We start from the raw sequence: 140,285 nt of genomic DNA on the forward strand, positions 1-140,285 counted from the left end.
GACTAAAGCTACTCTACCTAACCCAAGGGGGAAGAACTTGGGAGACTGTAAGGCGGGGCTATCCTGAACCTCTTCATTTCCCAACCATTGCCTCCTGGACTGTGCCTCTGCTTATCTCCTCCACCTCCTTGGAACGTGCTCCCTCCTTCCTGAGAACCAGCAGCACCGCCAAAATCCACCACAGTTAAGTGGTTGAACGTTCTCAAATCTCTAATCCAGCCCATCTGCTTCTAAAGAATATATGCTGCTCATTCTGAAACAATGTTCTAGATTTCTTGTGCTCCTCTGTTGTTGTTTATTCGTTTAGTCGCTTCCGACTCTTCGTGACTTCATGGACCAGCCCACGCCAGAGCTTCCTGTCGGTCGTCAACACCCCCAGCTCCCCCAGGGACGAGTCCGTCACCTCTAGAATATCATCCATCCACCTTGCCCTTGGTCGGCCCCTCTTCCTTTTGCCTTCCACTCTCCCTAGCATCAACATCTTCTCCAGGGTGTCCTGTCTTCTCATGATGTGGCCAAAGTACTTCAGTTTGGCCTTTAATATCATTCCCTCAAGTGAGCAGTCTGGCTTTATTTCCTGGAGGATGGACTGGTTTGATCTTCTGGCAGTCCAAGGCGCTCTCAGGATTTTCCTCCAGCACCACAGTTCCAAAGCATCGATCTTCCTTCGCTCAGCCTTCCTTACGGTCCAGCTCCCGCAGCCATATGTTATTACGGGGAACACCATTGCTTTAACTATGCGGGCCTTTGTTGTCAGTGTGATGTCTCTGCTCTTGACTATTTTATCGAGATTGGTCATTGCTCTTCTCCCAAGGATTAAGCGTCTTCTGATTTCCTGACTGCAGTCAGCACCTGCAGTAATCTTCGCACCTAGAAATACAAAGTCTTTCACTGCTTCTACGTTTTCTCTCTCTATTTGCCAGTTATCAATCAAGCTGGTTGCCATAATCTTGGTTTTTTTGAGGTTTAGCTGCAAGCCAGCTTTCGCACTTTCTTCTTTCACCTTCAAACCCAAGTGGACTACCATCTGATAGAGATCTACAGAATTTCCCTTCACAATTTGAAGATTCTAATCTCAATCTTATTTCACACTTCAGTTAATTGCTGTACTGTTTTAATTGCACGAAGCTGTGCGTTTATTTTTATACTGTTGTTCAGGCTTTCTGAAACTACGTTTTCTCAGGGGGTGCATTTCAGAAATATATTCCCTACTAGTTTTTGGAATGCTGTAACAGCCATTCTGTGGAGAAGGCTCGAATGCTGGGAAAGGTGGAAGGAAAGAGAACAGAACAGGAGGACAACCAGCAGCAAGGTGGACGGACTCAATTACAGTGGCGATGGGGGCACCACTGGAAGACCTGAAGGAGCAGGTTAGGGACAGATTATCATGGAGAATATCTAACTATATGGTCACTAAGAGTTGACAACAGCTTGATGGCACACGATCAACAGCCTTTGGCCAAATGCAATTAAAACGTACCATGCCACTAAATCCATTGTATTCACAAAAATATATAGAAAAATAAGTTTCCCATGTGAGTTTTCCATACAGTTTCTGAGCCAACCACCGATCTATTGACTTGAGGCCTACTTCAATAAACATTCTCAAGTTCCATGACCATGGACCACATTCAGAGTTCACGTATCAGTTCAAAACCCCAAAGATGAGAATTTAGTGTTTTATTAAGTTTAAATCCAGGAAAACATCACAAGCTCACTCAACATCTTGATTTTTGTTTTAAAAAAAGGAAAAACTCCAGAAACACAATTTACCCACCATTCATTCAAAGCAGCTGAAACATTAGGGTGTTTTTTTTTATTATTTCCCCCTCCTGAGTTCTTATACCTGGATCTTCCTTTATCCGAAGTATACAATTCACTGCCGTGTTTCCACACGCTTGTAACCATTTATTAAGGGGAGAAAAAAATTTTAGAAACCAAGAAAGCCATAAGGCACCCCAACCACATTTTAGTTCTTTTATGCCCTAAAAAAAACATTAAAAATAATAATAAAATAGGAATTACAAGTTATACATATTAGACAGAAGCCCCAGACCACATGGGGCTTCCTATCCGATTCAGATACGACAGATCCAACTTCACAGCATTCTCCCTCCACCCAATTGTTCCTTTCTGCTGTTTACACCCACATTTAAGCAAAGGGCTTGCACATTTCCTTTCTCACACTCGGGCGAGAAAGGATAGGCTACCCCCATCCAGGAGCTGCTGGACTCCAACTCCTATCAGCCGGGTGATGGGTTCTGCAATCTAACTGCACCTGAAACATCCTAAGTGTCTTTCTTTACCCCCAATCTAAAAGGGCAAAAATTCTGCTGAGATTCTCTCAGGCATTTGCATGCAAATGGTTGCATGGGTGTATGGGACGTGGCAAGCACGCAATGTCTTGCGTTCTCCATGCCCTTGGTACTCCTGGCAACATGGAGCAAATTGTTTAAAGAATCCTTGGCTGTTTAAGTGCCCTCCAATTAGAATCAAAGGTGCTGGGCTCGAAGTTCCTACCCAGTGAAAAGTATGACTCCAAAAACGAGGTGCTGATCACAGCCGTAGAAGACTCAGTTGCACTGAGAACGTCCAAGCCCTGCTTGGCGGGGAGGAACACGCACCTCAAGCTGGAACGGGCTTGCTCAAGCTTTAAAAACGCTAGAGCAGTGTTTCCCAACCTCGGCAACTTGAAGATGGGTGGACTTCAACTCCCAGAATTCTCCAGCCAGCATGCTGGCTGGGGAATTCTGGGAGTTGAAGTCCACCCATCTTAAGGCATGCTGGCTGGAGAATTCTGGGGGTTGAAGTCCACACACCTTAAAACTGCCAAGGTTGAGAAACACTGCTCTAGGTATTTTTGCTTTTAATTTCACCCTTGGGGGGGGGGGAAAAACAGACTGGGCTTTTTCTCTTTCCCCCACCAGCAAAACCAAGCTGCATACATGGCACCGCTGGATGATCGGATTAAAAAAAAAATTCCACGCGCCAGTCCCACGGAATTGGTAGGACCATCAACTAGATGGTCCCGTGAAGGGGACGCCAGCCCAGCATCACCCCGCAACAACCAAACATCTTTGCATCTCGCTGCAAAACTCAAGTACTATTTAGAACAGCGACCTGAAAATGCTGCTGGTTCGAAAAAGGGAAGATTTCTCTCTCTCTCTCTCTTTTTTTTTTAAAGTTAAATAAACTTAAAAGTGCATCTCTCTCTCTCTCTCCCCCTTTTGAAAGAAAAAAAGAAAACAAAGCATCCTGGGAAATATTCCCTTGCGCTAGCAAACTTTTCTCGAGGGGAACAGCTGGCCATGTCGTGCTAAGGGTTCAGATGCCTCGTTTTCCGAGATGACAGCTAAATCCGTTGCTTCCTGCCAACACTCGGCACCGACCGAGCAGTTGCTCTTAATGCTTTCTGCAACAATCCACTGGCTCTTCCAGAGGTGGCAGAAAAACATCTGCCAAGGTTGCCCAGAATCTTCAGCACAACCGTTTCAAACCCACAATCTCATCCGGGCAAGGTACCACCAGGCATCGCGGGGCCCTGAGCCTCCTCCCTTGTTTTGAAACGGTAACGTTTAAACCAGGAACCAGTTCTTTACCACCTGAATTATGAAAGTTTCTGCCCAGAGGAAGGGTGCAGGTTCACACTTTTCCGGGCGGGAAGAAAAGAAAGATCAATATTCCAAAATCCCTATGGCTGGCTTAGCCCTTCTTTTTCACAAAGTGCTCAGGAGACACAGGATGTCTTCTTTCCCCATCTGGACAGAGGGTCACTCTGGTAAATTTCTTTTACATGTAGCATCCATATACGTATTATGTACACCAGATATAAACTGACACACACACACACACTCACACCAAGGGACGGGGAAAGGCAAGTTCCTTCAAAAATTCTGGAGCTCCGGAATATTACGGTAGAGATCCAGTGTCTCTGGGTTAGAAAAGATGCCCCGTTGTGCCACTTCTTTTCCAGCTATGATCTGTTTGACGGCTACTTCAACCTTCTTTCCATTTATGGTGTACTGCGAAACACAGGAGAAGTTGGAGAAAGCAAAACAAAGGAAAGAAGATAATTAAGATTGTACTATTGGCGTTCACGTTTACCTCAAATGCAAGCTGACGTTAGTGCAAAACTGCCCTGTGGCTTGAGCAAGTTAATGATCTAAGCCAGTGTTTCTCAACTTTGGCGACTTGAGGGTGTGTGGACTTCAACTCCATGGCTGGCTGGGGAATTCTCGGAGTTGAAGTCCACACACCTTCAAGTCGCCAAAGTTGAGAAACACTGATTTAAACTAAGTCACCAGCCATCCGGTAAGCAGCACAATGCCTTGAGTCTTGGAGCTGGCTTAGCTGAGCTTCTGGAGATGATCTTGGGAATGAAGACTGGGTCTAAGCACCCGCTTCCCCAACACTTTTCCAGCTGTGGAGGGAGGTCACCACACAACACTTGGAACTGTGCGGGGAAATTGTACGATTAAAAGTCAGATGCCTTTGTTACAGGAAGGAGCACTTCAAATTGAGGCCAGATGCCCTTTGGGACTTCTCCATCCAGGACCATTTCAGCAGCCATTTCACCTGGCCCCCACCAACCGTCCTTTCTCTCTCCTTCCTTTCCCTCCCTCCCTTCCAAAACACATTTTCTCCTGCAGCTTATGATGGCCTTCAATGAGTAAGCCATTTAAGCTTGAAGAAAAAAATCATGAATATCCTTTCAGTCTCACTTACAAGACTTGGTTTTTGATGATCGTGTTCAAGGACGTTTTAGACGGTCTTCCTCTTTAGATTCTGCAAACAGAACCCACTTGACAAGAGGCTGCGTTCGGGTCCATCCAAGGGCCAAAACTGATCACCCCCATGCTCTTTCATCTGGCACAGCTAAGAACTATTGCAGAGCCTCACTGATGGAGATTTACAAAATCAGTACCGTTGTTTTTATTAGGGATTTGCTATTCTTTTCTTACCGGAAGAAAAGGCGAGGCTTTATTGAACAAGGAAGGCAGGCATGCATGTTGCTAAGCAACGCGGATAAACTATTTATAGATCTCCAATCCAAATTTGCAAAAAAAAATGTGGCTTGTCATATGTGGGCACTGGAGAGATAACTGCTACTTAATTATTATTCCAAGGTGGGTGGCTTTTTGGGGGATGGGGGGAGGATAGAAGAAAAAAGTAAGAAATTAAGAACATACCGGGATGCCTTCTGTTTCCAGAATAAGACTGGGCACGTGTCGAGCTGAAAGGGCCACCCGAATTGCTTCCCTGATTCGCTTCACCAAATCTGGACTGAATTTGTGGTTGGTGGTCATCTTCAAGAAAAGGACCACCCTCTCCTCACCGTGTTTGTTGTACTGTGGAACGCAGAGGCTGTCTGAAACCTCCTCGAAGGCTTCCACTGAAGGAGAAACAAGGTGGTGGGTGAAGCATCTTGGCAGATAGATCATTCTAAAATCTTTTGACCCAAAGAACAGACAGTCTAGACGAGCCTTCCCCAACCTGGTGTCCTGAAGAAGCAGGAGCTGAGCCCATTCGTTGCCCACTGAAGTTGAGGAAGCCCATCTCGTAGCGCCTAATGAATGGTCTTCTCCAATCTGCTGTTCTCCAAAATTCTAAGAATTGCACACACCCCGCACCCCAACACTGGGCCATACTGGGTAAGAATCTTGGAACACCGGTTTGGAAAGCTGGTTTGATGCCAAACCAAATCCTCTCTCAGCCACAAAGCTAACTAAGGTACCTGACAGGGTCCTTAAGAGGATTTTTTAAAAATAAGAATGGGTAGGAAAAAAGAAACATGGTTTTCCTTGGAGGACGATGAGATATTTGGAAAAGGCCCACAGGGCTGAGCAAAAAAAACAAACCAATAAATATCAGAACTCTTGTGATCCAAATGAAGCCCTTCGCGGAAGGTTGCTTCTGAAGGAAATCAAAACCAATGTGGGGTGTCTCAACCTCCTTCTCTCTCCCAGCCCTCCTGAAGGGGGGCAGGGAGGGGGGAAAGAGAAGACAAGAGGCTGCTTCAGGAAAATAAAAAGGGGAGGGGAAAAAAATCCGGAAGAATGAAAAAGAAGGCCTTTAAAGATGCTCCCCCAGAGGAAAGGATTAGAGCAAAACAGTGCTCCGATTCACTGGGCCACAACCCATCCTAGCCTTCTGCAGAGCATGCTGACAACCTCTTTGTGCACACCCAAGAGTTATGGCTGCACGGCGCAGCAAAAGGATGATGCGCACAAGACGGTGGTGCTGTGTGGTTGGCTCTTCCCTGGGGCAGCTCAGCCCCGCTTAGGGGACGCTCATGCCAGATGCTCAGAGCACCTCGGGGAAATGCAAGAGGGACCAGTGCAGAGGCTCCGTTCAGAGAAGGAGAGCTGGAGATAGTAAGGGCGGCTACGTTCATGCCCCCAGCACCATCAGGGAGAGGCCTGGCCAAAAGGTTCATTTCCGCCCAAAATCTCAAATACAAGCCTTTGGAACAGGGTGCCATTCCCACAGCCTCATTCCCTGCTCCTAAATCTCCCATCTGCACACAGGCCCATGTTTTATTTGACCATTTATTAAGATTTGCATCCCGCCTTGACTCACCCCGGGGCAAATAACTGGAGAGAACCTTGATGAACGGATGAACGAACTGTTTAGAGAGGGAAAAGGACAATTCAGACCCAGGAAAGTTGAAAAGGTGAGAAAGATACTCAAAATAAACCCTATCTTGATTCTGGGCGACCTAACTGGGGGGCAGACAGAAACAAGGACCAGCTTCCGAGATTCGGTCCTTACCTCCTACTGCAATAAATAAAGTAACATTCCTGCAAGCCTGTTTTGTGACCTCGAAGGGCTGACAGGTGCAGATATCAAATGTCATTCACTTACCAATGTTATAGATCTCTGAACTGCCAAACCTCACTCCGCTTGGATTCAGCGTGCCGTCACTGGGAAAGGGATGAGCGGAAAAGAACCGTTAAGGGGTCAGCAACATTTTGGGAAGTGGCAACGCGGATGCAATTCATCTTGCTTTGCAAGAGGCTCACTGCATTAAATATGCCCCAACAAAAGCCCCCAGTCCTTAGGCAAGAATTTGATCACCTTACAAGACGTGGTTACAGGTAGTCCGCGACTTACGACCGTTTGTTTAGTGGCTGTTCGAAGTTAACAAAGTGACTTATGACTGGTCCTCGCATTTACGACTGTCACAGCGTCCCTGCAGTCACGTGATCAGGCGTTTGGCAACCGGCATGTATTTATGACAGTTGCAGCACCCCAGGGTCATATAATCACCATTTGTGATCTTCCCAGCTGGCTTCCGACAAGCAGAATCAATGGAGGAAGCTGGATTCATTTAACGACCACATGATCCACTTAATGACCATGGCAAAAAGGTCGTAAAAGCAGGCAGCGTGACATGATGCCTCACTTAACAACTGCATTGCTTAGCAACTGAAGTTCTGGTCCCAATTGTGGTCGTAAGTCGAGGACTACCCGTATTTTATTAAAATTCGCCACCATTAGACCCAAGGTTTATACAGCTTTCCATAAGGAGCAAGCTCCTAGTTTGGCAGAGGGCACTAGCAAGCGGGATATTACAGGCTGCTGAACTGGAAAAGATGGGAATAAGAATCCTATCAAAGTTTCATCAGGAAAATGGAAAGCGAATCAAAGAAATAGAAGGAGCTGCCTTTGACTGGGCCCTTCCAGCCACAGCATCCTGGGTTGCAAATTAGGTTCCCCCCACCCCTCCAAGCCCTACCCAAAGTTGCCAGGAATTGAACTTGGAATCTTCTGCAGGCAAAGAAGGAATCCTGTCCCTGCTCTGCCACTGATCCCTGGTGCTCCATCCTTCTTCCCTCAACCCATCCTCAGCCAATTGGGACCCACGACGTTTTCCAAGCGGGCTTCCTCTGGCGAAGAACTCACCTGCGGCCCAGCATGACGATGCCTCCCGTCTGGGGATTGATTTTGCAGTAGTCTCCGTGGGCCCAAACACCTGTCCAGGAGAACCCACAAGGAGGTCAACCGAAACTCCAGACAGACCCCCCCCCAGATCCGAGATCAGCCCACCGCCTCTTTTCGGACAGCGAGGCGTCTCAGGAAACCCATCGACAAGCTGGGCCCCAAGAGGCGGCAACGAAGGTGCAGTAAAGCGCAACGAGTTGGCAAGGGACTAAACCAGGTTTTCCATCATCTGCCTCGCTAATCCTCCACCACTGCAGTTCAACATCATGGAGGAGAAAATCCCCCAAAGGTTGGGGGAAATAAGGGAAGCCAGTGGCTAGAAGGCTCCTAGCTTAGAAGCTTGAATGGCAGGTCTCTTAATACTTGATAAACACGCTCCAACTTATTGGGGGGGGGAGGCAAGAGAGTTTGGTCCCTTGACCCCAGCCCTGTAGGTGACATTACACGTAGTCCTCGCTTAACGGCCATCCATTTAGTGACAGTTCAGACTTACAACGGTGCTGAAAAACCCATTTACGACCGGTCCTCAAACTTACAACTGTTGCAGCATTCCCCATGGTCATGTGATCACAGTTTGGACACATGGCAACTGGTTCACGTTTACGACGGTTGCTGTCCTACCTATCACACCGAGACGAGGAGTAGTTCTCTAGTGTTTATTACTGCTACATAAACAGAATCCTAACAAACTGAAGAAGCGTGGGAAAACCCAGACAGATAAACCCCAAAGGTTAAGGCGGGTCTGATCTGTGTCTCTTTGAATGGCTGCTTAATTCCTCAGTACTACGCATGCGTTTTCCCCCCTGGATAGGGGCCCCCTCCTGCTCACCATCAGTGCTCATGACAGTTGCAGTGTCCCACGGTCACCATTTGCGACCTTCCCAGCCAGCTTCCGGCAAGCAAAATCCATGGGGACCTGTGTGATTTGCTTAATGACCACATGGTTCGCTTAACGCCTGCAGTGATTCGCTTAAGAGCTGCCACAAAAAACGTCGTAAAACCAGGTTGGGTTTGCTTAATGACCGCTTCACTTAGCAACCAAAATTCTGGTCCCAATTGTGGTTGTTAAGCGAGGACTACCTGTACACATCTACTTAGCTGGTCTTTGGGCAGGAGTTTGTCACTTCCTCCTAGCAAGAGCATGTACAGTCTTGACAACGTTGCAAGAGAGTTGTTAAAAATATATTTAACAACCGCCAGCCTCAGGATCTTAAAGCCTTTTGAAGAATTATACACTGTGGTTTTGTGTGTTGGAACAGACTCAAAGGGACAGCCGTGCTGACGAGATGGCCAGAAAAAGTAGGGTCCCCTTGATGACAATTCCCCAGCCTTTCCCCCCAGATGTTTGCAAACTGGAGCACAATTACAGCCCGGGGGGGTGCCCCCTTCCACTCTTTTCTGCTTCGAAAAATAAAACCGGTGGGGAGGCCAACTTGCTTCAGAGGCCAGTGAGGTGTAACAGAGGAAGGAAAGCCAAACGCTCTCCTCTTTTGCTGGCAGAGTGACACAAAATCAGAAAGTCAAACAGAGGCAAGGATCCGGATGCCGGCCCTATCAGATTGGCATTTCCCTTGGTAAATATTGATCCTCACGGCAATTCTCCGCGGGTGTGTCCAAATATTAGTTTATCCAGTAAGGCCAGAAAGCAAGCAAACACACACACACACACACACACCCCTCTCAGCCTGAAAGGTATGCATCTCTCTCTACATACCTGGAAATCTGGAAAAATACGCCTTCCGGTATTTATTTCCATTCTCGTCATTCCAAAAGTGTGTTGGCTGGCAGGGTATAGGCTTGGTGCAAACCAGCTCCCCGCTTTCTCCCCAAACTGGCTTGCCTGGTTGAAGAATCAAATAAAAGGTTATTTCCCCAGCTTAAGCACTGCATAACTGTTTGCGCTGCGCATAATGCAAGGCTTGCTGATGGATACGTCCGTTTCTCCCAAAACAATAGCAGAGGTTCACAGAATTAAAGCTGGAGAGCAACTTTCTTGCCATGGATCCCAGCTCCTCCACAAGCACATTTACTTATGTAGGTGATTTACGGGTCGCTCTTCGAGAGGCACCCAATTTTTTTTAAAAAGCAATGCAAAGAAAGACAATGCAAGATTTTTTCCCCCCGTCCTAAGGGGGAATCTCCCAAGAATCAAGGAAGTGAATCAAGGAAATTTTGCAGCCGAAATATGGCCCTGCTGGACTCCAATTCCCATCAGCCACTAGTCAGGGACAATGGGTGGCATGGTGCAACATCTCAGGCAGCAGGGCAGTGGGGTTTGCTGTGAGTTCTGAGAAAATTTAACCCCCTAAAGGGAATTGTGTGGGAACTGCAGAGGGTGTAGCTGGAATTTGGGAGATGAAGGAGCATGATGGCCGTCAAACCAGTTCAGCTCCTATGGAAAAATCTTCTCTATCTTGACAGGAGAGGACAGAGCCATTCCCACTTTGAGTCATGACCCCCAGAAGTTCCTAACAATTTGTTCTACTTTCACTGCTCTAATTTGGAACAGACCATCACAGAGAAGCCCAGGAGGGTGAGGTGGATCTAACACACCTACCTTGCTCACTCCACGCTTCCACGGCCATTCCAAGATTCCGCGCCTGTATCTCGCCTTTGTAAACTGGAATGGTCACATTATGACCCATAAAACAGGAAACTATATCGGTGCCTCCTATGACAAGAGAGAGAGAGAGAAAGAGAATTTCATCAGGACAGCTCACCAAAGGGTCAAGATTCCTAAGCTCAACAAGCAAACCACGGAGGTAACATCTAGAACAGTCTGTGTAGATGATCCTGGGCTGCCCATAAGTCATAGCTAGCTCTCACACCTTGCCTGTAGTGGCATGTCCAGTACCCAGGTCGAGAACATCTCTTGGGGAGCTAGTGCTGATTAGAAAGCTCAATACTTAATTAGGCCTTAATTAAAAAAGTGCTCACCAAGAGCCTGGTAACGGCCAGCGTGACACAGGAGCAAAGGTGTTAGACATCCAGATTCTAGTTTATCTTCAATCATGGAAGTTCTCTTGATGACGTTGGGCCACCTCCTCTCTCAGCCAAACAACCAATGCTCAGTGACCTTGGGCCAGTCACAATCACTGAGCACTGGAAAGGAGCTGAATTTCAATAACATGCTGCCCATGAGTTGAACCATGGATTAATGAATTATCCTAGCCACCTAGGTTTGCACAAGGAGTGAAGCCTCAGCTAACCATCGCCAGACTTATGTTGCCTTGGCACTGGAGAGACCAAAGGGATCTTTGAGCCAGTCACTCACTCCCAGCCCGACCCACCTCACAAGTTCGTGGGGAAAAGTTAGAGGCAGGACATCAATCTAATCAACCAACCAATAAAGAAGATGTTGGAGCTAATTTCGGTAAACACAAAGCAGGCAAGATGGCGTGGGGATGAGCGGTGGGCCCTGTCCTTCTCCCTCGTACCTGCACAATCTAAGCCAAGTGTTATGAGCACTGATGGTGAGCAGGAGGGGGCCCCTATCCAGGGGGGGAAACGCATGCGTAGTAGTGAGGAGTTGAGCAGTCATTCAAAGAGACACAGAACAGACCCGCCTTGACTTTGGGGTTTATCTGTCTGGGTTTTCCCACGCTTCTTCAGTTTGTTAGGATTTTCTGTCTGACATAGCAGTAATAAAACACCAGAGACTTATTCCTCGTCTCAGCATGGTTCCTGACTGTTAGGACACCAAGTCTCAAATGCAGCTTTGGGGTACCTGAAATGGAGCCAAGGAGAACACTGCTCTTGATGTGCTTGTAGACGTACTCGTAACTTTGAGGCTTGAGGGGTGACCCCGTTGACAGGATGGTGTGGAGGGTCTGAAGGTTGTGGGTTTCACCTTGAGAAGAAAACATCGAAGACATTAACCCATTTCCACCCACCCTCCGTTTCAATAGTGTGGTGAGGCTTGAAGAGCAAGCACCTGCTCTCCCACATTTCCAGCTGTGGTGGGGCTGATCGGGCCTGATCAGAGCTGGGACTGCCAAGCGTTGAAGTCCAACACTTTTGATGGACTCCACACTTAGCAAGGAGGAGGAGAAGGAGAAGGAGAATCATCAGCTGTCAGGAAATTCTAAACTCAGGACAGTAGGCTAAGGGGGCGCAAAACGTTTCAGAAACAGCTCAGGTTGTCCCCACTTTACTCAAAATGCCCCACCACCTCTCCCAAGAATTCCACAAGGGTTTCAATCAACGGCTTTCAAGACGGTGGGAACAGCACTGCGACCTTCCCACCAAGGTCAAGAAAACCCACGTCAAGCTTCAAACAACCGTATCAGTGCCAGAGCTCACATTTAAGCATATTTCTGAGAATCCTGTGGCTCGCTGATTGGTTTTCCATTCATCTCAGATCTTGAGAGGCATCACTGCCTGGCTTGCGATAAGGTAGCAACTCTTTAGAAATATTATGGGATGGAATGAGAGACGGGCAGGAGGGGGCCAGGCTCCAAAATTAAAAGGAAACAAGGAAGGGTGGCTGGGTCTGGTCACCTAACTTTTGGCCATAACTTGGTTTCCTGTATGGTTTTGGGCAATGTGTGAACTAAGCCAAACCATGGTTTAGCAAACTACGGTATAGTGGGATGCAAAAACCCAGCTGGTGCCTTGATACTTACACGGGCTCAGTTTTTTCTCTTCCAGCACAGCCAACCACTTGGCACCTGTCCCAAGGATGGTAATTCTGTGGCCAGAGAAGAACAATCCTTGTTTATGCCATGAGCTTTTCAAATAATCTCAGGGAATTAATTTCTACTGAAAGTGAAGGATTTGCAGAGGGGAACTTTCTCACGGAATATTAAGAGGCTGGAAAAGCTCACACATACACACCCTGGTTTCCTCCCATCCAAGGTGCCCCACCACTTCAAATGGTCCTCCTAAGCTCCCTGTTAACTTTTTCCAAGCATCTCTACTCCAGATAAATAACTCTTCAGCAACTGATAGATTGGGGGGGCATAATAAAAGGAACCTTCCCTTGCTCAAGGAAGGAACACAGAAGTTATTTTTCAGTAACACCAAATATGGTGGGCTGAGCATCCAAAGAACTTGAAGGCCTGGGTTCCTCAACTTCACTTCAGCTTCCTCAAGCTGTGGCTTACTTTGTCGCCAAGTAACCAGGAGCAATCTTCATTCTCACACCCAGGAGAAATTCCTTTCAGAATATAAAAGCTGCTGCACTTGGGGGGGAAATGCCAATCCAGTCTCTTTTACAACTGAAGCTGGTGTGATGACTGCCTGCTCAGCTTACCATTAAATTCGATTCATAAGTAGAAATCTCTTTAATGGAACATAGTGTGCAGCACAGAGAAAAAACTGCAAATAGCAGTTCCCGAGCTTTCCCCAAGTTAAACAGCCCAATGAATTCAACGCCCCGCCTTCTTCGGTACGCAGCCCCACTTTTCGTGCCAGTCCGTTCAGTTCTGTGCAGATGTCTGCGACGGTTCTGCCGGTTGACCTTGGATGCCAGAGGCAGCCCAAACAAGATGCTTTCACGCTCCTGGCTTGTCCCCCTCCCACTTCTACTGACTCGCAAGTCTCAGCCCGTGTCGATTCCATTCATGCATGTGAGCCGGATCAGATGTCCTGGAAATGTCTAAGCCGGGAGCACAGCAGCTGGACCGAGACCCAGCAGAACTGGGGTCTGAAAAGATCAACCACCAATGTCAACCCCGGGCTGCCCCGCTGGATGTATCTCCTTCGCGTGGCAGCTGCTGGCACCCACCGTGGCCATAGGAATCAGAAACAGCTGATTGCCAGAGGCTGTAGCTGAGCACAGCACCACCTCCTCACATGCAGAAGGCCTTGGCATCTCCAGGAAGGGTCTTGTCCAAAATGTGGACAAACTGGCTTTGTTTTTCTTTTTCTTTTTTGCTTTCTTGCACACTTCACCCCCCCCCCTTTTTTTTTCAGTTTGTATTCTCTTTCGTCATTGCAATTAAAACTTTTTAATGAAATCGTTACCAAAAAAACGTTAAAGTGAGGTGAAGCGATTATGACATTTTTGCGATGCGGGTGGGAAGTTGCTTTCGGGGGAGGCGGGTGTCTCTTTTTATGCTTTTGCTTTCTTGCATTTTTTTTTCTTTTTCCTTTTTTAGTTCGCATGGTCTTTTACGGTTGCACTTAAAACTTTAAATAGAATTATTGCCAAAAAAAAAAAAAGTGCGAATAAACCGCTGCCCGTTATTAGGGTACACACGACCCTGAACTACAGGACCGATTCCAGTTTGCAAAATGTCGCTTCTCATGCTGGGGAAAATTTTGTCCTGGATCTAAAGCCAAGCGCTTGGCTTCCATGGAGAAAAACCTGAGGGCCCAATTTGCAGCAAATTAGGCTGTTTGCCCCACTCAACAAGCCATTCTACATCCACTTCTCTAAAACTGCAAAAGCAGCTGAGCAAAAGATTCCCCCCCCCCACTATTATCCAGGGGGTCTTCCTTTTCTTCCTCTGAAATCTCATCAACCTCGTTTGTCAATGCCGTGAGAGGCCAAAGCCTCTGAATCATACCGGGGTCCATGTGAAGATGCAACCGACGGTTTGGCAGCCGGGGCTGACGCTTTACGTACCCTAACCGATCCACCAAGTCCCACAAGACGCTGGGAGACGGGACGAGGGGCGAGCCGTCGTACAGGACCACCGATGCCCCCACCGCCAGAGCCGACACCAACCAGTTCCACATCATCCACCCAGTCTAGGGCAAAAAAGGCAGAAATTAACGTCCCCCACATTACGTTGATCTGTGGCTGCCGCTTTCATCGGTTCCTAGACCTGCAAGACGCATTTGCACTTCTCCGAGACGCCCCGAGCCAAGCGATGCGCCGCGAGCCAACAGCCGCCTACGGGTCACGTGCCAAGCGGGATGCAAATTCCCAACTCCCGTGCAAAGCAGTGCCCCTCCCAACCCCCCAGGCGAAAGAAGCAGCCGTCTGAGTTTTCCAGAAATGATACCATCTGGAAAAGGGAGGTGCAGCAGAGTTGAAACAGTGCCCTTCTGAAAACCCACAAACCAGCCTGATTCTGGGAAGAAACAGCATGTCCTTGAAGAGGAACACTCCCTTCTGCACCACTGCAAAGCGGCAGTTTAATTTATGATCAAAAGAACAGATTTCAATAAACCGACAGGCGTTCTAATTAGCTGAACACCGCACGCACCAAAATATGGGGGGAGAGAGTGCATAAGCAGGTAGTCCTCGCTTAACGACAATTGGGACTGGCATGTTGGTTGCTAAGCAAAATGGTCATTAAGTGAATCCGACCCATCTTACGACCTTTTTTGGCAGCAGTTGTTAAGCAAATCACCGCAGGTGCTAAGCGGACCACGTGGTTGTGAAGCGAAGCATGCAGTTTCCCATTGATTTTGCTTGCCAGAAGCCAGCCAAGGAGGTCGAAAACGGCAATCACATGACCATGGGACGCTGCAACGGTCATAAATGTGAACTGGTTGCCAAGCACCCAAATCATGGTCACATGATCGCAGGGATGCTATGATGGTTGTACGTGTGAGTACTGGTCGTAAGTCAGTTTTTTCAGCACCGTCGTAAGTCCAAACCATCACTAAATGAATGGTTGTTAAGTGAGGACTACCTGTAATTCACCTACTTATCAAAGCTACAAGTAGCATATTCTATTTTAAGAGGCGATTCTCTTAGAAGAAAAAATGCTTCTCCAATCGCTTGTTAAAATACGCCTTTTAAAACGAGCAAAGGAAGTTAATTTTTGCAATGGTTTACTCTCATGCAAATGTACTCATTGCTGTTATCAAGCAGGAAGCTAAACACTTTGGAGGGATTAACACACTAACGGTTCATTAAAACAGCAATAGCCATATTTCGTATACCCTTTTTGGGGTTGTTTTGTTTAGAGACAATCATTAGCACTTCTACTTCAGGGGGAGAATCAGTAAATCTAAGGCCACTCCATTATAAAGAAGCTTCCATCCTACCGTGTATATTTGTGGATAAGCTGAGAGTTTTAGGTGCCAAAATACACCCAAAAAACTGGGATCGGCTTCTCTGCCAGTATATACGGTAACACTTCTTTAATAGCCATTTATCTCATATACGCTCGCTTTTAAGCCCATCCACAGATAAGCAGATGCTCACATTTTTAACCAAAATATCATGAAAAACGTGCAGATAAGCCAACTGCAAAAAATTAAAACCTAGACAAAAATTTCAAGGGTTGGTTTATCTGCGGACGGGCTTATCCGCGAGTACATACAGTGATTGTTTTTAATCTGTGTTAATCTAGCGCTAATCTAACCTGGTCCCCTTGGAGAACAACACAGGCTTCTCTTTCAACCGGGAATGTGCACAGCCAGCGCATCTGGGCAACTCAAAAGGGCGCCCTGTTTGAAGTCTTTCGACAACCTAATATTTGTTTTCTGTAAGAAAAAAAAGTCACTTGCCGTGGTGTAGTATATGATGATGTCACTGCTGCTCATGTTCCCATGAAGGAGATGCTCCTTCAGGTGCTGAATCAAAGTGCCCTGGGGAGGCAAAAAGAAAAAAGAAAAAATTAAAAATTGGAGAGGATGTCGTCTGTCACAGGAAGCCTAAACTGTTAACTTCCCCACAGCCAATCCTGGGAGATGGTTTGTGTGCAAATGCGAGTCAATAAACAGACAAATCAAACGGATCTGTCCGAGTGTGCAATCCGGGGCAAGCCACTGATACGGTTCAGAGCACCCGTTCTGCAAACATTCGGCTCAACAAAAGCACAGACACCCATGCGCAAAAGCCCTGCGGATGCTTCGCGTCTATTCAAAGCCGCTTCTGTCGATTTGCCGAACAGCCCGGCCAGTTTAATTTGACTCCCTTTGAATGGAAAATTCTGCAGAGAGTTGTTCTTTCAACAAAACAGTGAGGGGAGGAGCTTCCTAGAGGCTGCAGGTAGAAAGCTAGCATGCCAAGCAGTCTCATTCTAGACCACCCTGTATCTCTTCTTGCAAGGAACCTTCAATGTCCAGCACATTGAGAGCTGCAATTCCACAGCTGCTAAATAACAGGATCTGTTCCCCCAGGCTGCTCCTGCCTTATTCCAGGGGGAAAAGGGGTTGGATGCATCGCAACAGCTTAACAAAATCCAAAAAGCAAATTTAGACTTAATTGGAAGCTGGATTAGCCACAGTTTTTCTTTCACACACACACACACACGCACACGCATTTCTTGGCTCTCAGGTGGTTTAAGCCTCAACTCCAGAAGAACAGCGACTCACCCCTGCGGAGTGGACCATACATTTTGGGGCTCCAGTTGTGCCTGAAGAATACATGATAAAAAGTGGGTGACTGAAGGGAAGTTGTTCGAACTCCAGCTGGGGGGCTTGCTCTCCCTTCCCCGCTGCAAGGAAATCTTCTAGAAAGACGCTGAGGGAAAAAGAAGAAAAAGGGTAAAATCAGAATTCCTGTAAGCGCCACATTGCTAACTTTTCTCTGTGCAACTGCCAACCCTCCAAGGGAGACCAAACTTGGAAACGAAAGACACACAAGTTAATACTGTTATTGTAAGATCACAGAAACAGAATCCTGCAAGTCGGAATGTGCCTCCCCCTCTGCCCTTTATCTTCATGAGGACTAGAGATGCTTTCTCAGATTACATTTCTGCACCAGACTCAGATTTCTTTTATCTGTTGTTTGCGGCTTTTTCTCCTGTTCCTCGGGGTTATTTATTCCTTCTTCCCCTTACAGGTAGTCCTCATTTAACCATCACAATTGTGACCAGAATTTTGATCGCTAAGTGATGCGGTCGTTAAGCAAACCACGTGGTCGTTACGCGAACCACACAGTTCCCCATTGATTTTGCTTGCCAGAAGCCAGCTGGAAAAGTCGCAAATGGCGATCATGTGATCGTGGGACGCTGCGACGGTCGTAAATGCAAACTGGCTGCCAAGTGCCTGAATCATGATTACGTGACTGCAGGGAAACTGTGACCATTGTTAAGTGTGAGGACCATTCGTTAGCACCATTGTAAGTCCAAACCATTGCTAACCGAATGGCCGTTAAGTGAGGGCTACCTGTTCATCAGCACAGACCACACCTTAGGGATGAATTCACTTCCTTTAAATCCCTCTTCCCTTTATTTTGGAACAAGACCTTTCATGGCATTTGGGAACCGAGTTGAAAATAGAGGAAAAGGTATCATCCCCACTCAAATTACCCTACTTCGGACACATGAGGTGAAGACCCAGCTCTTTGGAGAAGCCCACAAGGGTGGGAAAGGTGGAAGGAAAGAAAAGAAGATGATCGGCAGCAAGATGGATGGACTCAGTTACAGTGGTGATGGGGCACTGTTGGAAGATCTGAAAAACCAGGTTGGGGACAGATCCCACTGGGAAAAAATCCATCTATGTGGTCGCTAAGAGTCAACACCAATCTGATGGCACATAATCAATCATCTCCCTCAAATGAACAGTATGGTCTTGAAAGCAGTTCAAAAGAGCTTTGCTACTGCTTTGGGGAATTGAACGAATTTCCCAGTCCAGCCCACCACCCTGGGATTTCCTAGTGGTCTCCCATCCAAAGACCAAGCAGGCCCAAACCCACATAGCTTTTTGGAAACCAGCCAGGGGCGTCTAGATGCTGCCCACAGATCTAAAAATATTGGCAAGCACAACAAGCCGAGGCAATTGATCCTGAGGGGAAGAAGACAGCAGGTATACCTTGGAGACAGCAGGTATAACATAGGTACGATCGGGAGACACGTGCAGTAAAAGAGCCTACAGAGAAGCTCGCTTACTACAGAAAGTGTCTGGGCACGTTAAGTTGTAAAACAGGGGGCGGAGGGCGGAATGAACGTGACGGAAGATCCGGATTGTCACGAGGCAGCCAGGGGTGGAGGAAAAAATAAGCATCCGACGCAGGATCGAGATGAGTCACAAATCCAAGGCTGATTTGCAAACTAAACATCGCAGCTCCTTGCTCAAGGGAGCCATTAGAGGCACAACAGGCGCACTTGACCCATTAAAAGCGTTCGCCAAGAGCGCATGCTGGGGGACGAATCTGCATTAAGCTGGCAGAGTAAACACGCCAAAACAGCCTCCCCTTCACCTTAAATAGCGCATTTATGTGATTCATTGTTTGTTTCCCTCTGTTTACCCCCTCAAAAAAAAAAAATCTAAGCAAACAGCAACAGCAGGACCCTTTTGAAAACACCGCACCTAACATCTGTCTTTCAAATGCAGAGAAATCCACCAGCTGGATCCCCCCAAAGCAGCTGGGTGAAGAATTAAAAGGGTTAGAGCAGTGTTCCTCAACCTTGGGAACTTTAAGATGGGTGGACTTCAACTCCCATGCTGGCTGGGGAATGCTGGGAGTTGAAGTCCACCCATCTTAAAGTTCCCAAGGTTGAGGAACACTGGGTCAGAGGCTCCATTTAAAATAGGTTTGGGCTCCAGGGTGCTTCCAATGCCCCTCCAAAAGCTGCAAACACATGGCCCTTTTTAATCCCCCGGCAACGAGGAATTGCTCAATATGAACACCAAGTCACTATCAAATGGAGCTCGACTTTTGGTGGCCTTTAGAGACAAGGACCAAAGCTGCATTGCCTTTTGGTCAAAATTAAACACCAAACCAATCCCAGTCCCCCCAAATCAAATTTCAGGCATGTGGTTCCCGGAACACCCCTCCAAAGCTTTTTACCTGTTTGGAATTTTGGAAATATCTATGGATTCTCTTGAGGACACGTAGGGGATTACGACTACTTTCTTCAGATCCGGAAGTCCTAAAACGGGGGGAAATGCAAAGCGTGACACAAAGGAAGATACCGGATTTTGACGTTTCAAGTCACCCCTTCGTGTGGGGGGCCACGAGTGAGTTCAGTCTAAACAAGCTACAGCCCACTGGAAGATTAATTAACTCAAGTTCTACATCTCAATCAGCAAAATACGAGATTATCTGCCTCCATTCAGACCCACGCAGGTGCTGCACAGTTCCAACCTCTCCATTCACAGTAAATAAGGGTTAATGCCTTGCGCCTCTACATTACAAAGACTCTTTTGGATACAGGCAGTCCTCGACTTACAACAACAATTGGGACCAGAACTCCCATCACTAAGCGAGGCGGTTGTTTAGTGAGTCATGCCCGATTTTACAAACTTTTTTGCCACGATCATTAAGCAAATCATGTGGCTGTTAGGGGAATCCAGCTTCCCCCATCAACTTGCTTGTCGGAAGCAGGCTGGGAAGGTTGCAAATGGCGATCACATGACATCAAGACGCTGCAACTGTCGTAAGTATGTGCCAGTTGCCAAGCACCTGAATTTTGATCACGTGACCGCGGGAATGCTGCAGCAGTCATGTGAGGACCAGTAGCAAGTCACTTTTTTCAGCACCATCATAACCTTGAATGGTCACTAAACAAATGGTCATAAGTCAAGGACTACCTGTAATAAAATTTGCAACCGTGGGAATCTTGTTCCTCGGAAGCTTGCACGTGTTTGAAACGGTATCGCAAGCAGAGATAAGTAAATGGCATTACTCTCTGCGACACTTAGAAGAAAAAATCTAACACCAGGTATTGTCAAACTGGGTTGCCCAGTTGTGCATCCCCATCAGATTAAAACCATATGTTCAAATTATATATATTGCATTCAGACGTAAGGGAGGGAAATCACTGTCAACCACGCCAAGCAGCTGATTTACCCTTGACGACACTCTGCAGCTTCTCCAAGTGATTGTGCCTTTTCCCGTTGTAAACGACAGCTTCGACGGAGAAGATCAACTTGGGTTGAATTTGGGAAAATCTATCCAGCACGCCCTGCACGCAAACATTTAGAGGGAAGTAGACATTAGCAGAGAATTCAACAGGGGCGGACAAAAGCGTTTGCTGTTCTCCGGGCTGCCTAGCTCAGGCAGACCACAGTAGTTGTTACAGGTTCCTTCGATGCAAAAGGGACCTGGGACTTAGGTGTGCAAGAAAGCTTTTGCTCAGAAACAAATGCAATTCCTCCTTGCATCCAGATGTGGAGGAGTTTTAGTTTACTCAGACGAGCCAGGACCTGTAGTAGGGACCTCGGACCCACCGTGTCTTGGATAGTACTTCCCAGCAGGGCCATCAGAGGGCTCACAGGCAACGTGTCTCTCATTCAGCCGGTTTAATTGTTCAAGGAACTATAGGTAGTCTTCGACTTACGACCACAATAGGGATCGGTACTTCTGCCGCTGAGCAAGGTGGTGGTTAAGTAAGTCAAACCAATTTTACAACCTTTTGTGGTGGTCGTTAAGTGAATCACTGCGGCTGTTAAGTGAGGCATGTGGTCATTAAGCAAACCCAGCTTCCCCAATTGACTTTGCTTGTTGGAAGCGGGCTGGGAAGGTCACAAATGTTGATCACATGACCCCAGGATGCTAAAACCATCATAAATACATGCTGGTTGCTAAGCATCTGAATTTTGATCACATAACAGCAGGGATGCCACAACACTCATAAGTGCAAGGACCGGTCATCACTTTTTTCAGCGCTGTCATAACTTTGAACGGCCGCTAAACGAATGGTCATAAGTCAAGGACTACCTGTATGCATCCTCCCACCAAACATCTCCAGCTGAGCAGAAGGCAAGCCATGTTAAAGTGCAGCTATTTGCATGCTGCAAGTTTGCTGAATTACTTAAATTCAAACCATTCAGCTACGATCCCAGTTGCAGGTCCAATGCCCTAAATTAAAATCGGGGTAGGAAGAGAAACCCACCCCCCATATTTATATGAGCCATGGATACAAGAATCAGATCCCAATTTCTCCTACAAGCCCCGTCTCTTCCGCTGAAAACAGCGGAGCTTGGCCACCCTCTTCTGGCGACACCGTGAAAAGCACCCCTGAAGTCCATTGCTTGGCGCAAAGGTGTTCACCCTTCCCTAGAGAGTGCAAACGGGGAAGGTGGGCTGGGGCATGAGGGGCTGGACGGGGATCACTCACGTTGATGCCAAAATCCGGCGACGTTGCACTCCAAATGGCCCCAATGCTTGAGGCTGCAAGCATCGCTTCCACCGTGTGAATACCGTTGGGCAAGTAACCTAGAAGATTTGGGACAGATGGCAATAATGGAAGCAGGAGGGAGGGAGGGAGGGGGAAGGGAGGGAGGGAGGGACAGAGGGAGGGAGGGAGGGATAGAGGGAGGGAGGGAGGGGGAAGAAGAGAGAAGGGAGGGAGGGAGGATCTTAAGTTACTAAGTTATCAAGAAAGTAAAAGTTGCATCAGATCAGACCATCGAAAGGCACCAGAACCATCCGTGATGTTCTCCTTCCAACGAGGCCCAAATTACAGCGTTGCTGCTCCCACAACAGGCTGGAGGTGTGGCACAGCCAAGGTGGCTTGCGCAAAGCGCAGTGTTGCGCGACCAACTCCCCCAAACGGAGTCTGGAAAGAAGAAGGGAAAACACCGTTTCCCCTCCTTCTGGTTCAAGTACACCAACCCGTCCCGCCACAAGGAAAAAGACACGACCTCCGGCATTGCCCTCGAGACCCTGGGCGATGGCAGGTGTTTGCACGCTGGATCCCTCCAGGGACAGCCAGCGATGCTCGAAGGGCAGAAATGGCTGCAGACCCGGCCCCAAACAGGTCCTTCAGGCTCCGCTGCACGTTTAGAAACCTGATGGGAATCTGGAGAATGAACCTCCTCACCACGCCAAGAGATAGTCCTCAGATCAGGCCCATCTCGCTTTAGCAAGGAAGCCATGATCGGTTGCGTAAGCCGCAATGCCTGGCTTGGCAATCCTGCTCAACCAAGACCAGAGGCTCAAACCAAACCATGTTATGGCTTAACACACCGGGTCTGGTCACCGTGTCCTATCCTTGAGCTGCTTCAGTTAAACCTGTCAACATGCACACATACCCCAGCTGTGGAGTCTCTGGTGCTCTCTGGGCTTGGTTGCTGGCTTGAAGAGGTTTCATTATCTGACTACAGGGAGTCCTCGCTTAACGACCACAATTGGGACCAAAATTTCAGTTGCTAAGTGAAGCAGTCATTAAGCAAATCTGACACAATCTTACAATCCTTTTTGTGGCGGTCATTACGCAAATCACCCCAGGCATTAAGCGATCCACATGGTCATTAAGCAAATCACTTGGTTCCCCCTTGATTTTGCTTGCCAGGAACTGGCTGGGAAATTTGTAAATGGAGATCATGTGACCATGGGATGTTGCAGAGGTCATAACTGCGAATTGGTTGCCAAATGCCCAAATTGTGCTCATAAGTGTGAGGACCATTTTTTTCCAGCACTGTGGTAAGTCCAAACCATCACTAAATGAATGGTTGTTAAGCAAGACCACCCGTAGTAACATCATCAGTGCTAGAGGGTGTAGGGTTTGCTCCCTACATCCCACACTCACTAGCACTGATGACATTACCTAGCTGGGTCATGAAACGTCCACAAGCCACCCGCCAAGCTCAGAGAGCGCCAAGGGCTCCGGAATTCAGCCCTGAGCTACGGAGATTCTCTCCTACTGGGGCTATGGGGACATACCCCAATTGCTGAATGAGGAACAGGTGAAAATACGGATCAGGGTCAGACCCAAGTTGCAACAGCTTTTTGGTGCGCAGGCCGCTGGGGAGCTGAGCAACAGGTCGTACTCCTGTTGCTCAAGACCTCCTCCAGGGAGAAAATGCAAGACAACCCAGAGGTCAGTGATGCAAGAGGTGTCAATTGCCATATTGCTCCACAGGGAACGATGGAGCAAGGGACCAAATGGCGAGGTCTTCTGCTGGCAGGTCAACAGCGAGTTATGAGCTGCCAGTGTTGACTTTGGGTGCAGAAGCGGACAAGTGGAGGCACACGGTTTGAGCAAGAGACCGTGGTCCTCCTTGACTCAAGGCGTGCTGGGCAGCAGCATAGCAGCCAATCTCCTCCTGTTCTCCTCCTCCTCCTCCCATTCTGGACACCAGTAGCCTCCAGCCCAACGTGCATTCCTTTCAGAAGTTACAATTATAGGGCAACTCAGCTGTAGGCCCCCATCTCCACCCGGAAGATGCAGAAAGTCTAACTCCCAACTTCAAGGGTTTTTGGTAAATGGGACCCACTTTTAACCAGTTATTGATTGGAATGTGCCCTTTCCTAAAATTTCCAAATTTCACCCTCGCTGGATTCTCTGCTTCCACTTACATATCTACAGGAACCACCCTACAGGTAGTCCTCGCTTAGTGATCACAATTGGGACTGGAATTTTGGTTGCTAAGTGAAGCAGTTACTAAGTGAATCCAACCCAATTTTACAACCTTTTTTGCAGCAATCATTAAGGGAATCACCATGAGTGTTAAGCTAACTGCATGGTCGTTAAGCGAATCACACAGTTCCCCATTGATTCTGCTTGCCAGAAGCTGGCCAGGAAGGTCGAAATGACCACAGGGTGCTGCGACGGTCAGAAATGGAACCAGTTGCCAAGCACCCCAACTGTGATCATATGACTGCAGGGACACTGCAGTGGTTGTAAACGTGAGGAGCATTCGTAACTCAGGTTTTTCAACACTGTCATAAGTCTGAAGCATTACTAAACAAAGGGTTGTTAAGCAAGGACTACCTGTATTTTTCACAAGTTATTTTTTTTCTCCTTGCGCAGACTGTCCTCTTATGCTCAAATGACCAGCCTTCCCAGGACACACCACTGGTGTGAAAAAAAAAAGAAAGCTTAAGTTCTGCAACTTCTTTAAACACCTGCTAGGAAATTCTCAGACTCCGTAAAAGCTTTTGAAAGAGTCTCTGAACTGACAGACCTGAAGATCAGCTCCAGGTTGAGCAATATGCAACAGGAATTTTTGGTGCAAATTAGATTGGTCGAGTGAAACAAGTTAACACACTGCTCTTGCCTCAAATTTGGGAAACCTCCAAGCATCTATTTCACCCCAAGGTAAACACAACAGATAAAAACCTCCACCATCTAAATGTCCATGGTGAAATAAAGGGAGAACATGTGGGCCTGACTCACGGGCCTCCTTCTAGCACGATGTCGCTGGTTTAACGCAGTGTTTTTCAAACTTGGCAACTTGAAGATGGGGGGACTTCAACTCCCAGAATTCCCCTGCCAGCATGGAGTTCAAGCCCACCCATCTTAAAGTTGCCAAGTTTGAAAAACACTGGTTTAAGGCAAGGATGGATGGGAGGGAGGGAGGGAGGGATTCCTGGTAGATTTTAGACCAACCTGGAGATAGACTGATATTGATTTCATGCCCCCGTTATGTCCCAATCGCAGGAACAAAATGGTTTGTCTCCCTCCCTGAGTTACAAAAGGAAGCAGGGGAGAATATGAGTTATGTTTTGCTGGGGCAAAAAAAGGAAATGCTTAGACTCAGAACCTCTCCAGGGCCACGTCTGTTTACTTTCATGCGCAACAGCAAGCCAGAATTCTCCTGCTTGGAAGCTAAGCTGGCTAAACCAATCTAGACATCGCTTCTCCATCATTATCTGCCATTCAGGAACTCTGGCTTAAACAAGCGAATAAGCCACAATTTCCCTGGTGGAGAGGAACAAGACAGAGTTGTTGGTTCACACCCAGACTTGGCTAGGGACAATTTGCTTTTCCCACAGGAGGGAAGAATTCTAGCTTAGGGCTGCTGGCATTACAGTTCCCTTCGGGGCTCCCCGGTTCTGCTAAACAAAGGAGCAGATTCTGCCAATCTTAAATCCGCACATCCTGGTTTAAGGAAGCAAAAAGTCAACTCACCAACGACCCGGTCTCCTGTCTGCACCCCCATCTTCCTCATGGCTGCAGCGTAGAAAGCCACCTGGTGCCTCAGCTCTTCAAATGTCACTTTCTCAATCTCTTCCTTGCCTTCTCCTGTGAAAAAAATTATCAGGAGGCGACACATTCCAGTTGCAGGCTTGCAGCAAGAGACAAAAATAAATTAATTCACAGGCGCACAGAGAGCAGGAAGGTAGCACCGAAGAATCTCAGGGGTACAGGTAGTCCTTGCTTAACAACCCCATTGGGACCGGAATTTTGGTTGCTAAGCAAAGCGGTCACTAAGCAAATCTAACCAGATTTTACCATGGGCATTAAGCAAACCACGCAGTTCCCCATTGATTTTGCTTGCCAGAAGCCAGCCGAAAAGGTTGAAAATGGCAATCACGGGACTGCAGGACGCTGCGACGGTCATAAATGCGAACCGGTTGCCAAGCACCCGAATCGTGATCATGTGACCTCGGGGATGCTGCGACAGTTGTAAGTGTGAGGACTGGTCATAAGTTGGTTTTTCGAGCACCGACCCGTCACTAAATGAATGGCTGTTATGGGAGGACTACCTGTAGTTGCAACCATCAGGAGGCGTAAACCCATACTCTCATACCATGCATACAAAGGACATCATTTTTCTCCAGCGGCTCATTGTGAGAAATGTGTGTGAAGGCCCTTCTCGCCTTCAAATCGAATCCAGCATGTTTTTTTCCAGGCTGCAAAAATACTGTAATTGGCTGGGCAAGAGCAGGCAGTGCTCCCGATGGTTCTGGCACGGCGTGACTAGGTCAACCAATCCTGTGAAATCCATTCGCTGCAGGAGGAGGTGCAGAGCTGCAGGTCTCGCCACCGTTGCTGAAAAAGGGCCTTCAGGCGCCCGCAGGAAAGCCAGGCGGGCAAGGGAGCTGCCTGCAAGATGCATTAACAGCAGAGGGTGCCCGCAGCGGTGCTTGAAGGGGTGCCCCTTGAAAGTTTTGGGCGTGCCGAAAGAGCAGCCTGCTGGGGAGGAAGTAACGTTGCCTTCTGCAACTCCAGCTAGCGAAGCGGGGAGGGTAAGGGGGAAATCCATACACACCAACGGAAAAAGAGGCATGCAATCCCAGCACACACGCAATGGCAGGAAGTCTTTTGGAGGCAGAAAGCATTCCTGGGCCCCCGTTTGATTGGGTGAAGGAATGCTGGAGCAGGACAAAAGAGTAGGCATGGATGGGAGACCACAAGGAGATCCCACCCTATAGGCCAGAGTGGGGCTCCCCTAGAAGATAATGCTGGGAAACTATTTCCACACTACGGCTAAAATAATAATAATGAGGAGGAAGGTATCTGAATAGTTACGGATCCAGCGGTAACGAAGATTCACACAGGCTACTTACGGGCAGCATAGAGGGCAATTTTATCATTCTCCTCATGCTTCAGCAGGTTTTCAGCGTAGTTTAAGCGGCTGCCTTTAAACCACTCGGGAACCTCCGCGATGCCCTTGGAAGGATCAATCACCTGGTGGGAAAACACCAAACATCCTTAATGGGAACTTTGCACTCACGCACAACAGTCCCTAAGGCTCAATATCCTGAGGGTCTTCCTCTGCCCCACCTCACCATCTGGGGCACTCCATTAAGCCCAGCTAGATGGAGGGATATTTTTTTTTCTTGAAAAGCTAAGCAGGATCAGACGGGATGACTACTTGGATGGGGCACCACCAGGAAATCCAACTGGACAGGGACATTAAAAAAAACTTTGGAAGAAGGCAGTGGCCAGCCACTGCTGCCTGGCTGCTGAAAAAACCACAAAGAAGTTACCAGGCCTCACCCTCAACTCATGGGAGCCTTCCAGCTGGACAAAGCTGATTAAGGTCCAACGTGCTCGTATTTGGATGGGAGACTACTAGGACACGCCCAGGCTCGATTGGAAAGTCAAAACATTTCCCAGTGGAAGGCAGTGCCATACGAACACTCCCATCCGGTTGCCAAGAAAGCAACCTGCATCCGCCGGGTTCAGCAGAGCTTGACCCAACGCCAACTTTACGGAGTTTCCCCCTTTTCCCCTACCATGAGGCTGAAAAGGGGGCCAAGTGGAGATACTGACCTGCTCGTCAACAGTCAGAATAACCCCTTCAACCTTTGCTCACCGAGAGGGTAGGTAGTGTCATGAGTAAGGATGGCGAGCAGGGGGCTCCCACCCAGACTGTCAAGCGCATGCGTAGCACTGAGGAACTGTTCAGCCATTCAAAGAGACACAGATCGGGACCGCCTTAACCTTTGGGGTTTATATGGCTGGGTTTTTCCCACGCTTCCTCAGTTTGCTAGGATTCTTGTTAAGTACTAGTAATAAATATTAGAGACCAAGTCATTGTCTCAGTGTGTTTCCTGGTAGTCAGGACAGGTAGAGACGCTTAATGATGTGGACAGTCCCCTCCACCACCCTCTGGATAACTCAGTCCCGGCTCACCTGAGCGAAAGTGAAGGTTAGGTCTAAAACAGCTTACCTCATCATAAAACCGAGAAAAGACAATCCCGCTGAACTTCCAAAATTCGGCCCAGAAATCCGGATAATGTTGCACGGACCATTGGTACAACTCGCCGTAGTTTGCTGGAAGCAAAAGGTAACACCCCATTACACTGTCCATAATCCCTAGAAAAGAACGTTCGGTTTGTCCTTTTTCAGGTTGAGCTCTCTGCTGCTCTCCTAGTGGACTTTTTTTTTTTAATTTCATTTTGCCCTTCGAGGCTTTTTCACTCTGTTTTTTTATTTCTGACAACCCTCTAAGGCATCTCTCTCCTTTTATTTCCTTGGGGAAATAACAAGGAAGAGATGCATAACTGGGAAGAAAAAAGGGGGGAAAAAGGATTATTTACAAAAGTGACATTCCAAATGACTACCCCACAGTGCCAAGGCTGCCACAGGGCACCCCAATTCTACTACTCATCTCTCCCCTCCCCCCACCCACTTAAAGTTGGCCTTTTATTATCTCAGGACTTGGCGAACTCGTATTTACAGGTAGTCCTCACTTAACAACCACAATTGGGACCAGAAGTTTGGTTGCTAAGTGAAGTGGTCATTAAGCAAATCCAACCCAATTTTACCACCTTTTGTAGTGGTCATTAAGTGAATCACCACAGGCATTAAGCAAACCATGTGGTCATTAAACAAATCACATAGGTCCCCATTGATTTTGCTTGCCAGAAGCTGGCCTGAAAGGTCAAAAATGGTGGTCAGGTGACCACAGGATGCTGCAACAGTTATAAATGCAAACTGGTTGCCAAGTGCCCAAATCATGATCATGTAACCGGGGGGGGGGGGACATGCAACAGTCATAAGTGTGAGGACCAGTCGCAAGTCAGTTTTTTCAGCACCATCGTAAGTCCGAACCATCACTAAATGAATGGTTGTTAAGCAAAGACTACCTGTACTTTTCCAGGCCTCTGAACATCAGTTAGCCAGTAAGTTTGCACCAGCATCATTCTTTACCTGTCTGGGGAATGCAAGCCAGTGGAGAAGTTGCTTTTAAGCAGAACACAGGGATACTTCCTAATTAAACCAGATTTTATTTTCCAGCACCCCCTATCCCCACATGGGTGTGGATTTATTTCACAAACCCACACCCATGATCACACTTGTAAGCCCCCAGGCTCTTGACTGACCACCTTCAAACAGATGTTTTCACACATTTTTAAAGCTAACACAAGCTCTTCAAATTTCAAAAAGAAGCCGAGGGGCGCCACTTAATTCTCCTTCCACATCCCGATACATTTGTATTTATTTTTCACAGAAACAGGACCAAGTGGAAACAATTGCCCAAACATTCGTTCTTCTATAGATCAACAATGGGTTCAAACACATGCAGCACAGCAAGGTATTATTTCTAATTGATCGCATTTGTTGTTTATCACATCCACTGACACTTTAGGGTGCAAACAGGGGAATCACGTACTACGCACGTACTACAAGTCCTAGCATCTCTCCCCATGGGTGCTGTAGTTCAGCATCACCTGGAGGACATCACCAGGTGTCCTATTCTTGCTAGATGGAAAACCAGCTGCCTAAAATCCCCCCCCCCCCTTGCAAGAAAAGCAAAGCCTCTTTCTACAAAATGCTCATTTTACAGTGCAGTTGCTGGGTTTCTCATAAAAGGCACCAGGCCCTGGCACACGGAAACACACAACCTGCCCTGTTCGGGGAATCAACACGCGCAACAGCATTCCCACATCGCCTCCTTCTCCGCCTTTTCTATGGATTTCAACCTGCAGAGACAGGAAGGGCGAGGCAAAGGGAAGAGAATTGGGCAGCTGATCCAAGTGGAAGGGCCCTTCCAAGGGGATGGGGGCCAATTACTTGAAAAATCAGCTTTTCTCCGGAAGAGGAAATAAGCTCTGCACGGGTTAGGACCAAGACATGCATGATGGTTGCATTGCTACGTTCCAGGGTCCCATTGGTGCCAGGGCAAAAGAGGGCTTTTCAGCTGTGCCACCCCACTGTAGAGCCCAGGGCCTCAAGGTCTTCATGGTCCCTCTCTCGGGTCCCCACGCTGGCTCGCAAATCATTCCAGGATGGGTCCGAACGTCCTCTTGCAATTTCCCTGTTGCTGCAGCAAGGCTCTGTCCTTGCGTCAGCCGAGCTGCCTCACAAGAAGTCGTCGCGGGAAGGCGGGCAGGATAAATATGCGGATGGAATGCAGACCGGTCAGGTACATGCGACACGCTGAACCCGGTCCATTAAAAGCCTTCGTTCAACATGCTAACTAGGTGAGCTTAAATGGGGTGGTGGGGGGTGTTGGCTACTTACCGTGCAAGCTCAAACCTTTCTGAGTAGTTTGTGGGGTCCTGCCCGATGCCAACCTCCCCATGGGTCCATTCATTCATTCATTCAGAAACCAGGTGACACGCACCGCACCGTGCAAACCAGGCTGGTGTTTCACGACATAAAAGCCAAATTTGTAGAAGTGGCCCTTCCCCACCAGCATCTGCTGCTGAAAGGTAGACTACCCCCCAACCGAGACGCTCTACTATGCCCTTAAAAAAAAATAAAACCAGGCCCACCTCTTAGGGCAATCCGGCTCTCCCTTCCCCTCGACAGCAAGGGGGCCGAACCGACCTTCCCAGCGCAGACCCAAGGAACCCCCACCCCCATCAGCCCAGGGGGAAAGCAGGATGGGGACGGCAGCCCAAAGTCTGCGGAGGGCGCCGGGTTGCCAGCCCCGGCAGCGCGCCTTGAAAGCCTGCAATTCGGGGGCAACCCCTCGCGCCCTGCCCAGCCTACCTGGCAGGGCCGTTGTGGTGGGGATCCAAAGAGGGGAGGTCCTGGGGGGCAGAAATCGGGGTGCAGGGGAACCCTCCCATGGATGGAGCTTGGCTTCCTCCCCGCCTTCCCCGCAGGGACTCACCCAGGCGGATGCCGTAAGCCGCGGTGACCGCCGCCCTGAACCGGTCCATGCTGGTGTTGCGCTTGGAGTCCGGCTCCCACATCCGCTGCGATTCCATGATCTCCAGCTCCCCAGACATCGTCAAGCTTGGGCAGAACCCGGCTCCCGCAACCGCCGTCGCCTCCCTCTGCTTCTCAGCGCCACCACCTCGCCGGCCCGAAGAGGACTGCGGAGCTCCGCCTCCTGCCGCCGGCTTTTATAAGACGCCTCACCGCCCCGCGCCGCCGGTGGGCTTCCGCCAGAGGCGGAGCAAAAAAGAGTGCGCGGAGCCAAGGCAGCTATTACCGGCAAGGGTGAGGGTGCTGGGAGGCGTGCAAGCAAAAAAGGAAAAAGCTGGCAAACGGTCACGCAGGGATCCACGCACGTTTATTTAATTAATAGGTAGATTTCCTTCTAACTTTCCTTTAACTCGGGGCAATGTTTGCTCACAACAACCCTGCAAGGTAGGGTGGGTTGAGGAACGAGTCGCCCAGGATGCTTCTATGACACCCAATTACTTTGCCCAAGGACCTCCTTACTCGTGTGTTCACAGACACACTCATGCAATGTTCTCCAGAAGTGGAAAGAATTTGGCTGTGCCTCTTGCTGGGAGGGTGTCTTGCTTTGCAACCCAGCCTCCTGCCCTGGGGTTTCCGGGTGGTCTCCCATCCAAAGGCTGCCCATATCCCTGGTGTGTGTGGGTGTGGATGTGGTGCTTTAACAGAAAGATGCATGTTACAAGACCAAATGCTGCAATATAAGTTCCTCATCGGCTGGAGCCAGCCCAAGTATATGTTGTATATTAATTACAAAACACACCGATGGATATATTTTTTAGGTGAGCAGTTCTTTCACAGTGCAAGCAAATTATAAAAATCAGTTATGATTTGCGTTTCCTTTTATTTGTGCCTTTTACTCTGCCTTGTCACACATAGCCTTTCATTGCTTTGCATTTTATACTTTGTCTTCAGATATGGCCCTAATGGCAAATCAATAAAGTATTATTGCAAATTTGCACAGACTTATTCACGGGACGCCAACTGCAAATTAAGGCAGCAAACACAGCATACGTTATGAGCAAGGATTTAACGTTAAGAATGGGTACCCAAACTAAAAATCACAATTAAAAAGACACAAACTCAAAAATATAAAAGAATAAAAAGAAAAAATAGAAAGTGCAGGAAAAAAGTAGAAGTAGAAAAGAAAGGAAAAATAAGATTATTTTTCCTGCACTTTCTATTTTTTTTCTTTCCTTTTTTTAGTTGGTATGACTTTTTATCTTTTTAATTGTGATTTTTAATAAAATGACTATTAAAAAAAAACTGATACCCAAACTTGGTGATTTCCCCCCCTTTTCCCCATTAATTTAAAGCACAGGTTTGTTGGCCCAGACTATCCTTTTTCAGAATTTCCATCATCAGCTTTTTCCAGAAGGCTCATTAGCCGAAGACTCCATTCGAAGTAGTTTTGATCAAGTTCAAGCCACCGATTCTAAAGAGATATTTCTGCCTGGCCCAACAACCCTGGGGAAATCAGAGTTGAAAAACCTTGCCAATATATTTGCTCTGGAGAACAAAGAATCAGCATTTTTTTCTTTGCACAGCAAGAAAGGAGGGGTGGAACAAGAGCTTGAAAACTGGCTTGCTTGTCAAACATGGTTTTGAAGTGGTTTGTTCAAGCTCCAGTTCAAACAAAAAGCTGGCTCATTCGGAGGAAGGGCGGATGAATCTTATTGCTTCAGCGCGCCACGACGGGATGCAGCAACCATTGGCTGATGTGTGGCTGGCCCCACATCAGCCCAGCATCTCCAGCATGGGGCATCTAGCAAGCAATGGGAGTGCCAAGAGCAGGCTGTGGCCCACCCCAGCCAATGGGCATGAGAGGTTGCAGGCACTCACTCTGGGAAGGCCAATGGGTGCCCGGCTGCGGAGAGGAGTGCCCAATCAGCGGCGCAGCCTTGGTGGCACAGGGAAAGGAGTGAGCGCATTGATTTATTTTGACTTGCACACCGAGCCATTGTGATCAGCCTTTCTGAGTGCCAGGGAAGTGCTTGGCAGGTGCACAGCAGCTAAAAAGGACACCAGAGAAGCAAGTTGAGTTGAGTCTCTTTGGTCAACAGGCATTGCAATCCTTTGGCCAAAGTTCAAGGCTGCAAGGGAAGACGGTTGCAGCCAAAACAGAGGGGATAGGCCAGGGTCTCCCTTGACCCAAAGTAGCCTATATTTTGAAATCTGCTAAAAAAAGAGAGAAAGAGGGAAGAGTTGGAAGCGGGGAATTGGATGGGGGACAGCAGTGGGACAGAGCCAGTTTAATGTTGACTCAACTGAAGACTTGGCCACCCAATGTGCTGAGTGATCTTGGGTCCTCTCCTGGCTCAGCTTGCCCTTCAGCTCTACTGAATTTTTTTGCCTTGGGTTTAGGGTGATGGACAACCCCAGCCCTGGTGTGGGCGAACCCTGCCTGAGGGATCCATGGCATCTCTGTGCCAACGGTGGCACTTTCAGTGACATGTCTGGTGGACCTCCAGCAAGAACATTGCACCCTTCCTGATGGCGGTGATGAGCCCAGATTAAAATAAGACACTTAACCCGGTTGGTTTCCCTATGGGGGGGGGTTGAATAAATCCCAGCTAAAACCCCGCTCATATGTTCTAAATCATGGTTTAGAAACCACAAAGGCTACTTTCACATCACACGTTTCAATGGCTATTCCAAACAGCCATTTATGGCTTAGGGTTGCATAAAGCAGACCCCTGGATTTTTACATCCCCTCATTTTTCCTCCAAGTCATTCTCACACACACAGTGTAGCTGGGGAATTCTGGGAGTTGAAGTCCACCCATGTTAAAGTCACCAAGGTTGAGAAACACTGCTCTAAGCGTACATATTCTTTTTCTTTCTATAATCTATCCTGCCTAATCATCCAAGCCATAAAACGCAAGCCCATTTTTTTCATTTTTACTCCAAAAGCCCATAAAAGCTCCCCGTCACCAATAAATGTAGACAGTGTCTTTTCTCTAAGCCAGTGTTTCTCAAGCTGGGCCACTTGAGGATGGCTGGCTGGGGAATTCTGGGAGTTGAAATCCAGCCATCCTCAAGTGGCCCAGCTTGAGAAACACTACTGGAAACAGAAAGTCCGTTTATCCATTTTCTTCTGATCGGTCTTAGATGGTATGGAAAAACTCTCAATGAAGATAATTAAGAAGAAAAAGTAAAAAACAATAACTGAAAAAAGTAAAAAATGAAGATGCTAAAAATAATTTTAAAAGATAATTAAAGATGAAACATGAAGGTGACCTTTAAAAATATTTTTTAAAAAGAGAATAAATTAAAAAATGAAGATAATTAAAAATGTTTTGAAAAAGATAATTTCCAAAATTAAAAAATGAAGATAATTTAAAAAAAAAATCCGCCCCCCCCCCCGCAGCCCGGCTCAGGGCTTGGAAGGATGGGCTCGGGGGTCCCCGAGCGGCGTGCCAGCGCCGCCGCGGGGCCGGCGAGGGGCGCGCGGGGTCCGGGGCGCGGCGGGCGGCCCGGGCGCGGCTCTCCCCTCCGCCCGGAGCCTCCGCCGCCGCGAGAGAGCGCTGCCCGACCGGGCGAGAGCGGCTCGAGGCGAGGCGAGGCGAGGCGGGGCGGGGAAAGCGAGCGCCGCGCCAAGCGCGCCCCAGCAGCGCTGCCGGAGCGGGCGGGCGAGCGAGCGCCATGGCGAGCCGGAGCGGGGCGCCGGCGCGGCGGCGGCTGCTGCTGCTGGGGCTGCTGGGGCTGCTGCTGCTGGCCGGGCCGGGGGCGCGGGGGGCGCGGGGGGCGCGCGGCGCCGACAAGCAGAACAGCCTCCGGCGGGCGGCCAGCGGCGTCTACCAGGGCGCCAGCGGCCTCCTGGGCGAGGAGAACGTGCGCGCCCTGCAGAAGGTGAGCGGCGGCGGCGGCGGCCGGGCAGGAGCGCGCGGGCTGAGCGGACGGGACGGGCGTGGAGGAGGGGGACGGGGCGGGGGGCGCCCAGGAGCAAGATTGGCGATGTCCTGGTTGGCCCAGTTGGGGTGCCCACTGGAAAGGTAACCTGGTGATGATGGGGTGGTGGTGATTAGTGGCAATTAGTGGGAAGGAGTAAGGATTTAAGGCCCCTGTTAGGCAGGTATTTGGGATGGAAAGAGGAAGAACTGTAAACCATGGTAGCTGTTGGAGAAGAAGAACCAGTGGGAAAGGATAACAACAGGGGAAGCATCCTGTATTATCAGCAGGTCGACCTAGACTGATTGGTCGATTTATTAGGCAAAATTCTGGCAGGAGGAACGTGGTTGGGGTCTGGAAGAATAAAGCAAATGGGGTATGGCTGTAGCAAGGAATGGTGGCTTTCTTCCCTCCTGGATGTCCTTCTGTGCCTGTCCACGTTCTCTCTTGCACCCAAGGCTTTCCGTGCGTGAACTGGGGCACTTGCCTTTCCTTAGGAAGGAGAAGAGAATCCAGTTCTCTCAATCCTTGGGTGACAAGAGGGATCTCTTTCTGCTTAGCCTTCCTTGACCAAAAATTCCATCCCAGGTTATTCCTCCTCCCTGGCAGTTGGTTCTCTGCTGGTTTCTTCCCTTCACGGCTCCTCAACCATTGGGAGCACGTGGCTGGGGCATCTCCCCGGGCGCAAAATACGGGGACAAAGTACATGATAGCGTTCATAAAGGCGTTCGTGCCCAGGCCTTGTTTCCCCTTCTCGTTAAAATGTGGACAAGGAAGTCCAATCTACTGGTAGACTCCCGTCCAGCTTCTGTGCAATTAGAAGAATCGACTTCCTTCCTAAGAAACACTTAACATTTCAGTGGATGCAATGTTTCTACCCTGTTTCTGTGTTTTGCCCTTTTCCAGTTTTTCTCCAGACTGACAGAGCGATTCGTGTATGGAGTCGACGTTCTAGTAGATACCTTCTGGAGAATATGGACCGATCTTCTAGACGTCCTTGGAATCGATGGTAGGTGGGAAAAACAGCGACCTGTGGTTAAGTCGGTTCTCTTGATCCCCAAGTCTCAGCTTAGCTGAATAAGGGAAATAATCACTGATGAAGAGTCACTCGCTATGAAGGGGAGTCACATAAAATGGCTATTTTATGGTCAGTCAAGTGGGTTGGATGCTGAGTTCCTCAAAAAAGTCAAACTTACCAAGCCTGCTTGTTAGAACCATGGAATCAAGCCAGATGGTCTTCAACAGCTCTTTCCCCAGAGCTGTTGAAGACCATCATGCAGGGGGTGGTTCATAACGACCACCAACTCTTTCCTGAGCATTACACCCTTGTTCTGATGAAGGTGTTTTTTATTTGCTGATGCCTGTTCTCTTCCTACCTCTGCAGAGTGAGTGACATTTTCTGCTTGGATTTCCAGGTTCCAACTTGATCCATTATTTCAGCCACACCGCCCTCACCAATAATCCAGCCCGGGCCCTTTTGCTGATCGGTGCCATCTTGCTGGCTTACTGGTTCATGTCTCTTCTGCTTGGCTTTTTCTTTTATCTCTTGCACGTCCTGTGCGGGCGATTCTTCTGGATCATCCGTATTGTCCTTTTCGCTCTTTCCTGCGTGTACATCCTCCAGAAATATGAAAACGAGCCCGAACACGCGGTGCTTCCCCTCTGCTTTGTTGTGGCGGTCTACTTCATGACGGGGCCTGTCAGTTTCTACTGGAGGCGGAACAGTCCTAACACCCTGGAGGAGAAGATTGACCATCTCGAGAGCCAGATCAGACTGCTGAACATCCGTCTGTCTCGAGTGATCGAGAACCTGGACAGAGGGGGCGACTAACGGAAAGGTCACACTTCGGGACAGCGGCGCTCCGGGAGACCGCCGTGTCTTGTCCAACGAAGTCGACTCTGGGGTAAACGAGCTGCACCGTTAAGCCGTTCTGTGTTGCGAGTAGCTTCTCAGTCAACACACTGAAAGAAAAGCTGATTAACTTGTAAGATAGATTAGCTGTATATCTGCCCATGAGTAGAATTTTATCTGCTTTTTTTCCAAGCATTTGAAACATCTTTTATATAAAAAAGGGGGGGGAGAAGCTTTTATAAAGGCCAATTGAGTCGTTAATTTCAAATTAGATGGTTCGCTGCGAATGTGATGCAGATTTCACCTTTGAAAAGAAGGAAGGAAGCATCAAGACTTCCGTCAGATGCTTTGCTGAGACCCGGTTGCAAGGATCGGTTTTCCTGCCCTTTTTCCACCTTGCCTTCATTCTGTGCCTCGTGTCGTCTTTTGCGTATGACTGCAGAGGAAAACAATTCTTTGAGTGCGGTCGAAACATTGCTCACCCTGAGTTTTAAAAGGAAGAAGTCCCATCCTTTGGATACCGACCATCACTGAGCCTCAAAAGGGTTTCTGTGTTTTTTTCCTCCTATCAGTTTTATTCTAAATAGGCCCTTTCTTTAGTCTACACACACCCAACACACACACACACCCCTCCACAGAGAAGGCAACCCATCTTCCCATAAATGGATGCAGCCCATCTCTGAAATCTCATCTGCTAAAACCTTCTTGCAGTCCATGGTTGCTCACCCCATTTGGCACAACTCGAGCAAAAGTCCTTGAGAAAGAAAATTAGTATCGGTCAGATAAAAACGAAGAACAGCCTCCTGCATAACAGCGGAAGATAAGCCGTGCAGAGCTGGCTCTTGCTATCAAGCGTTTCCAGGGTGGAAGTAACATTTCCACCCAAATTACACGCTGCTTTAAAAGAGAGGAGGTGGGCAGAGACGCCCAGGGGCCTCAGCGCTGCTCATTTTTAAAGGCCGTAAGAACAATCAGAGACAGATTTTAAAAAGGGTTGCAAAAAAGGTCGGACGCTGAAATCTTTCTCAGGATCGGTGTGGCAATAAATTCCGTAAAACGAAAACTTCAGGCAGGTCTGGTGCTTCCTCCCGCCATTTTTTTCCCCCCTACCGTAGATGTACATTGTGTTTGGGCCTTAAAAAGTGGAGAAGCCAATTTGGTTTCCACGAAGAATTTGCCCAAGTGGCAGCCTGGGGTTTCTGGTGTAAATGGTGCCCATGAAGCAGTGTGTCTCAACCTTGGCATCTTTAAGATGTGTGGACTTCAACTCCCAGAATTCCCCAGCCAGCAAGGCTGGCTGGGGGATTCTGGGAGTTGAAGTCCACACATCTTAAAGATGCCAAGGTTGAGACACGCTGCCATAAAGTATTAAAGCATCAGGGCCAGTTGTAAGGATTAACTTTCTGCAAAGTCCTTACCTCACAAAGCACTCAACTATTTTGTTTTAGACATACTCCATAGCATGTAATTTCCTGGGAAAACTGGAAGCTGGTGGAATATTCAGTAATTCCTGCCCGCAATCCTTTCTGTGCCCGTGGAAGTGGGCAATACATTTGGCTGGATGACCCTAGTCCCGATCGTTCCAAAATGGAACGTCCTCTGGGGTGAGGAAATCCACCATTCTTTTTCTGCAATCAAATTCTTCAGCTGCTGTCGGTGCAGAACAAAGAAAAGGGTATTTGGAATTGAGAAAAGATAAGTAAAATGCACCCCTCATCAGCTTTCCATGGTGGCTGTGTGGGAACAGTGAATAGATATGTATATATAAATATATTTGATATACACAGCATTTTGTTTTGTATAAGGCTATTGTTGGAAAAGAATATAGATGTAAATATTTCACCCGCTGCACTTGTGCAGACCTGGCTAAAAAGGTGTGTGTTTCCTGGTCCTCCTCCCTTCCTCGTGTATAATTTTATTTGAATTAAACCAGAGCACAAACCATTGTACTTGAAATATGCTGTGGCCGTTCTCACCGTTCCCTTACAGGTTTTTGAAGGTGAAGGTGATGCTGGGGCATTTTTTCCCCTTGTTCTATAAAAATGCAAATGTTGATGGATTTTCCTACCCTTTTTCCAATGGTTAGCATCTCTGCTTCTTTTTTTCCCCCCCGCTCCTCTTGTGGATAGTAGATGTACTTTTCCAGCTTTGCCCATCAGCAGTTTTTAGAGACCTAGAGATACTTTGCAGACAACAGGCATTTTTATCCTATTTAGCCAACAAATAGGTTGAGGGGGAAGAATTGAGCGACGCTGCAGTTAGCCATTGATGGCTGTGCTGGCCGCTGGCAGTCATAAAGTTTTTGATTTGATTTGTCATTGATGGAAACGGGTAAAATGTTCCTACAGTCCTTCGCTAGGTTTTCAAATTGATACCAAGTTTCTCCAGAATGAATTAAGGTCGGATTGGCACTGTTATTAATTCCTCACCGTTTGGGTCAGATTTCCAACGCGTGCCAGCTCACTGTTTTCCCTCTGCAAATAATTTTCTTTTCCCCTCATTGCAATGCCAATGGATCTAGGTTAATTCTAACCTGGATCGTCCTTCTGATCATATGTATAACCCTGGTTAGCACTGCCCACTACCCAGTGGAAGCAAAATACCAGAAGCTAAAGCAAACCAGGGAAGGTGAACGGGCTTTGTGTTCCTCCAAAGAGGGCATAGAATCCTATGTTCCCTTCTGTATAGTTAGGAGATATTAGAGGTGCTAAATTTCCAGTGGAAACATTTGCCAAGCTTTCTGTGTTCCTAGTATGGAAGAACGTCCAGTACTTACGCATTCTTTGTTTTTTTGGACCAACTTCAATTCCTTAATAATTGAAAATCACTTAACAAACCCCCAATAATATTGCTGGGATCTTACAACAATGGCAGCTTGAGGGAGTTTTTTTCCCATCCAAGAACTCTATAACCTTGTGTAAAATCAGAGTGTTGTGCAGGCATTTATTGTAAACCATTAGTAGAATTATAGTAGTTGATCAAGGCATGTCAGCCTGACCAAGACGTAGAGCAGAGCTACTGTGTTCTGGATTTAATTGTTTTTTTAAGGCTGTCTTGGGTTTTGAATATCGTGTGCCGAACTTGCGCTAAGATTATGTCATAACTTTGCTCTTTGGGATATGATCAGTTGTTTTTTTTAAAGCTGCTATGCTAATTGTGGGCAGTTTTTATGTTTCCGCTGTAGGTTATTTTGTTTTCTGTTAATGAATGTGAAGTGTTTTCTGGAGCCTGCTGGATAATTTGAATTTTGCAGCTAAGATTCTATCTCACCCACTTGTCTTATGTTCTGCTTCGTTTAAGGAACCTCACTCTTTCTTACATTTTGCATGCAACTTTAAAGTTCTTTGCTGATCCTTGATCCTTGTTGCCAAGTGTCATGTTTAAAAATGACTCTTTTTTTCCTGTTGTAAAATCAGAAAAAAATATATACAATGATCGTAACTGTTTAATTGCACTGAGTATAGTGATTGATTATCCTGTTTGGACATCTGATCTCCTAAGTATTAGGTTATTTTTAAAAGTCTGTACGGCAAAATTAGGTGTTTTGTTTAAACAGAGAGATGATTTTGGTCAGAAGAAAACGTTGTAGGCCTCCTTTTAATTGATGATCTTAATAAAACACTGGTTCTATGAATGATGCTGTTGAATAACCGTGAAGCTTTGAAAGATTTGTCCACGCCTTTATTTATTATCTGACCACGGGATCTATGTACTTCTACATAGTGAATTGTTTGTAGACTGATTTCACAATTGAATTAGGTGTGGTGACCAATTAAATCTTAAATGTTTACTGTAACTTTTGCAGTGTGTCATTACGGCTTTTTTTAAAAAATTCAGTCAATTTGGGCATTAATCGAAGAGAATATGGGCACTGCCTTGCAAGGAATCTGGGTTTGCATCCATATCTTGTTAGATGCAGATTGAACATCTGGGTGACTTCATGCACTCATCCATGCTACTGCTGAAACACTCCCAAGAAACTTTTTATTTATAGTCTGGAGCTGATGGGGGGGCTTAATGACTATCTTACTGGTCCTGAAAATTCTGGTTTTGTTGAAAAATGCAAACAAGGAAACAACCTAAACTTCAGCGCAAGGAAAAGGAAAAAGGGAGCAGAAACGTCGCCTCCAGGCATAAGGTTGCTTTCATTTATTAATAATATCAATTAAAATAAACCACCCCTTGGCAACCTCGTCAGCATCGCCCTGCTCGTCCCGTTCCGCCACGAGAGGATTTCCCGCCGCGTTTTGCTTCCCGCCCGCGGGGGAGCTCGGCAAGCCCCGCCCCCTTCGAACGAGCTGTTTTGTACAGGAGAACAGAGGCGCTGGGTTGGGCCGGGCGAGGTCTCGCGAGATGAGACTGCAGAAGCCGGAAGTGGTTGCTTCGGAGCTCCACGTGGGCGGCTCTGTTGATCCGCGTCCCGATGGGGAAAGCGCGGAAGGGGCGCAATTGGCGGGCGCGGCTGCCGGGGTCGCCCGGGCGGGGGGCCCACGCTCCCCAGGAGCCTGTGCAGCTGGAACTGGGAGGTGAATTATTATAAATGTTGTTGTTGTTGTTGTTATTTTTTTCCCGCCTTTTTTATGTAGAACTCAAGCCTAGCTAATTCTCCTGCCTCCTATTTTCCCCATAACAACAACCCCGCGAGGTGGGCTGGGCTGAGAAGGAGAGAGAGAGAGAGACGGGCCCAAAAGATCAAAATATAGCATACCCCAGGGCTTATTGTTGCTGTCTTCGATACAGTTTATATTCTGTGCCTCGTCTCTAAAGCAAATTAACTTTATATACCGGTTGGAACGAGGCATCCATTCGACCCATTCCTGCTTCCAGCAGCGGGCAGCCTTCCTTCCCTAAATGGATGATGATGATAATTCCGCTTTTTTATATAGAACTCAAGGCGTCTGGAACAGACTTTCTTCCCTAAACCGGTGGTGGTGGTGATGATGCTGATGAGTCCACCTTTTTACATAGAACTCAAGGCGTTCAGCCTACCTAATACTTCTATTTTCTCCATACAAATAACCCTGCGAGGTGGGCTGGGCTGAGAGAGAGAGGGACGGGCCCAAAAGATCAAAGTAAAATATACTTTCTGTCTTCACTGCTGTTTATATTCCGTGCTTCTCCCTAAACCAAACTAACGTTATACACTGGTTCCTTTCCACCCAATCTCCTGTTTCCAGCAATGGACAGCCTTCTTTCCCTGAGTTGACTATTACTATTATTACTAATATTGGGTTTGTGTCACTTTTTTCACTTACCCCTTCCTTTTTCCAAGTGTCTCCCCTCTTTTTTAAACTCCATCCCAACAACCCTGCGAGATAGGCAAGTTGGAGGAGAACACATCCCTGGCCCAAGGTAGCCCAATCCAATCAGCTTGCCTAAGTGTGGAGGGACTTGAACCCGGACCTCTGGGTCCTCATTAGCTATGAGGCTATCCTGTGGCAAAACTTACCTTGAGAGACTCCACAGGTCTGGTTTAGCGATGTAGAATCTGCTTTATGCCGAGAGCCTGGAATTGTCCTATGGGAAATTGAGGGCCTTCAGATAGAGAGGTTCTGAGGCCTTGGAAATGTCAGGAATGATTTTGGAGCTGCCATAACATTAAGGTACAGGCTTTCTCTAGAAAGGGACGTAAATGTCATGAGTACTGATGGCGAGCAGGAGGGGGGCTCTATCCAGGGGGGGAAACGCATGCGTAGTACTGAGGAGTTGAGCAGCCATTCAAAGAGACACAGATCAGACCCGCCTTAACTTTTGGGGTTTATCTGTCTGGGTTTTTCCCATACTTCTTCAGTTTGTTAGGATTTTCTGTCTTATGTAGCAGTAATAAACACTAGAGACCTACTCCTCATCTCAGCGTGGTTCCTGACTGTTAGGACAGTAAACCACTTTTGCTGTTTGTACTCACCTCGTGGTATGCGGGAGTAGACAATGTCTGTACATGGAGGTTTGACTGGTTTCGCTCCGGCTGGATAGCTGCTGGCAGACCATAAAAGATGTCTCAGCCCACAGAAGGAGGGAGGGTGTGGGAAGCATTTCAGGAGGGACCCTCCCTAGTTTTCCAGAGCGTAAAAGGAAAGCAGGGGAGAAAGACTTTCAGCCTTGCAAGCTTATGTTATTGTACCCTTACCAGAAAGATGAGAGACCGTTTGGTGTTGTGGTTAAGGCATCACGCTAGAAGCTGGGAGACCACGAGTTCTAGTCCCACCTTAGGCACAAAGCCAGCTGGGTGACCTTGGGCCAGTCACTCTCTCAGCCCTAGGAAGGAGGCAATGGCAAACCACTTCCAAAAATCTTGCCAAAAAATGGGCAGGGACTTGTCCAGGCAGTCTCCAAGAATAGGGCACAATTGAATGGAGATCGATCGATCTGTCTGTCTGTCTGTCCGTCCGTCCGTCCGTCCGTCCATCCATCCATCCATCCATCTATCATGCAGTCCTAGTTGTTATCTATCAGTCTGACGTCCATGGACTAAGGCAGCCCTTGAGTTCATGGAACTTACTTCAGAGTGAACACGTGTGGAGGTGGGCCAGCAAAGTAGGGTTGCCATTGGCCAGGCAAGGACCTCTTTCTCTTTCTTCCCCCACCCCCCTTCCAGATGAAACCATCTTAAAAGGAGTGGACGAGAGCAACGCCCTCGTCCTTCCATCTCGAAAACCCCGGGAGAAACCCGCCGCTTGCGATAAAACTCCAAGGCCGAAGCCCCTGAGTAAGAAGCGGAAGAAAATTTTGCAGAAGGTTTTGGAGCAGAAAGCCAAGAAAGAGAAGGTGGGTGATCGATTCAGGAAATCCACACTTTAAAATTGCAATTCGGGGATGCAGGGGAAGCCTGTCGCATCCTCGGCTCACGTGGCTTGTTCTGTTCGGTTTGGTTGGAAATCCTAGCGAGCTGAACTGCTGAAAAAGCTGAGCGATGTCCAGGTGTCTGAGGCCGAAATGAAACTCCTGTATACCACTTCCAAGCTAGGGACAGGAAAGCGGATGTTCCAGGCTAAAAGGTGAGTAAGCAAGTGTCAAGCTCACTTAATTCCATTTTATTTATGCAACGTGGACACATTTTTGGTGGGATGGCGCCTTTCTGCACACGTTTGAGCTTATATTTTATATACCCGTTGGGAGATGGAGATAATGTTAGGAGAGGGCAAGCCAGCCTTTCTGGGCACCCCCAGATATAGGAGCCTCCAGAATTCCTAGGAAAATGTGCATCTGACTGGGGCATTCTGGGAGTGGACGTCCACTCACCTGGAGCGGGAAAGCTGGCATGGTCCTCTTCCCTGCTGTCTCTTCAGGGCTTGGGGATTGAGGTGGAACTGGGCTTCAATGCAGTGTTGGTGTTTCAGGTCGGTCCAAGAAGCAAGTGCCAGCTGGGGGAAGAAAATCAAAAGCGTTGGCGGGGCAAAGAGGAAAAGAAGCAGGCTTGGATCGGAGGAGGAGGGGGAAGAAGAAGAGGAACAGATGGAGAAGGAAGAGGAGAGTGGGGATTCGGGGGAGGAAGAACAGGTTGCAAAGGGACGCCCAGAAGCCTCTGCCAGCACAGAGACAGAATCCAGAAAGACAGAATCCTCCAAATCGCCACTCGGCTTGCCAGAAAAACTTGATAGACCTTCTGTGCCGAGGGATGCTGCCTCTAAGCCCGTGTCAGAACCTGCAGTTTTCGTTCCGGTGGATCGCTCCTCTGAGATTCAGGTCAGTTTTGAATCCAAACCACAGAGAATGTTCTCATGCCTTGTTCCGCCGCCCCGCTTTGCTAACGAAGCCCCGGTTAGCTGGGCGCTCGTGTCGCATTCAGTAATAAATCATGGCTTACATGCTGAACCAAAAGCAATTAAACCATCTGGTGTGGAAAATAGGAAGCTACCCGTAGCTTGCGACGAAAGGGGCTCTTAGGGTGGAGTATTTAACCCCAGGGGGTTTTAAAACTCCAAAGCAATGTGTATTAAAACCTGATTTTGCAGTTTGGGCTACCACCCCCAGCCGCTAACCTCCGTTCTTTGTAAAGGGGTTTCTCTTGTTTGTCAAAGGAAGCCAGGTTGAAGCTCCCAATCCTTGCAGAAGAGCAGGTCGTAATGGAAGCCGTGCGGGAGAATCCCATTATTATCGTATGCGGAGAAACAGGTTGTGGCAAAACCACGCAAGTGCCTCAGTTCCTCTACGAAGCAGGCTATGCGAGGTATGGATTTTTGGGTTCCTAGCGCAGCATTCATATTCACTTTCCGTTCCTTGGTTGGTGGCATCTGTCAGTGCTTGCTGGAATAAAATCAAATCAAGCCTTTGCTTCCACGAAGCTCTGGTGCGAATAATGATTTAAACCAGCGTTTTTCAAACTTGACAATTTTGAGACGCATGGACTTCAACTCCCAGAGTTCCCCAGCCAGCATGCTGGATTCGCTTAATGACCACGGCGATTCACTTAATGACCAACATAAAATGGTCATAAAATCGGGTCCGGTCACAAGGTGACCCGACTTACAACTGCAATGATTTACGCTGGGAATTCCGGTCCTGATTATGGTCATAAGTCAAGGACTACCTGTATAGTCATAACCTGGCTTCTCATTCGTTGTCTGTAAAACCAAAAGGAACTGGATTGCATTAAAGGTGTTAATCCCCTCCTTCCAGCTGGTTTACTAAAATCTCATCTCAGTTCTGTTTGTAGCTCCAGCGGCATCATCGGGATTACGGAACCTCGGCGTGTAGCAGCGATAACTATGTCTCAGCGTGTTGCAGCGGAAATGAATTTGCCACCCAGGTAAGCATGCCTGGGCAGCCTCTTTCCAAACCCGGTTTTAGATATCCTTGTCAAAAAACTTTCTGTCGAAAGAGAAATCTGCCAACTTCCAGCGCCTGTTTCGGGTTCAAGAAACAGAACAATTTGAGGACTGGGCTGTTCATGGCAACATTAATATGTGGGTCGGATTTTACTGGGAATTTAAGTAGCTGGGAAGTGATGTGGTGATCCTGTCCTCGGAATGTTTATCGCTTCAATCAATGTTGTTTTTTTAGAACAATTTCCATACAGTTATGAGCCCGTTTCCATTCACTCCCTGGTTTGGTTAATTTTTTTTTTTTGCCTGACCCAACCAAGTCAAAGGCGTTATCTGAGTTTTTGAAATGACAGCTAGCAAAATTAAGCAGGGTGATGTTTGGAGTTAAGGAGCATAATGTTTGTTTGTTTGTTTATTAATTAAATTTCTCTGCCGCCCATCTCACGTACGACGACTCTGGGCGACCTACAAATAATAAAAACGGCAAGTCGCTAAAACAATTCAATATAAATACATAAAAACAGGAATGCAAGATATGAAGCATAAAATATAGACTGCATATTATATAGTAATGTATATTATATGGGATGTATGCAATATAGTGGTGTTATTTAAGTAAGCATTTATTTGCTCTTCACGCTTGCTCTAAATGCATCCAGCGAGATCGACGCCCAACTTGATGGGCTGGATGGTATCATGACAGTTTTGTGCGTTGTGGTTTGAGCCTGGCAACCTCATCACTGTTTCCACGTTCTCTGTACCAGCGTGGTTTCCTACCAAATCCGGTACGAAGGGAACGTGACGAATGACACGAAAATCAAGTTCATGACCGACGGTGTGCTGTTGAAAGAAATCCAGAAGGTGAAGACTTTTTTCTTCTTATGCTTTTGAAATGTGCTTAACGCACGTGCTTAACACACTGTCTCGCTTTGGCAGGTCCAAGAAGAGATCTTGGGGGCCAAATAATCTCTTCTTCCTGCTTCATCCCCCCTGCCCGAAAAAACAATGGTTGGATTCTTAAATGAAAGAGGAGGGAGATTTTTTTCATCCCCTTTTTGAGGGCCTTGAAACTTCCAACGCTGTCTTGTTCCATTGTTGAATCAAATGCCTGAACTATTCCTGCAAGCAGCTTTTACATCTTGGGTCTCCTCCTGATGAATACCTCCTACTCATAAATTTGGGGGAGTCCCCCCCCCCCATGAGATTTAAATTTCGTGTCTTAGCTGTTGAGCAACTGTTCCCTGCAAGGCACTTTGGTTGGATTTGAGGCAGTTTAGCCTGAGATGACCCATCTCTTCTAAGTCTTGCTTGATGAGCTTCGCAAACAGATGTGAAATTCTTCCACTTCTCCATTTCTTCAGGATTTCCTGCTGTCCAAGTATCACGTCATTATTCTTGACGAAGCCCACGAAAGGAGCGTGTATACCGACATCTTAATCGGTCTGTTATCTCGCATTGTGCCTCTTCGAGCCAAGGTAAAAAAGACAGATTAGTTAAATGTCTGTACAGGTAGTCCTCACTTAATGACCATTTGTTTAGTAGTGGTTCGGACTTACGACAGTGCTGATAAAACCGACTTGCGACTGGTCTTCACACTTAACGACCGTCGCAGCATCCCCACCCAGTCACAGGATCACGATTCGGGCACGTAGCAACTGGTTCGCATTTATGACTGGCGCAGTGTCCCATAGTCACGTGATTGCCATTTTTGACCTTCCTGGCTGGCTTCTGGCAAGCAAAATCATTGGGGAACCGCATGATTCACATAAGAACCACGTGGTTTGCTTAACGCCTGCAGTGATTCACTTAACAACTGCTGCAAAAAAAGGTTGTAAAATTGGGTAGGATTCACTTAATAGCTGCTTCACTTAGCAATTGAAATTCCAGTCCCAATTGTGGTCGTTAAGCGAGGACTACCTGTAGTGTTTTCACATTGGGCTTAGCTTAATCTGTGACTGAACATGCCTCACTTCTAAATCAGTCCGACGTTCCATCAAGCTAAAGGCCAAGTAAAAAAATGGGTTGCTGGGTTCTGAGCATCATTCAGCGTGGGGAGGGACCGTGGGAGCATTCGTTTTGAGCTCTTTCTCCCCCCCCCCAATGTTCTTCCTCCTCCTTCCCAAGAAAAATCTTCTAATTTTTCATCCTCCCATTAAAAGTTCAGCCCTCTAATCCCTGTGTTGTTTGTTGGTGCCTAGAAAGGGCAGCCGCTGAAATTGATCATCATGTCCGCTACTCTGCGAGTGGAAGATTTCACTGCTAACCAGAAGCTGTTCCCTGTTTCTCCTCCAGTTATCCAGGTGAAAAGTGACAGGGGGGGAGAGGAAAAGTAAATGAGGTTTTTGCACGTGCACCCAACAGACTGACTTCCAATCCCTGTTTAATTGCAACCCTCCTTTTGCCACTTCCACAACCAGGCCTTCGTGTTTCTAATTCGGCCTTTAGTTTGGCAAAGATAAACACTTTCAAGTTGAGTTTAGTGCCTGATGACTTTATGGATGTGTTTGTGGAATTCTCCTGGTCAACATTTGGGGATGGTGTGCAATTGGCTAAGGTGTCTTTTTGACTTCCCTGCCCGTCTTACAGCTGTAGGATTTCCTTGTGGTGTCCCATCCATCCTAACCACGCTCAACCCTGATTAGCTTTTTCAAGATCAGCCAAAGTCGGCTAAGGATAGACAGCCAGCCAGTAGGGAAGGGTGAGCTGAAGTAGGTTCAGGACATTTCCTCTGCGCAAAACATGCTTGTTAAGTTGGTTGAACTTTGATTCATATTTTTGACTAACCATACAACACGGTTAGTACGTTTCATGTACTTGAAATAAAATTCAATTTTTGTCCTGACCGTGCTGTTGGAAAGTGGCCTCCCAGTCTACCATGTAAAGACCAAGCAAGGAAGGATGGAAGGAAAGAAGGATTTGTAATTCCTTAAAAAAACTATTGCAGCGTTCGTGTTTTAAGGTTTTATGCAGCAAATCTGTTAGATGTACAGTATGCAGCTGTGGACAAAATAGAAAGCAGAAAGCAATTTTTTTTATACCCTGTCTTTTTTTTTATTATTTAATTTTTTAAAAATCCATTCAATTGTGTCCGATTCTCGGAGACTGCCTGGACAAGTCCCTGCAGTTTTCTTGGCAGGTTTTCCAGAAGTGGTTTGCCATTGCCTGCTCCCTAAGGCTGAGAGAAAGTGACTGGCTCGAGGTCACCCAGCTGGCTTTGTGCCCAAGGTGGGACTAGAACTCACCGACTCCTGGTTTCTGGCCTGGTGCCTTCACCACCGCACCAAACTGGGTCTCTATTTAAACATATAGGGATCAACGAAACATTGAAAATAAAAACCAGCCAAGAAAACGTGTTATACAATTTTTTTTTTAAAATTGCCCAGGGCAAAATAAACATAAAATACACAGCAGGCAGTGATTGAAAGCGCTCTGTTTAAAAAAAAAAATAAAGGAACCGCGTGGTAATTTAATCCAGAACCGCCTGATGATGTCAGTTTAAATCTGGGCTCAGATCACCGTTTTTGTGTCCCCTTGTCATTTGGCACGTTTTTCACCCGTGGTCCTTTTCTGCGCCAGGTGGACGCAAGGCAGTTTCCTGTGGCCGTTCATTTTAACAAGAGGACTCCGCTGGATGATTACAGCGGGGAATGTTTTCGGAAGGTCTGCAAAATTCACCGAATGCTCCCTACAGGTCAGATGGCTTGTGAAAAACCAGTTGCCGTGAGAGACTCATAACATTTAATTTTGACTTTAGGGGGTGGAACAGAACTCTCCGAAAACAGCAGCAGCACATAGTTGTGCTGGGCCCATGGCTGTAAAGTTCTGATTCCCCATAGATCAATCTGCATTCTACCCAAACCAGGCCACCTAAGCTGGATGCCAACCCCACATCATGTCAGACTTACTAGGTAGACCAGACAGGAATCACAACCAGATGAGCTAATTCTACTTTATTGTAAGGATCCATTAACAGAATCTTGCAAGTCTGAAAGCACAGTTCTCCCCCCCACCAGGAAGCTAGGGAGGGTCCCTTCTGAGTCTCTTGCCCCACCCATTGTGCAGCTGCGGGCTCTGCCCTCTCTTATCTGACCATGCCCTAGGCAGTATCTCTTCGCCCTGTCTCCCAAGGCCTTTCCCACATACCCTTCCACATCATCACCAGCCAGGTCTTCCAGCATTCAGACATTTTGACATTCTGCAAAGGGAGCCGAAAGCTTTCCATTTTCAGGAATGGATGCTTAACGTTCCTTGCAATTTTCCCGTTGGTGGCCCAGTTTAAAATGCGTTCCTTCCTTTTGCAGGGGGGATTTTGGTATTCCTAACTGGGCAGGCCGAAGTCCACTCGCTGTGTAGGAGGCTAAGGAAGGCCTTTCCCTTTTGCAGAAATGCCACCCCAGGTAAGTTTGGAGTTTTTGAGAATTACACCAATGTTCTTTGATGAATGCTGGCTAAAATGGCAGCATGGAAGAAGGCACTCGGTCCTCGAGAATGCAGCCTTTTCTTCTCTCGTCTGGGAGGGAGCAACCTGGGGCCATCCAGCGGTTTGGGATGTTAGCTTGGCCAAGGGATTGTGGGAGGTGTAAGTTCAAGCTTCAGGAGGGCACCAGGTTATTTAACTGTGCGCTAAATGTCTGTAAGCAACTCGGTTTAGATCTTTAGGGATGCGTAACTATTTTTTCTTCATTTCTTAGCTCAGGCAGAAAATATAATGGTCTCGGAATAACTGGTTTTCCCCAGCCTTACGCATTTCTGAGATGATCCTTGGTGTCCAGGGATAGGTGAACCCCGCCAGGAAGTTCTGGCCTTGTTGATTACTCCCTTAAATCAGCATTTTGAACAGTTTACTCTAGAGCAGTGTTTCTCAACCGTGGTACCTTTAAGATGGGTGGACTTCAACTCCCAGAATTCCCCAGGCAGCCAATTCTGGGAGTTGAAGTCTACCCATCTTAAAGGTACCACGGTTGAGAAACACTGCTCTGGAGCTTATCCAATGGTTTTACATATTTTTTCAATATATGGTTGACTAGAGAGGGCTCCTTGAGATGCAAATATCTGTAGTTTTTTGCAGGGGGACCACAACTTTCCTACTCTTGGTGTGTGTGTGTGTGTGTGTGTGTGTGTTTCGATTGTGGCATCTTTGAAAGGATTGATATCCTGGAAAAAGAGAAACTGTGGTTAAAAAAGGAAGCTAGGTGTGGTTCTCCCAAGGCCTAGAGCAGTGTTTCTCAACCTTGGCCACTTTGAGATGAGTGGACTTCAACTCCCAGAATTCCCCATGCTGCCTGGGGAATTCTGGGAGTTGAAGTCCACCCATCTTAAAATGGCCAAGTTTGAGAAATGCTGCTCTAGCGTTTTGCATTCATCCCGCCCTTTTTGCCCGTGCTGCATCTTCATTGATGCAAAATTTCAGTCCTCTGCGCTGTTGGCTACTAACGTTCACAGACCTGGTTGAGAAAGACTTGGGTTTGTTCTTGGCAGGGCCTGAAGACGAGGACGATTCTCTGGAAGCCCTCCGAAGATTTAAGAAATCCAGGCAGAAAAAGAAGCACGCACTTCAGGTTGGCAAAATTTTCCCTGGGCTCCAGGAAGGGCTTAGAAGATCTGTCACAGCCTGGGAAATGAAGGAATTTGGCCTTTCTTTGTTTGAATTTCGTCCCGCCTTTCTCCCCAAGCAGCTAACGGAACCAAAGCCAGATAGATGAAATCTGATTTATTTTAGCATCGGTTCTGTTCTAGCTGACCAAAGAAGCTGTTTGGATGCTGATATTTTAGGGTTTTTCTCAGTTCGAGAGCTCACAAGGGCTGTAAACCTGCAGTGCGTTTTGGAATGCAAGTAAGAATGCAGGTGGTGTGAAAAAAAGAATTTGTTACTCTCTTGCATATTTGCTCCTTGTTTAAAAAAGCCCAAAAGTGTAGCTTAGTTTTGCACATTCATCTCCTAAGTAGCCTGTATCTGAGTTCTGTGAAAGACAGCGATCTGGTTATCTTCTTACATTAGTTTATCCAACACATTCATAATTTTCAAACATGTTGAAGATTGAGCATCTGCTTCTCTGCGCCCAAATGCCCTCTAAATTTCAAACTCAGAAGGTCATTTAGTGTTTAGGTTTTTTTTCCTCTTTGTTTCCAGACCCTACCCAAAATTGATCTGGATAATTATTCTATTCTGCCGGTTGATGAAGGAGATGAAGATCGAGAGGCGGCAGGGGATGATGATGAAGAAGCGACCTTGGCTGATTCGGATCTTGACCTTGATCTGGGAGAAGATTGCTTGCAAGAAGGTTTGTCTTTTCCAAAGGTTTTGAAGTTGACTGAGTTTGCACAGAAGACTGGAGAGGTTTTTAACCATGGTTAGCTGATCAAGCCATATTAGCCTGAGTAACACCCTGTTAAGCCATAATAAGAGAAGACGCCATCTGATTCAGTCTCTTTTTCTATTTTCTGGCCAGATTTTGCCTTCACATTCATACATGAAATAGAATTCTGGCTTGTTCAACAAACCATGAGTGTTAAGTTAGCACACTGTTATATAACCTCATCAAATAAATTGCTTTTTTTAACAGCAGAAGACTTTTTCTTAAATATAGATATTCCCGTTTTTAAAGTAAGCATTCTGTTAGATTTATAGTAAGTAAATCTTGTAAATGAAGTCATAAAGGGACTAGTTCTCATGAAGCTTCCAGAAAAAAGGTGCTGCTGTTCTTCTTCCCCTGCCCCTTAGCTCTGATCTGTGAAACATATCAAAATATATTTATTTACTTACTATATTTTTATACTGCCGTATTTCCCAAGGATTTACAGGGGTGCGCAATTAAAATGAAAACACATCAGATTAATGTAAATGATCAACCAATAAAATATAGCAGAGGTCTTGCTGTGTGAAGGGACACCGTTGCAGGTGCAGATTGCTAATAACCTTGCAGGCTAAATTTTTCAGCACTTAGAATTTTTTTTCCCCTGTTTATAATTTGCATGCAGATGAGAAACCGGATTCTTCCCACCCTCTTTATGTTCTTCCCCTCTACTCCTTGCTGGCTCCTGAGAAGCAAGCCAAGGTAAGACTAATCACCCCAATATCTGGGGATACTGGATTCATTAACAAAAGCATCTGTTTAGGGTGGATTCTGAAGTTTGCAAAACTACCCCTTGCCCCAAAAGGGATGGCTGGCTGGAACCATGGAGTTCCCCAATGTGGGAAAACATCACTGCAGATCTCTTTGTAAAGCAGCCTTTCTCAGCCTTTTGACCCCGGAGGAACCCTTGAAATATTTTCCAGGCCTCGGGGAACCCCTGCATATTCAGGCTCAAACATGGGCCAGAAGTTACAAAATTATTGCATTTGTTTCATGGGTAGGCCTGTCTAGATGCAATCAGCGTGTTCTTAAACCGAAAATAAAGAATGAAACCTACCTCTTGAATGTGAAGTGGCCCAGATGTGAAATAATGTTTTAAATAAATCATGATCTCCTAGGGACCTCTCATGGAACCGTAGGGTGCCACAGAGCCCTGGTGGAGAAACCCTGTGCAGAAGGAATTGCTAGTTTGGTGGGATAGTCTTTTCATCCCTCAAAAATTGGCCCTGATTTCAGGTGTTCCGGCCCCCTCCTCCTGGGACAAGGCTGTGTGTCGTGGCAACAAACGTGGCAGAGACTTCTCTGACCATCCCGGGCATCAAATACGTGGTTGACTGCGGGAAGGTCAAGAAACGCTTCTACGACAAGGTCACCGGCGTCTCATCATTCAAGGTCATGTGGACCTCCCAGGCCTCTGCCAACCAGCGGGCGGGCCGAGCTGGCCGAACGGAGCCAGGCCACTGTTACAGGTCAGCTAACCTTTTTTTTTTTCCATTTTTCTTTACAGACAGAAAATCAGAAAGGCCCAAATCTTTGGAAAAACCATTTCAGTTTCCTAGTTCTTAGGGCAAGGCTGGTCAGTCCTTGGTACCCACTGGGTGAAGGCAGGATCTTCTGATTCGGTGGGTGGGCACTTTGAAGGGCTTCCTTGGTGTGTGCACTGTGTGTTTTGTGTGTACCTTTGTGCAGTATTTGCGCACACGCTTGGATTTATTTTTTAAACCGACTGCTATCCCATCACAGTCCATAATCCTCTTGGTTCTGTTGAACGCACAAAGGCAGTTTAGGAGTCCTGGGAGAAGTCTTAATAATCACCCCGAAACGTCCTTAATCCCAGCAACAAAACAACATTGTGTAAACAGCAGCAATAGCGAACGATGACAATATCAACTCTGCGGAAGGCCCTCCGAAATGTAGCATCTGTGTCTGTATGGGTTGGAATTGATCTCGGAGAACATCTAGTCCAACCCCAGCCCAGGGCAGGTGTGCGCATCACGTACTTCCACATTTACATCTCCACGTAGTTAGATATGGAGATATGCAGCTGACAGACCCAGAACGCATCCGTGTATGGGTGTCTCTCCTACTTCAAAATGGCTGCAAACTCCAGTATCCATTTTTGGCAACTGTGACCAGAGATGGCCCAGGGGGTGCAAGAAAGAGTTGAGGCGTTCCAGATGTTTGCAGGATGGACCCTCTGGCTCACCAGCTGCTGCTCAATTACAACTCCCAGCATCCTTCAACATTGGTTATGCTGGCTAGAGCAGCTGGTATCATAGTCCACAGTGTGCCAAGGTGGTAGGTCTCAAGGTCTCTGGCCTTTGTGTGCAGCCCAGAAGCACCCCACCCCGTTTGATCCCCGGACAACGATGGGGATTAAAACAGCTCTTTAAAAATGGTTCTTTGTTAGCCTCTAGCAAGAAACCCCTTTTTTTAAAGGTTTGTTTTGATCTCTGTTGCTCCCTTTGTTGTCTCTGTGTTCCAGGCTTTATTCTTCGGCTGTGTTCAGTGATTTTGAACAGTTCTCTGCTCCTGAGATCACCAGGCGGCCTGTGGATGATTTAATTCTCCAAATGAAAGCGTTGAACATTGAGAAGGTGGGAGTCCATTTTCAGCACTTCTTTTGGTCAATGCCCTCCCTAGCTTTTGTTTATTATTATTTTTTAAACGTAAGCACCTTGTTTATTTCTATCAAACAAACAAACAAACAGGTAAGGAGATTTGTGGTTCCTTCAAAGACTATTACAATGTAATAGTCAGGTCGCAAGTTGTTTTTTCGGCACTGTCGTAAGTCTGAACCGTTGCTAAACGAATGGTCATTAAGCGAGGACTACCTGAAGTCAGAAAGGTGCTCCTTTCATGGTGATTTTTTTGTCACCATGGAATAATGCAGCTCTCCTCCTGTCCTGCTCTAGTATCCTGCTACGAGTATCTTTCCATCCCTTTGTGTCCTTCGTATCTATAGGTAATCAATTTCCCATTTCCTACCCCACCGTCCACTGATGCGCTGATAGCTGCGGAGGAATTGCTGGTAGCCCTTGGTGCCTTGAAGGCTCCTGCCACATCTGGAAGGTAACAGACATCAGCAGTGTTTTGACTGCAAAGTGTTGATTTATCAGCCACCTCGCTAACTCCCATAAAGGTGTCTATTTTACATTGCCAAGATCAGTCTAAATCAGCCTTTCTCAACCTCAGCAACTTGAAGGTGGGCGGACTTCAACTCCCAGAATTCCCCAGCCATCAAGAGAAAAGAACAAATAGATTCTGTCACATTTTCCCCCCTAGAGGCAATGACCCTCTTTTAATATTTCCTTGTGGGCTGTTCCAATACAAGAAGAGACTAAAAGAGATTTTTTAAAAAAACAATTGCCTCCTTTGCCTTGATTCCAGAGGTAAAAACTGGGAGTCCACATTTGCATGTGCCCCCCCCAACATCTGCCTCCCCCTTGGAGACACCCATTTCGGTCGTGTCTTTCTGTGGAGTGGGTGACATGATTTAATCAGGATATTATTTCACCAGTTCATATTTTAGCTGGCCAAGGTCTACCCACCTAAAGTTGCAATCGTCTTTTTTTTCTCTTCAAATAATTTTATTAAGAATTACAAATAGAGCAAAAGCTGATACAAACTACAAAAAGTACAAAAAAAAGGAAAAAAGTGTAAAAAGAGAGAAAAAAAGAAGTAAAAAGGCTCTTGGGTAAAAAAAAAGATGAACAGAAAACAAGCTCTGGGGCACTATCTGAAGGGGTTAAAAATTAAGATTCTTAAACAGTCAGGGAAGGAATAGAAGGTTGGCTTATTTGATCAAGGTTTGTGGATTTTGTTTTCTAGTTAAGAGATGAGTTGTGGGGTGAAGAGGGTTTATATTATATTTAGAGATGGTGATGAGCTATTAAAATTGTTTTTACTTGCTGGGATGAAGGGGGAAATTACTTCTAAAGCTGCAAACTTCTTGGTGTTTAACTGGGAGGAATTTTCGCAGAACATGAGATGCCTGGCTTTTTGGAAAGGGGGACTGCACATTGATTTTTTTTTTATCCGTTCAGTCATATCTGATTCTTGGAGACTGCCTGGACAAGTCCCTATAGTTTTCTTGCAGGTTTTTCAGAAGTGGTTTGCCATTGCCTCCTTCCTGGGGCTGAGAGAGAGTGGCTGGCCCAGGGTCACCCAGCTGTCTTTGTGCCTAAGGCGGGACTAGAACTCACGGTCTCCCAGTTTCTAGCCTGGTGCCTTCATCACGACACCAAACTGGCTCTCATATATAAATATACGCCCTTATTTCCACCACCCTGCTCCAAATTTCCTTGTTTCCTTCTTCCAGGTTGGAAAAGCTGCAGGAAGCCAAGTTCAGCTGCCCCATCAGCCCCTTGGGGGTCATCATGTCCTCCTTCCCTGTGGCTCCCCGTTACGCCAAGATGCTTGCCTTGAGTGAACAGCACAACTGCCTGCCGTACACCATCGCCTTGGTCTCGGCCTTGACGGTGAGGGAGTTCTTTGAAGAGTTCAACCGGTAAGGCTACTGCAGGGCTGTTAAGAAACTGATCCCCATTTCTGTGCATCAGTCAGTGGTTTTATGGGCTCCAAGCTGGTTTCTGGATTATAAAAAAACAACCCATTAAACTGCACTGATTTGTCCCCGGAGTTGGAAGAGTCAAGATCGACTCGAAGGCACAGACAAAGAAAAATTCAGTAGCGCTGTAATAGTCACCCAAAAAGACATGCTGCCACCTGAGAAACAGTCTAGGTCCCGCAGAATTGATTAGACATTATTAAATACCTGGTTAAAACGGACGTTGAAGTCCAACTCATCTGGGGAGCATCAAGTTGGCGAGAAAGGATGTCCTCCAGGTGAGCAGATATGGGTAAGCTGGGTTCTTTTCCCCCATCTCCCGTGCAAATCATATATTTTAATAGAATAATTAAATAATTTTAATAGAATAATTGATGATGCGTAGGCCTCTAGCATTCCACTCCGCTGCAAGTATATACCAGTCAGGCCTCCGTACGTTGAACGAAAGGAGTGTCTGTGTTGGGAAAAGAAAAGCAGACATTTCCTGGAAGTACAGCAAGAAATCTGCAACACAGCCCCAAAGCTTCTGCAGATCAGCAGCTTGGGGCATTTCTGTTGCCTGCATGATTGAGTGATTGATTCGTTCATTCGTTCATTCATTCGTTCTGATGCAGGCCTGCCATGAGTGAAGAAGAGCAGGAGAACCTCAAAGGGAAGAGGGCCCGAGTGATGCAGATGCAACGGATTTGGGCTGGGCAAGGACCCGCTCAGAAGCTGGGAGATCTCATGGTGATGCTAGGTAAAGCTGCTCCTCTTATTGGCTTGCGGTGGAGGGCTCCAAAGTTTTGTGGGGGGGGGGTTTCCTGGTTTCCACCTCAGCTGATACACCACCTTCTGTTCCAGGGGCCGTGGGTGCCTGTGAATACGCAGGATGCACCCCTCAGTTCTGTAGCGCAAACGGCCTGCGCTACAAAGCCATGGTGGAAATCCGGCGCTTGCGTGGGCAGCTCACAACAGTGGGTAAGGCTCTGCCCCCGCCCCCATTCTCCCCAGCTCCCATTCTTGGGGATCTGCTCTTCCTTGTCTTGAGAGCATCATCCAAGTGGGCGACCTCTGTCCGGCTCAGACCCTCACCACCTTGGGGTGTGTGTGTTCCCTTCCAAGTGAACACCGTCTGCCCTGAGGCCGAACTCTTCGTTGACCCCCAAATGAAGCCCCCTGCAGAAGAGCAGGTCACTTTCTTGAGGCAGATCGTCCTGGCAGGGCTGGGAGACCACGTGGCCCGAAGGATCCAAGCTGAGGAACTCCTTGACGAGAAGTGGAAAAACGCCTACAAGGTCTCCCTCTCTCCCTCGTTTTAGTGCCAGGACCTTCATCTTGTTTTAATGAATTCATTTAATAAATTTTATGTACAAATTACAAGGGAAAAAATGGACAAAACACCTTAATACAAGTAGCCCTCGACTTACGACCGTTCGTTTCACAACGGTCCAAAGTTACGACGGCCTTGGGAAAAGTGCTTTATGATCTGTACTCATGCTTACGACCGTCATACCACCCCCCACGATCACATGATTGCAATTTGGGCACTTGGCAACTGGCTTGCATTTATGGCTGGTTGCAGCGTCCTGTGGTCACGTGACTTACTTATCTATTTGATTCTTCGAATTTCTGTCACCAGCCATCTCTCCCAAAAGGGGACTTGATTGTGGAGAAGCTGGATTCACTTAACCATGGTAACCATGGTTGTAAAATCAGGTCCGGTCATGTGGTGAGTTGACTTATGACCTCAATGACTTACAATGGAAATTGTGGTCATAAGTCGAGGACTGCCTGTACACTGAAACACACGCACACATAATTAAAACCATCTTTAAACAGAGAGAAAAAGTAATTAGAGAAACCAAAAATAAGAGAGAAAGATTAAGGGGAAAAAACTCAAAGAAAGGAAGAGAAAAAGGGGGGGAAATGTGCCTTATATGTTATACTTACCAATAGTCACTAGTTTACTAGCAAGTATCATAGACTAGTATAATATGACCAATGCACAGTATTGCTGTAAAATGCCACAAAACCTCTGCCAAGGATTTTATCTTAGCCGCGTAGATGGGGTTGATGTCAGTTTTTAGCATACGTTTTTTTTCTCTCTTTTCTTTTTCTACTTCTGCGCTCCGCCCTTCTTTCTCCTACTAGTCGCCACTTCTGGACGATCCAGTATTCATCCACCCCAATTCCGTCCTGTTTAAGGCGCTCCCTGAGTTTGTGGTTTATCAGGAAATAGTTGAGACCACCAAGATGTACATGAAAGGTAAATGGGCAATTGTTTCCCTTCCTTCCCTTCTGTTTTTTAAAAACATTTTCAAGAAAAGAACATAGACAAGGGGAGAGAAAAGACATCCCATAAGAATAAGAAGGCAACATACAGGTATATTGGCTTATGAAATTATAACTTTTATTATATCACTTCTTTAAAAAGTAAGAAACATCCTTTGGCCTCTCAGGATAAATAGCTCTGGTCTCTTTATTTAATTAAATGCGGTTTAAAAGAAGAATATAGACAAGGAGAGAGAAAAGGCGTGTCAGAAGAATGAAAGGGTAAAATAGAAATAGCAAACTAGAAATGAGCCAACAAGGGATCTAAAAGGCCATGGAGTCACCGTGTGTGAGTTGGGCGGCCGTATAAATTTGTTTAATAAATAATAATAAAATAAACGGAGGTACTGTTTCCTAATACTTCATTAATTGCTTATGAAATTATAAGAGGTGTTATACTACTGGAAAAAAAAAACCCTAAGCTTCTTTCTTTGGCCTCTCAGCATCCATGGATCATTGCAGGTCTGGTTTAGAGGTGAAATTGAGACATTGCCAGACCAGAATAAAGGCATGTCCCGGGCTGTTGATCAGCAGCGACTCCCTCAATTCTGCTGCCCGATGATCCTGCTGGGATTGATGAACCTGACGCCAAAGGGGTGGGGTAATCCTTGATCCCAAATCTGGTCTGTCTGTCCCAACAAAATCTAGTAGGCTCTCATCTCAAGCTGGAGATCAGTGGTGAGGAGATACAATTAAGAGAGAATGTTTTTAACGCTGCTGGTATCTTCAGTGTTTCCTTGGGGGGGATGTGGCAAGCTGGCATATCTTGGGATTGGTGACTGCAAATAGCCATTTGGACCAGATGCATCTGTGGTGGCCACCAATTCTCATGCCACCATAGCTGTTTCCAAGATGGGAGGGCCTCCCCTTCAACCATAGGGGCAGATCTTTGAAGACAGCATCCATACCACCTCAAAATTGCCCATCAGCCCCCCAAGTCTGGATGGGATGGGGGTGTCAAAGCCGAATAAAAGTTTTGTAGAGCAGAGGGATGGTTGTCTTCTCATTGCTACCAGAAAGCTCCATGGCTTCGCTCAGAAGGAACATTTTGTATGTGGCTCAAAATCCTGCGTGTCTTCAGACAAGTGGAAGCCGAGCTAAACTCCTGCTTTTTCACAATTTTATTTTCTGGGTGGTCCCCACTCTTCTGAAGGGATTTCAGCGGTTGAACCTGAGTGGATCCCTCTTCTCCTGCCGCCCTACTGCCATTTTGAAAAGCCGCTGGATAATCCTCCTCCGTTTTACTGTCCCGAAACGGGCCACATCCGTTGCCACAGGCCAAGTGTCTTCTGTAAGTCTGCCTTCTCTGTTAAATGAACATCTGCTGTCCTTAAAATGTGCAACAAAGGAAACAGGGCTTCCTTTATGATTCTCTTACCTTTCTACGGCTTCCTTGACAAGGAAGAGCTGAAGTCAACCATGTAGTGCAGCGTATGGTTCGCACCGACTATATTCTCCCTTCTCTCGCCACAGATCGGGTCGGTTGGCAGCTTCCTGCAGTGGAGGTGGATTATCCGGAAGGCCTGGATCGCTTCAAGCATTTTGCCAAGTTCCTCCTGGAAGGGAAGGTGGGTGCGCGCTTCTCTGTCTCAGCCCCCACCACAATCCGCTGCTCTTTTGGGCTTTCTCTGAATTTTAAGTGCTCCCCAACCTGATGTCTGCCGGTTGGCTGCGTCCAACAAAAAGTACCATGGGTCTCCACCCAGCGGCAGCCATGGTAGCTGCACATGGGTGTTGTAATCCAGGAGCAACGAGAAGGCCACCGATACCCTGCCCCTTTTAAAAAAGGAAAGGAAATGATTTTCCCTTTTTTTTTTTTTGGAGACTGTTTTCATTTGCAGGCTAATTAAACAGACGTAAAGGTCGGTGGTGAGTGATTGAAAAAGTTCTTCAAGGGTGTTGGGCTCAGAGATTGCGGGATTAATACAGCGGTACTTTTTTTTTCCAGGTTGTGAAAACTTTGGGAGCCTACAGCCGTTGCCTGCTGTCGAGTCCGGCCACGATGCTAAAGACGTGGTCCAAGTATGTTGCTCACCATTGCCCCTCTAAAGGTAGTTCTTGCTTAACGACCACAATAGGGACCAGAATTTTGGTTGCTAAACAGTGCGGTCATTAAGCAAGGCACTATGTGACTGGACCCAATTTTACGACCATTTTTGTGGCAGTCATAAAGCGAGTCACCCTGATCGTAAAGCGAATCACAATGGCTGTAAAGCGAATTGATTGTTTCCAACTGACTTTTCGGCTCGGAAGCCGGCTGGGAAGGTTGCAAATCATGACTGCAGAACGCTGCAAATGGTCGTAAATATGAGCCGGTTGCCAAGCACCCAAATCATGATCACGTGATTGCAGGGGTGTGTGTGATGGTCGTAACTTTGAGGATGGGTCGCAACTAACGAGGAGTGTTGGCTGGCAGGCACCCAGGCACCAGAGACCAATTGCGTTGCTCCCCTGCAAACTTTGGATTGATTTGATTGAAAATCGATTTTTCCCTCTGGATCAGTTCCTTTGCCTGATGTTCCTGCAGGCTCCAGCCAAGGACAGAATCCTTGCTTCAGGCACTTGTCTCTGAAAACGCCGACAACAGGGAAGCTTTGCGGCTTGCCTGGGAGAAGAATCCAAAATGTAAGCATTCAGATGCGCAAGACGGTGCTTTCCCTTTGTCGGTTTTAGTTATTACGCTGGTAAACATTTGTGAAGTTTCAGAAACCTGCTTGCAATCACGACATCGGGCTGACTTCAGGAATTTCAGCATTTAATCGCGGGGGGCTGATGATTCACTCTCTTCTCTGATTCAAACCTTCCCCTTTCAGATTTGTTGGCAGAATATTGCCAGTGGATTCCAGAGGTTACCCACGAGGAAATAGCTAAAATGTGGCCTCCGGTGCTGTGACGCTGTTAATGTTCAAGCCAGGAGCTCTGCAGCTTGTGTTCTCCCCGAAAACACCATGGAAAAAAGCAAGATCCGTAATTGCACAAGGAAAGGGGAGAAGAATTCAAGCTTTCTTCATTTACTCCCAAGGAACAACCCGTGTGTGATCCGTGACGTTGGCCTGCAAAGAAATCATACTGTGCAGAGGTGTTCCTTCTTGGTTGGGTTGAATGCAAAAGCTGTCCAGTGGAAGAGAGATTGCCTTTCCTTTCCTATAAAAGAAATAGATCAGAGCGATGTTTCCCAATCTCAGCAACTTTGAGATGTGTGGACTTCAACTCCCAGAATGCCCCAGCCAGCAAAGTTGGAGAAACCCTGAATTAGAGTCGCAAGGGACTCAAATTCCATTAAGCAGCATTCATTTTAATCATGGTTTTCTAGCTAAGCCACAAGGGTTGAGTTTTCACCCGGAAACCCAGGAACCGTGGCTTAGACGTCACAATGGCTTGGTTCACACAAACACACTGAGCCACAAACGTACCGCATTAAGGCTTCGCAGAGCCTACTCACCCTTCGTATGTTCCAACCATACAACTAACTGCAGTTATTCCGGGGTTTGCAGAAATGAATGTCAAGAGATGGCATATTATAATATGCTACTGCTTGGGGGGGAAAAAAGAACTTCATAGTTTTGAGTCTCTTCATCTGTTTCTCTTCCTTTAAGGGCCCCCGTTGCTAATCTTGGCATTTTCTGATCATACCCACTGGGAGTCACGACCGTTTATAAATGTCATGGGCTCAGTGTATATTGGCTCTCTTCGTTCTGTTATTTATTTTCCTTTGTTTAGACATGCTCACCACTGAGATGCTTTAATCTGAGCGCCCAGGAGGGCACGATGAGCAGATTTTTCTTTCGAGACGCAGTTTCCTTCTGCTCCAGTTGCAATTGTGAAAATGCCCCCCCCTCAACAACCCTGTGTGCTTTGGAACTTGATCATCCAGTTGGAAAGGATGAAGCAGGATTGCGTTGGGTGGCCCAGTGCATCAATACCTTGTAAAAAAAGGAATTTTCAAATATAAGATGAGAGTTGTCTGGGGGAGGGGGGGAAGAATCCCCTAAACTTTCCCACACATCTTCTGGCCTTGAAGTACACCTATAATCATTATTTTTAAAAACAACCAAAGCATTCCCTTGTTCGTAAATTGGTGATTGTCCTAAATGATGCCATTTTCTAAAATAAATCATTTTTCCTCCAAACCACCTGTGTTTTGCCATTCTTTTGCCAATGCGGTGTTACATATTCATCCCCTTGTCGACTCCTTTTAAAATAAAAATGCAAAGGTGCTGCCTGCAGCTAAGAGATGGCATTTTCCCCAGATCTGTGTCTCTTGTTTTGATTTTTCTCTATGCAACAGATGGTAGTTTGGCTCTTGTCAGCGGGAGAAACTCCCAAAAGAATTCCAATCCACAAGGTTCCATGATACAGAGAAAAGAGTTTATTTGTAACGCATTTGCAAAGGCGGGTTCCCTCCATGCAGGTGCAGGAAAGAACAAAGAACAAGGTTAACACAAAACTTTTATACCCTAATCTGTCCTCCCCCTCCTTTTGAGGGCTCGGCTCACAATCTTCCTTTTTTCTTCCAAGCAGGCAACATTATCTCATACATTTTTGCACTATCTTCTAAACCTATGGGTTTGTGGGATGATTCTGCAAATCCTCCCTTTTCCTTGTTTTGAGGTTTCAAAGTCTATCTCTACTCAAACACATAGTTCTATCGGCAAACCATCCTACACACAATTAGCTACAAATTCTTAACCTAAGCAATCTTATCTAAACACCCACATCCTTGTTTCATATATCCAAGGTTCAGGGTCCGTTCACCACCTGTGACTAGCTTTTGCTTAGCCATGAGTTTGAGGCACTTTCAGGGGATCTTCACTCCCCCCTCACACTCTTGTTTCTGCTGCAGAATTTCTATGAAGGATGCTTGCAGACTGGCTGGAGCCGAATAGAAGAACAGAATAGAAAGGACTTTCAGTGCAAAAGAATATAATTCGAATTTTAATGCAAAGGACTGGAACGGAACGGACTTTAAATGCAAAATAACAGAAGTAGAATAGAATTTTAATGCAAAGGACTGGAATGGAACGGACTTTAAACGCAAAATAAAAGGGATGCAAAAGAAGCCAGAAGTGATTAAAGCTGATCAGCTAGCTGGACTGTGGGTTTTGCATTTGCAAAATCTGAAGAGGGAGGGGAAAAAACGTGGAGATGCCGGGGATTGAACCCGGGGCCTCATACATGCAAAGCATGCGCTCTACCACTGAGCTACATCCCCTCCCTGGCAGCCAACCTTCCCGCGGGAAGTACAAAGCTACTGAAACTTTGCACTTTTTTTCCCCCCTTGCGAGAATATCCCCGTCTTAGCTGCCCCAAGCCGCAGTCCGGGGCAGCCCCCCTGCCTCCCTCCCCGCGCTCCGGAAGGTCGGGCTGTCTTGCAGGACGGACGGACGGATGGATGGAGCTTTAGGAAATCCTCCCGCCGCGGCTCAGCGGCAGCGGGGGCTTGGCTCGGCCTCCCCGCAGCTCGGCGGAGCTGCGCGGGCAGAAGCCCAGCCCCGCCTCGCCCTGCTCCGGAGCACGGGCCGGGCGGCAGGGGCGGAAAGGCCGCGGACTCGGCAGGGCGGCGGCCGCGCCCGGGCCGCGCGAGCCCCGCTTATCTGGGCGGCCCCGCGGCGCTCCGCTCGAGCCCGTCCTCGTTAGTATAGTGGTGAGTATCCCCGCCTGTCACGCGGGAGACCGGGGTTCGATTCCCCGACGGGGAGGCGCCGCTTTTCCTTTTCCGGCGCGGGCCTCCCTTTCCCCGAGTGCAAGCGCCGCCGCGGCTATTTTCCTCGCTGATCTGAGCCTGCGGGGCTGGCTCGGGCGCAGGGCAGGCGCTGCCCCAGGAGCCTGGCATCCCCTGCAAGGGGGGGAGGGAGGGAAGGGAAGGGAAGGGAAGCCCTGGTCCCACCCGGGTTAGGGTTAGGGTTTGGCCGAAGAAGGGCAGCTTGGAAGCCGGCTCGAAGGGGAGGACGCGCAGCCACAGAGCCATCCGCCGAAATAGCTCAGTTGGGAGAGCGTTAGACTGAAGATCTAAAGGTCCCTGGTTCGATCCCGGGTTTCGGCAGGTCCCTCTTTTGGGGGGGCAAATCGCCGAGACACCGCGAAGAGGAGGAGGAGGAGGAGGAAAGCGGGGCGGGGTCCCCCCCCCGGCCGCTTCCGGTTCGGCCTGTTTTGTTTTGCAGGGAAGCGTGGACAGCCGCAGGGGCCGCTGCTCCCGGGGAGGCGGGTCCGGGGCGCCCGCCCGGCCCGCCTTGGGCCTGCGCGAGGGGCCGCCCTCCCCAGGAAGCGTTGCCCTGCCTTCCCTTCAAGGGGGGTGGCTGGGCAGCCCGCTCGGGGCTCGTCCTCGTTAGTATAGTGGTAAGTATCCCCGCCTGTCACGCGGGAGACCGGGGTTCGATTCCCCGACGGGGAGGCCGTGGTTTTTTTTTTTAATTTCATTAAATTGATTTTTTATTATTGCTGTATTTATTTATCTTTTGAAATGAAAAGGCTTCCAGAGGTTTCTTCCTCTGCAAAATTCCAGGAAGGCGACCCAGGAAACGCCGCTGCCTGTTTTGGTCCGCACTGACGGGTCTTCCCCAGGAAGCCTGAGCAGAAACCTGCGGGCTGTGGGGCAGCCCCTGTTGCAGGCTCGGTTGAAGGTCTGGCCCTGCGGGAGAAGTTCCGGCCCTGAAGATGGGTGGACTTCAACTCCCAGAATTCCCTTCCCCGCATACATTGGTGGGCCTTCACCAGCAGGCTGGCTGGGGAATTCTGGGAGTTGAAGTCCACCCATCTTAAAGCGGCCAAGGTTGAGAAATATTAATGTGTGCTGGCTGGGGAATTCTGGCAGTTGGCATTTAACTCTCTTCTTTTTATTTCTCTCTTTTTTTTTTTTATTCCGGGTAACACCCGCTTTCTTCTTTATTCCTCTATCCGCCCATTCCGGCTTATCCATGAAATTCAGCCCAGGTTTGCATTCCAACCGACTCCCTTCCCTTAAACCGTTCCCTCAAGATTTGGCAAGCTTCAAAGCCTTTATTCTTCCGCCGATCCCCGCAACGGAAGGCGGGGCTGACTCATTGCCACCGCCCTTCTCGACCTCCCGCAGCCCTATTGGCTAACGGGAAGCCGCGTGCGCGCGAATGCAAAATAGTCCCCCCTTTCCGTTGGCGGAGGGATCCGTGTGCGACGCCTATATAAAAGGCCTGCGCGGCGGGGCCCGCAGATAGACCTAGTCGCCTCTTGCTTGTGTGATTTTGCTGCTGTCTGCTTGGACCCGGTCGCGCTCCGCGGTAAGCCTTGAGTCGGCGTTTTCCTCATCGTTTCTGAGGGAGATTGAATTGATCACTCTGAAGGAGGGTTGGGTTTCCTCTCGCTTCTGAGAGGGACGGAAGCCAGCTATTTAGGCGGGAGAAAGAGCTTGGAGAAGCAGCGCGGGTTATCGCGGGCTTCCCCTTCGTGGCGGCGCCGGGGGCGAGAGAAGAGGTGTCTTAAGTTAAACGGAGAGGCGGGAGGGAAGGGAAGGGGGTCCGACGGCCCCGGCTCAGCCGCGACCCAAAATGGCCGCCCCAGAAGCAGGACGGGGAAGGGGGGGGATGTGGGACCCCGCCCACGCTTGTGACGCGACTCCCTTGTGACGTCGCGCGGCCGCGGCCCCGCCCCCGGCCGAGGGCAGCCAGCGCGCAGGCGCGCGCGCTCCCGCTCCCGCTCCGTCCTTCCTTGCTTCTTGGCCGGAAAAGCGACGGAGGCAGGTGCGGCGGGCGGAGGGGGCCGGCGGGCGGCCCTCGGCGTACCTGGCCTGATGGGAGGTGGGACTCCATGCCTTCTCCGGAAGGCTCCCCGGGGCGTAAAGGCCACGTGGGAGAGGTAGAGGGGATCGCGAAGGTCATGTAGTCGAGGCCTCTGCAGACAAAACGAGGAAGCCGTCCTTGGAAGGGGGAGGTCCTGCCTCCTCTTCAGAACCCCCCGCGAAAGAGGACCCACGGCCTCCGGAGGTAGACAGTGTTCCTGTTGGGTGGGTTTGGCTTATTGGCTTAATGGATTCAGGGGTCCCCCCAGCTCAGACAGGGTGACTCTGGGCAGCGTATGGCAGGAAAAGAATCGTGGATTTACTGTCCTAAAGCTTTCCTTACCCTTAATGTAGGCACTTGCAACATGACATTGAAAGGGGAGCTCTTTAAGCAGAATTCAGAGTTGCTAACTGGATTGGTGTGGTTTCCCAATCCCTGTTTCTCTCCTTCCCTGTTGCAGAGAAAATGCAGATCTTTGTGAAGACCTTGACCGGGAAGACCATCACCTTGGAGGTGGAGCCGAGTGACACCATTGAGAACGTCAAGGCCAAGATCCAGGACAAGGAGGGCATTCCTCCCGACCAGCAGAGGCTGATCTTTGCGGGCAAGCAGCTGGAGGATGGCCGCACCCTGTCCGACTACAACATCCAGAAGGAGTCCACCCTCCATCTTGTCCTGCGTCTGCGTGGTGGGATGCAGATCTTTGTGAAGACCTTGACCGGGAAGACCATCACCCTGGAGGTGGAGCCGAGTGACACCATTGAGAACGTCAAGGCCAAGATCCAGGACAAGGAGGGCATTCCTCCCGACCAGCAGAGGCTGATCTTTGCGGGCAAGCAGCTGGAGGATGGCCGCACCCTGTCCGACTACAACATCCAGAAGGAGTCCACCCTCCATCTTGTCCTGCGTCTGAGGGGTGGGATGCAGATCTTTGTGAAGACCTTGACCGGGAAGACCATCACCCTGGAGGTGGAGCCGAGTGACACCATTGAGAACGTCAAGGCCAAGATCCAGGACAAGGAGGGCATTCCTCCCGACCAGCAGAGGCTGATCTTTGCGGGCAAGCAGCTGGAGGATGGCCGCACCCTGTCCGACTACAACATCCAGAAGGAGTCCACCCTCCATCTTGTCCTGCGTCTGCGTGGTGGGATGCAGATCTTTGTGAAGACCTTGACCGGGAAGACCATCACCCTGGAGGTGGAGCCGAGTGACACCATTGAGAACGTCAAGGCCAAGATCCAGGACAAGGAGGGCATTCCTCCCGACCAGCAGAGGCTGATCTTTGCGGGCAAGCAGCTGGAGGATGGCCGCACCCTGTCCGACTACAACATCCAGAAGGAGTCCACCCTCCATCTTGTCCTGCGTCTGAGGGGTGGGATGCAGATCTTTGTGAAGACCTTGACCGGGAAGACCATCACCCTGGAGGTGGAGCCGAGTGACACCATTGAGAACGTCAAGGCCAAGATCCAGGACAAGGAGGGCATTCCTCCCGACCAGCAGAGGCTGATCTTTGCGGGCAAGCAGCTGGAGGATGGCCGCACCCTGTCCGACTACAACATCCAGAAGGAGTCCACCCTCCATCTTGTCCTGCGTCTGCGTGGTGGGATGCAGATCTTTGTGAAGACCTTGACCGGGAAGACCATCACCCTGGAGGTGGAGCCGAGTGACACCATTGAGAACGTCAAGGCCAAGATCCAGGACAAGGAGGGCATTCCTCCCGACCAGCAGAGGCTGATCTTTGCGGGCAAGCAGCTGGAGGATGGCCGCACCCTGTCCGACTACAACATCCAGAAGGAGTCCACCCTCCATCTTGTCCTGCGTCTGAGGGGTGGGATGCAGATCTTTGTGAAGACCTTGACCGGGAAGACCATCACCTTGGAGGTGGAGCCGAGTGACACCATTGAGAACGTCAAGGCCAAGATCCAGGACAAGGAGGGCATTCCTCCCGACCAGCAGAGGCTGATCTTTGCGGGCAAGCAGCTGGAGGATGGCCGCACCCTGTCCGACTACAACATCCAGAAGGAGTCCACCCTCCATCTTGTCCTGCGTCTGAGGGGTGGTTTTTAAACTTTCTGCTTGCTTTGAGCCATTGAAGTAAGCTTCATTGCACTTTGTTTCAATAAAGCTGTTTGGACTCCCAATTGGCTTTGAATTATTTGTATGGCTTTGTATAAAGCATAAAGAATGTGGAGGAACAAAGGCAGCATGAAAAGGCTCATTTACAAATAGGGCGAACACTTAACAGGAAAGTTGGTTTGATTCAAAATTATTTGTAGCGGCTCAGTGAGGGGGGCCTGAGTCACGGATGCTGGGCAAGTGAATTGTGACTCAAGCCAGGGAGAGAGCAAAGTGACAAAGTCTGAAGGTCAGCCACAGAGGCCCAACTGAAGAACATCAAGCTGAAACCAAGAATCCTGGTTTATCCTGGTTTCTAATACGTTGGGCTTGTAGCAGCATTGCAAGAAAGTGGTGGGAAATGATAAGGCTTTATTTGGCACGACTAATTCCAGCTGGTTGTGTGACTTGGTGCAGGGTTACCGGTGAAAGGCCAGCTTTCCTCACTTTGCATCTTAAAGCAGTCCAGCGTTTCCCGTACAGTGGTAGACCAGCTTAGATGTTCCTGTGTGCTAGAACAGCTTTGCAATGTTTGTTTGATGTCTCCCGAAGATGTGGAAGGACTGTCAGATTCTGCTGGCTGCGTCCTGGGTGGGTGGAGAGGATCCGGAATCCCAGGGAGGAACAGCCCCGGCCCGACGGTGAGTCGCCTTCCCCGGTCAGCTGCAGCTGGAGGGAGCGCCCTGGACCACACAGGTGCCGGGGCCTGTTGCGATTTTGAGAGGAGTGGACTCCCAATAAGCCAGGATTCCCCGGCCAGCTGGACTCTGCGGCCTGGGGACTGCTGGGAGTTGGAGTCCACCCGTCCCGGCGGGGCCAAGGTGGGGACCAGCCGGGGTGCGGAGCGAGCCAACCGCGCGGGCCGGAGCGCGTCTCGCCGGCGCTGGGCCGCGGGGCGGGATGGGGTCCGGTCCGGCTGCTCCCACGCGCTCCGATGGCAGCGCAGGCGGCTCTGCGCGGGACCCGCGGGCAGGGGTCCTCCCGAGCCCGAAGGGCCGTGCCGCGGAGTTGGGGAGGCGAAGCGCCGGGGAGCGGGGACGTGCAGAGCCGCTTCCGAAGGAGAGGCCCCGCCCGGCCGGGTGCGACGCGGAGGGACACCCCCTCGCCCTCCCCACGGGGCGGGCGCGGGCCGGTCGTGCGAACGCGGCGGGAGTCGCGTGCAGGCCCTCCGGGCCGGGCTTGAGCCCCGGCGCCTCCCCCTGGCGGCGTCGCCGGCCGCCGTTGGCTGGCTGGCCGGCGCGCCAGGTGGGCGGGGCGGGCACGGCCGGCCCGTAAAGAGCCCCCGCGCGCGGACATGGGCCGACACGGAGCGCGGCGGGGCTGGCGGGCCGGCCGGAGCAATGGGCGAGCGCGGGCAGGGCGGCCGCGGGCTGTCCTGGGGGGCGGTCGCCGGGCTGGGCGTCGTGGGCTTGTTGTGCGTGGGCTTCGGGCTGCTGCTGGCACTGGTGATGCCCAGACTGTTGCGGGAGCAGGTCACCCAGGTAAGCAGGCTGGCCGGCGGGGGACTCCCGGGTAGACTGCCTCGAGGCGTGGAGGCTCTGCCCGCCTCTCCCGCGGCGTCCCCCGGGCGGTTCGCGGAGTCGCCTAAATTAGAGAGAGCCTTTCTTCCGTCTGGAGAGGACCATTCTGTGCTATAGTTTAAAAGCCATCCATCCATCCATCTATCGGGGTTTAATTGCTGCTAACTTGCCCTTCCTGCCTGGTTCCTTCTGCTACTCCTCCAAGGTACACTCCCTCGGCGCCTGGAGGTTCCGCTGAAGTGCCAACAGGTTGCCAGCATTTATAACCCTGCCCGGTTTAGGTTGACATTCCCTCTCCTCTATCTCCTCTTCCTGCCAGCCCTGCAGGGTAGGCTAGGAACGCTCCTTTGCTGGCCAGGAAAGCCGCATGGAGAAATGCCAGCTGCCTTGGCTAGCTTTCCCCTCTCTTTCTGGCTTTGCCAAGCCCCCTCCTTTCTCAAGCCCCCCTAAATCTTTTTAAAACCTTGCTGGCTGGGGAATTTGGGGAGTTGAAGTCTACGCATCTTAACATCTTAAAGGCTGAGAAAGACTGCTCTAGTCCTTTGCTGGGATGGGGCCCTGCTCAGCAAACCTTTGCTCTACCTTTGCTTGGAACTGGTGGTGCCAGGAGGCTCACCTTGCCTGCAAGGCAATGTTTTGTGTAATCGCCCTTTTATAAGCTCCTTTCTGGTGCCGTTTTCTCAGGGTTTGGCATAGGTAGGAGACAGGTAGGAAAGGAAAGGAAAGGATCCCCAAGTCATTTTCTGACTCCTTGGGGGACGAAGGGATGTGGACAAAAACCTGGAGCAGGGCTTCTTGGTATTGGTGTGGGAAGGTGCAAGTGGGTAGCTCTTCATCACCGTCATCACCGAACCAAGAGGGATCCACGGAAGAAAACGGCCGCTTTCCCCAAGTTCTGCGAGTGGCTTCTCCCTGCAGAATGGGGAAGGCAGGCTTTGTTTTGCAAACTTCTTCACGGGGGCTGGCTGCTCTCACGAAATCGGATGTCTCCCTTTCCCCTCCCTCCTTGGCTCATCCCCGGTGGAAACGCCATAGCTGTTTTTGTTACAGCCTTTGGTTTTTTGCTTGGGCAACAAAGGAGCAAATTCAGACTGCAGAACAGGGGAAGGAAATCTAGCTGTGGCACTTCAAGGCCTTCTAAACTAAGAGGATTTCCCACCCACCCCCATCCCCAACCCACCCCTGTTGGCTGCTGTAGATTAAAGAGGGGCTTAAAATGCACGGGGTTTACTCTGCAGCACAGGACACATTGTATAGAGCAGTGTTTCTCGACCTTGGCAACTTTAAGACGGGTGTACTTCAACTCCCAGAATCCCTGGGGAATTCTGGGAGTTGAAGTCCACCCGTCTTAAAGTTGCCAAGGTCGAGAAACACTGATATAGATCAACAGGAGAAGGGCAAAAGCATTCATGGGGTGAAGCCAACCACCATTCCAGGCGATGCAACCTCCTACACTTTAAATCTGTGAGACTATCCAGACAAGGAAGGCCAGGGTGCCCCAGGGGCAATACACAATCAGGAGCAAAATAAGGCATCTTTAATTAAGTTGCTTCAAACCCCACCCTTCCCCTTCTTCGATGGGCTGGAAAACAGTTGGTTCAAACCTCCGTTAAGAATTCTTCACCCCTGAAGCCATTCAAGCTTATCCTACCTGGTGTGGTGGTTGAATAGCGTTAAAATGTTAAAACCCATTTCAGAGAAACTTTCCGAACAAATCAAGCCTTTTTCTTCCTCCCCTGCTGCCTGCTTTTTAAGGGGTTTTGAGAGCTATGTTTTTTTAGTTTCCCCTAGTGGCAGATAGCGATGCAGTTGGAAAAGTTACTTTCTAACTTGCTGCTAGCCTGAGTTTTTTTAAAAGTCGGTCAAGCTCTCGATTGCCTTTCTTGTGGTCAGCAAAGGCAGAGTCAGTTGCACAGATTTATCTTTATTTAGGTGTTGCTTTGATGACAAAGAACACCTCTGCAGTAAGGGAGCGGAGGAGGTTTGACCCCAATGTCCACAGCAGCTTAGCAGATCCTTCGAGGTAGACCAGGTTAGGGAAGAGTCACCACAAGACTACTTGGAACTCGATTGTGTAGGAGGGTATAATAGCATGTTGAAAGCTGGCCAGCATTCCTCTCTGCTCACTTGCATATCAAAGGATATCAAGGCAGGGCAGTCTTGAGTTTCTTCCTGACCCACTTCTCCCTCCCAGGGCTAAACTGATGTTTGTCTAACCATTGTTGAATTTCTTTTTTTGAGGTAATTCCCAGGTTCCTCTACATTGGGAACTCAATCCTTCGGCCTGCCTTGGCCGGGTTCTGGAGTGTTGTCTGGATGTGACTTTTTTCCTTAGGTGAAAAGCTTTTTCCCAGGCAGGTAGTTAATTCTGCCATCCTCTCTTGGGAATGGGGAGATTCCAGATACCTGGCATCTGGATGGGGCCGAACAGGAAATCTCCCTTCCTAGAAATCTCCCCCCCCCCCCAAAAAATCTCAGACAGTGCCAGTTTTCCCACCCCCCTTTAACCAGAGTTTCCCAGGTCAGGTGGTTTGAAAGCGGGATTCTTATTTGCAAGGATAGTTGAAGTGCAGCAAGCAACACAAGGTCAAGGTCTGTGTTTTGAATCAATGTGCTGTAGTTTAGAAAGAGTCGGATCAAACAGATGGGCAGACAGAGAGAAAAAACTGGAGTCAAACCTGCCAAAACTGAGCATGAAGTACCAAGCAGAATTTTTTTAAAAAGAGAAAAAAACACCTACAGCTAGTCCTCGCTTAATGATCATAACTGAGACTGGAATTTCAGTTGCTAAGCAAAGTGGTCATTAACTGAATCTGACCTGATTTTACGACCTTTTTTGCAGTGTCATTAAGTGAATCACCTCAGGGGTTGAGCAAATCATATGGTTCCCCATTGATTTTCCTTGCTGAAAGCCAGCCAGGAAGGTTGAAATGACCACAGGACACTGTGATGGTCATAAATGTGAACTGGTTGCCAAGTGCCCAAATCGCAATCATGTGACTGCAGGGAACACTATGACTGTTGTAAATGTGAGGACCGGTCATAAGTTGTTTTTGTTCTGCACTGTCGTAAGTCCGAACCATCACTAAACAAATGATTGTTAAGCGAGGACTACCTATAATTCTATCAGTTTTCTTAACCTCAGAGTAAGTTACACGATTTTTTAAAATATTTTTTTAAACGATTCCACTTTCTGCAGGGTCTTCCAGCCCAAACTCAGAGCAAAGCAACTCCTAAATTTCTTTCCCCCTGAATTCTTCCCACTGGAGAGAACATGGAGAATATTTAAAGTACCCCTGATTAATCAGCAGGGCCCTCAAAATAAGAATCACCCTACGCCACTGCAACTTTTTCCCCCTGCAAAAATAGGATGATCCTGTGAATGCTGAACCTAGAGCCCTTTTCAAAAGGGAAAACTTACTGACACAACTGTTTGCAGGGACTGTCTGTTCTGCAGCCAAACACTTTGTGCTCATTTTCCTGCAAGGCCCAATACCTGTAACATTCTGCTCTCAGATTCAGATCAGCCTTTCCCAGCTGTCCTGAAAATTATCTTTGTTCAGCCGGACAAATCTGGGAATTGCACCGATGCACCAGGAAAGCATCTGATCGCAGAAAGATTTATATTTATTGGTTTATATTTTGAATTTCGTCACCACCCATCTCACTCCAAGAGCGACTCTGGGTGACTTGCAATAAAACCGGAATAAATAAAGATTAAAAGACAACAAAAACAATATTCTTAAATAAAAATATACCATCCAAGGTAGAGAGGTTGAAAAGTTCTTAATTTAAATTCATTGCGAGATGCTTGCAAGATTGCACACAAGGTGCTCCAGGCAGCAGTGAAGTCAGAATCCGAGCTATTGTGAAAAAAATAAAGCAGAAAAATCCTGCACTGGAAAGGGAACAGGACTGAATAATTTCCAGGGCGGCCTTTTCATTCCATAGGTCAGGAAATGCTCGCAAGAGGGCACTTTTTAATGCCTCTGAGAACGAGAGGCTGTTTCCATGGTACAATAAGTCAGATTTTGGAGAACGGATTCGGTTAGAATGTTCACTTTTTCGTGGCGCTTAGCCCCCAAATAAGGAGATCCTCTGTTCCTTATAAAAGGAGCAGAGGAAAGATGAGCTAGATCATTTTAGGAAGTGGGGGGTGGTGATGGGGGTGGAATGACAGGGTAGAAATGTTTCTTTTTAAAAGTTTGGCTTAGGGAAACTTGAATTACTTAAAACACCTGAATTGCAGGTTTCTCTTCTGCTTGGCAGAACCCCAAAAAACCTAAGGAGCAAGATGGAATTTTCCCTTGGAAGTGGGGCGAATAGTGAAATGGTTGTGAACAGAGAGGAGAGATCTGGTTAGAGACTGAGCCTAAAGCGGGGGATTAAACAGGGCCTGTTTGCCCTGCAAATCCCTTAATTTGCAGGGTTCTGTCTGCAGGGGAGATAAAAGACTGCTCAGAGCAGCTTTAAATAACTTCCAACAGGAAACAAAGCCGCCAATCTTTGCTGGCTCCTTAAGCTGGCAATCCAGTGGGTGCACGCATTTTAGCAAAAGAATACAAGTGACAGGAACAGCTTTAAAAATGTGGGCATTATGAGACTGCGTGGTGGGTTGTGCATTCTTTTTTTTCCCCCTGCCTCTGTTTGCATGGCACACTTGAACTGCAAACAGAGAGCCTGTTTTAGCCTAACGCATCGTTCAGACCCTGCCTGTCACGTTGAATTATGGTTTGGTATGCTGGAGCAAGCTAAGCAGCTGGGTCGGTTAGCGAAACCAGGACAAAGTGAACCCATGGGAAACCAGATTGTGCAAACACCATTTTTTTTTCCTCCTTCCACACAGTTGATCTAGCTGAGTCCCTGCCATGTCTCTGTTGGACAGCCCTGCTTGGAAATAACCATTTAAAGATAACATACAGGGAAATGCTCCAATGTTGGCCTTGGCTGGAACGTTAACTCATGAGGGTTCTTGTTCCACATCTTTAAAAGATCAAAGGTCCACCTTGAGCAGTTTGTGAAATTCATAGTTTGCCCTACTTACTAAACAGATAGATAGACATACCATTTTGCTGTTGTGATAGCGTATGAGAATAATGCCTAAGTAAAATGATAGAAGATTGTTAATCTGCTGTGAAAGGAGAGGTTTATAACCAGAATCACACCCATGGCTAATCCCTGATAAATTAGACTTAACCCAAGAGGACTACAGCCTTAGTTTAAATCAGGGTTTCTCAGCCAGGGTTCCGTGGCACCCCAGGGTTCCACGAGAGGTCACTAGGGGGTCATGATTTATTTAAGAAATAGTTTCAAATTCGGGCAACTTCACATTCAAGAGGGAAGTTTATTTCTTTATCTTTGGTTTAAGAACATTGGGAATGCATATGGACAGGCCTACCCGTGAAACAAATAGAATAATTTTGTAACTTCTGGCCTACGTTTGAGCCTGAATGGGCAGGGGTTCCTTCCCCGAGGCCTGAAAAGTATTTCAAGGGTTCCTCCAGGGTCAGAAAGTTGAGAAAGGCTGGTTTAAACTCTTAGGGAAGAAAATAACCCGAGAGTTTAAACCAGTGTTTTTCCAAACTTGGCAACTTTAAGATGGGTGGACTTTGTTTGTTTGTTTGTTATTTATTTATTAAATTCATATTACCACTGTCAGCGGGAAAACCTCCCAAAAGAATTCCAATCCACAAGGTTCGATGATACAGAGAAAAGAGTTTATTTGTAACACATTTGCAAAGGCGGGTTCCCTCCATGCAGGTGCAGGAAAGAACCAAGAACAAAGCTAGCTCAAAACCTTTATACCCTAACTGTCCTCCCCCTCTTTCGAGGGCTCAGCTCACAATCTTCCTTTTTCCTTCCAAACAGGCAACATTATCTCATACATTTTTGCCCTATCTTCTAACTTTTGGGTTCGTGGGATGATTCTGCAGATCCTCCCTCATCCTTGTTTTGAGGTTTCAAAGTCTATCTCTACTCAAACACCTCTTTGTAAACGCCAGCTACTCTATACAATCAGCTATAAATTCCTAACCTAAGCGGCTCTATCTGACACGCATATCCTCAGCCCCACGGGTTCAGGGTCCGGTCACCCACCTGTGGCTAACTCCCTTTTTCTTCTCTCATGAGTTTGAGGCATGTACAAGGGTTTTTCTTTACCTTGCCCTCCCCCTCACACCACCGATCTCCCCCAATGGGGGACTCTGGGCGGTTTATAATAAAAACATCTGAGCTTCAGTCACACTTTAAAAACATAAATAAGATAATAAATATAAAATCCAAGAGGATTTATCTCCCAGAATTCCTTAAGCCAGCCTGGGTGGACTTCAACTCCCAGAACGCAACCAGCATGCCAGCTGGGGAACTCTGGGACTTGAAGTCCACCCATCTTGAAGTTGACAAGTTTGAAAAACACTGCTTTAAATTAAGGCTCTAGTCCTCTCCCTTATCAATAACTATGCCAGGACAGGCTGACAGTATTCTACCCAAATGCTTGCATGGAAATTCTGGCTGGGAGAGTGCTAGAGCTCAGCTAATCGATCGGATGTATTGCAGTTTAAAATTTCATAAATTATATTGATGAAGAATAACTAGAGGGGCCCCCTCTTTGAGTTTCTGATTTGTCTGGCTACAAGCCTGCCTCCACTCACTCTTGTGACAACGGGCTTAGGACACGGGCATCTGCTTCAAGGCATTTTGGAGTCAGATGACTCCTGGTAGGGTGCAGGTTGCAACCTGCTTGATGGGAAGGACTGATTCCCGACAACCTCTCACCTTTTTGCTTGGATCCAGCACTTTCCACAAATGTGGGAAGTACATCCCCACACTCAGATGCGGCTGTCATCCTTTCAAGGTAGGCCAAAAGGAACAGGGTGGGCAGGGAGTCTGGGAACACTCATTATTAAGAGAGAGCAACGTGATCTTAAAAGCTGGTGGAATTTCTGCCTCGTTTTATGCCAAATCAAATCAAAGCACTTCTGTTGAGTTTCTTTTTCACGCTTCCTCTTCCTTAAGGAGGGGGAATCTTATCTCAAAAGTCCTCCCTTATCAGCCCACGTCTTCCTCCCCTGTTCTCACGGTCCGCTCTCCTTCTACCCAACCCCCATCATCTCTCACAGTTGCTTGTGCTGGCCGGGGCTGATGGGAGTTGGAGCAGCTGTGAAGTCAGCAGCACCATGGTCCCCGTTGCTATACATGGGGCACAGAGGTCATCTTCCTCCTTTGCTGCTGCACAGGCTGGCCAGATATGGAAATTACCTCATTAGTTCATTTATAAGTTTGCATGGGGGAAGAAATACACAAAAGGCTTACAAAGTATTTTTAAAATTTTTTGGGAAAGATAAAACAACCCTCTCTTATTCTGAGCAGAGACCTGAAATCGGAACAAATAATTAATTAAGAATTAATGTCAAACTAGAGTTCGACCACACCAAGCCAAAAGGTGGGAATCGAAAGACGAATCAAAAGCATATGTGCGAAGGATGGACTGATTATTTAGGAAATTACCTACTTTCTTGTTTGCAAATATTTGCAAGTGGGTATCAAGAGTTCTGCTTGATCATCACTGCCATCAGTCATGATTGGGCCTGATCCCCTTTCAGCAACAGGGCCTCCCACAACAGTCTTTAAAAACTTGCTTAAAAATCTGCTTGTTCACCCATCGTACTGTTGTTCCAACTTTTACGGACCCTAAATCGATGGGGAGCGGAGTCTGGCAAATGTTTGCAGAGCCCAGTCCCTTGAATCAGAGGTTGCTTGGCTAAATTCCAGAGTGTGTGTCTGTACGATGGACCAAACCACAACCCAGCCCAGCCTATTTTAGCATCGTGTTTTGGGACAGACTTTGCTTTGTGGGCACTTCGGCGCATCGTATGAGCCAATGGCTTATTTCAGGAGAACAGCCACTCCTCTCCAGAGGTAAACATGTTGTGTAAATAAGTCTAGTCAATGTGCTGGGGTGGGGGTGGGGGTTATCCAACAAACAGAAGTCTTGGGTGCACAGTAGCTGTGGAAATTGTAGATGTCGGCAACTGCAGGCCAGGCTGAGTGCATGATGAGTGGCTTTGTCGGCATCTCTTCAATGCCGTCTGGAACGGGTTGCAAGCTTTTCCAGATCGCGAGTCCCGTTGAAGCAAATTCCTAGAATTCCCTGATCAAGAAGTGATAGGAAATGGGCTGAGTTCAAGGGAACTTCCTCTTTTTTCCCCTCTTGGGGAAAAAAAAAAATCACATAGAACCCTTCAAGTTCTCGCAGAACTGTAGGATTCCGCAAAACACGGTTTGAAGAACTTGATCTAGACTTGCTAATGTGCTAGTCTAGGGCAAGACATGCGCAGTTGTGCGTCTTCCAATACTTGCTTGCACATTCTAACATGGCGCCAGTAAGCTTCACTGTGGTTTGCTAGGTTTTGGCACAGCATCACAAGTTAACTGAATCATTCTGGCTAGCACACCATGCTTGGCTGTTTAACATAGGTGTGAGCCCGGTAAATTGTGTCTATTTTATTAAGTCACGCTTGAAACAAAGCATAGCTCTGGGAAGTGTTTAAATGCGATGTGTGTGCCTCCAGGTTCAATTCGAAGGGGGTTCTCTCAGCTATGGGAAACCTTAACTAATAATTAAAACCCTTAGAATTCTTAGGCAATTTACGATCACTTCCAGGGTAGGTTAGTCATAATAATTTAGCAGCCATAAGCAAAACAAATAATTAAAAAATAATAATAATCCAACATTTCTTGGGAAAGGGAGATCATGGGGGACACCTAGTGACATCAGATACCTTTGGGTATTGTTTTTTTCCCCCAAATGTTGGCTTTAAAAAAACCTGAAGGTAAATTGCCAAAATATTAACCAGTGAGGATGTAGATAACCAAGAAAGGAGAGAAACCCAACAGATAAACCTGCTGTTTTTCCAGTTAAGAAAATCGAATTAATTTCTTGGGTAAACTTGCATTTGCTGTTTTCTTTTGTTTTAAATCATGATGATGATGATGATGATGATGATGATGATGATGATGATGATGATGGGCCGTTAGTTCTGAACTGTGTTCTCCCCTTATCTTTGCAGAACACGAGAATTGATCCCAGCAGCTCCATGTACAGCATGTGGAAAGACCTTCCCGTGCCATTCTTCTTTTCCTTCCATTTATTTGAAGTGATGAATTCCAAGGAAATTCTTTTAGGAGCCAAGCCGATATTGAGTCAACGTGGACCTTACGTGTACAGGTTTGCCCTTTTTCCCCTCTTGGCTCAAAGATCATATCATTGGAATATACAGATTGTGGCACTCGACAGGACTCTGTGTTCCCCAGCTTTTGCAGGAAAATAAACCACGGCTGCAAGTTTGGGGCAGGAGGGCAGACCAATGAGAAGGAGCTAGCATAGAAGGCCCTTCTAAGATCTTTGGTTAGTTGGTTAGGAGAATTTTCTCAGGAGATTAGAGGACAGTTAGGACGGGAAGGAAGGAAGGAAGGAAGGAAGGGAGGGAGGGAGGAAGGGAGGGAGGGAGGAAGGAAGGAAGGAAGGAAGGAAGGAAGGAAGGAAGGAAGGATCATCTCCTTCATGCCCAGTTTTTCCAGGTCTTCATACTGTGAGGTAAAGGAAGTTCTGAGAAGATAGAGCAATAGATGATAATGTTCTCTGAAGAAAATGAAGAGAAGAACAGTGATTTTGGACAGCTCCCAAGACTGTTAGTGGTATGCACGGAGCCCAAGACACTATATAGCTATGCTATATCAGAGTTTCGGAAATCAGAGAAGGTCCCTGCCTCATTTTAAAAACACCTGCTTGTTAAAACCTGCAGGAGAGGACCTTTTGAGGACAGCTGCCCCAAGGAAGAAGTATTTTCTGTGGCTGGATTTCCATATCCTCTCACGCCATGGTGTTTGAACCACAGTGGCTGAGTTTGCCCACCCACAATTGAAAAAATGACAGTTGGGTTCAGGGCTGGGTGGAAACCCTATGTGGAATTGCTCAGGTGTGCGTGAGTAACAAAGATAAACAACACACTGTATCATCAACTTCAACCCTTTCCTTATCATGGACCAAGTCAGCATGATCAGGCAATAATTTGAGTCTCCTGCAAAGCCAAGTTAATTGAGAAAAACATTGTTTAATTCCCCTGGATAATCAGGAGAGCTCAGCCTAAGAGAGAGGAGGAAGATTTTCCAGAGCTGAATGGTAATCAGAATTATTTGCAAAGCGTTTAGGAATGGCTGCACGCATGCTTTTCCAACAGGTGGTTAAGCTGTGGTGTAAGTTAAAATGTGGCTCTTCCTGAAGGTGATTAAGCAGGTAAAGGAAGATCCCCATCATTAATGTTTATTATTGCTTTCTATGGTTTGGTTATTACTGTATTGTCCTTTATATAGTGTTTGATTTTGCACAGCGCCTAGAGCAGTGATTCTCAACCTTGGTAACTTTAAGACGGGTGGACTTCAACTCCCAGAATTCCCCAGCCAGCCATGCTGGCTGGGGAATTCTGGGAGTTGAAGTCCACCCGTCTTAAAGTTGCTAAGGTTGGGAAACACTGGCCTAGAGCCTCTGGAGGGGGGTTGTTTATAAGTCTTATAAGTCTTGTTTTCAGCAGAATTTTGCTCCTGTTGGTACAAAGTTAGTGTCTTAGTTTCAAAGTCTGTCTGTCTGTCTGTCTGTCTCTCTCTCTCTCTCTCCCACAATTAGATTTCTAATATGAAGGAGGATTCTCTTCAGCCAGCTTATGCCCAACACTTCTGGATTTATCTAGCAGATATTTGGAAGCAGGGCCGCAACTAGGGTCTGTGTCACCCAGGGCAAACATGGATTCCATGCCCATTTTGGTGCCCCCCCCCCAGCGCGGTGCCCAGGGCACGTGCCCCACTTGCCCCTCCCCCCAGTTGCAGCCCTGTATGGAAGTCCAGGATACTGAACCTGCCCTCCATGTATCACCCATGTAGGATTCCCAACACCCTTTTCTCCTGTGGAGGACAAAAATCTGTTCCTTTAAAAAGTGAAAAGACATTGCACATGCATGCACGCACGCACGCACGCACACCCAAGGGTTTTCATTCTGGAGAAACCGTCACAAAGGTCTTGGTTTGGAGGTGGGAGGCTGGCAAAGTGCCAGCGTACAGAATCTTCTCCAAATGGCCCAACTGAGCGTGCCACCTTTCAGCATCTCCAGAACTTTTTTCCCACTGGGCAAGAAGTGACACCACGCAGAAAGTGGGGAAGAAGTGGTAACGTTTCAAAATGCAGCCCATTCTTTTGGCCGCAGGGTAGGCTGTTGAAAGTCAGGATGGAAGAGATGGTAGAACAGGGCCGTGCCAACCCGCACCCCACCCCCAGCTCTGGAAAAACACACAGGTATTACTTGTGTGGCAGCTTAACAGACCCATTGTGCATGGCAATGTCCTCATATCACTCACCAGAGGCCAGCTCCACCGTTGTTACACAGTATGGCGGTGGACCGTTGCATTTGGCTCCTCTGGAGGGTGCTGTGGGATCGATGCAACCGGTGGAATTTCAGCCTGCCTTGCGTTGGAAGCTTCTTGGTGGAGCAAAGCGGGGAATCGTTAACCTCCCCAAGTGGGAGGGATTATGAAATAAGCCCCACAGTAAAGAATGTGAGTCACCGTTTTTATAATTCTTGCGAAGCATAAGCTCAAGAATTCATTGTACCTACCAGAACAAGTAAATTACCCACTCAGAATCCCAGGCAAAGGGATTAAAGTTGAAGATTGACCGTCAGATAATTTTTGGAGCATGTCGCTCCCGGTTGGGAGTGATTTTTCCTTCCTCCAAGCCCATTTGGGACAGTATCTAGGGCTGAGCTGGGGCAGGGAATACAGTCGATTTCCATTGTCTTGTTGACTGTCGGTGATTTGGTTGTGTTTCTTCTTACGACACTTCTAAGGAGTCCTTGGTGCTCTCTGAGCTTGGTCATTGGCTTGCAGACGTTGTCTGTTTGATTGTTTGTTTCCTTGGTTGTTCCGTGAGTAGGATACTGGTTTCTGTTTGATTGTTCGTCTAGTGTTAATCTCTACTTGAACACGTCTCCAGCAGCGGACACCCAGATAAGGAGGGATTAATACCAGGCAAATGATCGTGCAGAAAACAATACCCTAATCAAGGAGCTACCAAGGAGGAAACCACACCACCACCAACACGGGCAGGGCAAGCGACTGGATATAAACAGGGAGCAAATACCACACTCCCTCGCACGGATGACGTTACCTAGCTGGGTTGACGTCCACAAGCCAACCACCAAGCTCAGAGAGCGCCAAGGGCTCCAGAGTTCAACCCTGAGCTATGGAGATTCTCTTCCGTTGGACCGCTTATAAGGAGACGTCAACACAACTGGGCACATTTCAAGGTTGCTGTGCGATTTAAAACAGGGAGGAGGAATCATCTCTCATCACGAGGCAAAGTCGGTTCTCAGGCTGTGTATGTAGCTCGCGCATGATTTTTCTGGTTTCCAAAAAGACGCAGACAAAGCCGAGTTTTTGGCCTCTTATGGGTGGAAACTGAAGCTCATGTAAGGGCAGGGTGCTTGCAGCTGCTAAATTTGGTTCCAGCCTGCCTCCTTAGGTGTGGACTGAGGTCAGGGGCCGGACCCTTTGCAAGGCCGTGGGAGCTGGCCGCATCTTCTCTTCTTTTCCGATTTAGCAGCACTCCATCCATCCAGATGTGCAAAGTCTGTTCATTACATTTGCACAGAATAACAACTGCACACTGCTCAGCCTTGTCTTGCGGTGAAAGCACCCTTTAAAGCAGCATTTCTCAAGCTCGGCAGCTTTGAGATAGATGGACTTCAATGCCCAGAATTCCCCAGCCAGCTGTGCTGGCTGGGGAATTCTGGGACTTGAAGTCCATCTATCTCAAAGCTGCCGAGCTTGAGAAGCGCTGCTTTAAACCCTGTAAAATAAAATTGTTTGAAAGCGAGAAGCACCTTTTATTTATTTATTTTAATGGGAGGGGGTCCATCCAAGCACGGGCAACTGCCGGCCTTCTTTAAATGGAAGAAAAAAGGAAATTGCTGGTTATCTGCAGTTTGGAAGGAAGTCTTTTTCTGTTGAAATGGTGCTTTCTCTCTCTTTTTCCCGTTGCTAAATGGAACAGCCAAATTCATCCAGGATGCCCTGTAGTTGCCCAAAGGGATTGTTAGGACCAAAAACAATTTCTGGTGGGAAAAAAGTGCCATTCTCCCTCCCGCTCCTGATTCTCTTGGCCATGGTTCTGCATCTCTTGCAGGGAACACAGGCAGAAAAGGAACATCACTTTTCACAGTAACAATACCGTCTCCTTTTTGAACTATCGATCGTTTGTCTTCGAACCGGACCGTTCCAATGGGTCAGAGTCCGATTACATCATTTTCCCGAATATCTTGGTGTTGGTAAGTGGGCTTACAACTCTTAGGATCTTCATCCCATCTTCATGTAATGGGTATCAGTTCTGGACTTCTGGGTCGAGGATGACACTGCTCAATTTTTCACTGGTTTTGCTTTTCCAGCATGTACTTGATCTAGCAATACGGGTAGTCCTCGCTTAACGACCACCATTGGGACCGAGATTTCAGTTGCTAAGCAAAGCGGTCATTAAGCAAATTTGATCTGGTTATATGACCTTTATTGCAACTATTTATTTAGTTCAGCAAATCACTGCAGTTATTAAACGAACCATGTGGTTGTTAAGCGAACCATGCAGTCCCCAATTGATTTTGCTCACCAGAAGCCAACCAGGAAGGTCGAAAATGGCGATCATGTGACCACAGGATGCTGCAATGGTCATAAATTGAACCGGTTGCCAAACGCCCAAGCCACGATCATGTGACCACAAGGGTACTGCAACAGTTTTAAGTTGGAGGACCAGTCATAAGTCAGTTTTTTCAGCACCATCTTAAGTCTGAACCATCACTAAACAAATGGTTGTAAAGCGAGGACTACCTGTACATTCCCCCAGAAGTACGTTTGACCCGTTTTTGACTGACTTTTCGTAAAGGCTGTTAAGGCTGTTCTATTCCAGCAACCATTATAGCTAGGCATGACTGTACTATTACATTAGATTTTTTATTACATGGATAATAGTGCGGAAGTGCAGGAAAATAGCAGAAGTGCAGGAAATACACTATAAAATATAATGGCAGAAGTGCAGGAAAAAAACACAGATGGGCGAGTTCAGAACCTCTGTATACGCTTCAGAAGCAACATCCAAGTTTCTATCATCATCACCAGCATGAGATTCAAGGAACTGATTCTTTGCTTGCTAATGGCTACAAGAATTTTTGTCAGTGCTGAAGGGCTAACCCTTGGCTATTTAGAAATAAGTGGGGATCGTTGACAGAACACTTCATAGCCGCCATTTTCTTTGAAGGCGAAAGGGAAGATACGGAGCTATTTACTTTAAAGAGAAATGTTATTTATACAAGGGGATTTCCATGTTATTTCTGATGGTCCCCCAACCCTCAAAACTGGATGTTGATAGGTGTGGGTCTTAGGTATTGACATGTCACGCCAAGCTATGGTTTTGTTTGAACATGGTTTAGTGAGTTCATCACAGTCAGCTCAAACATAATGCTACAGGGGTGGGCTCAGACAAAACCAAACTCACCAGACAGATAGCTTCTCTTCACTGGAGCACAAATTGGATAGCAATTAGGAAGCACGTCTCCACATTTATAGAATGTGATAATAGTTGGCCCGTTTCTAAAATATAGGAAGCTGTTTATTTCTGTTTGCCTCAACTCTCCTTTTATTCTGGGTTTTTTTTTCCTTCAAGGGAGCAGCTGTAATGTTGGAAAACATGCCATTTGCCCTGAGGTTGACCTTCAGTGGTGCTCTAACCTTCTTCAGAGAGAAGGCATTCATAAACCGAACTGTCAAGGAGGTGATATGGGGATATGATGAACCCTTCACTCAGTTCTTGAACAACCTTGGTGTCCCCATAGTTCCATTCAAAGAAAAATTTGGCTTGTTTGTCAATGTAAGTCAGATCCTTGAGGGAGAGACATTGGTCCAGCCCTGGTCATCTTTGGGACAAAGTGGGCACAGATGCCAAAGAAGAGAGACTTCCTAGGAGGCCACATTTAATGGAGGGAGAGATCAGAAATGGCCTTCTACCAGCTTTTCTTAACCAAGTTGAGGGACGCACATTATTTTTTGAGTGGTGGGTGCTCCACCAATCGTACACACTTAGCCATGGTTACCTTCAGAATTAACGTGCAGGAGGTGCTTCAGTGGTGAAACCTGTTTTGGGAATCCTGCTATGATCTCTGTCCTAACCATGGAATGTTGGCCAACTGCAGTTTCTCAACGCTCCTCCCAGCCAGCATAACCAGGGGTCAGGAAGGATGGCAGTTAGCATTCACAGAAGTTGGAGACCCAAGGCTAACCAGAGATCAAGGAGGATGGAAGTCACAGCCCACTTCTAGAGACTCAAGTTTGAAACTGGCTTTAGTTAAAAAGTCCAGCAGAAAGGCTTCCCTGAACTGTCTTTTGCAGTTGGGCCAGGAAGCAAAAAGACACGTGGGGCTTTACCTCTCTGCCTACCTTGTTAAAGTGGAAGCCTTTTCCTTCATCGATTCCCCTTTCTGAAAAATGTGGAAACAGGGAGCCCAGAATGTTGCTAAGAGTGTGTAATCAGCCAGTCTGTTCTTTTCCATTACAGTTAAACAATTCCCACATGGGTCTCTTCACTGTGTATACGGGCTCTGACAATATTTCCAAAGTCCATACGATGGATACTTGGAATGGATTAAAAAAGGTAAAAATAAAACAAATCACTGTTTTCGGTAAGGCCTTCTAATAACTGCTTTTAAAAAAAAAATGCAGAAAAGCTAAAAAGCCATAATGAAAGAATTCCAGTGACTGCTGTGTATCAAACGCAAGCCCTATTTATAAGAAAATCAAGGGTCAAATTCTTGGACTGCTTTTTCCCACGCAAGCAATGCAGTGAGCTAGATAGTCTCATCTTCTAGGTAGGCAGAAGGTCCTATTTCCATGCTTGTTTTGGTAACAGGCAGAACTGATATCGGTGTTTTCCTCTGTGTCAGGATTAATTAGCATCTGCAGCAAGTCTTACAAAGGAGGTGAGTCACAGCATAACATTTGCAAAAGCAAATGCATTTCCTTCTGTAAAGGAAGTCGGTCCTCTGTTCATGCAGTCTTGATTTTGGAGGTGCATCATCCCCAAAGAGTTTTGTTTCTATAACTGTCTCCAGCCAGATGTTTTTTCAGTGCAACACATTTTAGTCAAGGTCCTGCTGCTCTGGAGGATTTTCTGCCGGAGGTCTCCTTCCTGATGGCCCCCAATCTTCCTGGTGGGATTTCTTGGTTTAATTTTTGCTGGGTGATATTATCAGCTCACCGATCTGACACAGAGGAAACGCAGCGTGGAAAGAATAGCTTAATGGCAGAGAGGGCTTGTACTGGAAAGTATCGGACAAGCTTTTGGAGACTGTTATTCTGAGCTCTGGAGGACGGAATGGTGCACCAGCCTGGCTTCTGGCTGTTGAGGTTCCATCTCTCTTGCAGGTACCATATTGGCATTCCGACCAATGTAACTTGATTAAGGGATCCGCAGGAGAAGCATGGCCGCCGTTTATGACTCCCTCTTCGCCGGTGGAACTCTATGCTCCTGATGCCTGCAGGTGACTTGCTTGCAAATCCTTGCCTCTTCCAGACATCATTCTGCGCTAGAATTCGGCCGAACAGATGCAACTTTCCAGATATATTTTCAGTGCAATGGATGAACGGCCAAATATCCAACGACCAGTCCCTCCATCGCTCAGATGCATTTTCCCAGGATTGCATGGCCGTTGTCACATGGCTGTCCACCCAGGGTGGATCCTCCCCCCAATTTAAGTACAGCATCTGGCCACCCAAAGGTTTCCATCTCTGTTCTAGAACTTCAGACACATTTCTTCATCCACAGTCCATTGGGACCCTGGTCTTTCAAGGAAAGAGTCCCGCTTTTGGGGCGGAGATGGGCAGTGATAGAAATTTGAGAAATAAATAAACAAGCCTCTGCCCTGTTTGACGTCTCTCTTAATCTCCCTTTTTCAGGTCCATTAAATTAAACTACACCAAAACTGAAAAATTCCAAGGCATACCGCTTTATCGCTATACGTTGCCAAAGACCCTGTTTGCCAATGGAACGGTCTATCCACCCAACGAGTGTTTTTGTCCATGCCGCCAATCCGGAATCCAGAACATTAGCTCCTGTCAATCAAGTACGTCTGCTGGACATTTTGATTGTACAAAGGTTTTCTTAAGCTTTCCACTTTCCAAAAAGGGGTTGGCTTTGAACTGGGCTGACCCCATGTTGACTGATGGACTGATGAACAGTCTGACATCTCAGGGGCTAATATTGTTGGAATAACGTAAGGAAAACTATAAATCTTGTTCCTTCCTGCAGGGAAGTGGGAATTCTAAATGCTCAGTCCAAGTAATACATCTCAAGGCAGTCATTAAATTGGATATACAGTCTCCTGAAGATGAACCTGGCTGGTTGCTTATTAAAATTTCTAATCCTGCCATGAGAAGCCTTTGAAAATACAGGGGCAGAATCCAGTGGGGCTGGTGAATACAGATTGCTAGGCCAAAAGGACATGCTGTCTGTCTCTCACTGTATGACCCCTTGCTCCTGGTCATGGCTAGTACGATACTTTTTTTTTTAATCCATTCAGTCATGTCTGATTCTCAGAGACTGCCTGGACAAGTCCCTGCAGTTTTCCTGGCAAGGTTTTTCAGAAGTGGTTTGCCATTGTCTCCTTCCTAGGGCTGAGAGAGAGGGACTGGCCCAGGGTCAACCAGCTGGCTTTGTGCCCAAGGCAGGACTAGAACTCACGGCCTCCTGATTTCTAATCTGATGCCTTAACCACGACACCAGACTGGCTCTCGCACAACACAATATAGTAAATATTTAATTCTGCCTGTGCATACAGAACTGCATAATCTGTTTTTTTCATGTTCCTGATCTTCAGTTAATTTGACAGGAACAGTACATCTTTCTGCACCCAGCAGTGAATTTCCAGCCTCCAACTGGACAGCCTGTCAGTGCCCCAGATCATGCACGACAATTTCTACGTTGCATGCCAGGATTAGGTTACATTTGCAATTAAGCCGTGGGCAGGTGCGCGGGCATTAGAAACCAAGGGAATGAAGAGTCGTATAACTTGAAGGGAACTGTCAGCATTTTTTTTCTCCTCTCTTCATTCCATTAATGATACGAACTGGCTTCAGTCAATTTCCTGTTTTTGTGACCCTGGCACACTGCAGCAAATAGGAATGAACTCCAAGTTCTTGGCTCACAGTCAAGCTTTAAATCAATAAACGTGGCATGCACATTTAAATCGCTTGTATTTTACCCTCTTGGCAAAGCAGTTTCTGTTTGTTCATTCCGATCAAGAGAAATCTTTTAGATCACTGATGATAGCCAGCCCATTTTTAAAAAATTTCTTGCAGTTTGCAGAACCCAGGGGAAAAGAAGCCGGTGCCTAACTTGAATGCCCTGGTAGTCTCTAAGCTACCCTGGGCTCCTATAAAAACTTACAACTGCCTATGATGTCTCTGGTCGCATTGGCTCACCACACTAATGGGGATTTTACACGTCGGGGAATGGATTCTGTAGCTTTCTCAAACAAGGGACTGGTCCTCATGGTCAATGGCCCTTCGTAGCAGTACTTCTGTCCTAACTGCCAGGAAACACTCTGAGACAAGGAACTGGTCTTTAATGTTTTATTGCTTGTACATAATAGGAATCCTAACAAACTGAAGAAGCGTGGGAAAAACCCAGCCATATAAACCCCAAAGGTTAAGGCAGTCCCGATCTGTGCCTCTTGGAATGGCTACCTAATTCCTCAGTGCTAGGCATGCGCTTAACAGTCTGGATGGGAGCCCCCTGCTTGCCATCCTTACTCATGACATCTTCTCTCGTGATCAGCGAAAGGGCCCCGAAGGCAAAATCCAGCATCACGTGGAGTGGCATAGTCAGCAGGGAATCCCTCACGTGTTTTGAAAGGAGGAAAAAAAATAGGAGCTTGTTTTGTTCTGATTATAATATTCTGTGTTTTTTTTTTCTAGATGCACCGATATTTATTTCTCAACCTCACTTCCTAAATGCTGACCCATCATTACTGGACGCAGTAGATGGTTTGCATCCCAGTGAAAAGGAACATGAACTCTTTGTCGATATACATCCGGTGAGTTCACCCCTTACAGCCTCATTCTCTGGTTATGAATATTACCAGGGTGGCGATTGTACATTCCAGTATTAGTTTGTCAACCTTTTTGATCAAACGGGACAGGTAAGTACAATTCTAGAGTGGTTTTTGTTGGCAGATTGCTGGGAAAGCCTTTGGCCCAGGAGAGATCAGAAAAGTCACACACCAGGCATTTCTATAAAAATAATTTATTTACAGAAAGCAAAACATCTTTAAAGGCTTCTGCATTCTTGCAGGCCCTCAGTGAGAGCAGCTACATGCCTACGCAGAAGGGAAACAGAAACTAAAACAAGTCCAAGCAAGTTCTTCTTTCCCCCGGTGCAAAAATTAACATTCGAAAAGGGGACAGTTGAATTCAACCTCTGCACCTGGCCAAAATGATTAGTTACCATAGTAACTTTAATCTGTAGTAGAAAACATTAACAGTTTTCTGCCCCCTTATTTAAATCCCGGAAAGGTAGGACATCTTGACTAGGCCTATTTACCTTTTATGCCTGATGGAACTGAAAAGCATTTTTTTAAAAGAAAGTGGGAAAGAGAGATTTCCGAGTGCCAGGAAAAGTTATTTTAGTGTTGGTTCCAGTGTTTCAGAAATCATTCCTTTATTGACAGCATTTCGAAATAACAAAAGAATGCATTAAAAGGAATGCAGCAGCTTACATTTGCATTTGTATTCTAAATATAAATAGCTGGGAGGGCTAGACATGTTTTGTTGGTGCAGATTTACACAACAAAAGATTCATTTCTTCATCTTCATCTCCTCTGTGCTTTGTAAACTCTCTGGCTCCTTTAAAAGATCCTTCCCTGTGAAGTTCTAAGTAGTAGCTAAAGTCAACTGAAGTTTTAAATGATGTTAAGGTGGATTTGAGAATCCCAGGGAAGTGTTAGGGTTTTTTTTAAATAACAAAAAAGGAATAAGATGTTTTTGTAGTCATGCTTGATTTGTGGGTTGTTGTTTTTGTTGGCTTGGGGTTGCTGAGTGACTGCAAGAGAGAATGAATGAATGAATGAATGAATGAATGAATGAATGAATGAATGATCGCTCCAATAATTGTGCAAATCAAGTTGTATTGATGAATAAACTGGCCAAGGGTGGCTGCTAGAGGGTGTAGGAGCACATTCAGGCTGAAAGATAGGCCAGAAGTTACAAAATTATTATATTTGTTTCATGGATGGGCCTGTCTATGTGCATGAACAGTGTTCTTAAACTGAAAATAAAGAATGAAACTTACCTCTTTAATATGAGGTTGCCCGAATTTGAAATAATTTTTAAATAAATCGTGATCTCCCAGGAAACCCCTAGTGACCTCTCAGGGACCCCTGGTGGAGAAACCCTGCTCTAAGGTGTCAACATAACATCCATTTTTTCTATTGTCAACTAATATTTTTAATCATCAAATCATAATTTCATTCTTTTTCTGTTTCGTGCAAAAAGCCCAAAGGGGGCTTCCAATTTGCCATAAAATTAGTCAATGTCTTTTCTCTAATCAAAGCTGTCAATTTCGCCATCTCAGCCAACACCATCCACTTGACCATCCCTTCTTCCATTGTAGGTAATATCGAGTCTTTCCACCTTTGAGCAAATAAAAGTCTTGCTGCTATATATCCTATATAAAAACAAAGTTCCATATGATTTTACCAATTGTTTATGCATTAGTTCCAAAACAGATGTCTCTGGTTTTGAGTATATATTCTATCTTTAAAATCTTCTGGGTTAATATTTATCTGGATCTTTTTAGGCTGCAATTTCATTTCTTTATTATCATTTTTACCTCCTGTTTATCCCACTGCTGATTGTTAGATGCTTGATAATTGCCCCATATTCTTACACTACCTAGAGAATTCTACTACTTGGGCCAGCTCAAAGAATAATGAATACATTTTCATAATCATCAGTTGCTATCACACCACTGTCTGGAGCACGTTGGATTAATTGGGCCTGTAATCTTCTTGGTCTCTTTTCCTTTTTTTTTTTTTTAATAATAAATAAAGGGGGAAAATAGCCTTTATCTCTCCCCCCTGCCTTTTTTTTAGACAACATGTTGGCTATTTTTCACTACTCCAAATTTGATCTTCAGACAGTTTTTGAACAGTTTTGCTTTTGAATTCCTTAAGAACCTGTCCCTGAAGCAAAATATTAGCCCAAGCCTGCTTTTCTTGTGCTAACTTTCTTAATACAGGGAACCCCGTGTGTGTGCATATGTTTACATGCAGGGATTATTTGGGGTTTCATGTCCCTTGTCCTCTGTCACATATATGGAAAGAAATGATTTGTACTTGAATCTGTTGCAACCACATTTAATGCATTATATGGATGACTTGACATTGAATCTAGACTTCACACTGCAAGAATTCCTTCCTTCCTTCCTTCCTTCCTTCCTTCCTTCCTTCCTTCCTTCCTTCCTTCCTTCCTTCCTTCCTTCCTTCCTTCCTCCCCTTTCCCCTTTCCCCTTTCTGTCATGAGTACTGATGGCGAGCTGGAAGGGGCCTCTATCCAGGGGGGAAAACGCATGCGTAGTACTGAGGAATTAAGCAGCCATTCAAAGAGACACAGATCAGACCCACCTTAACTTTTGGGGTTTATCTGTCTGGGTTTTCCCACACTTCTTCTGTTTGTTAGGATTGATGTCCTAATAGCCAGGAACCACGCTGAGACGAGGAGTAGGTCTCTAGTGTTTATTACTGCTGCATAAGGCAGAAAATCCTAACAAACTGAAGAAGCGTGGGAAAAACCCAGACAGATAAACCCCAAAAGTCAAGGCGGGTCTGCTCTGAGTTTCTTTGAAGGACAGTTCAAAGCCTCTAAACTGCGCGTGCGTTTTCCCCCCTGGATAGAGGTGCCTTCCAGCTCACCATCAGTGCTCATGTGTAAGGGATGCCTAAGACTAAATAAAAGACTCAGACTCTAAAGCAAGTTTAAGCTCTGGCTTTTATTTAGAATAGAATGCACACCAGTAGAAAACTGAGAGTGAGGAAAGCGCGCCCGAAGTGGTTTTAAATAGTCTCGCGCCAAACAGCGCTTCACCCCCACACTCCCCGGGTGGGTTCCATGGGTTCTACAGAGTGGCAGGTCATCAAGGCTTGCTAGGTGAGAGGTCGTCCAGTCCCATTCGCCCCGGGCATCGCCCCGTTTGTCTTCCTGCGAGGTAATGGTCCATTACTGGGCGATTAGATCTCAATATTCCTCAAAAGCCCGGGCGCGCCCTTCTGAACCTCGCCCTGACCGTTTCCTCGACAATGGTGTAAATGGTCGATTGCCGGGTGATAAGATCTTGTTGCCCATTTGAGTTCCCCAAACCCATTACCCTTTTTGTCTAGTTTATCGCCTGCCCTTCTTCAGTCATTGATACGTATCCGTGTTTTGTCATGCGAACCGTTACGATGTCACAAACATCGCAACGGCGATCATGACAACATGCCACTTTCTATCTCCTTCCTTCCCTCCCTCCCTCCCTCCCTCCCCTTTCCCCTTTCCCCTTTCTCTCTCCTTCCTTCCAGCTGTAAAACAGTAAATTAGTTACAACTCTGACATTCTCCCATTTTGTCATCCTTCCTCCCTTGGATCAGCAAAATAGTTGGGAAAGTGATGGAGATGAAGATACAGCTGGGTTTCCTCATGCTTACTATAGGCAATGTTGCTCAACATTTCCAGCGATGGGCCACTGACAAAGCTGGTGCTTGCCAATGCCCGAGGTGGTTGTGCCTTCTGAGCTTCCGACTTTTTCTTGCTGGCCCCATGGGAATTGAAGAGATGTGGAGGCACTGTAATTCCCTTCTTTGAAACCTTCTTATCCTCCCACATAACCCTTTCAGGTAGTCTCACAGTTGCTGTGCCAGTTCATGCCCTTTGAAGACCAAGCTGTTTGAACATCTCGTTGGCTTTCATTTTTTTTTTTCATTGGAGAAGCAACTTCATCAGGGCAGCTCCTGTCCAGGGCACTGTCTCTGGTGACCTCTTAAACAAGGAGGAGAGGAACAGCAATAGGTCTGGCTGAATTTGGCACTCCCTAACCTCTTCCCTAGCAGGAGGGGAATGGTTGCACTTTGTAAACTGGCGAGTCAGAGTGCATGGGTGCGCAGCTTCTGGCCGCAAAGAAGAACATTTCGCTCTGCGGGCCATTTTGGCTAGAGGAGAGCAGCATGCAGAGAAGTGAAATGGCTCTCGTATTTTGGCGATGCTAGGGGCTGAATGTCAGCTTCACCTCTTTGTTGGCGGGAAACCACCAATGGTATGTTGGCTTGCGAGGAAGTATCCAGCTGGCTTGCATAGGACATTGTGGACATGCCTGGGGCAAAGCTAGAGGTTGATGGCGCAGGTGGGATCCTGGCCAAAGTCTTCCAAAACTAACCTGCATTGTGTCTTTGTTGTTAGCAGGGAAGCTGTGCATGGCCCAGGTAGGAGGAAGGCTGATGACCTAATCTGTCCATTTTTTCTCCAATTAAAAAGCGTGCTATGCCCACAGCCATGATGGGTGGCAGGGATCCTGCACCCACCGATTGATTCTTTTTCTACCCTTTGCATTTCTTATTTCCCCTGCAAGGGTATGTTCCTCTGCCCGCTAATGGCCCAGTTCCTAGCAATGTGGTTGGATTTACACCATGCACATCATACCCGATGATTTCTTTAATATTGGCTTTGCAGCCCCTGCGTTTGATAAACCATGGTTGATGGTTTAATGCAGTGTTTCTCAACCTTGGCAACTTTAATATGTGGCGACTTCAACTCACAGAATTTCCCAGCCAGCACTGAAGTTGAAGTCCACACATCTTAAAGTTGCCAAGGTTGAGAAACACTGCTGGGAGTGATGGGAATGGAAGTCCAGTACACACCTTGGGAAGGCCTCTAGGGATTAGACTATGATAAAGTCTAAATTGACTCTCTGTTCTGCAATGACTTATTTTCTGAACTGCCTTCTTTTGAGGATATAAACAAGAGGTCCTTTTGAGGATATAAACAGGAGGTCACCCTAATTCCAGTGGGCACAAGGATAAAATTTAGGCCAATCTTGTTTTGCTGTCAACAAGCCCACTTTGTGTGTGTGTGTGTGTGCATGCCTGCAAATTGTTGGGGTTTTTTGGTCTTGTTGCCTGCTTAAGTTCCTTTTCCTATTTTTTTAAAAAAAGATTTAGTTTGAATACCATGCGTCGCTTCAAGAGGCTTTTGAAGCCTAGGAAAGGAAAATAAATGGGATCTTTGAAGGAAACAACCAAATCTGTTCCTTCTTTCTGCAGCTGACGGGGATTCCCTTGAACTGTTCAGTCAGAATTCAACTGAATCTCTTCACGGAGCAGGTCCCTGGTGTCTGGTAAGTCGTTGGCCCTGGGTGCCAAGTGGGGAGGGGCGAGGCTTCAGAACAGTGGATTTCTTTGCCACTTCTTTGAGTAATATTAATCCCTCCCCAGGAAGTTGGGCAGAAAAGATCAGCTTGGTGCAGCAATGCTGCCTTTATAACCTAAAACTCAGACTTACAAAAGGGTGCCCAGATGGATTGCCCGGGAGATTTTAAAATGCGTGTTCTCTCTTGATTTTTCAGGCAAACCGGACAGATAAAGTCTATGGTGTTGCCCCTCTTGTGGTTTTCTGAGGTAAGTGTGAGGCTCACACACACACACACACACACAACACCTTCTGAGAAGGGTGTATGTAGTTTGCAGTAACTTGTATGTATGTATGTATGTAGTTTGTATGTAGTTTGCAGTAACTTAACTGACTGGTTAAACTTCCTTCCCTCCTTCTCGTTCTCCTTCTCCTTCTCCTTCTCCTTCTCTTTTTTCCTCCCTCCCTCCCTCCCTTCTCTTTCTCTCTTTATCCTTCATTCCTCTCTCCTTCCCTCCCTCCCTCCCTCTCTCAATCTAAATATTCATCCTTAAATTGATGATCTTACATAAAACTTTATTTTTTGTCATGGTTTATTCTGCACTTGGCTACCAAAGCTGAATTTTGCTGTGGATTGTTCTGCTGTTTGAAAAGGAAGTAGAAGTTCAGTTCGAGGAAAGGTTTTGGGGTTGGTGGGAAGAGACCATGCAACCTTGGCAGAGAAATCTGCAAAGCTGGGGGTCAAACGTCCACGTCCTTTTCCCAAGGATGAGATTGGATGGAGAAGGGGCGGGGATCGAAGCAGGCCGTGAAGCCAAAAGCTCCCTCAGGCACACCGTGGAAAGCAAGTTGGATGTTGACTGACGGAGCCACAGGGGGGAACGGTGTTCTCCCACTCAGAATTCTGCTCATTAGATGCAGGTTATGAAATCCTACAGGGAAATAAAACCACTCATCATTCGTTTTGTTTCTTTTTTTGAGCAGAGCGTGGAGGTTGTAGGAGATGTTTTGGATTACTTCTATATGCGTATAATAATCATCCCGTCATTGCTGGAATACCTGAAGTACTGCCTGGTGGCCCTGGGAGGTCTTCTGCTCTTGACAGCTGGCTCGTTTGGGCTCAGGAGCAAGGTAGGCTCAAAGTGGCCTTTGATCTGCCATCTCCTTCCTTAATATCGCTGTTGAGTTTCTACCTGGTTCTGCCCCTCTCTGCTGTCAGTCAGAACATTCCTGTCCTCTTCATCCAACTGCTAGTCCTGTTTTCTTCTTTTAACCTTCTTCCCCTTGCACAGAAAGTGTTTAACAACAACAACAACTTGCAGCTGATCTGTATCAGCAAAACGGGAAGGCATGACCCATGCTGAAGTTCCCCTTTGGAGGTTTAAGTGAGATGGTGATAACATGTTTTCATTCCCTCCTAATAAGCAAATCTAGAGTTGGCTTTCTGCAAACAGGACATTCCATTCTTCAGGGCATAACCCTGTTTAATGTGCAAGTTCTTTCCCTTTAGGTTTGAGGTGGCCCGGTGCAAGGAGAGAAGCTTCATTCTTGAAGTTCAGCTTTCCTCAAGGCCACCTGGAAACAGGAGTAAGCTATGGACATCCCAGCAGTTTAGAAAACATCTCAGCTAGGAAGCTCAACAAGATTCAAGGTGTCTTTGTTCCCCCCGAAGAGAACCTAGCAGAAAATCCTGATTCCCTTTGGAAATGGCCAAATCCAGGGCCACCCAGTGGGGAAGAAGCAGTTTTTATGCCCATTGTGACCTGAAAACTGAGGTTGTATTTTTGGAATAGCCATCAAAACCAATGCTAAGCCTTCTAGCAGATGTTCCTTCCTGTTGACTTCTCTTTTCCCCAGTCAATATTAGGAACCCCACACAAATCTCCAAGTTGCAATCCAGCAGTTCTAATTGTGTTATACATCTTTTGGTGTTAAGGACAGGAAAAGGGGTGGGTGTTGCGCTGGTGTGCATAGGATAGGGACTCATGGTGGAAATGTTTCCAAATGTCCTCAAGCTATTTTAGGGCTCTCAGTTGTGAGTCTTGCGCCACCCCAGTGCAGCAGCGCTCTAACCTCCTACAATACGTACAATATACACCTCCCAAGAGGTGCGTAAAAGGTGTTCAATTTGAAGCATGAAACGGCCATTTTGAGCGCAAAAGAAGGCTGGCTGGATTGTTTGGAGGTCTTCTGAACTCCTAAAAGGCCCAGAGCAGCCTAATTTGCCGTCACAGTAGTGGCTTGGCTCCCTAACCAAGTTGTTTTGAGTTCCAAGTTGTTTGAATCTGAGGTGTCTTTCACACCCTGAAAGAACCCTTCCATAACTGCATTTTTGCAGAATAGGTGTTCCAGATCAAATGGAATAGATGGCTCCAGTTGGAGACACCTCTGTGTATATTTGATGGTATATTTAAGGACAGTCTCCAGGATGGCAGCATGCAGTTGTTTAATTGTTCGAAAACAAAGAGAGCTCTTCCAGATTGCAAAGATCTGGTGGTCTTCTATCCAGGGACCATCTGCATTTGGATTCCTTTGGATCTTTCCACCAGGACCAGGTTCACCGAGTCACCCATCAAGTCAACTTCTTGAGTCAGCTCCTTTGACTCAAACCACCTCTGTCTTTTGGCGCTCCGTGAAAGCCCTAGAGGCAGAGTTGGTTGTAAGAGGGAGGCCCCAGCTCTGCTCTGGGAGAATTCCAGGGAAATTAATTAATGAACTTGCATAATGTTGCCTCGGTTAGACATTCGGGGTTTGGTAGATGCCGGATAAATGTAGTTTCTGCTTGCTTGAGAGTTACTATTAAACCCTAATACCCACTAGATGGCAGTAGAGAGATACAGATATATTTTTTTGGCCAGTTGCTTGAGGGTGCCGGGTTTTTTCCAGTTTGATTTTTGTGCTAGTTGCTTGATTTCCGGTTAACTGAGAGTCTACTGTGTTTTAATTTGTAGTTAATAGAATCTTGCAAGTCTGAATGCGCCTCCCTTTTCATCTCCGTGTGAAATAGAGAGGGTTTTGTCTGAGATGTTTTCTTGGATTACAATTCTGACCTGGACTCAAGTCCCCCTTATCTGGCTGTCCCTCCTGTCCCTCAGCGCCATTCCCTCTTTCCTTTACATCTGTATGGAGCCTGTCTGCTGGTTAGGACTGTCAGGAGAGGCCTTCTGAAGATGCTCCTACCATCAGAAGACTTTCGGCAGGAGAGAAAAGGCCTTCTCCTGTGCTGCTCCAAGTCTGGGGAATATATCTTAGCTCCTTCAGTGTTTGCCAGAGCAGAAAGGCAGGATATGAATCAAGCAAATAAATAAATATCAACAGGCAATCAGCTATCATAACTGTCCTGCCTCGGAGGCTACCAACGTGAACTTGAAGCAGTATATACATATTAGTTTATGTAGGATGCCTTTGATATGAGTCTCTCCCTGATTAGGATTATGCCTAGACCCCTTTCATGCACCCTCTCTCAAGATAGCTCTCCATTCCTGCTCATTTATTTATTCAAGGTCTTTCCTGTCTTTTGTCAATCGGTCCAAAACTTTCTCAGTTGTTGCAAGGATGCTCAGCCTGGGTCTCATAACCCTGCCTTGTAACAAATTTAAGAGGAGGAGCTGCAGATTAGTTTGGGGGTTGTATGGAAATCCAGATGTTAGCTTGCCCAAGCAGAGCAGGGAACAAGGCCCAGAATGCAGCAACTGGGGAATTTGCAGGTTCAATAAACCCCCTTGACAGATTTTTGTCAATAAAGTCCCGCAATGCCTCAAGCTCTTTCTGAGTCATTGGATAAATTTTCGGCTTGGGCAATTGAGCGTTTGGAACCAACTCTATTGCACAGTCAGTCTTTTGATGTGGGGGTAGCTGATCCGCTTCCATTTCCCCAAATACATCTGCAAAGGCTTGGTATTGATTGGGCAAGCCTTCTAAATGTGCCAAACTAAGGTGCGGCGTGGCAATTGCAGCCCTTGTGATCAGAACGTGTTCTCATTCTGCCTGGACAGGCCAGCATCTGGCTCTCCAAGCAAGGCCCAGAACATGTTACGGGCTCCAGCTTTGCATGCAGACAGCTCCAACATGCACACCCAAAGCTGGATCACAGTCAGAATTCACTCCCATTCTGCCCAGACAAGCCAACAACAAGGTCAAGGTTTTCTGTTGCTAGGAGCAAGTCTTGATCCCAGATAAATGTGGAATGAGGAATTGGAGCAGCTGTCTCAGGAATAAAACCCAGATTTCAGGAATTAATACAGAACTAATATCACTGCCCAGAGCTGTTGACAGTAGGATGGCATACAAGCTTAATAAATTAGTATTAGTATTAGTATTAAGCTAGTGCACCCTTCCATTAAAATTATAGTTTTAAACATGATCGCTTGGTTATATCATTAAAAAACTGATAAAGTTGCAGGTCCCTGTGTTAAAAAGAAGCATATTTATTTCTTGCCCAACCCTAACCCCAGTGAGAACACCAATTTGCACAGATTCGTTTCTCATTTTCAGTGTCGTGGCACCATAAAGTTCAAATCTTCCTGGGTTACTGACCATACCTGAAAGAAAGAAAGCTACTCGGAATTAAACATGATTGGGGTGGCATTGCAGTGTAGTAAAATAAACGAATTAGGATGTCTCCTCCACCACCCTCCCCTGAATAATTTAACTTTAAATGGGAGGATTGTTTGAGTTTGCGATATAATCAGAACCGTCTTCTTGTCTTCAGCCGACAAAATGTTTCCATGTTGGACCCACAAGGAAGGGTCTCCCTTCTAAACCTGAGCTGGTTAGTTCACCCCTGTCATCCCTACCTGTTAAGTCAGTTTGATAGACCAAGTACAAGCCCTTCTTCATGCAGAGTATGCATTCAAGGAATAAAGGGTGGTCCCCAGGGACACATCTGGATCAGAAGGATAAGGAGAGGATGGCGAAGGGCTTTGGCCCACAGTCTCCAGGTTAATCTTCCCACTTCTTTAGAAGCTGCTGGTCCAAAAAGTCACAAGGTGTCCTATGACCTCAAGAAATGCTCACCCCCGTTCTCTTCCTTTATTAGTCTCTGTTAGATCTTATCTCTTTGTTTTAAAATGTAATAAAGCTATTATATATAAAAAAGAAAGAAACACTCACCGCACCTGATCTCACGTGAGGCTGAGTCAACAAGGTGCAAATGATGTCACAGTGTGTAACCTCAGCAGTTGAAAACCCTCCAGCTTTCACACCGGTTGCATTCGCTGGCCTTTTTAAAAAAAGGAGACTCCCTTAATCCATGTTTGGCCCCGTCACAGAGCACTTCGGGGTGGGCGTTAATTTAAGCTTTAGCGAGGCTTCCTTGCAGGTTTCCAAATCCTTGCGATCGAATCTGGCCAGCCAGAGTAGTTTTTCTCCTGGATCACAAGTCACTTTTTAAATAAAGCGAAACTTCTAAACCTTTCTCCCCTGGTTTAGCATGATGTTCACATGGACCTGTTTACTTCCTCAACAGACAATGCGTCTTTCATGGCAGAAGGATCCATCCGTTGCAATACGGATTCCGTCTGGTTCTGACTTTAGTTATGGGTATCAAGGGCCTTTGGTAAGAGATCCCTCAGTGGGTCACCTTGAGCTGGAAAAAGCCAGGTGTCTGACAGAGAATTTCTTCTCTCTTTATTGCTCTGCATCATTCAAAGCAAACACTGCAAGCTAACTCACCTTTTGAATGCCGCAGGGACCTTAATTTTTTTACAGTACTAGCAATACTGGTCCACTAGAAGCTCCTCTTTCCAAAAGTATGTTTGTGTATCTGTGTGGTTTTTAGCATTGCTTTCAGCTCACCGGCCCAACTCTCAAAAGACTGAGAATTTGTTGCGCACCCCGCTATCTAATTTGACCTCTGGCTTCTTAATCCCTTCTAAATCACATTTAAAATAATAAATGCAGCTTGCCTAAATCAGGACAAACAATTACTCTGATCTCTCAACTTAATTGAAGAAGGGGAAAAAAAATCCTCACCAATAAAACTGTTCACTAAAACGATAGCTTTTCCTTCGTTCTTCCTTTAATCAGTAACATAAATGTCCCAGAAGTGTAGCCTAAGTTGTTTAAACCAGACTGATTATTTTCTAGGAAAAAAGCTTTTTATTTTGGCGTAGTAATAAAAGCTCAGGACCTAGAGGGGCCATCCCGGCCTCCAGGAAAAAAGCCAGCTTGCAGTGGATGGAGATGAAACTCTAGGTGAATATCTGGAATAAAAAGAAGGTAACTTTAAAAAAAAAAAAAAAAAAAGCAAAATGTAGCTTGACCTAATTTTAAAACCTCCCAGGGTTTTAAAACAGCTGCTGGAATGGCTCGTTGCTTTAAAATGTTTTATCTTTGTGGCAGCTAATCTACTCACAATTCCTTCTGCTTTTAACGGCTTTTAAGTTGTACAGATAACTTTATCTCCAATCTCCGTGCCGCCCCATGCACTCCGCGTAACCTCTTAATCCACTACAACTTTCCCTTTTCTTTCAGTACAGACCAGTGAACGCTTGGAAGAACCAATCTGCCTTGCAGTTTGTCGCCTTGCTAAACCCCCGACAGCATTAACCCTCGGGATCCGACTAACGTTCTGTTGAGCCGGCTTTTAAAACCTAGATGAGATTCTGTGGGCGGGGTATCTGCTAAGCTGATGACACCCAGCTCCTGGCCCAATCAGAAGGAAGAGAGACACTCCTTAAATGTAGCATCTGGAATAACCCTGTGGCAATGGGTTGAGAAGTGTTCTGTACCAGGCAGGGAAGCATTGTGGTTCATCCAGAATCTTCTGCCGGTGGAGGCCTTTGCATTTTCAGGATGGAAACGCAGCAGGATGACAACACCGAGCGGTGGTTCTGTGTTGGCCTGGGGGAAAGCTTTAGATGTTTGTCCACCAGGCGCATTTCCTAAATGCGTGGGAGCAAGGGACCCACTACCATCACTGCATAGTTGCTACCTTATTCAAGAGCGCCCTCCTGTGAGGATAGCTGACATTCACCTGTCCTTGCAGAACAAACAAGGACAAGAAAGGTTGGAAGGCAGATCAGGTTGGACGCCTGGCCAAAGCGTGGCCTTCAGTTGCACGGACAAGACTCAAGCTTGTCCCTTTGCCACCTCTCTCTAAACAGGGCATAACTTTTGGCTTCCTCTTTAGAAGATAAATATTGGTTTAACATAAACATATGTTTAAACATAAACATAACAAAAGATTGGTTTATTGAAGCAAGCCAGATTCAAACCATGGTTTCTTTGAATCAGATCACATGCCTTGCCAGTCATCGACCGTAATTAAATAAATCTGGTTTGGTTTGGTTTATCTGATTAAACCATAGGTGGAGGAGGTGAGATTCAGGCATATCTTGTTAAGCCAGCTTTTTCCAACCTGGAGCTTCTGCAGAGATCTTGGCGCTGCCGTTTTTAACCATGGTGCAATGATGTCAGTGAGGTCCATTGTCTCTGGAGGACACCAGGTGGGAGGCTGCTGTGCTAAACCATAGAATTCAGTTGCAGATGAACCAGGCCAGCCTCCCGGTTCATAGAAAATGCTTGCTGCATGAGAAAGGATGAGATGTCAGAAAGTGAAGTTGGCTCAGCTGAGGATCAGCCCACTTCAGACTCATGTATCTTCAGAATTGGTGCAGTTCTAACTAGATGCTTCTGGCTTCTTTTCAGAGAAAGGCCCCAGCAAGGATCTTGCGAACACCCAATCTTCCGGAAGCTTTAGAAACCACCCCACTTCTGCGGGACTCACACAGTTCACAGTAGCAGTGACACATGATGAACCTCAGTTCCTCCTCGCAAAGGATCTTGAGTTCTTTTACCAATCTTGCTTATTTGCAAAAGGGGGAAAATGAAAGGGAACAGATGTCCCCATTGGAAACTTAAGGACTGTGCTGCAGCTGGGAAGGAGATTGAGACCCACATTCCAGAACAGCCAGCCTACTCCAAGTTGTTTTTCTCATGCAAAGACACAAAGAACATTGTGCCTGTTGATGTTCTGAGTTTGAAGACCAATGGAGAACCCTTGGGGTGGCTGAGCGAAGCCCCCACTTACTCCCACCATTGGCCAACAAAGCCTGGATCTTTCCCAGCTTCTTATCCCCAGAAAGTCCTTTGATCCTTCTTAAAGGTGAAAGGCACTTTGTCATCCGCTGTCAACCTTCCCAGGTGGACCAGACAGGAAACACAACCAGATGAGCTAATTCTACTTTATTGTAAGGCTACATTAATAGAATCTTGCAAGTCTGAAAGCACAGTTCTCCCACCGTCTTCTTTACAACTTGAGAAACTAGGGAGGGTCCCTTCCGAGCCTCTTTCTCAACCCATTATGCAGCTGTGGGCTCTGCCTTCTCTTATCTGACCGTTCCTTAGGCAGCCTTTCTGGGCCCAGTCTCCCAACGTCATTCCCACATACCCTTACAGCCATTTATGACAGAAAGGGTTACCTGTGTGGCTATTCAGTGGGCTGTCCAACTGCTGTATCTGTAGAAGAACCTTAAATGGAGACTCTTCCCCTTTTCCAAAGGAAAGCTTCCTTACATGCAGCTGCACCGCTGTGATTCAATTCTGGCTCCCCACAGCAAATGTCAGAATCGTCTGAGGGTAGACTGTGGCTCCAGGTGCCCTGCCACTGGGCCCAAAACCGACCTCATTTTCGCTGACAATCTATCAGGGTTCAGGAAGCACCAGCAAAACATCCAGCGAAGCCAGCTGGAATTAGACACTGTGGAGGGTCTCTTTGTGCAAGGAATAAACATTGCCACTGGGCACTCTTGAAAATCAATGTGTGGATCTCTGTTTGTGCTCCACCATTAATTCTGCCTCTTTTCAGCAAGCACCTCCTGATGGAACGCTGTCTTCTTCCATTTCCTGTAAAATCTAGCTGGAAACGCAATGCTTAGGCACGTGCTGTACTTTTTAAATATTTGCCCAGGGCAGGAGAATGATGGTTAGATGGTTCCCTGAATCAGGGCTGCTGTGGGCTTTTTTATGTCAATCTGAGCTAAATTTGGGAGGAGGGAACAGCAGTAATAGGGAGGGAAGAAAGTGGCTTGCAGTGCATGGTTCCTTGGGAACTAATTAGGATTGGATTTGAATTCCACAGTCCCCCCATAAAGAGGTAGATTTTTGTCAACCACGAGATCTAGTCTCAAGGTCCTTTGCGTCTTCGAGAGCCCAACTCTACTTTGCCAAGAGAGAAACGTCAAACGGTTGGCAGCTTTCCACACGTCCTCAAGTTCAGCAGCAATACAGCAGTCAGTCACTGGGTGGAGGTGTTGTGTTGTGCTTTTAAATTACAATTTACTGTACAGGAATGCAAACTGAACCTTGAGAGACAAAGGGGATGTTGATCTGGGTTGTACTGGAGAAAGTGGGACATTGGAAAGAAAAATGCTTGTTGGGCATTGGAGTGGCTAGCTTGAGAGTTCTCAAGATGGGCCCCTGGAAGGATCCAGCCGCTGTGTATGCGGTCGTGCGTGCGTGGGTATGATGGAAAAAAAATCAGTTACGTTAGCTCATTGGGGCTGGATTCCTTGCTGAAGTTACTTACAATTAGTTTTAATGAGATAATTGCTCTGTGCACGATCGTGTGGATGGATGGATTCCAGGGCATGAAGATTTCAGTGTTCTGGGGTGGGTGGTAATTGTAACTCATTCATGAAAATCAACTTAATTAAAGATGATTTCAGTGGAATAGAGAGGAGCTTTATTTACACACCTGCATGCATTCGTGTTGCTATATATGCCACCGTCTTCTGGGTTAAACAACAATATGTCAAATGCAGAACAACAGTAAGAAAACGCATGAGATCCTCAGATAGACCCCAAGGATGGTAACCTGCATCCCCCATCATGGCGTTGGTTAATTGAGGCTTTCACATAATGCTTTTTCTGTTAGAGGTGTGGACTAGATGGCCAGTCTTGGTTGTACCCATGCTACGTGCAGGATTTCTTCTTAGTCTTAAGGACACAATGCTGGACACATTTTGGCCAGAAAGCCATGAGCAAGGTCATAGCCCAGTTTTGCCCCAATCATGCTCACACTATTCTGTGCAAGCCAGGATTTCTTATCTAGAAACTACCTTGCAAGCCACCATCCTGTGACCTGCATCCCACTAACTAGGAGATGTTTGCATTGTTGGCACAATCAAGATATACCCCGTAGTTACCGTTTCAGAGGACTGGGAAGAAACCTGGAGGAATTTTCACCTCCATGTTTCCTTGGGTTCTCCAGGAAGGATGGGTACATGAAGCCAATTCAGACAAAATGTAGTTAATGTCTATGCTGAAAAGGCAAGCAAGATTCAGAACCCCTGGTTCTTCATGATGGTTAAAACTTGAGGGAGAAGAAGGGAGAGAGAGAAATGTGCCAGATATTTAACTCACATCTGCATTGGGTTTCCTGTCCCTTGGTCTCCCTGCCTAAAGGGAACTATCTTGGATGTAAATTTGCACTTGGTTGTTCGCGATCAGCACCTTAATGCTGATGGAGCCTTGACTTCCTCAGCTCACAATCTACAGTTTTGCACTTTGATCCCACTAACGGGTCTCAGAAAGTGCGCCAATGTTGTCTGGGCTCTGTAGCTAAGCAGGGTCAGGCCCACTGAGAACCTGAAGCACCAGGGAACCCCAGTTTCTAGTTTAGTCTGAGGAATCAGAAAGCTGCATGAGCGTATTTTCCTTCAAGATGGACTGGAAGAAGACTTTACCGTTGATGTTCTTCAGACTTTGAGAATGTCCACTTTATTAGATGCCGGGTGCCTGCTCCAGAGAAAAGAGGTGATTTTTGCAGCTTTGCAAAACTGTTTTGGGCTCAGCTGGCTCTTCTGCTGTTTCACATCCTCCTCCATATTAAAATTTGCACCGTCTCTTTCCAGGAGTGCTCAGCTCAGCGTCTGGTGGTTTTCACAGGCCCGGCCGGGTCTTATTCTTAGCAGCAACCCAGAATCTGTTTGTCAAGTTGAAGTTGGGCGATGCAAGAAAGGAAGTCACACATGACCCGAGAGGGTGCTGGTTTCCCAGCAGATGACCCAAATTCATGCTTTTTTTTTTTTTGTAGCTGCTTTCTTCTGAGTCTGCTGATTGTTTGGTTTGCAGACACTTGTCTTTTTATAGCGGGGGTGTGCGTGAATGCTCGGCGTTTCTGAGCGATTGCCTTCTTGCTGACTTTTTATTATTATAATTATTGATGGCTAAAATACCCTGGAAGCCTCTGCAGTGAGCAGATCTGTAAATGTAGCATCTCTCTTTTTCTAACCAGCTGGGTCTTAGAAAAAGGGATGAGTCATGCCTGTCACACAGGAGCACAGCAATATTACAATATCCTGTGCTTGGCTCCCTGCAGAATGCAGTGTGGAGGCAGCCTCAGTCCCCTGTGTGCAAAAGAGAGGGAGGGGATTCAGTGCAAATGTCATTTTTCTTAATTTGCAATACGCTTTTATCCTCTGAAATTAAAAAAAAAAAAAGACACAGGAAGCTAGAAGATGAAAGCAATGGCACAAATGGGGAAAATTCATCTGAGAGATTTTTTTGATACGTTTTGTAAATATTTTAAGTCTTTAGGACTGCGTGGGTGGTACCTGCCTGCTCACGTCTCAGACAGGTGTCCTGGAAGATCTCTGGCCGGGATGTGGCCAATTTGGGAATACAAGGATAGAGGACATTTCTTTACTTGATGAAAGTTCTTGAGATTGCCATCTAGAAGAACTCAGTTGAGGTCCCCTTGTGCTAGACCTCGTGTGGTTTTTTAATTTTTTTTTCATTTGTGCCATGCCAACCCAACCTTTGCCATTGGCAAACCATGATTGATGCCTTAGCATAGAGTTTCTCCACCAGGGTTCTTCCTCTTCCTCCTCCTCTTCCTCCTCTTCTTCCTCCTCCTCCTCCTCTTCCTCCTCCTCCTCCTCTTCCTCCTCCTCTTCCTCTTCTTCCTCCTCTTCCTCTTCCTCTTCCTCCTCTTCTTCTTCCTCCTCCTCATCTTCCTCTTCTTCCTCTTCCTCTTCTTCCTCTTCTTCCTTCTCCTCTTCCTCTTCTTCCTCTTCCTCCTCTTCTTCCTCCTCTTCCTCTTCCTCCTCCTCTTCTTCCTCTTCCTCCTCCTCCTCCTCTTCTCCTTCTTCCAACAATCCTACAGTGGAGAAGATTGGGTTGCAAAGTGTTGGAAGAGAGAGAGCTCAGCACCTCAGATCTGGTCAGGGAGCCCATCATGGCCACCGTGTTGGGTTGCCAAAATGGTCTTTAAAGAGGCTGTTATAAACAAGCTTGGGAAAAATCTCCAGATTCGCCGTTGTACAACAGCCATGGAAATTAGGAATTGAAAGAACCTACTGTACCTTGGTTAACTCAGTGGGAGAAAAGGCTGGAAATAGCTTCAAACAAGCTACAACTTGGCCGTTCTGGTTTTAAACCATTGTTTTTGCTTTGAGCAAGGCCTGTGGGTCCAGCCATTTGTGGTATATTCACCAAACCATGGTTAAACCATGGTTTAGCCTTGTTTGACCCCATATCACTCTTAATATTTGATCATCCCCAGCATGTTTTTTTATTTACCCAGGTTTCTGCTCTTATAAGCTGCTTTCTCTTAGTCAAGGAAATACTTCACAGCAGGGATCTTCTCAGGTCATTATAAGTACAGGCTGAAATAATTCCTCTGCTTTATCTTCCTGGGCATGAAAAATGAATCAATAACTCATTGATTTAAATTAAAACGTCTCCGTTGCAGGATCTTTGGGAACAGCAAGATCTGTAGTCCTGCCATGAAGTCTGGGATCTGCAGCTGCTGTGAATTATTTGCTTGCACCTCCTGGCACCTGGGATACAGTTTGAACTTAGTGGGTGGTGGTGAGACCCCAGGATGTGAGCTTGGTGGGATTTATAGGAAGGCGAGTTTGGGGGTAATTGCCATGTTGGTCCCATCAACCCCGCCATAAATACCAATTCTGCAAAATAAAATCCCAGCCACTTTCCCCCACTCCCCTTCACTTGAGCCATGCATATAAATAGTTGGGAAATCTGGCATTTTGCAGACTGTATTTTTTTTAGATTGCATATGCATGCATGGATGCATGGATGGATGGATGGATGGATGGATATATGAGAGAGAGAGGACAAGATAAGATAAGATAGGATAGGACAGGACAGGACAGGACAGGACAAGATGATGGATGGATATAGAAGGCAAATAAATAGATGATTCATAGATGATAGATAGGTGATAGATATAAGATTAGATAGATAGATAGATAGATAGATAGATAGATAGATAGATAGGAGATAGATAGAAATGCAATAGGTAGATAAGGAGATAGAAAACATCAGTTTTAAGCATAGCATTAAACCTTGGCTGCATGAAATGACATTGCTCAGCGCTTCCATTATATCAACAGAGGACCAGCTCCTAAGCAGAAAGCAAACGCATCTCTTCAATCCTGCTGCCCATCTGGAGTTCCCCCTTTTTTCCATTGCAAAGATTCTTACTGCCCACCATATTCTTCACAGACGTGGAGAAACACTGCCGTGTTTCCACACGCCGGGGTCTACCCAAACTTTGGATTATTGGACTGCTTCACTAGGGAATTTGCTGACTTGTTATGTGGCCATCTGGACAGTCAACCCTTCTGTTTATTTTCTGCTTCCCTGGATTACAGTTATTGGGTGGGAAGCGCATGCCGTTCTTGTGACTGGCTTCTAAAAATATTTGCCTGCTTTGCGCAGTGTCTTCCAGAGCTGTGAACAGAAGGAGTTTTCCCACCAAGGTCAGATTCCAGAGGCCAGAGCCACACAATGGTCCAACTCAGGGTGCTGAGTCACCATCCTGTTTGGGTGGTTTTGCTTGGCCTGTGGTGTGAATCCAAACGGTTGTGGTCTGTAAGCCCTAGTCTGGGACCGTGATGTGAGCCTGGTCAATTCTGGTTGAGTCAGTACACCCTGGTTGTTGTAGGATGACATTTAGAGACGCTGGCTTCTGTCCGCTCAGGAGTGCCAGCTCCTGGACCAGAGGCATGGAGCAGGAAGCATGATCCTGTTGACTTTTGAAGTATGAATGCCTTCTCCTCAAAGGTGTTCGCTTGCTTCTTTTTGCTCCCTCTGAATGTCACCTCTGCTCGGAATTTGCTAGCTCGACCATTCTTGCTCAGATGTTCTCCAGAAATGTTGGAGATCAACTCCCCAACCTGAGCTTGAACAATCAACTTGCTGTAAACTTGGTGCTCACCTGGTTCACTTCTTGTGCTAAGCCATGGCTTGCTGACTATGACTTAAATTCAAAAGGTATCTGGTAGCATTTTTTCACTGGAACACTGAATATGAAGGCCTTCTCTTCAAAGATATTAGCTTGCTTCCTTGTGAGCATTGACTCATCTGAAATCCATGATCCTGCTCTGGAGCATTTTCTGTGGTTCCCAAGGCCTGTGCAACTGAGTCACCCTGACCAAGCCAACCTCATTAAAAAAGAGGATTACCATTTAGTTCTCCAGCCCCTGCTTGTTGCCTGCCTCGTCTGCTTTGCTGAAACCTTGAAGGTCAAGCAAATGCCATAATTACAGCCAATGCCCTGATCAACGTCCCTGGTTTTTTTCAAGGTCATCCTCCCTGATGCTCTGACTCTTTGCCATTCAGGCCAAGTTCTGAGGTTTTCAACCAAAGTGGTCATGTTTTATTCTCGAATCATAAAGCCAGCAATGTTCCCTTTTCCTTGGAGTAAGTGTGCTTGCAGGAGAAAGATTTGCTGTATAACAGCATACATAATAAAGCATGCAAGCTGAACAAGGAGTAGGAGGCAGAAATATAAACGTGCTGTCATCAGAGCCAGCTCTACCATCTCCTACAGTAGATCAGTGTTTCTCAGCCTTGGCAACTTGAAGATGTGTGAACTTCAACGCCCAGAATTCCCCAGCCAGCAGAATTCTGGGAGTTGAAGTTCACACATTTTCAAGTTGCCAAGGCTGAGAAACACTGACCTAGATGGAACAAAGTGTTGGAAAAAATGTGGGACATGACTGAAATTACATTTCAGTAATTTGTAGTTTTGGGGTTTTTTTTACAACTGACATGATGAAGGAAAGACACTTGATTAGCCTAGAGAAAAAGCAAGGAATGAATAAATGATACTGTGCATTTTGAGTCTAGAAACCGGGGAAGGGGGTAGGAAAAACAGCAGAAAATTGTACTAAACTGGGCCTGTTTTTTAAAGGAGATGATGATGATGATGGTTTGGATCCCAGTCTGACTCTCCAAAGAACCCAGAGTCGGGTACAAGAGAAACATAAAAATCATAATAATCAGCGTTCAATGGCAAAATCAAGCCCTATTGCAGGTAGTCCTTGCTTAACAACCATTCATTTAGTGATGGTTTGGACTTACAACGGTGCTGGAAAAACTGACTTGTAACCTGTCCTCACACTTACGACCATCGCAGCATCCCCGCGGTCACATGATCACGATTTTGGCACTTGGCAACTGGTTCGCATTTATGACCATTGCAGCATCCCATGGTCATGTGATCACCATTTTCAACCTGGCTTCTGGCAAGCAAAATCAATGAGGAACCACGTGATTTGCTTAATGACCATGTGGTTTGCTTAATTCCCACGCCGATTCGCTTAATAACCTCCACAAAAAGGTTTTAAAAATCAGGTCAGATTTGCTTAATGACTGCTTAGCAACCAAAATTCCAGTCCCAATTGTGGTCGTTAAGCAAGGACTACCTGTAAACAAGTCAATCTAAACCATGAATGCAGAGCAATTTAAAAGCAGTCCAATTCCAAGCAACTGGTAAAGATAGTTTGGTGTTTGTCCATCAAGTCGGACCCGAGGTTCCAGTTCTTGGGAGCAGAAATCTGGGAAATCCGTAAGCAAATTTTTCTCCACAGCTGGAAGAGCTTAAATTTAGTTTCACACAACCCATTTAGTCCTAAGCTTCGTTTAACAAAATGGAATGTCTCTGTTCCCAAAACATGCAAGACCCATGCTGAGTGACAAACCTGTTTTACACTAACGAAAGTTGCTTAGCTTGTTTTCAGTGTAGGAAGAAATTAGGGGGCGGTGCTCATCTCTGTTTCAAAGCCGAAGAGCCGGCCTTTGTCCATAGACACTTCCTCCGTGGTCATGTGGCCGGCATGACTACACGGAACGCCGTTACCTGCCCGCCGAAGCGGTACCTATTAATCGACTCACATGTGCATGTTTTCGAACTGCTAGGTGGGCAGGAGCTGGGACCAGCAACGGGAGCTCACCCCGTCACGCGGATTTGAACCGCCGACCTTCCGACCTGCAAGCTCAGCAGCTCAGCGGTTTAACCCACAGCGCCACCGTGTCCGGCTTTGAAACGGAGATGAGCACCGCCCCCTAGAGTCAGACACGACTGGACTTAATGTCAAGGGAAACCTTTACCTTTACTTAACGCTGTTCTGCATCTCAAGATGGTGGGAGTCGTGATGCTGTTTTTCCTCACTTGTCTTTGGAGGCCGGAGAAGTGCCTTGAAGCTTCACGTTGCCAACCTCTGTCTTAATCAGCAAAGACCAACTCATCAGGGGCCAAACTTGCCTTTTGCAGCACAAAGTTCTACAGTTCAGGCGTGGCCACCAAAAAGTCCCTCTTTCTTGTTTCCACCCAACACAGTTGAGCTAAAAGGCAGAGTACTCCCACCACAGCGGATTTTAAGCTGCAGGCCAGCTGACATCAGGAGCTGATCCCTTGAAGGCATGAAGACTCATTGCCAACATCTACAATTGCACTTGAAAAAAATGGTATTATAAAGCCCTGTTTATGGATATCACCGGTGCTCTGGATAATGTGCAATTTTAAGTCTTCACAGGTAGCCTGAGATGCTCCAGGCACAATGTAGTGGTTGCCAAGAGACTTGCGGGGCGGGGGGTGTAGTTGGCTGCAAGCAGTCCAGTTTGCATAATTTACAATTTTGCTAATCGGCCCTAAGTGAACCTTGGGGGATGATCAGAAGGAAATATGCAGTTGGCAGGACACCGTGTGTTTTGCTTCAAAGCAGCATCTGAAATGAAATCTCTGGGTAGAGGTCCCCACAAGCTTTCCCCCAGAAACGCTCCCCTCCTTTTTGAATCTTTAATCTCTCTTGCTGCGGAGAGAATTTTATCTTTAACCTCCATCGTTGAAAAAGATGTAATCGTCTGTACGATTAACAGTGGAACATCGTCTACCACTGTGTTCCTGTAACACTTTGGCCCAACCACTGCTATAGAATGAGTCAAAGGGACTGAGGCGGTGATGAAAGAGTTGAAAAATTGCCAATGTAAGGGAAAATTCTGCTTTGTGTAGGCTTAAAAGATCAACATGAAAACAGTTGAATAACAGAGATGTTGTTTGAACTTCCTATAATTTTTTCCCAGTGGTGTGTCCTAGTCCCACCTCTCGACAGAGGAGAAAGCTTGCTATAGTAAGATAGAAAGATTCTGGATTTGTGACTCAAACTAAAATGACTTGGAGGGAGGGAGGGGGAGAAAGAGAGGGGATGGATGGATGGATGGATGGATGGATTCTGGATTTGACACCCATAATAAAATGACTTGCCTTGATTGATTGATTGATTCTGGATTTGTGAGCTATAGTAAAATGACATGGATGGGTGGATGGAGATAGAAAGAAATATATACATATATATATACATAGAGAGAGAGATGATAGATAACATGGGTAAGCCAATATGATGTCTCATGATAGGCTTATTCTAGAAATCCTGGGGCACAGGTATGTCTGCAGGGGGTCAAAAAAAAATAAAGATGGTGTTTGTGACCGTGCAGTCAAAGCTTTGTCCCTTTTTAGTGTATTGTGTGTGTGAAACATGTAAAAAAGAGGCAAGGCTTCGGTCATGTGGCTGCAGCTGCCATCTTGAATTTCTTGACCACCCCTGTCCGGGCTTTAGGTCTTTAACTGGTGAATGGACTGAGCTTCTGTTCTGAGGTTTCCTGCAAGTAAGGAACTTCAGACTGGGTCATCAACGCTTGCGTTAGCTATGACACAGGACAAAACATGTCCAACGCTTTTAATCCACAATGCTTCTTTCTCTTCTCTGTTGACAGTGCCTTTCTTCCATACCTCCAACAACGTCTCCATGTGAGTCTATCTGAGATCCCTCTTTAGTTCTCCACTTGAGGAGCTGTGCCCTGCCAGACTGGTGGAATCAGGAGGTCCAACCCAAGACTTGCTGCCACATCTCAGGTAGGGAGTTGGGGCCAAAGCATTGTCCCTTTAAATTCCCCATGGTGTGGGTCAAGGAGATAGATTTTTATGGTGATCAGGGTCTTTGTGGAATGAGAAATGGCTTTTTGAGGATCACACCAGAATGGCTTTGGACCCACGCTATCTGTTCTTCATCTCTTCTGTTCAAGGTTAGTCTCTTGCAGTTAGCAATCTGTGGGTTTATCAGCCAGCTGGAACTAAGAACAGCCTTCAGAGAAATATTGGCAAATTGTTTATCTATCCGAGGTCTTTACATAGTTGTCCAGGTTTGGATATCTCTCAACTGAGGGTAGAAAGTTCATTTCAACTGTTAGAAATCCACTCCTGGCAGAGCCTGGCTCCCATCCTCAGAAACCTTTCCAAGTTTCTTTTAGCTGGGAAATTTGCTTCATCTGTCTTCTGGTGGCTTGGCCCACATGCTGCACTGTTCAGTTTTGGGTTAGCAAGTTGTGTGAGCCAGCCACTGCAGGTTGTAAAGATGGTTTGTTGACCAAATCACTTGGCTGGGTGTCGAAACCCTCTCAGCCATCAGCAATATGGACCACAATGGCTCAGTTGGTTGAACATATTTGGCCAGAAACGAGCAAAAAAGTTAGAAGGGTTTATATGCTGCTTTTCATTCAGGAGTTAAAGGTGTCCTACATAATGGTCCTACTCCAATGTTTTTCTACAGCAACAATAACAACAACCACACAAAGTAGGTTGGGTTGAGAAGGGGTCACCCAAATCATCCAAGGAGCCTCCATGACTAAGGGTGGACTCAGCCTGGGTCTTCCTGGTGCCAGTCCAATGCCTTCTTGTGTGATCCCCTGGCTGTAGTGCATAGCAACCTTGGCTGTGTTCACAGGACACACTCAGATGAAATAGAAACCTAGCAGAAGCATTCACACAAAAGATTCAGCTTGGTTAGTTCTGACCTCAGTTTGTTCTTTTTTAATGTGATGTGTTTCACGTAGCTAGGGCGATTAGCTTACAGTTCAGTGTTCTGTGCAACGGCCGGCAAGTGGGTGAAATTCCATAAACAAGGGTTAAAAGCAGCCCAAAATAGCCCATTGTGTGAATGCAACTAGAGAGACCTCACGATTGCATGAGCTGCTTGGCAGTAGCTGCAATATTTAAATTCTGGTGATTGTTTGGGGAGGTGTGAAAAAAATAAAGCTGTATTTTAAGAGAGAAAATAGCTTCCAGGGAGAACTCTCATTTAATTATGGAAAAGAATGCCGGTAATGTTCTCACGTTGGTTCAACAATGCTTCTTGCAGCTGCCTTTTAGAAGAGTTTTGTGATGCCTTCGTGCACCAGGTTTTTACATTTTATTTCATCTCTCACTTTAGTCCTCAAGATCCTTAAGCAGGCACCGTCTTGTCTGCTCATCAGCTCAATTTTGTCATGTGCATAAGATCTCCAGTTTGGCAGGAGCTGGCTTTGCAATTTAATCAGAAATTTGATTTTCCTCTTCCGGCTCCCCCTCCATTTTCTCTAAGTGCCAGTTTTCTCAGGATTAGTAAGATCCAAAAATATAACCCAGTTTGCATGTGGCCTTTACCAAGAACAATCCTTGGCTATTCGGGGCCTTTCTTACTTCTGCACACCTTGCAAAGGTCCTGTGCAAGGCCCCCAGTGCTCAACTTGGCTTATTTCCTTGTCAAGATGCATTTTGCCCCAAAATCTTGTGAGATGGCAGAAGGATGCTGAAACCTGCTTGTGGAAGTGTTGAAGCGTGAATATATTTATTTGGAGGTGAGAGAGAGCGTGTATACGCAAATGCTGTCACGGGGCAAAGCTTCTGATAAACAGTCCCAGGTGGCTTGAAGATGCTCAGAGAGCATGCAATATGGCATCGAAACAGAACAAAATACAAATTGGAAAATGGTTTGTTCTCTTTCATCCCAGAACACAAGGCATGGAAAGTGGCTTAAATTCTAGGAAGGCAGATACAGGTGATCCTTAGGAAAAATTTGCTAGAAGGAAGACCAGTTTAGTGACCAGGAATGGAGTGGGCTCTCCTTCACCGGATGTGTTCATGTAGAAATGAGACAAGCAATCATTGGATATGCTTTATTTTGGATTCTTGACTGGGAGGGGCTGCAGGTAAAAGACCCCTGCATCTTGTTTTACTATACAGGTAGTCCTCCTTTAGTGACCACAATTGGGACTGGCAGCTCAGTCGTTAAGCAAAGCAGTTGTTAAGTGAAACCGCAAGTGTGCTTATGATCTTATTTCAGCTATTCGTTGCTTTACAGACCTGTGAAGGTCATAAATGTGAGGATTGGTCGTAAAATTACTTTTTCATCACCATGGAAACTGCAAAAGGTTGCTAAACGAGGCAATCGCTAAACGAGGACTTCCTGTATCCAGTGATTGAATGCCATAGCCTTCCCCGTTCCACCTTAAAGGAAAGCTAACTTTTTCATTACCAGCCAAGGTCCTGCATTCTTTGTGATCGAAATTAGCAGATTATTGCATGTTATTGCACATTAGTCTGCTCAGTAGCCGAAAACCTCTAGGCAGATTAGAAAATTACATTAAAATACTCAACACTGTCAACTTGAAAAAAAAGGAGAAGAGGAAGGCAGGCAGGCAGGCAGGCAGGCTGGCAGGCAGGCAGGCAGGCAAATGCACCTTGAGAAGAAATAGTCCAGGAAAGTTACAAAAATGTAACATCCACCATCCTAGCATGGGGAACATATTTAAAATTCTGTAGATAAACAGAAAAAACTCTTGCTGAGTTTTGTTCGGGGGGAAAAGATTCTGGGCTGATTGCCCACTCATATGCACTGAAGTTGATGCGCACCACAGCAGGCAAGCCAAGCTTCTCTAGTAACCCTGATCCATGTTTTGATAATCCACTTTCATCCCAGATCTGGGGCGGGTCGGAAGAGAGGAACAGGAGAAGAGGTTTGGGAAAGAGAAGTTAAAAGTAGCAACTGTTGTCTACAGCTTAATCCTGTGGCCAAGGAACTTTCTGTAGAGCGTCAGCCCCATGGAGAAAGGTGCTGGGTCAAAGATGAGGCTTCGGTAGCCATGGCAGCAATCTGGGCTGTGGATCACTTCCTGCAGGCAGATGTTCCCTCCCCATCGTTGGTTCTGGAGCCACTCAGCTCTGGAAGAAGTTCAACATCTGTCCATATTGGCACAAATGGATGCCTTTGCGTGGATTTCTGACCTTGCTTCTGAAAGAATTGTCATCAGGGTCTGTCTCCCCTCCCTTTGTCTCTTGGAGATGGCAGGAAGAGAGCCTTATCAGGTCATTAATTTCAGAGCCATTGGGCTTCCTGGCAGGTTTCTGATTGATGGCCCAAGGAACCGTTCAGGGATCAGAGTTCACATCCGTTGAGTTCATTGTACCAGCCTTCTACCCTGTGGAGGAAGTAGCTGCAGAAGAAGGCTTCCTCATGAGCACCAGCTTGGAATTATTCTAGTCTTCTGAGAGGGAGGTGATAGATGGGGGCCACCGGAAACTTTGCAGCCAGCCCAAAAGGGGGTTGGCTGGAAACGGAAAGCGACTTTTGGCGGGTGCAGTTGTCAAAGCAGGAAAGGTTTTGGTGGACTGGGAGCTTAGGAGAAAAGATGGATTGACCGAAAGGCTGGCCGGGGCATTCTGGGAGTTGAAGTCCACACATCTTCAGGCTGCCAAGGTTGAGGAACACTGCCATAGCATTTTGCCACATTGGCTCTTGTATACCCACACACACAGAGGGAGAGATTTAGTTACTTGCACAGCTGAGACTGTGTCTTTGCTTGCCCAAATTCGAAACGTATTTATTGAGCTGGAGTCCCGTGGCCACTGTTTCTTCTCTCCTCCCCCTGCCAAACTGATCCAGCGTGGCAGTTAATTGCTGCCATGCAATTTGCCAACTAACTTAGTAAGTGCAAAATGCCATTTTCAGGAAATGCGGCTCCTCCGAAGGTCCTCCTGTCCCCTCCATCACTTTTCCCCCCTCCCTAATTGTCCCCAAAGTGATCTGACCTATGAAAGCCATCTCTTTTCTTAATGAAGCCTGTCACTTCATTGTGTCTGTCTTTGGGTAGGCCGGAGTAATAACATGGCAGGGCTGTGTCTGAGTGCGCTCACCCAGAATGAATGGGTTCTGGGGCTGATGGCTTGATCCCCACCTGCCCACCACCATGCAAAAGTTACTCTAGGAACTAGCAGTGGTCCCCTCTCCCTGACCTGACTTGCTCCGAAGGGTAGCCAAGACAGAAAGAATCATGGGTTAATAAAACAAGGATTCTGTGGAGTGTTTGGGTTGAATTGAACCCTATTTAGCTTGGTTTCTGCCCAGGAATGTCCTTGTGCGGGGGTCTTTTTAAAGCTAGTGGAGAATGAACCCCCTGATGAATTGATGTCCTACAGAATCCCCAAAAGATGGTTCTCAAGAAACATAGTCTAACTACAGGGGAAGAATTTGGCTTGTTCATTAACTGGAAGGATTGATCAAGCCTGTTCTGAGCAGAACTCAGAATTGGGGAAGGTTCAGTCTGGAGGACCTGGCAAACCGTGAGGTTCCTTGAGCCAAGTGTCTAGGAGATCTGGTACTAGTGTTTTTCTCCAGTAGGGTTACCAAAAGCAAATATGACCAGCAGGGATGGCCCCGTAAATCACGGAATGAGATCTTTAGATGTTGCTAAATGAGAGGTCCTCCAGAGCTGAGGAAGTTGAGAGCCAGAGGTAGAAACTTGGTTGAGTGGAATGATCAGGAGCAGACAGTTCTTCTTCCTTCCTATATGACACTCCAAGGTGTGTTATGACACAGCAGCTGGAGCAACAGCTTCTCCACAAGGCCACCAGCTGGGTCTTCCTGACCATCATCACACTTTGCCAGGGTTCTTCTCATTGTCTTGGTTGTAGCCCAGGAGAAGGTGACCTTGTCACTGAGCAGACTGGTGGGAGCTGGTCGGACCGGAACCCACAGCCCCCAGAAGGCCCTGCGTTGCCCACTCCAGCCCAGTCCTGAAAGCCAGGTCCTCCTCAGAAACATTATTCCTAACCCATGCCCTCCCAGACAGCTGGTCTCAGGTTGTAAAGCTGAGACAGCTCAATGCTAATGTAATTAAGCCTCCAATGTTGCTCAAGACTCAAGCATTTCCTTAAAAGCTTCTCTGATGATAAATATCCTAAATGTACTGTGGAAACTGGGTCTTAATGTTTCTTAGCAAGCCTCAGAACATTGACCTCACTTCTTCTCCAGATTGTCTCCAGGGCAATTCACCACTGCCAAAGACTCTTCGCCCCATGATGATTTCAAACCACTCTCTGCTGTTCAAGCTTTCAGCCTCTCTAAGAAGATGACCATTTAGGGTAGAGGTAATGGTTAGAATATTTCTGATAGTCTCCCAAAGGTTTTTGATTTTGACACTGCTGTTGGCATGCTCTCCTTCGAAGTTCAGATGTCCAGGGAATTAATTATGAGATCCTAATTACCAGCTGGCCGTGGAGCCTGATGGAGCTGCTTTGGGATGATTGTCCCTTCTGCCCATTGAAGGGTGTTTGGCTTTCAAAGTACCTTCCGCCATCCAGTGAATTGGGTTATGTTTAATCATGGCTTACTGAGGGGCTGAGCTCAGGGAACAGTGCCTCCACCATCTGACACACTTGTGGTTGCAAATGTCCAAATTTGCAAGCACGCAAGCTTCTCCGCCAACTTCTGAAGAAACATCTCACTTCTTCTAGTTGGTTTTCTGACTGCAAAAAGCAAACCAAACCAACAGACTGATCTAGAGACCTTGAGATGGAGGCCCCTCCAGCGTTCTCCACCTTAAAACACAAAGCAGTGTTTCTCAGCCATATAAAGAAGAGGGGTTTCACTATTACTGTTGTTTCCTTGCCTTTTTAAATTGTGCTTTCTTATTTTCTTACTTGTGCAACAGAGCGCAACGAGGTGAGGAGAATCATCTCCTGGCTACTGTAGGGTGCTTGGGAAAGATTAAAGCAAGCGTTTGCGGATGGGCCTCGCCAAGTTCTCTATTTTTCCAGATGGTTTGGCCATCTTCTGTGTTTAGAGTGGGGTGAGGTGGGGCGGGGGGAGACCTTTTTAGGGAAAAAAAACAGCCTCTCTTTGAGCGTTTGAGAAATGTGAGCCAACATAAAAGGGCTGAGATGGATTGTTTGATTTTTGTCATTGTTGTTGTTGTTCTGAGTTCAAACCAGAAGGCTTAAAAGGAGGACTAGGGGAATGACAGATGGATCTGGATTTCAAAGGGCAGGGCGTTCTTCTCCCTTTTTCCTAAAGATGCCAAAATATTCCCACTATAAATAGGATTTTTTTTTTCCTTTTAGTAATATGCGTATTGGTAATATTCTCCATTGTTGTGATCTCCAAGTGTATTGGACTACAATTCCCATCATGCCCAAAGTGTGATGATTGTGATTCAACATATTTGAACAGTCCTATATTTCTCTTTGGGATTTATTTATTTTTTTATCTTGCATGAGTTCTGAATATTAATTCTCTTGGGCCTTTGGGACTTTTACTGCATGTTGGACTTCAGCTTCATTTACAAACTGTGTTCAATCATGGTTTGTTTGCTTTGACTTGGGGCATGCGAGCCATTCTGATTTGTAAATCGTGGTTGATGGCTTCCCATGATGTGTGAATCAAGCCAGTTGTGGCTTATTAAAACAAACTGGCTTAATTCAGTGGGCAAGCCCACCTTCACCCAATGCACCAAGTTACATCCCTGTTCGCTTGGTTTTGTTTAGCATAGTATCCAAGTGTAGTTGACAAAGTGTGGTCAACCATGGTTTATTGTGTGGTGTGAACCTGACTCCACCTTACATTGAAGTAACCAGGATACCAAACCCCACTGATAGAAAGATACTCTTTGGGATGTCTTCTTTTCATGATAACTTTCCCCAATCTGGTGTCCTTTAGATGAGGTGAGCTTGCAAATCACAGACCCACAACCAGCTGTGGAGCAACACCCAAGTTTTTCTCTTGTTTCCTGTTTCTCAAAGTGGTAAACTGGGTTTTTGTGTTGGTCAGAAGAAACACAGGAGTCGGGGACTATAAGCTATGGGGCTTGCCGCTCTCCTTGTTGGCTAATCCTCCTGCAAAGGCATCTTAATTGGGGGCAAGGGGGCAGGAGGAGAATTGACCTGGACACTAATTGCAAACTTGCTTTGAAGATAGATGCATGTGTAAACTGAAGATTAGGTGGGGAATGCAAAGCATTTGAGAACTGCCTGGCTCTTCAGGCTCAGAACACATTCTTCCCTGCTGCTGTTGTCAACATCATTTTGATACCTTGTTAGGAATGTGGATTTGCTCCCCCCGCCCCTGGTTGGCAGTTGATTTGTGGGCCAAATCTGACCCACCCTCGATAGCTATCCGGTTTTCTCTTATTGTCTCTGCCCTCGACCCCAGCTGTCTGCTGGCTTCCTCGTGTCTGGCTGTCTGTAGAGAAGCACCTTTATTCCAAGTTTGATCCTTCATCCACCTACAAAGAAGCCTGCTTTGCCCTTCTTCCTTGCTTCATTTCAGCAATACCCAGGGATCAGCAATCCAGGAATTCTGGCTGTTGTGATCCCAACAGATCTGGAAGACAACATTTGGGAGAAGACTGCTATACATGACGTTGGTTTGGGCATCACACAAAGCTGTGGTTTGTTTAACTGTAGTTTTATTGAATTTGGCTCTGGGTTTACAACCTGTAAATCATGTTATGGCTTTGTGGGATGTGTGAACTCTGTCTGAGTCTGGTACAGCTAGCCTGAGAGTGACAGAAGACGGTGGTTTTCTTTTTTGCAATAGATGTCTGTTCTAGCCCACAAAGCAGGAGGAAAACATTTGGAACATTTTAGCTTTAAAAAAAAAGGAAATGATGTCCAAAGACAGACATGACCAAAGTTTTAAAAAGTTAGGCAACAAGGTAGAGAAACTGGAAAGAGCATTTCCCCTCCCTTTACAGTGCCATCCATAAAAACTTTCAGCAGTCGATTCAAGATTGACAGAAACAGATCATGGAGAACTTCCTATCAGAAGATGGTGGAGATGGAGACCAGATGAATGTCTTCCATTGAGAAATGGCTTTATTTATGATGGGCTGATTATTAGCTATTGGTCATCTTGACCACATGGAACCTCCATCAGCTGAGACCCTCTACCTTTGAATCCTAGTTGCCAGAGAATAACCATAACAGAATGATAATCACTCTGTCCTGCTTTGTGGGTTGTTTGGTGCATCTGGTTGACCATTGGCAAGGTATCAGGAAGAGGGACTAGGTTGTCCAGCAGTGAGGAACCTGAAATCTTTTGGATGTTGCTAGATTACAACGCCCAGAAACGCCAGCTGGAATGACCAAAGTGGATGGAGGATGCTGGGAATCGTAGTTCCTCAATATCTGGAAGTCCACAACTTTACCAGACGGTTCCACTCCAAAAGGAGGCAGGGATGTATGGGTGATGATGCTTCTGCTACCGAGCTCTCTCCCCAGCAAGGCCCGCCAGGTCCCTTCTCTTCCCATTTTTCACTGATTTTCGAAAACTGTTCTGTTCCATTATTGGAGGAATTTCTGCCCTTCTGAAACATTGGGAGAGATCCTGTTTTTTGTGTCAGGATTACAGCTGTTGCTTTATTCTTCTTTCCCTTCAGCCGCTTCTCCAAAAGTTTTTTCAGAAGGGGGGGCATAAATAAAAAACAGCCAGCCAGGGTAGGAGCGACCCCGAAGTGCCGTACCTACAAAGCTGGTTACAATCACATTGCTGGGTCTCCCCTGAAGACAGTGTTCCCTTTCTCCTGACCAAAACCGATTTGTTTGGGGAAGAACGTTAAAAACAGGGAAGCTCCTTGGAGGTAGAGAGGACCCAGCGAAGGTTGGCGCAGGAAACCCCGCTCCCTTGAAAGCTTGAAATTCCCCCCAAACTCAGTTATCTCCCCCACCTCAAAGAGAGAAAAATGCAGGCAGGCAGCCTGCTGTGGATGAGAACAAGGCCCCTGTTTTCACTCCCCTTGTTCTGCTGCGTCTGAAAACCCCCATGATAGGGCTAAAATATAGCTGCAGCGAGAGCCCTGCAGCGAAAATATAGACACAGAATGCTCTTGTTGTGTTGAAGAAAAATCACATCATAATCTCTGTTTGCAGCCTGCCAAGACCCCTGGCGAACGGCGACCTCTTTCTTCGTGTCCCCCCCCTTTCCCCCCCCCTGTCATGGAAAGAGTAATGAGGTCCCCATTTCCCTGTCACAAGGAACCTTTTTCTAGGAAGCCACACCAGCTGAGCCTCACATACTCCACAATGGAAAGAGCCAGGGAGGAATCAATCCACAGCCTCTTTTTTTCACCCGCCCTGCAGCTCGGTGGTCCCCAGCAATGGGAATTTTCCGTCATCCAAAGCAAGAAAGTAGAATTCCCCTTTTCCCCTTTTTGGCAACCCCAGACCTGCATTCAAACTGTTCCTGGGTTTGATTCAGCGCCGTGTGAACCTCTTGGTTGTGGTCTGGAAGGACCTGGGCAGACTGTAAGGTCGGAGAACCCTGTTGCAAAACCAGCCAGTGATGGTTTCTTCAGCTATACAAACCATGGCTTGGTAGGCTTGATGGGTCCGCTCAGGAACTGCGTCAGGCTGGCCGGAGATTCACACAATCGCGGGCAAGTTTTTAAGATCCCGGAACAGGCGTGAGCCAGAGTGCTTGTCTTAGCAGGATGGGTGGATCCGAGCCCTGCAGTCTCTAAATTGTGGCTTGCTTATTTTGTTTTATTGATCATTATATAGATGCTGTCTAGTCCAAGTGGTTTATTGCTTATTGTGACCTGTAAACCAGGCCTCCCAAGGTTTCTTTAACAAGCCCTATTTAAAAGAAACCATGGCTTAGCACAGGATACAAACCCAGCCTAGTATTTACTCGTTCTGAATCCCTTGCCAGTCACCTTATAGTAACTGATGGCTTTTGTCAGTAGTTCAGATACTGATAAAATATTTTTCTGCTCTACCCAAACCTTTCATCTCAACCCAAATGATTTCCCTTCCCTTCCCTTCCCTTCCACCTCCTCCTCCTCCTCCTCCTCCTCCTCCTCCTCCACCATAGTATTGGTTGACTTATGTCTTTCATATTTATTACTGCAGACTGCCCAGAGTCTTGAAACAGGGCAGTATAATAAATAAACAAATGACGGGAAGGTTTTATTTGCAATTTTGGGGGGAACGGCCCTGCTTCTGAAGGAAACCCATTGGTGGAATCCATAGCAAAACCCTGTGCTGGAATCCAAAGCAGAAATCTCAGCAAAGGATGATAAATGCAGGGGCAGCCAGCTTTTGCCAAGCAGAGGGACAGCCCCTGTGCTGAATTTTATGGCTGTTGAAAGATCCAACCTAGTCATAAAATATTTCAAGCGTGCCACTGAGGCAAGGGGATGTGTGTAGAAATATTGGTAGTATTGGGGCAATGTCTTTTTTTTTTTTAACTGGAACTTGAAACTTCTTGTCTCTAGTAGAGCAATGCTTCTGACCTGGACTTTGCATTGGCAACACCCTCCTTCTCCCCTTCCCCCAGGACTGGATGTTGCGTTTTATTTTGTGAGTTTGCCTGTGTTTGTTTTAAAACTCATCCGCCTTCTCAGATGTGTTGGAGTGTTCTGGGAAGAAAAGATGAATCCACCCGCTTTAGAACGAACAGATTTACGAGCCTGTTTCCATTTTATTTTATTTTTTTTAATTGTTGCTGGGGGATTTTTTTAATCTTCTGCTGATGTGCCGGCTTCCCCTTTCGCCTCCTCGGCGATGAATCATTTCAGAGTGACATTTGGCGTGCTTGTGATTCATAACGATGCTACCCGTACATAAAAAGGCAGCCAGAACTGAGACCAGGTGACGGGGAGGGGGGAAGCACCTGCCTTTACGTGAGAAGTCCTCCCGGCACAAAGATGCGGCAGGATATTTCAGCCAAAAAAAAAAAAAGGAAAACCTTTGCAGAAATAGGCTTTTGTCCTTCGCTTGTCTGCTCAGATAGAACAACACGTTTGCACAGGAGCGAAAGCATCGGACCCAATTACTAAGAGCAAAAGTGACGCCATCTTATGTGGCTTGTTTGTGGCTAAAAGTGTCATTTGAACCTGGAGAGGTTGCTATTTCAGTCGGTCCCGAACAAACGACATTTTTGTCAAGCGGTCAGATCACCTAATTGTGTCTCAGCTGTATAAGATTCTGAGCTGGAAACTTCACTGAAGCTGAAACTTCCAACAGCATCCTAAACCAGGTTTTGGTTCACTACAAATGGGCAGGGGCTTGCAATGTAATAGGTCAGGGTTGGTTCTCAACCTTTCGAGCGCCCATTATGTAAACCACCAGTCGCAGACTTGTTTGTTACCAAGTGACCTGCAAGGCTGTAAGAAAAAGATTCAAATACAGGTGGTCCTCGACTTACGACCACAATTGGGACTGGAACTTCTGGCCCTGGGCAATGCGGTCGCTAAGTGAGTTGCACCTGATTTTACAGCCTTTTTTGCAGCAGTTGTTAAGTGAATCACCGCAGTCATTAAGTGAATCACATGGTCGTTAAGCAAATCTGGCTTCCCCCATTGACTTTCTTGTTGGAAGCCGCCTGGGAAAGTCATAAATGGCAATCACGTGATCCCTGGATGCTGCAATCGTCGTAAATCCATGCCAGTTGCCAAGCACCTTAATTTTGATTGGGGACGCCGTGACGGTCGTAAGTGTGAGGATTGGTCGTAAGTCACTTTTTTCAGCACTGTCTTAACTTCAAACAGTCATTAAACAAATGGCTTTAAGTCAAGGACTACCTGTCGTCTCTGCCATAACCTAGACAGGAATGTATTGGCTCTAAATAGGAATCAGTTCAGTTGCTGGAATGCTTTTAACTCTGACTTTTTCATCTTCATAAATCTTGCTAAAGGAAGCTCCGTGAGAACCATGGTTAGAAAAGAATCACTTTCAGCTTGGCAGCTGTCCACAGCCTCAGCCATTTAGCACTGGTTTACAAGCCATAATGGCCGGTTCTTATATCAGGCTATAAGATGGCTTGGTTTCAGGTAAGCATGATGGGTGAGTCCAGCCACTCTGGACTGTAAACCATGAGGTGGTTCAGTGGCTTATTCACCCAATCACGGTTAAGGAAACCAAACACCCCAATCTTTGATTGATTGATTGGTTGGTTGGTTGATTATGTGCCATCAAGTCATTTTTGACTCCTAGCAACCACACAGACAGATTTTCTCCATGAATCTTTGAACCCCATCATTATTCTTCAGCTACTGTTTCCTGGTCCCTCTCCACATTTTAAGAACAGCTTGTTAAATCTATTGAGCTGGCCATATGGATGCTCGGAGGAGACGTCCGATTCCCTAACAGACTGCCCTACCGACTTTGCACTGATGTTTACCCCAAGCAAAGCTTTATTCTCGGCTCCTGCTAGAAATTTCAGGTGGTGCATCCCTAGACAGAAGCTGGGGAGGACATACTTGGAGCCTTAATGCTGATTTCCATGCTTGGCTTAAGCTAGAGCAGTGTTTCTCAATCTTGGCAGCTCATCATTAAAACCTATGCTGGCTGGGGAATTCTGGGAGTTGAAGTCCACACATCTTAAAGTTGCCAAGGTTGAGAAACACTGAGCTAGAGGCGTCAAATTGCGTCGAAATGAGAGATGTGGGCTGGTGGAAATCTATCTCTCTGGATGGGAATTGTCCAAAAAGTTGAGTCTGGCTCTTAGATTCTTTTCGCTGGACTTCATGGAGTGATTGGCTCATCTGGCCAAAAGTGTGTGTCTGATCTGTAGAGTCCATCTGGGAAAGCCATCCCGTTCCTTGGCTGAGGAGTCCGCACCAAGATACTTAAAAGCTGACGACAATGGCCTCTTTGATGAGTGAGGAATGTGCAGCTGGAATAGGAATCGTTTCCCTTGGAATATTTACGTAGGAATATTGGCTTTGGAATATGGCTTTCTCTCTTAAATGTGGTTTCCTGGTGCAGAGCCCCAACGATTTAAGCCGACACAGAGAATGTGAAATTGCAATCTCACAACTTGGCAGTCAAGCAAAAGTTGCAGCCCCAAGGGGTTCCCCACCATGGCGATCCTCAACTTCCGGAGCTTCAATTCCCAGAATTCCCCAGACAGCATGGCTGTGGCTGAGAATTCTGGGAGTTGAACTCCACATCCTCTAGAAGCTGCCAAGTTGGGAATCGGCATCGTTTGAGAAGGTGGAAGAGTTAGGAGGAACATGTCAGCTTAAGGTCTAACCGTCTTCATGGCTCCCTTTGCAGCCTGCAACAAAGCCACAAAGCCTCTCATTGGCTGCTTAAGTACATGATTCATGCAGACTATAGAAACCTGACAGCAGGCTGTGAATCACCCAACATTAGATTCACAGAAAGAAAGAAAGATGGCCTTGCTGTTGGGTGTACGGCACTGTGCAGGGTGCGCACTGTGGCATTTAAAACCAGAAAGTCTGTCCCCCTTCTTTCAGCCGGACTGAAATTTCTCAGAAAACCATCAGCAGACCCTGAAAGTCACTACAGCTTGATCAGGGATGCACTGTGACCTGAGATAAACCTGGCTGGTGGCAAGGAAGACTACAGACAACAGATTTTTTTTCAGATGACTTTCCCGGGGTTGTTTGTACATTTAGGTTCATTGCTGAGTGACTCCACTTTCTAGGTTCATACAGTGCACGGAGTCATCAGGGGATTAATCAGGCTTGGTTCCCACGTCACCACCAACAGACTGACCAAGACTGAAATTACCAACCATAGCCTGGCCTATTGGAGGAGACAGCTATCCGACGGGGAAATAAAGGTTTTGTACTGTGGTTGACATCAGGATTGGTTACTTTCTTCTCTTCCTTCTTTCTTGCAATGGGACCAAATAACTTCTTCTTTGATTAGACCAGCCTTTCTCAACCTTTTGACCCTGGAGGAACCCTTGAAATATTTTCCAGGCCTCGGGGAACCCCCGCCCATTCTGACTCAGAGATAAGCCAGAAGCTACAAAATTATGATACTCGTTTCATGGGAAGCCCTTTGTATGTGCATGAACAGTGTTCTTCAACTAAAAATAAAGAATGAAACTTACCTCTTGAATGTGAAGTTGCCCAAATTTGAAATAATTTTTGAAATAAATCGTGATCTTCTAGGTAACCCTTAGTGACCTCTTGCGGAACCCAAGGGTGCCAGGGGACCCTGTTGAGAAACCCTGGATTAGAGAAAGGTTATTATTGACATTCGTCAATGACTGGAAATCCCTTACAGACTTTTTGTGTACAGAAGAAAATGATTTTGTGATTTATGGTTTTGATGATTAGAAAGAACAGGTTATATATAGAAAGAAGGGAACTATGAAGAAATCTTAGAGAGAGAGGTTTGATTAGAATTGTATGTATAACGGCCAAGGGGAAGACTGGAAGCCATATCTATCCATCCATCCATCCATCCATCCATCATCCATCTCTCTACCTCTATCTCTACCTCTCTCTCTATCTTTTCATGTTTTCTGTTCTTTTACTTTCTTTTTTGTTTTTTAATCTCCTTTTTTGTCTCTTCTCTTCCTTCTTGTTCTTTCTTTTTCACATTTACTTCGCTACATTTTTCCTTCGAATGTATTTCTTAGTAAACATGTAAAATCTTTTAATAAAAGCTATATAAAAAAACACAGAGAGAGCTGGGATCAAATGATCCAATTCTTCATCTTCCCCCCTCTTCCAAGGAGCAGTCTATTTCAAAATATTGCATTTAGTGCAAACTTGGGGACCAGAATAGGCTGTGCCAGAAATATCCCTCTAGCAACAGCTGCCTTTTTTTTTCCAATGTTTTTCTCCACTGAGTCAAACATTTTGGGTGCTGGCCAAATCCTTTCGCATGACCCAGAATACAAAACACTTCTCTCGCTGAGTGACATTCAAGGGCACAAAGCCCAAACAGGCAGGGAAACAGGAGGAATTTACTTGGAAGATTAGCGCCTGTTTGCCTGCAAGGACGGATTCTCAGCAACCAGGTCTGGTCTGGTCTGGTTTCTGTTTGAGTTCAGCCTTCTGCCCCTTTGCCAAGGCTCATAAAAACATCAAGAGGGAAGGATGAGTGATTTTGCTGCAGAGGAAAGATGATGATTACAGCCAATCCCTTGGATCCACTCAGGAAACAAGGACATAAATGGTCCTCTGTTTGAATCCCAGATGCCTTCATAAGATAACAAGACCGCTATTCCCCAGGGGATGGAAAGAGGGCTGTGCCAATTCATCTCCGAAGAGGAAGCCATGGGCAGACCAAACCCCAAACGTTGAGACAGTGCCACGTTTTGGCCACCTAACTTGGCTTTCCTTCCATCTGCTGCCCTTTTTCTCCCAGCCTCCTCCTCGTCCTCGGCTTGGAGAAGGCCGCTGTAAACTTCCTGAAAAAATCCTGCTATGAATGGTTCATTCTGAAGGAAGGAGGCACAGAGGAGATGCCAGAGCAGTGTCTACAGAAGTGATGCCAACCTCTTTGTTTAACTTTGCCTTTCTTCCAATTCACCCCCATTAAATTCAGTGGTTTCCATTCAAATTTACTTCTGAGTCAGTGCAATTAAGATTGCCCAGTTGATACCGTCATTCTGGATGAGGGAAGCTTTGGCGGAAAATTCTTACCCTCGATGAACTACAGTTCCCAGGATTCTCTGGGGGAGTGGGAAGGATGCCCCCTTCCGCTGTATAAATTTGTCCCATGCATATGCAATGTCTTTCTATTTCTTGCCTGGCATTGCTTACCTGTTTGCATTTCAGGTAGCTTTTTTTTAAGGGGGACGCAGTGGCACTGCGGGTTAAACCGCTGAGCTGCTGAGCTTGCCAATCAGAAGGTCGGTGGTTTGAATCCACGTGACGGGGTGAGTTCCCATTGCTGGTCCCAGCTCCTGCCAACCTAGCAGTTCGAAAACATGCACATGTGAGTCGATTAATAGGTACTGCTTCGGCGGGCAGGTAACGGCGTTCCGTGTAGTCATGCCAGCCACATGACCATGGAGGAAGTGTCTACGGACAAACAGAGATGAGCACCGCCCCCTAGAGTTGGACACGACTGGACTTCATGTCAAGGAAACCTTTACCTTTACCTATTGCTTACCTATTTGCATTTCAGGTAGTTTTTTTTTTAATCTGGCATTTGAATGCAAGCTGAAATCGCTATCTCATTTTTAGTTTCTAAAGCCAACAGGAAAAGTGCTGTTGTTCTCTTTGCCTTTTAAAGATGAATAGAAAATTGGGGTGGGGGAGAATTGAGGGATTAGGATAATGCTATCTTTCTGATGTTTGCGGAGGATTTAGGGGAAAAAGCAAAATCAGATGTTGTGCTTTAGACATGCATCATACAGGTAGTCCTCACTTAACAACCATTCGTTTAGTGAAGGTTTGGACTTATGATGGTGCTGAAAAAAAATGACTTATGTCCAGTCCTCACACTTATGACCCTTGCAGTGTCTCCATGGTCACATGATCACAATTTGGGCACTTGGCAATCTGTTCGCATTTATGACTGTCACAGCGTCCCACGATTGCCATTGTCTACCTTCCTGGCCAGCTTCCGGCAAGCAAAATCAACAAGGAATTGCTTTATTCACTTAACAGCCATGTGGCTCACTTAATGACTGCTGCAAAAAAGGTCGTAAAATTGGGTCAGATTCTCTTAATGACTGCTTCGCTTAGCAACCAAAATTCCAGGCTCAATTGTGGTCGTTAAGTGAAGACTACCTGTACAGCATAACTTGTTTTCATATTTTTTTATGAAGGGCTGTAATGCCATTGCAAGGGGCAGAGGTGTTGATCTCCTGACAAACCGCAACCCTTTCATACCATAACACAATCTTTCCAGTAAAAAAAAATAATAAATGACCTCACCCAGAAATGAGCCGCTGAGATCAACGAAAGAAAAATCAGGCAGATCTGTGAACGTTGTTGTTCCATTACTCTGCTTTGCAAACTTTGCCGTGTTCAGAGATTTCCAGCTGGGAAATTGTTCCTTCCACCCACGGATTCCTGGGTTTAACCAGGATTACATCATCCCTGCCAGCTCCCAGTTTATTTCAGGGTTGGTGAAAATATCTGCCAGAGTTGGTTCTGAGGATGGTCAAGACTGATGGAGGGATGATTCTTTATTCCAGCCAATGGCCAGGCCGTAACCACATGCTGCATCCATAAAACTAGTATTAGTTATGAAATTGATTAAGCATGTCCATCCAACTGCTGCGCGTGGTTGATAAAGCTTCAAATGACTGTTACCTGTGTGACTCACAACTGCAGACTCCCTTGTCCCCAAAACACCATAGGACTGTGACAAAAACAAGCAGAAAGTCTTCGCTGTAAGGTACATAAGTATACTTGGTTCTCAGTGGAAAATAATTACCTTCCTAGAATTCTTATAACACTCCTGTTTTCATCTTAATTAAGCTACAAGTCTTCTGACAACTTTATGACATTTGTGCTTCGGAAAGAGATGTCCCTGTGGTTTATGCGTGACAATATCTGAAAGGGCATCTCTTCCCTTCTGGTCCTCCCAATCCCTAAGATCATTTCTGGAGGCCCTGCTCTGGGGATTTCCTCATGCTGAGCAGAATCATCATGTTCAGCAGTAGCTCTCCTAAGTCTGAAATGAGTGAGGCCCTGGCATTGATCTAGTTGATCACTTTGGCACCATTTGTCCTCAGAAACCTAATTATGGAACCGAGTCTTTGAATTCACTTCTGCCATTTGAGTTCCTCTAGCCTAGAGGCAACATAAAATGGCCAGCCTCTTGGGTTTGACCAAATGGACCTGGTCCTCAAGATTTGTGGTGGACTGCAAAGTTTAATTGTAAATGGCAGCTGTTGGGGGTTCAGGTGACACAGTCAACATCAGAGCTGGAGTGAAGAGCAGCTCATAACAAAGGGATAAAATAAGAGAGTGGGCTCATTAACCAAGCTTTTTAATTAAGCTGACAGAGGATGGGACCTGGTTCGCAAAGCCAGCCAAACTGCAATGTGTTCTGCTTGAGACCTTGCATGAACCCGCTCTATCAGAGTTTATGAACCACCGTTTCCAGGTTGGTGGTGTTGTGTGAATCAAGCCCACTGAGTTTTAGTCTCAAAAGGGTGATCTGTGCAAAGCTTTGATCCACCTCCTGACCCCAGCTCCGCAGATAGGCCCATCCACAGATTTCATCTCTACCCCATCTACACCCCAAATTGGCTGTTAATCTTGTTGTAAGTGGGAAGCAATAGTTAGCAATAGTTACACAGTGCAATTCTGCCTAGAAAGTGCCTGATTACAGACTCTGGGGAATCTCAGAAATTGGAGACAATTTAGCAGATTGTCTGCTTATTTTTTTTTTTTTTATAGGCTCCTTTAATTGAGAGGCCAAAGCTGGCTTGTGGATGCATGCTTGGATAATTTCAGTATCTGAAAGCTTCTGGTGAAACTTCCTCTTCCTCATCCACTTCATTTTCACCTTGAATGTCTTTATTGTTTTTCTTTCAAAGTGTGTAGGGGGAAAGAAGCCAGCATATGGAATTGATGAATTCCTTGTGTTTTGCTCCAGATCATTTCCTTCTGATGGGTGAGAAGAGATGAGTCCTATTTTGGCCAGAAGAGCTCAGGGGATATTGAATGTAATTGCCCTGCTTTTTCCAGTAGAATTAGAGCCAGGAAGAGGATAACTTACCGTATATACTTGAAGATAAGCTGAGAATTTTAGGTGACAAAATACACCCCCAAAATTGGGTTTGGCTTGTCCGCAGATGAGCTTATCCATGAGTATATACGGTAGTTGAGATACCATTACTTCAACATACATCCACACCTGACTCCAGGCTTAATCCACTTCAAGTGACATTTCTCCCTGCTAAAGTGTTATCTCAGGAGACTCCAAACTCATGGTCTATTTTAGTTGGGAAGTCTTGTGGGGCTGCAAATCAGGGTGGGACTGCCATGCATGGTGACAGATGTGAAAGCATCCCTCCATCTGATGAGGTGGCTTGAGTGCTGGGGTTTTAATAGAACCCCGTGTGCTGTGCTTGGCTCCAAGAACCGGTCAATAGCGTGTCAGCATGGAGGCCATCTGACTTTTCAAAATGGAACTGCGCTCTGTTTGGTGTTCTCCAGATTTCCCTGGGAATTCTGGGAGTTGCAGTCCTCTCCCAACCCATCTGGAGAGCACCAAGGTAGGCGATGTTGTCTTGCCATTTAAGATAGCCTAGCTTGGTGCAGAAGATAAGATGCTTCCTGCATACTGTTGCTGCTGGAAGTTCAACCCTTCTCCTTCAGCACCTTTTTGGCTCATGTGCTCTGAACATGGAGACAGATTTTGCTATGCTGGTTTTGGGGCACCCTTACATAGTGGGAGGCCTTGGAAAGTCTTCTGTCTCACCTTGTCATCCTCAGATCATGCTCTTACGAGGATACTTTTCTACAGCAAATGATGGTGGAGATCAAGGTGTTGTGGAATAATCATAAGAATAATCGTTGGAAGGGACATTAGAGATAGTCCAATTTTCTGCCCAGAGCAGAAATCCACCCTACTGCATCCACAGCTGTTTCTGTTAGGACAGTCCTTCTGATGTCCACCAAAAGCTAGTCCCTTGGAAGTTAAACCTCTTGTTTCTTATCCTGTCTTCTGGAACAGGTCTCAGGTACTTGAAGCAAGCTTTCATACCCCCCTGAAGCCTTCTCTTCCCTGGGTTAAACATATGCTATGTCTCCAACTATGCCTTCTGGGCCCCTTCTCATCTTGGTTGCTCTGAACATGCTCCAATTTGTCAACGTCCTTCCTAAAAGCTGGCACCCAGAATGGACACAAATATTTCAGGTGTGCTCTGATAATCAAGTTTGTGTGTGTGTGTGAGAGAGAGAGAGAGAGAGAAAACACCCACCAGCAAGTATAGCTAATGATGAGAAGGAGACTCACAGAAAACCTTTGTTCATCTGAGCCCAGCTGGTGCATAGCTGATAAGAAGAACATTTCTTTAAAGTCTCACTAAACAGTTCAGCCCAGAACAAATTGCTGTGGTCTCTTTTTCTCTCCAGGTAATAGAAGAAAGAGCTCAACCCTTGCATGTTTAGAGTTGTTGATTGAACATTTCTGCAGTAGCGAGATAAAGGACCCTGAAAAGAGACAGAAGCTTCCTTTGTGTGAGGCCATGCTCTCAGATGCCATCAGAGAAGAGCCTCCATCCAGTGGTGGAATCAGAGGTGCTACTGAAGGCAACGTGGAGACCAGATGTCAGTTTTACGAAGAGGAGAGACGATGGGGCCACATAGTATAGCCTCTAATTCCTTGCTTCTGATACCCTTTTGCCTACCACACAGATCGTGTAACGAGATGGGATCATCCTGTTCACGGAACACCTTCTGATCTGTCATAGGTAATCCCAAATTCAGGTCTTGGAATCTTGGTTAGACTTGCCGTAGGTTTCAGAATTGAAAAACGTCTGTACGTACTTTTGGAGAGCTGGCTTCACAAACCACAAGTCACAGGAACCCAGTGCACTCTACCTTGTTCAACAAACCATGATTTATGTGCCTTAGGGTATTGTATGAACCTGACTCAAGTTTCACTCTAGCTAGAAGGCCTGTCAAGCGGGATGCCTCTTTAGCCAAACTAATTGGAAGTTTGCCTGACCTTTCCTAAATTGTGACAGAGCGATCAATTCATTGGGGTCTGTTTTTTCTTTCCCTTCATTTCTTTGGGTATTTTATTTATTTTTATTTGGAAAACCTAGGATTTGGGTGGGGTGCCCCTCCTCTCCTCTCCTCTCCTCTCCTCTCCTCTCCTCTCCTCTCCTCTCCTCTCCTCTCCCATCTGCTTTAGGCTCTTTTAAGTAGTGGAAAAAGTTAATTCATTCTGGCAAAAGATACTGTATGTGGTTCCTTCCCTGTTCTAACACTAGTAAATCTCCTTTTCTGATAATGCACGCTGCCTACTGCGCATTGTTGTTCTTTTAATGAGGGAGGAAAGAAAAAGAGAATGCATTTTGATTCATCTCTCCCCCACTTTCCAATGCCATCCCTCTTTTTCCTGAAAGGCCACAGATGTTAGTAAAACAGCCTCAGAAATAGATCGGTCTTCCTAGAGATCTAAGAAAATCAGATTTATTTGAAACACTGAAGTGGGTGTACTGATTCAGTGCTCAGCTTAAAAGGAAATGCTAACCTTTCTCCCTGAATGTGTGTTATTATCTTATTCCCCACCCACCCACTCCAGCTGCGTTTCAACACTCACTTCCTTTCCATTCTTTGTTTCCCATGCAGATTGGACCACCCGAATGCCAGAATGAAGGGCCTGCTAGTGAGGAAAGTTATTCAGAAGTATAAAAATTCAGCAGCCGTGTGAGTTCAGCGACAGGGTAAGAATGCCTAGGATTACCATCCCTCCTTGCTTTTCAAAAGCATTTCCCCTTTTTCAACCAATCAGCCCCTTCCTTCCTTCCTTCCTTCCTTAACCCTAACCCTAACCCTAACCCTAAAGTTCTGCAGATGTTTTGCCCTGTGTCTCAGCGAGACTTAAATAAAGCAGAATTAGCTCATCTGGTCATGTTTCCTGTCTGGTCTACCTGGGAAGGCTGACATCAATCTTGCAAGTCTGAAAGTACAGTTCTCCCCCCCACCCCGCCGTCTTCTTCACAGCCCGAGAAACTAGGGAGGGTCCCTTCTGAGCCTCTTGCCCCACCCAGTATCCATCTGTGGGCTGTGCTCCCTCTTACCTCCCTAGGCAGCATCTCTGGGCCCAGTCTCCTAAGGCCTTTCTCACATACCACTGCCCCATTCAAGAGGGGGTTTTAACAAGCCTGACTTATTTGCTGGAATGAGTCAATGGCCTCTTACCTGCTCGATAAGCCGCTTGGCCTGTTAAGGCGCGGTGGAAGTGGACCAAAGGATTGTACTCAGTTTCGCTTTTCCTGTCCACCTGCCGCGTAACCTGGTTTAGCTCCTTAAGTGGATCAAGAGTTTTGTTTTCATTAGGGTTGCTGGACAGGAGGGAATGCCGTCGGTGATCCCTTGCTATATATACTCATTCTTATTTTTACACAACGAAGACTTGCACGCTTGAGGGAGACCTGGGTCTCTATTACACCACTGATGCTAAGCATCTTAGCAATCCAGCCTCTTGGTCCTTTGTCCATTTCCTCACTTAGCTAAGGGCGATGACTCATGATGCCCGATTAGTGCCAACAGCTCACTGCAGAAGCATCTTCCTCCTTGCCTTCAGCTGATCCGGGACACCATGGTCAGAGAGGGAACACAAGCCGTCACTTTCTAATTGCCCAGTGCTGGCTGACCATATGTCCTCAGCACTTACTTTCGAAAGGAAGGAAGGGAAAAAGTCTTTCTGTGCCACAGAGATAAAAGTACATTTTTCTTTCTCGCTTGGCTTAATTGCACGTTGGGAAGGTTCTCAGCGGATGCGATAGAAAAAAATTATCATCCATCAGGAGGTTCCTTGGAAGGGGAAATATAGGGGATGAATTAGCTGGTGGATACTTCGTTATGTGGGTTGTGAAGTTGAAAGGAAACCGGGAAGATGGTGCCACTGTTCGTTTTTTGTTGCAGTTTTTTGCAATTCGTGTTTCTCCCTTGTTTTTTCCCCTTTTGGCTGTTTATCTGGCTATTTATTTATTTATTACAATGGCTCCACACCCCATCAGATGATACGACTCTGCCCCAGACGCCCTTGAGCCCATGATGCATGCCCCAAAGATGGTCAGAAGGACACGACTTCTACGCACAAGGGTGTCTGCAGTCAAAAAAGTCAAGATGGTGGCCGTGATGGGGAGACAGAAGCTCTGCCTGCCTTTTATCGGCAACGTTTTTGGCCGTACCTTGTGGGCACCCCCGTCCGCATCTTGGTCTGAAAGTCCAAAGACAGAGTAGGAGCTGTTGCTGAGGGACATTGGGGTGTAGCCTTGTTGTAAAGCTGGGTGAGCTATCTTTTTTCTCTCTGGGGCCGTGTCCCCCCAGAGGAAATCTGTTGTGGGTTCCCTGGTGGGTGTGGCCAGAATCAGGAGTGGATGGGGACACCTGGTATCTTGCCATTCCCTTCTTTTTACACCTTGGATCTCAGGCAGTGGATTATTGAATTAGTCAAGGACTCAGACCAAGGATTTAGCCTTAAATGTGCCTCACCCTGGATTAAAATAAATAGGTAGCTACAGGAAAATCCCATGAGGTCATAAAGCCTGGTGCTTGTTCAATGTTCTCATCTTGCAACCTCAGCAGATTTCTGCAAAGCTCGGGACAATATAACCTTATGTCTTTTACTTCTCAGCTCCTCTTAATCTCCGGAGACTCCTTGGGGTAGTTGGCAAAGAGCAATAATAAGAATAAGAAAGCTTAAACAGAACCGTTGCGATCCAATTGCTGAAAAACAGCGCAGCAGAAATAAGACTCTTAATTTTAAATCCAATTTCCATGGGACCTAGAAGAATCTTTTTGGTCATAACATCTAAAACCGGGATCAAAATCTGCTGCAGTCTTCCCCCACCCCACCCCCCGCCCAGATGTTTTGGGGAAAGTTGGTTCCTGCGGCCCAGCCCATCTGGTTTCTCAGAAATGTGCAGCCACGGAGTTTGGAGTTTAATTTCCCTAAATTCATAGACGCCTCCTCCCAATCCCATCCTTATTAATTGACCTGAGAAGCAAGGCAGCTGGGGAGCGCAGGAGGCACTTGCTAGGCCCCCCTCCACATCCAGGATGCAAATTAAAAACAGCCATGCACCAGTTGCATCTGCGCCCAAGACGTTTCTCCTGGGCCCAGAATGACGGCATCGTCATGTTTTCGTTGTGACAAGGACAACAGTGTCCTTGGGTTCATGAGCCTGACTCCAGACACAAGGGAAGCCTTATCTTCTTCCAGCCCGAGCAGAGACAAGAGCTTTCGAAGCCTGTTCTCGTTTTTGGCACCCACGCCCTGAAACATAAAGTGCCTTTTATCGTACAAGTTGTCTTTTGTCAGGAGCTTCCCGGAGCCATAAATAACAAAGACAATCCAGGATGGAGAAATCCATTTGCAGACCATGTCACTCAGAAAGACGTCTCCAGAGGTGTAATGGTATGTGGGAAAGACTTTGGGAGATGGGGCGAAGAGATGCTGCCGAGAGAATGGTCAGATCAGAGACAGCTTAGCCTGCAGCTGGATAGCAGGTGGAGCAAGAGGCTCAGAAGGGACCCTCCCTAGTTTCTCGGGCTGTAAATGAGATGGGAGTAGAATTGTACTTTCAAACTTGAAGATTCTGTCAATGTAGCTTTACAATAAAGTAGAATTAGCTCATCTGGTCATGTTTCCTGTCTGGTCTACCTAGTAAGGCTGACATAAATCTTGCAAATCTGAAAGTACAATTCACACCCCTACACCCCCATCTCCTTTACAGCCTGAGAAACTAAAAAAGGTCCCTTCTGAGCCTCCTGCCTTGTCCATTATGCAGCTGTGGGCTATGCCCTCTCTTATCTGACTGTTCCCTAGGCAGCATCTTTTGGCCCAGTCTCCCAAGGTCTTTCCCACATGCCATTACATCACCCTTCCCTTCAGATTCATCCCCCCCCCCATCTCCTTTACAGCTGAGAAACTAGGGAGGGTCTCTTCTGAGCCTCTTGCCCTGCCCACTATCTAGCTACAGGCTATGCCCTCTCTTACTTTCACAGTTCCCTTGGCAGCATCTCTCGGCCCAGTCTCCCAAGGTCTTTCCCACATACCATTATATCACCCTCCCCTTCAGACTCATTCCCCCCATCTCCTTTACAGCCCGAGAAACTAGGGAGGGTCCCTTCTGAGCCTCTTTCCTCATCCATTATGAAGCTGCGGGCTATGCCCTCTCTTATCTGAATGTTCCCTAGGCAGTGTCTCTTCACCCCTCTCCCAAGGTCTTTCCCACATACCATTACAGAGGGACAATTCTCCCTACCCTGAAGGGTGGAGTCCAGCCCAATTATCTTTAGAGATGCCAGGGACAAAGCAGGCATGTTCTGAACAGGCTGGGTCCTTGGGGTGTATTCCCCAATTCAGCAATGGCCACATTCCTAACTTTTGCAACAGTTTAGCCTGTCTTGGGCTAAATGGGATTTGCAAAAGAGCTGTCAGCCCTTTGAGGTCGAAGAAACAGACACCACAGGGATTCCAGGAATGCGACTTTATTGTATGCGGGTATAACAGAATCTTGAAAGCCGGTCCAAGTTTCCCTTTGCCCCATCTTATGCCAAACAAAATCAAGGCAGGGTTACCTTGAGTTTTTTCCTCACACGTCCCTCTCTGTGAACCATGTGACCTTTTCTGCAACGACCCCCTTAACAGTTCTTTCATACCGTTCTCAGATAAATTCCTTTACACTCTCCTTTTAATGTTTAATATGTTTAGCTACTGCCATGATCTAAGAAAAAGAAAAAAAGAAAACGTGTGGGGCATACTTTCAAGATAGATCTGCCTCGGTTGGCAACAGTCCTTCCTTTTTTTTTTGCTCTGGTTTTCTGCCAGACCAAAGCTGTCACCTCTAATAAGGAAAAAGAAGGGGATGCAAGGATTAGAGCTGGGGATCCCCTAAGTGGGATTCCTCCACACCCCACCGGCCAATCAAAGAAGGAAGTGTAACCCGGGTTACAATTCCAGCATAATCCTTCCAGATCTCCTGAATTCTGCCCCTGTAGAGGACACAGCCCCAGACTTTGATGTCCTTGCTATTACCTTGCATCCGGTCGGACTAATAAAACACCCCTCCCATCCTTGGTTTTCCCATGGCAGCTCTTTAATTCCTCTTCTCGCTCCACCTGCTTTGTATATAAAAGAGCCCTACGTGTCTCTGCAGCTGCCTTTTCTCAAGAAATCCCCTGCAGGCACATGTCTATTTGTAGCTCAGCTGTTGACTCAGAACAAGAAGAAATATCTCTCCAGCCTCAGTCTGGGATCAAGGAGGGGGACAACCCGGAGCTCGAGTGCTTTCCCCCCGAGGGCCTTTGGCACGATGGGGCTGGGATGATTTTCAGTTTAAGAGGTGGCGGAAATCAAGCCAACCTTGGGTTTGTTCTGGAGTCCTGAAACGTATGTTGTACCCAAAGGAGAACTGAAGCTTCCGTCCTTGACTTCTCCAGAAGAACAGGGCAGCTCCTCATCTGAAGTCCTGGAGAAGCTACCCAGGTTGCCCTGTTTCCATGGGCTCGAGGGCCATGTCAGCTTCCGTACAGTACATCAGGACTCACATGCTCGAGGTGGGTGTGGCCAACAGCCACTGAAAAGGAGATGTAAGAGGTTTCTTTCATTCCTCTCAATGCAGAAGGGCTGCAGTGTCTTGGCTACTCTGTTTTCCGCTCAGAGGGTCTTCAGCATCCATGAAAAGATCCTGGCAAGTTGGATGTGATCCCCACTTTTTTGCATTTCCAGAGAGCCCAGTCCTGGCTAAATGAAACAACGGACAGATCTGGTAGTCTGTTCCAGCATGCTCAGATCTTCCTTGTAGGACCGTTGTAAAGATAAGAAAGCAGAAGGGTTAGGGAGTGTAACATCACTCACCCCAAATTTTTGGAATGAGGGCTTGGAGAGGTATCAAATATGCAATATAAACCCTGAAAAATTTGCTAGATTCTGCTTTAACCTTCCACTCATTTGTCTCTCAAACACAGTCTGCAGAGACTGAGCTTGGAGTGTCCACAGAGGGGTCGAAAAAGTCAACATGGTGGCCTAAACCACACAATCAAAGCTCCGCCCTCTTTTACACGTGTTGTGAAAATGGCTCGGTCTTTTCCTTCCTGGTGCAAAAGAGACAGGCAGTTAAACCTTATAATTCTTCCTCTTCCCTTCCTCCTCCTCCTAATTCTCCTTCCTCTTCTTCTTCCTTCTAATTCTTCTTTCTCTTCCTTCTTCTTCTAATTCTTCATCCCCCCCTGCTCCTCCTCCTCCTTCTTCCTTAATTATGATTATTATGATTTGACAGCCAGTGGGTGGAAAATGAAAGGGCCTTTCTTCTCCCATCCTGGGCCAGTAGCCACTAAGGCCTAAGGCTCAGCGTGAAAGCAAAGATAATTGGTCTGCAGTGATCGGGCTGGCACTGTCTCTCTTTATCTCCCCCCACCCCCACCCCACCACCTTTGGATGCAAAAATTACCAACAAAGAACTGGCAATGACATTTAGAGTCCAGCCCAGCCAAACAGCTGGGAACTGAGCACGAATCTGCAATTTGGCTTAAGTCTGGACTTGTGGGGGCTAGGCATAATGTCAGCATTTGTGCCATTGTGTCTTGTTGGGCTGGAGCTGGATGTCTGAAAGAGGCAGCACCAAAACCAGGTCTCCTGTCCAGCTGCAGTAAAGCCAACAGTAAATTAAAGGGTGTAGTCTTTCAAACAAACTGCACATTATGCTGAAGATTTAGTTGGTGCATCCTTTTTTCCTCCCCACAAGTGGTGGGCCCAGGCACTGTATGGAGCCGAGTGTTGGGCAGCAACAAAGGGCATAGAGAGCCGCCTCCATGTTTTGGAAA

The 140,285-nt window shown here is 46.7% G+C and overlaps 5 protein-coding genes and 4 non-coding genes across 14 annotated transcripts; 7 read left to right on the forward strand and 2 right to left on the reverse strand.

Moving 5' to 3' along the window:
- Positions 1–1,730: 1,730 nt before the first annotated feature.
- On the reverse strand, positions 1,731–31,174 carry AACS (acetoacetyl-CoA synthetase). The gene is made up of 18 exons (XM_063315461.1): positions 30,982–31,174; positions 28,087–28,190; positions 26,978–27,098; positions 25,596–25,709; positions 21,858–21,955; positions 20,588–20,702; positions 19,586–19,667; positions 17,167–17,314; positions 16,357–16,437; positions 14,516–14,640; positions 12,570–12,634; positions 11,672–11,794; positions 10,502–10,615; positions 9,659–9,784; positions 7,906–7,975; positions 6,865–6,923; positions 5,190–5,392; positions 1,731–4,022 (listed from the first exon to the last, which is right to left on the reverse strand). The coding sequence occupies exons 1-18, from the start codon at positions 31,097–31,099 to the stop codon at positions 3,885–3,887; spliced, it is 2,004 nt and encodes a 667-aa protein (XP_063171531.1). The 5' UTR covers positions 31,100–31,174; the 3' UTR covers positions 1,731–3,884.
- Positions 31,175–34,699: 3,525 nt separating this feature from the next.
- On the forward strand, positions 34,700–38,039 carry BRI3BP (BRI3 binding protein). The gene is made up of 3 exons (XM_063315692.1): positions 34,700–34,906; positions 35,852–35,954; positions 36,361–38,039. Exons 1-3 carry the CDS (start codon positions 34,700–34,702, stop codon positions 36,774–36,776), a joined length of 726 nt encoding a protein of 241 aa, XP_063171762.1. The 3' UTR covers positions 36,777–38,039.
- Positions 38,040–41,172: 3,133 nt separating this feature from the next.
- On the forward strand, positions 41,173–62,925 carry DHX37 (DEAH-box helicase 37). The gene is made up of 27 exons (XM_063315298.1): positions 41,173–41,323; positions 43,393–43,562; positions 43,680–43,792; positions 44,135–44,480; positions 44,816–44,964; positions 45,451–45,543; positions 46,324–46,420; positions 46,921–47,034; positions 47,758–47,859; positions 49,136–49,250; positions 49,861–49,956; positions 51,038–51,117; positions 51,690–51,840; positions 52,538–52,614; positions 53,149–53,381; positions 54,398–54,509; positions 54,878–54,984; positions 56,234–56,422; positions 57,097–57,221; positions 57,326–57,442; positions 57,587–57,759; positions 58,616–58,730; positions 59,949–60,086; positions 60,269–60,363; positions 60,744–60,817; positions 61,323–61,420; positions 61,609–62,925. Exons 1-27 carry the CDS (start codon positions 41,221–41,223, stop codon positions 61,686–61,688), a joined length of 3,462 nt encoding a protein of 1,153 aa, XP_063171368.1. The 5' UTR covers positions 41,173–41,220; the 3' UTR covers positions 61,689–62,925.
- A 1,010-nt stretch (positions 62,926–63,935) lies between these two features.
- TRNAA-UGC (transfer RNA alanine (anticodon UGC)) lies at positions 63,936–64,007 on the reverse strand. Its single transcript has one exon. It is a non-coding gene; the product is annotated as a tRNA-Ala (tRNA).
- A 415-nt stretch (positions 64,008–64,422) lies between these two features.
- Positions 64,423–64,494, forward strand: TRNAD-GUC (transfer RNA aspartic acid (anticodon GUC)). Its single transcript has one exon. It is a non-coding gene; the product is annotated as a tRNA-Asp (tRNA).
- Positions 64,495–64,765: 271 nt separating this feature from the next.
- Positions 64,766–64,838, forward strand: TRNAF-GAA (transfer RNA phenylalanine (anticodon GAA)). The gene has a single exon. It is a non-coding gene; the product is annotated as a tRNA-Phe (tRNA).
- Positions 64,839–65,112: 274 nt separating this feature from the next.
- UBC (ubiquitin C) lies at positions 65,113–68,682 on the forward strand. The gene is made up of 2 exons (XM_063315960.1): positions 65,113–65,131; positions 67,007–68,682. Exon 2 carries the CDS (start codon positions 67,012–67,014, stop codon positions 68,611–68,613), a length of 1,602 nt encoding a protein of 533 aa, XP_063172030.1. The 5' UTR covers positions 65,113–65,131; positions 67,007–67,011; the 3' UTR covers positions 68,614–68,682.
- Positions 65,115–65,186, forward strand: TRNAD-GUC (transfer RNA aspartic acid (anticodon GUC)). The gene has a single exon. It is a non-coding gene; the product is annotated as a tRNA-Asp (tRNA).
- A 1,293-nt stretch (positions 68,683–69,975) lies between the features above and the next one.
- Positions 69,976–104,370, forward strand: SCARB1 (scavenger receptor class B member 1). 6 transcript variants are annotated; one of them, XM_063315412.1, is made up of 14 exons: positions 69,976–70,142; positions 79,250–79,407; positions 83,413–83,554; positions 84,937–85,140; positions 85,825–85,920; positions 86,691–86,806; positions 87,222–87,388; positions 89,241–89,359; positions 94,613–94,686; positions 94,915–94,966; positions 95,682–95,828; positions 100,165–100,254; positions 100,785–100,916; positions 102,348–102,477. In XM_063315412.1, the coding sequence occupies exons 1-13, from the start codon at positions 70,002–70,004 to the stop codon at positions 100,890–100,892; spliced, it is 1,614 nt and encodes a 537-aa protein (XP_063171482.1). In that variant the 5' UTR covers positions 69,976–70,001; the 3' UTR covers positions 100,893–100,916; positions 102,348–102,477. The 6 variants fall into 6 exon arrangements, with proteins under 6 accessions (XP_063171482.1, XP_063171483.1, XP_063171484.1 ...); XM_063315413.1 differs by having other exon boundaries at positions 100,785–100,892; positions 102,348–102,435; XM_063315414.1 differs by lacking the exon at positions 100,785–100,916 and having other exon boundaries at positions 102,348–104,370.
- Positions 104,371–140,285: the final 35,915 nt, after the last annotated feature.

This window comes from Candoia aspera, chromosome 15, assembly GCF_035149785.1.
Source record: "Candoia aspera isolate rCanAsp1 chromosome 15, rCanAsp1.hap2, whole genome shotgun sequence".
NCBI lineage: Eukaryota > Metazoa > Chordata > Lepidosauria > Squamata > Boidae > Candoia > Candoia aspera.

Excerpts from the sequence above, each read along its gene's own strand:
- AACS (XM_063315461.1), bottom strand. The coding sequence starts at position 31,099 with ATGTCTGGGGAGCTGGAGATCATGGAATCGCAGCGGATGTGGGAGCCG. Across the intron at positions 14,641-16,356 it reads TCATCATATACTACACCACG|ACTGGGTGGATGATGTGGAA; the intron begins GCAAGTGACTTT and ends TTTTTGCCCTAG. Across the intron at positions 10,616-11,671 it reads TCTCCTTGGCTCCATTTCAG|GAGGCACCGATATAGTTTCC; the intron begins GTACCCCAAAGC and ends CTCTTGTCATAG.
- BRI3BP (XM_063315692.1), top strand. The coding sequence starts at position 34,700 with ATGGCGAGCCGGAGCGGGGCGCCGGCGCGGCGGCGGCTGCTGCTGCTG. Across the intron at positions 34,907-35,851 it reads ACGTGCGCGCCCTGCAGAAG|TTTTTCTCCAGACTGACAGA; the intron begins GTGAGCGGCGGC and ends GCCCTTTTCCAG. Across the intron at positions 35,955-36,360 it reads AGACGTCCTTGGAATCGATG|GTTCCAACTTGATCCATTAT; the intron begins GTAGGTGGGAAA and ends TTGGATTTCCAG.
- DHX37 (XM_063315298.1), top strand. The coding sequence starts at position 41,221 with ATGGGGAAAGCGCGGAAGGGGCGCAATTGGCGGGCGCGGCTGCCGGGG. Across the intron at positions 51,841-52,537 it reads AGAAGATTGCTTGCAAGAAG|ATGAGAAACCGGATTCTTCC; the intron begins GTTTGTCTTTTC and ends ATTTGCATGCAG. Across the intron at positions 58,731-59,948 it reads CACCAAGATGTACATGAAAG|GGATTTCAGCGGTTGAACCT; the intron begins GTAAATGGGCAA and ends ACTCTTCTGAAG.
- UBC (XM_063315960.1), top strand. The coding sequence starts at position 67,012 with ATGCAGATCTTTGTGAAGACCTTGACCGGGAAGACCATCACCTTGGAG.
- SCARB1 (XM_063315412.1), top strand. The coding sequence starts at position 70,002 with ATGGGCGAGCGCGGGCAGGGCGGCCGCGGGCTGTCCTGGGGGGCGGTC. Across the intron at positions 89,360-94,612 it reads TCTTTGTCGATATACATCCG|CTGACGGGGATTCCCTTGAA; the intron begins GTGAGTTCACCC and ends TTCTTTCTGCAG. Across the intron at positions 95,829-100,164 it reads CGTTTGGGCTCAGGAGCAAG|ACAATGCGTCTTTCATGGCA; the intron begins GTAGGCTCAAAG and ends CTTCCTCAACAG.